Raw genomic sequence first — 144,179 nt, forward strand, 5'->3', positions numbered from 1 at the left:
GAGAAGGAAAGGGAAGAAGAGAGGAAGGGGAGGAGGCTTACCTCCGACGCCAGCGAGGCTTTTCCGGCAAGCAATTGGACGGGCACAGGGACAGGTCTTCCGCGGTGATTGTCCGACGATTGCCGCTGACTGAGCTTATGATCTTTGGTGGAAGGGAGAGAGGAGGGATCTCCTCAAATAGAGCTGGAGGGAGCTCGTTTCTGACTCCGATTGGGAGCTAGCGAGAGGAGGGAGAAGACTCCCAAAGAGAAGAGAGGAAGGGGAGGAGGCTTACCTCCAACGTCGGTGAGGCTTTTCCGACGAGCAATTGGACGGGCACAAGAACGGGTCTTCCACGGTGGTTTTCCGACGATTGCCGCCGACTGAGCTTATGATCTTTGGTGGAAGGGAGAGAGGAGGAATCTCCTCCTTAAATAGAGCCGGAGGGAGCTCGTTTCCGACTCCGATTGGGAGCCGGCGAGAGGAGGAAGAAGACTCCCTTCGAGAGCTGTTTTCTTCTCTTTTTTTTTTTTTTTTTTTGGGCTTTGGTGGGCTGAGTTTGTTATATGGGCTGGGCCATCAAAGATAGTTAGTGTATAGTGTGGCCATCTCTCAAGATCTTATTTTTCTTGTGTATTGAACATTCCTACAATCAGCCATTATAATTCCCCACAATTCTGATGGCAAGGTGTCACCACAATATAATTTAAGATTGCCCTCTAAGGTTGCTTTCAATAAGTAGTCAGCAGCCTTGTTATCTTCCCAAAACGTATGAGACAACACAAATACCCTAATTGTGGACTTCTATTGGTTTATGTCACCCAATAAAGAAGACTGAGCTTGTCTACATGAAGATGGGTTGTAAGTCCATTTGATAACAGTCGACAAATCCCCCTCAAGCAATGTTTGTGGTGCTTGCAACTCATTAACAGCCACCATCATACCCAACCATGCAGTTGTTAGTGCTGCTAGAGGAATCGAGAATGCGCTAAGGATTCTTCCACTTGCTCTAATGAGCTGGCCACTATGATCTTGCATGAGAAACATAGCAGCAAACTTAGATTGATTTATAGTAGTATCAAAATTAATTTTTAGGACTTCAAAGGAAGGGGGCAACCAAGCAACAAACACGTTACTATGATTGTTATTATGAATAGAAAAGTTATCCCAGTGCCTAGATAGAGAAGTAGAAAAGAACTGTTGTGGATCTGAAAGAAAATAGCCTGATGAAAAAGAGAAGGAGCTATTTGTTTTTTATTTTTTCTTCTTACTATCAAGAGTGCATACAAGGATCTATAAATACAAATATGTAGACTCAAATATAGATAGGGAATAACAAGAATATGCCAGAGACCCAAATATAGATAGGGAATAACAAGAATATGCCAGAGAATAATCAAAAATATGCTAAGGAATAAATCCCTGGACCTTTAATTTGATAGTTTTCCAATTAAGTTCAATCCTTCCAATACTCCCCCTCAAGATGAGGCGAAGATATCTCGAAGCCCCATCTTGTCAATCAATCCAGAAAAAGACACTGAGCTAAGCCCTTTGGTTAGAATATCTGCCACCTGATCAGAAGACCGAATATAGGTAATGCAGATCTGACCCTGATTAATCTTTTCCTTGATAAAATGACGGTCAATCTCGATGTGTTTAGTATGATCATGCTGTATTGGATTGCTTACAATCTCAATTGCTGCTTTGTTGTCACAATACAACCGAAGAGAAAATTTGTTTAGAAGTTGTAATTTCTTAAGCAACTTCTGAAGCCAAAGAAGTTCACATATGCCTAGAGCCATTGCTCTATATTCAGCTTCTGCTGATGATCTAGCCACCACTGACTGTTTCTTACTTCTTCAGGTAACTAAATTACCCCCTACATATGTACAATATTCAGAAGTAGATCGCCTATCATCCAATGACCCAGCCCAATCTGCATCAGTGAATCCCTCTACCTGGAAGGTGTTGTGTTGTGAGAACAACAAACCATGACCAGGACATCCTTTCAGATAGCGTAATACTCTGAAAGCTCTCTCCATGTGTGATTCTCGTGGATCATACATGTATTGACTGGTGACACTGACAGCATAGGCTATATCTGATCTTGTATGTGAAAGATATATCAACCTTCCAACCAACCGCTGGTACCTTTCTCGATCAACAGGAGCTCCGCCATCTGTCACTGTTCGATGATTCTGATTTATTGGAGTAGTAGCAGGCTTACACCCCAACATCCCAGTCTCAGAAAGCAAATCTAGTACATATTTTCGTTGTGACAGAAAAATATCTTTGGATGATCATCCAACTTCTATGTCCAAAAAATATCTTAGTGGACCCAGATCTTTTACCTCAAATACTTGCTTTAGTTTTTCTTTGAGTTGTTTAATCTCATGATGGTCATCTCCTGTTATTACAATATCATCAACATAAACCAAGAGTATAGTTTTCTTTCCCTTGAGATGCCTATAGAATAGAGTATTTTCTGCATTACTCTGTTTATATCCCATTCCTTTTACAGTCCGATTGAATCGATCAAACCATGTTCGAGGAGACTGTTTAAGGCCATAAAGTGAGCGCTTTAGTTTGCAGACTTTTTCAATAGTTGCTCTGGTCTCAAATCCTGGTGGTATTTGCATGTATACTTCCTCCTGAATATCTCCATGAAAAAATGCATTCTTCACATCTAACTGATGTAATTCTCAGTCAAAATTAGCAGCACATGATATCAGTGTTCGAACAGAGTTCATCTTGGCCACTGGAGCAAAGATTTCATCATAGTCTACTCCATATATTTGAGTGTAGTCCTTTGCTACTAGCCGAGCTTTGTATCTTTCCACCTTGCCTTTTGGAGTCTGCTTTATAGTGTACACCCACTTACACCCTACAGGATGCTTACCAGCTAGTAGAGTGACCAGATCCCATGTCTGATTTTTGGATAAAGCAGTCATCTCTTCTAACATTGCTTCCTTCCACTTAGGTTCTGCCATAGCCTTTTGCCAGATACTAGGAATACAGACAGAGTCTAATGCAGCTACAAAGCTTTGATAAGATGGAGACATATTTTTATATGAAACATAATTAGCGATATCATAACGGTAATGAGCAGGAGGAACAATTGAGCGAGTACCCTTCCGTTTTGCAATAGGAATATTAAGATTAGAAATGGAAGGAGTAGTAGAGATATTGTTACCATTAGGAGACTCTGGAGAAGAAGCTTCAAGCGGTGGAGACACTTGGGCAGTTGGTGGTGAATGCACACTGGACTCTTCTTCACTGGACTCTTCTTCTTTCTCAATACTAGGCTCCCTCTGAACATCATTACTATGATACTCCTCCTGGACATCAGAATTTTTTGGTGTGTATAGAAAGTCACCCGGAAGAAGTAATTCTGGTGTCTTATTATTAGATAGACGACTTTCATAATAAGCTTCAGTTTCTCGAAAAGTAACATCCATAGTAACAAACATTCGCCGCTCAGGGGGATAATAGCACTTGTATCCCTTTTGAGTAGCAGGGTAACCGACAAAGACACATTTTAATGCTCGTGGATCTAGTTTTCCTACTGAAGGTCTATGATCGCGAGCAAAACAAACACATCCAAAGACCCTAGGAGTGACTACATAATCAGTAGACCCTTTCAAACATTGTATGGGGGACTTAAACCCGAGTGTTCTTAGAGGCATACGATTGATCAAGTAAGCCGCGGTCAAGACGGCCTCACCCCATAAAAATTTAGGAACTTGCATGGTAAAAAGTAAGGATCGGGCTACTTCCAATAAGTGCCGATTTTTTCTTTCGGCAACTCCATTTTGAGCAGGAGTATCAACACAAGTGGTTTGATGAATAATTCCGTGAGTGTGAAGATACGCACGAAACTCCTGATTAATATATTCTGTGCCATTGTTAGAACGTAGAATTTTAATTTTGACACCAAACTGAGTACCTACAAGTTTATGAAACTCTTTAAAGCAGTTTAAAACTCTCATCTTTTCCTTCAATAAATAGACCCAAGTCACTCGACTAAAACAATCAATGAAGGTAACAAACCACCTATGGCCCATGAGAGTATTAGTACTACATGGTCCCCATACATCAGAGTGAATTAAAATAAAAGGTTTAGAACTTCTAATTCTAGATATAGGAAATACTGCTCTGGTGTGTTTAGCCAACTCACAATGATCACAAACTAACAAATTTTTATTGCATTTAGTTGATAAAGACGGAAATAAGTGACTAAGAATAGAAAAAGGAATGTGACCCAGCCTACGATGATGTAACATAAGTTCTGAAGTGGCACCTTCAACAGACAATGCATACCCCGTCAAAGAAGAATTCATATTTTTCTCATCAGTTGATAGATAATAGAGTCCATTGTGCAATCTACCACCCTCAAGTATCTTCTCCATTTTCAGCTCCTGAAATAGACAATGAGAAGGCCAAAAAGTGATAGAGCAATTCAAATCTCTAGTAACAGAGCTGATAGAGAGTAAATTTGTAGGAAAGGATGGAACATGCAATACTGATGATAATCTTAAACTAGGAGTACAGTCAATGGATCCTTTTCCTGAGACAGGGGTAAAGGATCCATCAGCTATTCGGACTTTGTCATGTCCTGAACATGGTGAATAGAAAATAAAACTATTAGATGCCCCTGTCATGTGACTGGATGCTCCTGAGTCTATTATCCAGGAGTTGGATATTCTGCAAGTAAATGCATGTGATAATTTATATGGAGTACCTGAGTGTGCAAAAAGAGAGGAGTCAAGATATCCGTCCTGGTGGCTAGACTGTTCCAGAGTAGGTGTGGTGTTAGAAGATGATTCATACTTTTCCATCATTCGTCGAAAGGTCTGATACTCTTCTGCAGATAAGCTGTGTACAGCACTCTCGGTCTCTTCAGAGAGATTGGCTTGGACAGGTCCATGAACATGATTCTGTCCTCCAATTCTTCCACCACTACGACGACCACCACAGCCCCGACTACTACGTCCAGGCTGATTTGGGCGGCCATGGAGATCCCAGCAAAATGCCTTAGTGTGCCCAGGCTTTTTACAATGAAAACATACCTTCTCACCTACCTGCTGTGGCTGTACAGTAAGAGCTGATCTTACAGAACTATTGGAGTCAGAAGTCACTCGTCGCTGTGTCTCCTCGCTTAAAACAGAAGAGAAGACTTGACCTAAACTAGGTAAAATATCTCTGGCGAGAAGCTGAACTCTGACAGATTCATATTTCGAATTCAGACCATATAGAAAGTCCTGAACCCGTTCTTCTTCTAAATATTTTTGAAATCCATCAACATTGATGGAGCATTGTGGAACAAAAGTTCTATAATGATCAGCTTCAGACCAGAGACGTTTCAACTCGGTGGCATATTCAGTGATAGATAAATCTCCCTGACGAAGCTGACGTAATTGAGAACGGATCTCAAATGCTTGAGCAGAATTTTGCTTTTGTGAAAACATTTGGGCCACTGTCTCCCAGACTTTCTGTGCAGTCTCTAGCAGTTGCACACTTCTAGCCACATTCGGTGTCATGGTATTTAGAAGAAACGCCAGAACAGTAGAGTTCTCCATTCTCCATTGAGCCATATCCTGCTCATTATTAGCAGGTTTCCTCTTTGTGCCGGTGAGATATCCCTCCAAACCTCGTCCTTGTACAAGTAGACGAGTGCTCCTCTCCCATTGTAAATATGTCGCTGGGCCATCAAGTTTTACAGCCACTTGAAGAGCATTCAGCGATCCACTATCTCTTGACGAACCCTCTGATCGAGTGGCAACTGTAATAAGCCGATCCAGTAGACCTTCAAGATCTTGCATAGTAATTGGATTGGCCATACAAACAAAATACGAACGATAATCTCACTGGCACACTATCAATGAATCACAACACACACAAATCATCGGAGACACATTATCAATGAATCACCAAACACACGAATCACCAGACACACTGTAACTGCAGGCTTCTTAAGTATCTAGCCATAAAAGTTTTTCTTTTTTCTTTTTTTTTTCTTCTTCTTTTTTTTTATTTTTTTTATTTTTTTTTAAATAAATAAAAGGTTAAAAGAAAGAATTGTGGTTTTATTTGTTACCGACTATGTATCCCGTGAAGCATGGGATTGTCGAGGGTGATGCCGTCGCCGGTGACGCCGTCGGCAAGGAAGACGATGGCTGGTGTCGGGGATTCGGTCGTGAAGAGGTTTTGGTGGAGGCGTTGGAGGGATTTCGGGGCTGCGGTGGTGAGCTGCGGATGGACTCGGTGGAAGCGGAGGCTTCGGAGGAATTTCAGTCGGGAAGAAAGGAGGCTGCGGTGACTGGGAAGAAGGGGGTTGCGGATGACTCGACGGAGGGCAGCTCGTGGAAGGATCGGATGGCGGCAATGGTCCGGTAGAGCACCAGGAGCGAGATGCCGTGGTTGGTGATCTGGAAGAAACCCCAGTCGTGGGAGGCGGCGCGGATGAGATCGACGGGTCGATGGTGGGGATGATGGGCTCGGCGGAGGCGGCCGGAGAGGAAGGGAGCTGCGATGGCTGCGTGGCAACGATTCGCTGTGAATCAAGAGGAAGAAGGAGCGGTGGCGACGGTAGAGGCGGTATCAGCAATGGAGGGAAGAGAAAGGTTTTAAGAAGAGGGAAAAAAAATGGAAGAGAAGGGTTTTAAGAAGGGGAAGAAAAAAATGGATCATAACCTGAGTGCTCTGATACCATGATGAAAAAGAGAAGGAGCTATTTGTTTTTTATTTTTTCTTCTTACTATCAAGAGTGCGTACAAGGATCTATAAATACAAATATGTAGACCCAAATATAGATAGGGAATAACAAGAATATGCCAGAGACTCAAATATAGATAGGGAATAACAAGAATATGCCAGAGAATAATCAAGAATATGCTAAGGAATAAATCCCTGGACCTTTAATTGGATAGTTTTCCAATTAAGTTCAATCCTTCCAATATAGCCATAAGCTTGTTGTACCAAGTCAGCAAGTTGAGGTAGTTAGTGTTAAAGATCCTGTCATTCCAGGCCCCCTAGATTGATCAGACAGCACAGGCAAACAAAATGTTCACTCCCTTCCCCACCTGAGCTATGAATATGAAGTTGATCAAGGCTGGCAAGGAATGAGGGAGGAAGTCATGTCTACTCATGCGTTGAAGGTGTTCCCAGTAGGCCACAGCAAAAGGACAAAGAATAACCATTTGTTCAGTATCCTCAGGAATAAACAGCACAGATCACAATTAACATTATTATTGTTGATGATACCTCTGTTACAAAGCAAGTGTTTGGTTGGCAATCTATCCCATAAAAACTTCCACCAAAAGACTTTTTAACTCTCATGGGCAAATTAAGCTTCCAAACACTGTTAAAGGAAAGAGTATTTATAGAATTTACTACCGATTTCACCAAGAGATACATATCTTTAGAATTAACTTGGTGCAGCCTATTTGATCCCCAGCATGGCCGATCAGACCAATTCCCTTTGGCAAGTGGGATTTTATATATTTGGTTCATCATATCAGCTGAAAATAAGGATTGCAATTTAGATTGGTCTCACTCATGATTAGAGTTCATAAGCTGCTGCAGCTTCACAGCCAGATTACATTCATTGATGTGCGAGAGCGCCAGCAACTTGGAAAGAGAGATGTTGGAGAACCAAGGGTCATGGATACTATTAATTTGAGTTCTGACCCAACATTCCATAAAAAGTGTAGTGGATGAAATTTGTCTCGGGCCAAAGGTGCTAGAGCATGAAGAAGTCCGGTGGATCGACTGCGGTCAGATCTGCAAGAAGAAATTTTCATCAGATGTGGCTTCGACGGAGACCCTCCAACGTTCAAGTCAGACTTCTCGCAACAGAAAAAATAAGATTGAACAAGAGGCCCAAAATCACAAATTCTCTTCAAAATGAGAGAACACTTTCTTTTTGCTTATGATAAATATCCCAATTGCCCTCAAAATGGTATTTGGCTCTAACAAATTGGACCCATGAGGAATTGGAGTTAAACAAAACCTAGGCAGCCATTTTTACAATGAAAGGCCTTTGCCTAGTGAGAAGATCAACTACAGCTAGTCCGTCTTGGTTTCTAGGTGAGCAAACCCTCTCCCAAGAAGGTAGGTGAAGTTTTTGCTGGTCAGATGAATATCCTCGTAAGAAAGTTTTGATCCCCTCAAGCTTCAAAAGGCTACAATAGGCACCGGAGTTGGTGCTAAACAATAAACATGCATTGATAATAGCACAGATTGAATGAGAGTTGCTCTCCCCGCTAATGAGAGAGCCCTCCACTTCCAACTACCAACTCCATTCAATACCTTCTCGAGCAAAAATTGGAAATCAAAAGGAGCCAGCTGATTAGTAAATAAGGGGGCACCAAGATGAGTCTAGGTACCTCCATTTTCAGAGATTCTGAATAGGCCCTTGATTTGAGATTTAACTAGATGTGGATTTGATGGACTAAATTTAATAGTAGATTTTCTCATACTGATTGCTTGCCTTGATATGAAACAATATGCTTCAATGATTGTAAGAAGACAAATAATATCCTTAACCGTAGCACGAGCAATCAAAAGATAGTCGTCTGCAAAGAAAAGATGTGATATAAAAAGACCATCTTGAGAAGGTTTGAAGGCCTTTAGCATATAATTTTGGACAGCTTAATGCAGGAACCTTGAGAATATTTCTGAATGTATTATGAATAGATATGGTAAGATTGGACTTCCCTATTTAAGACCACAAAAAAGAAAAAACCTATTGGAACAATGCTTAAAGAATTTATAATGTGATTTTAAAAAATAAACAAAACTATCAAAACTTTGTTGTAGAAAAATCATAAATAACTTACACAGCATCAAGAAATAAAAATGATCAAATCCTGAAGCATGTTGGGCACTATCCTAAGACGTATTCCCATCTCTCGAGCAGAAAAATCTGAGAAAACCGTCCTAAGATACATTGAGATCCTCTACCTACGAGCACGATCGTTGAAGAGATTGATGGAGATCCTTTCAATATTCAAAAAAATAATTATAAAGATAAGATATTTGAAGAGAAAAAGTCAGAAGGAAAAGAGGAAAAAGATTAGATGGGATGTCTAAAATCAGGTATAAAGATGGTCTTTTTATAGCCATTCAATATGACCGTCTATAACCGTTTGGACTTTTATTGATCCATCAAGACTTTTATAAAGAGTCTAATGATTAGAACCTTTAATAAGGAGCCTAACAGTCAGAAAATAAAAATAAAATTAAATACGCATGACCATTTGAACTTTTACTAATCTATTAAGACCTGTAATTAGGAGCCCAACAGTCAAAAATTAAAATTATGGTAATGAAAAAATTAAAATATTTAAATGATAAATTTAAAAGATAATATTAAAATACATGGAGAAAAATCTTAAAAAAATTTTGAATTTTTCTTTTTAGATTCTCTCCAACAATCCCCCACCAAATTCAAAATTTTTAAAAAATTATAAAATTAAAAAATAATAATAAATTTTAGGATGCTTATACTCTGCAATGGGCAAGGTGTCTTTATAAGACTTAACCTCATTTAGTATGAATAGTTTCTATCTGAAGGAAACGAAATGAACCAGATTTTGAATTATATATTTTAACCCAAACTTCAACTACCACACACATAGTATAGAATTCTCCATCGTAAGTCTGTACATTAGTAGCTGACACATGTATCTTAATTTTTCATGAGTTACTAGAGATAGTCCATATCTTATACCTACAATCATATACAGATACTCTTATATAGGTGAGCTTTTTTATGGATATGTGTAGTATCACATCATGAGAAATACCTCTCAGATCTCATTCAGAGATAAATTCTTACTAACTACTACATAGCAGCACTAATCACCGTAGAGATGAGATGGAGTCTATGACTCCTATATCAGATAAACCACATATACTACCAGATCAACCAATCAGCTTGTTATTACCATATTGAATCTTCTTCAAGAGATCTTCCATCGTAAAGGTTGGGCTCTGACTGCTGGAAGATCCTTTTTGTAGGCTAAACTCTATCTCCCTTGATGATTTCAAACTCTTAGTCTTGTTCAAATCTTTTATAAGATAGATTAATAAAAAAGACCTAGTCAACTTTAGGAATATTAAACTATAAACAAAAAATATGATAGGAGAAATGGCAATTGCTGGCTGTTACCGCATAAAATATACAAGTTATCAGAAATGGCCGGAGAGGACCGAGGAAATCGATGCATTAAATGCATAGAATAAAAAATGGCAGCATATATATACATAGTGCAATATAAAGTTTAAAAAAGATAAACAAGTAACTACACAAACTAATGACGCATGCAAACAATAAGCTCCGTGTATAACAAAGCATCTAACCTAGGATCTAACATAAAGCATGATTAGGCTTTACTACTTTCAATAAGTCAAATTAGATGATTTTTATTTAAGAAGGCAATGTGAACAATCTATAAGAGAAAGGATTGACCAAATTGAGCATATCAGAGCATAGTTTTAGCAAGAAATAGGGAACCAAACATTAAGCATGGTTCATTCCTGATACTTGGAATGCCAAGCACAAAAGACTAAAAGAAATAGGAGCCTACAGAACAGTTCCTATTCAAGTAAGGTCATTCACATTTTGATTGAGGGGTTTTTAAAGCATAGAAGGTTAGATGCAAAAGACAAAATAGAAATACGTAGACGGATCTAACAAGACAAGCAAGGGAGGAGAACGCGAGTCAAGACAGAAAAATTCAATCAACATGCCAAATAATGGGATAATGTGGATGCGTTCTAATGGCGACCACAAAAAACAATAAACAACTCACAAGATCAAAATCACAAGCTAATACAACTGAAAACCGAAATAAGTATAGAATGAAATTAGATTAAATGATACCAACCACCAGACGGCATGAGAAATCTTTACCACTCAAAGTAGAAATGTATGGAAATACATCATGACACAAAAGGCTGTGTTATATATGGAAACACAAAAAGTTTTTTTTTCTTCATTCATCTTGGAAAAATAAAAAATCATTACCGAAAAAGTGAGCACTGGAATCACAAAGTTGTTAAGGATTTGAAGGGTGAAACTAACTACGGTCCTCTGTGGGGCATCGGCCTACCATGATGCTAAACTGCTAAGAACAGACTAATCAAAACGTTAATGCACGAAGTGTTTCTAAAATTAGTCATCAAAATATCACAATGGAATATGAAAGTCGTCAGCAATTAAATGGATGCAGCTCATGCATTACATGAGTAAAAATTTAAGTAACCACTCATCCAAGAATTCATGACAATATGAATAATTCAAAACTTTTCCCGTGTTTCAACAACGAGCACCATGTGGAAAGATAAGGCCTGTGCAAGAAAAGTTCCAAATGCAAGAAGCGAAATTCTTTATGCACCGCACCACCGTGGGCGGTGGAGAAAATCTGACGTGAAGTGTACCACTTTATATGATTAGTTCACGTAGCTACTACTTTCCAACGTGCATTTAATGGCTACAGTTTTACTTTTTTGTTTGAAAATTTTGAATGATGCAAATACCCCTATTTTTTTAAAAAAAAATTATGACATCTTATGTTCATATTATGACATTTTACGTGCAGAAAATCATAATTTTGATGCAGAATGTCATAATATGACATACGATGTCATAATTTTTTTCAAAAAGTAAGGATATTTTCATCATTCAAAATTTTCGAACGAAACATCAGAACTGCAAACATTAAATACGCTTTGAAAAGTAATTGGACAAAAATACTCCTTCTATATTATAACATTCTAGACTATATTATGACATCCTAAGCCATATTATAATATTCTGAATACAAGAAGTTATAATTTAATACAGAATACCATAATATATCACAGAATATCATAATTTTCTAAATCATATTATAACATCTTATATCTAGAAAGTCATAATATATCATAGGATGTCATAATTTTTTCTAAAGAATAGGAATATTTTCGTCATGTAAATTTTTTAAGCAAAAAAATGAAACTATGGACATTAAATGCATGTTGGAAAGCAATGACTATGTGGATCAATCATATAAAGTAATATGCTCCATGTCGGATTTTTTACACTGCTTGCATAAAAAATTTCTCAATGTAAGAATGAATGTGAAAAAGTAAATGGTACATCTCGCATCGTGGACTTTACATGTCAATTAACATCTCTGTCTTCTCAGCTAGGCTGATCAACCAGGAACAACGTCGTGCATTCTCATTTTAACATATCATGCATCCCCGAAAATATGAGACAGGATACAGCAAAATAACCAATTCAGCACATTAAGACCCTATCAAATGATATGAAAATCCTGTGTTAAATGCTTTAATGTAAATTATATGCTTGGGCGATATGGGAATGTTGAAATATGTTTATATTCTCAATTATGTGGACCTCATGAGAGCAGACATCCAACGGGCGCACACAATCCTGGTATCACCATCCAGACATCCAAGTGCATGAGCAAAGCTACATCAAGCATGTTGAAAATTTTAGGCAATGAATATCTAGCATCATGTTACCTTCTTAATCATAATTTGGAATATGTCTTAGATTGATGGGACAATACTTAAAAATTTTTTGATGTGATTTAAAAAATTAAACAAAACTAACAAAATTTTGTTATAGAAAAATCATAAATAATTTATAGAATAATAAGAAATAAGAATGTTCAAATCCGAAAGTGTGTTGGACACTGTTCTAAAGTGTATTCCCATTCTTCATGAAAAGATATCCGAAAAAATCATCCCAAGATACGACCAGAATCTTCCACTTATGAGCATGACCATGGAAGAGGTTGATAGAGATCTTTTCAGTATCTAGAAAAGTAATCACAAAAATAAAATATTAAAAAAAAAAATCAGAAGAAAAAAAGAAAAAGAATTAGCTGAAATGTTTAAAATCAGATCTTAAGACGATTTTTTTATAGCCATCCAATATGATCATTTATGATCGTTTAGACTTTTATTGATCTATTAAAAACTTTATAAGAAGTCCAACGATCAGAATCTTTGATAAAGAACCCAATGATCAGAAGATAAAAATGAGATTAAATGTATATAACTATTTAGATTTTTACTAACCTATTATGATCTGTAATTAGGAGTCCAATAATTAGAAATTAAAATAATAATACTGTATAGATTAAAATATTTAAACAGTAAAATTAGTTTGATCATTTAATAAATAAATTACGTAAACTAGACTGATTATCTATTTAATAAATATTTAAATATATATATTTAAATATATTTAATAAATAAATTAAATTTGATAAATTTTTAATCCAAACCGTATTCAATTCGATCTGATCGCCGCACCTATATGAACCCTGTTTTTTCGTTGAGCATGAGAGCGGTGCCGTATCTGACCTGCCAATATTTCCAACCACAAAAATTATTGCCCGCTTTTGGTCACCAAGGTACACCGCTGATCGCACGCATTTTACCTTTATTTAAGGTACTGGTAAAGTTCGGTTTGCTTTATCTAACAGTTTTTCTTTTTTAAAGTAAGGCTCCCTTGGCCATCTACAGTAGAATATAATACTATAAAAATATGTACATCTCATTTGTTTTACACAAAAACCCTAACACTACCTACCGCAACGGATCAACAGAGCCTCGTATTTTGTCTTTTGTCCTAAAGAACGGTGAGTTTTCCCTCGTCTTTTTCTCTCCAGCGCAATAGAGATTTAGATAGGTCCCCTCGATCCATAACACAATTGCCACGTGACTTTTGTATTAACATCTATACTATTAGCATATTCTTTTTTCAAATAATATTAAGAAATATCAGTGAATTACACTCTTAGATTTTTTTTGTCATAGAAGAAATAGAGCCATTCTTGAAAGTTTGATAGAATCATTATGAAATACCATGCTAGTATCAAATTAGCACTAAATTTTTTTCTAAATTCATCGATAATTATAATATTTATTAGAAGATGCACATCTGATTATATTATTTATTTAGAAGTATTTTACATACAACACATACTGGTCAAGGATATATACCTGATATCATTGTCACATTCGATAACATATCATGCATGTAAAAATTTGATAAATATTATTTTATTATGATCTAAATATCAAGCATGCATTCCGATCAAGCTATTATGCACTGTTCTTCCTCCCTTTCGTAATATTTTTATTTTTTGATATTAAAAAATATTTTTATATTAAAATAATATTTTTATACAGAATCCAATGCAGACGAACGATAATCGCCCACGTGTTCCTCAGTTTGGGCGATCACACGCGTAACTTTTCTTTTTTATATAAATAAAATAGATATATTATATTAAATTTAATATAAATAAATATATTTTTAGAATTAAAAAATAAAATATCTAAAAGTTGAATAGGTAAATCAGCGGCATCCTCATGCAGTTATTACCCTCGCCCGCCTTTTGGGAAAAGTAATCTTTATGAACCATCTGATAAGGAACCAAAGGAAAACTTGACGGCCAGTGATCCTCCACTTGAAGAAAACTGTAATCCTCTGACCGATCACAACCGTCCGTACGCAAAGAGGGGCCTGACTGTTCAAAGTCTGTGGCCATCCTTTTCCACGAGCCCTTATCCAATGCCAGGTGGCATTACGGGCACTGGTTTAAGTTTAAACCTTTGCCGCGGGTATCCGTAACACACAGCCTCTTGTCTCATTTCCCGTCCCCAGGAGTCCGTATGGACGTTTCCGGGGATCTCCTGCACCAAAAAGAAACACATATATTTATATAATCATAAATAAAAAATATATATTTTTGGTAATCCATATGGAGAAATAGCTTTCGGAGATTGGGTTGATCGGAGCGATGCACGCGGTGGGTGCCTTGGCGGTGGCGAGGATGGTGGTGGCGGCGGGGATGGGCGGCGGAGGGGGAGGGGGTTCGGTTGTGATTCTGGAGACGGAGGACATCGCGTTCGGATCGGTGTACTGGTTCGTGTACGCGGGGATCTCGTGCTTGCTGGTGCTCTTCGCCGGGATCATGTCGGGGCTCACGCTGGGGCTTATGTCGCTTGGCCTCGTCGAGCTTGAGATCCTCCAGCGCAGCGGCACCTCCACCGAGAAGAAGCAGGCAGGTCTGGTCTAGTTCTGGATTCTTGATTCTTGATCCTTGATCCTTGATTCTGATTCGTGGATGGAGCTGTGATGCGCCTCTTCCTAGATTAGCTGGTTAGGTTTGGGGAAATCTTTTGATTGTTTCTTTGCTCTGTTTGATTCCTCCGTGTCTAGCTAATCTGGACTGGACAAATCTTGACCTCTTTTTGATCTTGTTGATGTTGATTATGCTGAACGATTCGTCTCAATTTATGAGAATCTTGGTGGAGATTTATTTTTCAATGAAGATCTTGATCCGTTCAGGGTTCAGCTAGTTCTGCTCCTGTTTTCTCAATTGTTATGTATTTTTTTGAGATTTTTGGGGGAATTAGATGCTCTTTCTTGATTGTTTTTGTTTCCTGGTTAAGTCTGTCTCCGTTACGCTAAGAGCTGATAGATTTTCACATAGTTCCTTTATATATGTGTGTGTGTGTGTGTGTGTGTGTGTGTGTGTGTAAAAAAAATATAAATAAGTGTAGAATTGATTTGGAAGAATGGAATATTTGAGAATTTGAGTTTTGTGGTTGAATATATTAAATTATCTTAAATGTGTCTTCATTTGGATTGATTAGATTGCCGTAGATGCTCTTTTTGTTAGACATATTCAATTTGATCTGTGATCTCTTACAGTCTCTTACATTCATTTGGTCTTTGAGTGAGTTTTTAGTGGGTCAGTTATTATATTGGAGCTATTGCTATGATAACATTGTTGGCATGCTACATGATAAGAAATGCTGCTGCATGTTGAGCCGTATAGTTTCGCTCATGAAATGTGCAATCTTATGATCTTTAATTTACTAGTCTGTCCATTTTCTGTATTTGTTTCTGTTGTTCATGTCTTTCTTTATTAATCGGTTGTTTGTCTCCTCTTCCAGCTGTCCTTCCTGTTGTTTAAAAGTAGCATTCAGTGTCTTTCTTCATTAATTGGTTGTTTGTCTCCTCTTCCAGCTGTCCTTCCTGTTGTTTAAAAGTAGCATTGAGTTATCCTTTTTATTAGTTGGTTGTTTTCCCTCATTACAGCTACCATCCTTCCAGTAGTTCAAAAGCAGCACCAACTTCTTGTGACTTTGCTTTTATGCAATGCTGCAGCCATGGAGGTTTGTCTTTTAACTTATCTTTGCAAATCATTTTTAACCTATGAAATATGATTGAAACTTGACAAGCTTGTGTTGGAGTGGCTGGAGATTCCACTTTCAAGGGAAACAACATAGTATAAATAATATATCCTTTACAATAATCTCACACTATAAATGAAATTATAGTACAAGTAAATGCAATATCAAGTCATGGACATCCACTTCTGCTGGCACCCTTCTCCAACTCATATGGATTATAGACAGATTTTGTTTGCTCGATGCTTGTTATAACTTTAGTTCGAATCTTTATATAGTTGCTTAGATTGATAAGATGACTAAAAGTGGCATTCCACATCATAATCTGACATCTGATATTTTTTTTTTGTCACAAGAGTTTTGGTACAATACGTGAGTTTGTGTCAGCTTGTCTTATATATTGACCCTGATTAGTAGTTATCAGCCAAGATCTGCTTGTACTGCAGCAACCCTAGTGATACACTACAATATGGGTCAACTTGGATTGGCACCCCTATCGAACCAGACTTATACTAATGATTATCTAGACATGCTTTCGGTACATTTTGTTGTTAACATAAAAACCAATTTTTTAAATCCTTATGGAGGAGGGGCATCCTGGCCGTCTTGTTCCATTCTTGCGAGCAAGATTTTAAATCGTGTGGGATAAGGGTTTCTCAGTTTCACCATTGAACGGGATGCCCTGCTATGTCGCCTTATCCTGGTGGCTGTCTTGTTCGAGCATCCCAGTTATTACCATCCGTATCTCTCTTGCTCTCGCCCCTTCTTCTTCGTTCCTTTCTTTCTTTTCTTCCATATTCTTTTAGCTGGGAAAAGGATTGATGTTCATGGTGAGTTATAATATGTATTTGTTCTTTTCATGTACCTTGTGCATGTTAACATGATGGTTCATGCCAATTATTGATTTCACATCGTGTATAATGCATGTACATGCTAGTAGAAGGATCAAAAATAAGAAGTATGTGATGATGAATGTAGCTTTTGATTGTCAATAAAAACTTGAAGCAATGATAATCTGTGTATGCCTCTAGCTGTAGCAGTGAAAAGAGATGTTGATAGAAATTGAGCTGGATAGTTACTTAACTAACAGAATACGGAGCCTTAAATAGGATATGGAGCTAAAGATGGTAAGTTGACAAGAACGTACATCAGTTGCTGATATTTGATGAGATTGTGAAGGGTGAAGTTTTAGATATAGCAGTAGAAGTATTAAGGCTGTAGTGCTAGATGCAAACTTGATAATCAGATTGTAGGTGAAATTCTAGCAGTGTTGTTTGGACACGGAGGTAAGGGTCAGATTTGGAGATGTAGTTGCGTTTCTGATTTTCTGATCTGATAAAAAGGAAATAAAGAGATGCAGTAACATGCTAGAAAAATACTTTTTATTAAATTATATGTATTTAGTTGTATACTAGAAAAGGTATTAAAAAGATGATATGTATTTAGATGATTCATCATCTGTATACAATTCACATAGTGTTTATTTGTCAAGTAGTAATTACTTGTGAATAATTAATTCAGGACTTTACTCATGATATTGACTGTTTCAACGATTGTGACCTGTTTGATGTGTCTATTGAGAGGCATAAATAAAAGGGTGATGCTGCATCAATCCTAAACAGTATTGTAATTATCAACCATAATATATCAAATGGTTCATTTGCTATAGTTTATTATACATAAATTATATATAAATGTATTAGCATCAGGAATTGTGAAAAAAATAAACTGGTAAGGTGGATTGTGTTGTTTCTTATATACTTCAAAAGAATCTGAAGGTTAGTCTTATATATTTTGCCAATGGTAACGTTATCAAATCCTTATTCCTTATCCAACTCCAAAATTAGCTTAAGATACAAGACATACAGCACTCACAAAGAGGTTTTTCTAGTATGTCCATAATTAACCAAGCTCTGAAAAGTGAAAACAACAAAAGCTCAATTCTACGATTGGTGGGACTCATTATTGTAGTCTTTAAATTCTTTAGGAAAAAGAATTTTGTAAAACCTTGACACATAACCAACTTGCTGATGCACTTCCAAAATATATTCTTTGAGTTGGAAGCAAGAGTCCATATAGCATTGCTGCTATTGCACCAAAAATATATTTACAAAAAGAAAGTAACATTGTGATCTTAGGGGTCCAGCTATGTCATATTAATTTGACTTTAGCGGGTTTGATTCACTGTTATGTTAGCCATTTATTAATGATGGCTTGAAGAAGTCAATGCTAAATTGGACATAACGTAATGAAAGTGTTAAAATTATCTATTTGGGCATGTAGATGGCTTGATGAAAGGTGATGAAATAAAGCTGGGAAGCAAATGAAAAACTTAGGAGAGGTTGAAAATAAACAGTCAAGTAGACTCTGCCACTAGAAATGCATCTTCCAAGCAACCTAATGGACCTATCAACTACCCAAAACAACTATAAAGATTTAGATGTTCATGATCGTAACTCTATCACCCTAGCAGAGTCTTGCATTACTTTTTATCCCTTGGATCTTAGTAAACCGACGATTAATGTGAGTCTTGAATTTGTAGATCTGTCTGAAGCTAGTGGTAGCTTTTCATGTCACAAGGAAGTTTGGAGTGTGGGTTTGTTGAAGAACTAGAATCTCTTCGGCTGTTGTTCACTACCTGCTTTGTTATTGGTTGCGTATTAGGCATTGGCCACAAAAAACTGATGTTAATGTTTTTAATGTGTTAGTTTACAGAAAGTAGAGGGGCATCGATGTGCAAGAGTTAGGGTATATACACGAAAGGAGAAGGAATAAATGAAGGTGGGACTGAGATCAAGGATGTGCCCTAATTGATGTGAAGTGAACTTAACATTGCATAAGGAATGCGAAGAAAAGGAGTATGCGAGTAAGAGCTTAAAGATTAGAAGAATGCTGTATGTTCAATTGCCAAGGTGGTCTTAGCTGTTAGCTATGGTGTCTAGGAGGGTGACAGTTTCTCTTTGAAATTTTTAAGTGTTTAGGAGGGTTTCTTTTTGGATCGCTTACATTTTTACTAGTGAGAGGGATGAGATTATTAGGTTACTATTTTTTGCAATTTTCAAGGATAACGAAGACATGTTTAGTTCATGCCTTGAGTTATAGTAAAATGAGATCTTGTAAATTTGTAATTCATGTCATATAATGAGAGAAAATAGGGGTTTCATCGAAAATGCTAGGAGGGGCAAGAAAAGTGGTGAGGGACCCTTTTTATTAGGGGTTTTTGCTGCTATAAAATCCAAAATGAACTTTTTATCTTCCTTTTCAATTCTTTCTCATATTATTAAAGTTTTCTCCAAGTTTTGACTGAGCACCACATTAGGTCATTCTATTTTGTAAAATTCTTCACATCTGAAATCTATATTGACATCTGGGAATACATCCCTTTGGAGTTTGAATTCTATTTTCAGCAAAATATCTGATATATTAATTGAGTCTACATCAATGTGGTATCTAAGAGGAAAGAACATTGCAGCATTTGCACACTTTAATTCTTTGACAGCATGGTGAAAAACTTAGACTGCACCTGCAGGCTTCTACACCATAATAAGTGGTTCTATACTAGATAATGTCGGTTAACATTTGAAAGCTGGATAATATTTGTATGACATATCTGATTCATTCTCACAAATAAAAGCCACTCAAGATAGGTCTCTAGATATTTAATGTGCCTCACTAAGCTAGTGTTTTGTCTTTCAAAGTAATGGCCCATGTCCACATCTTCTCAAAAAATTGAGTAGTACCCCACCACTCATCTGTTTTAACACCAGAAATTATGGACACCTTCTTTCTTTGGTGGGAACTTTCCAAAACTTAAATTGATGAGAGCTAATATGGTTTTGGTCACCTAAGTTATAAGCACAAGCCCTAATGGTCCACTAAATAATATATTGCCATCCCTTTCTCAGATAAAGGGTTCATATAACTGCAAAAAAAGAAGTGTAAAGATTAACCAGAGCATATCATTTTTGTGTGCTTGTACTTCTTTTCTTGGCCCATTTGACCTGATTTACTTTATCAATCCTCCTATTATAAACTTTGCCTCTCCTTGTCTATCTTTTGGTCTGTTTAAGGGATCAGGCCTGCACTGCAATGAACCCTTGCATAGCAGAGGTGATGAAGAACTGGTGTAGAATGTTAAGTCTGACAAACTTAACTTCTTAGAGTAGTAAGTTCTGCTAAAGCCATATCATGAAGTTGGACTAGCATAAGTCAAGGGGGACATCAATAGTATTTGTGTCCTCATAAAGTAGTATTACAGCCAGATTCTCCATGTTGTGAAGTTGCATGAAAGTTCTTCCCTTTATGCATATCCTCATCACCTGCTCTTTGGATAAAAGTAGTAACTACTATCCAACTGATGGCTGGATTATAGCAGTCACAAAAGCTCTAGATTGAATCTGACACATCAGAAACCATTCCTTATTTTGAGAAAGATGCTGAAACATTTGTAAGTAGCATTTTATGGATACTTATCCCAAATCAATCATTAACTTCCAAGAACTTGGTACTAAGAACTTTCTGTGTCCTTATTTTAATATTTTCAAAGTTATGGATTACTAGTTGGAGTTTTGACATGCTAATCCATTTGAAGACCATTTAAGCTATGTCGTTTGCTTAATATATAAACAATAAAAAATTCCATAATCTGGCATCAAATTGACTAGAAATAAACCATTAGTCTTTACCAACATTCTTAGATCAAAGGACTAACTCTAGCTATGTGGTATGGTATGAGTTTCAACCAAATGGATTCTCACATTTGATAGTACACCATGGAACATGTTGATGTGTCAGTACACATTTACACTAAAACTATTTAAGCACAACAACAATCTTAGGTACTATCCATTGTCTGTGGGAGCCATATATCTTAAGGCTTTTGCACTTATAAGCAAGGTACTAGAAGATTTTACCTTGTGTCAACTCGGCCATCTTGGGACACAATTTGAGAACTTTCAAGCCTTGTCCCAACTATTTCGAGTGGTATGATTGACCCAGGACATCAGTCAAATGGGCTAGCCAAAGGTTATTAACTAGGGTTGTCGGCCCTTCTTTAAGTATCCTAGATCTCCCAAGTACACACCTAACATGGGACTAAATACATGCTTGCACAAATCCTCAACCCCCTTGGTTGATGTTTATGCCTTGGTGTCCTTGTCAATGGAAGGGTCCAATTGCAAACACCATGATGGCTTATGGGTATCCTTAAAAGCGCTTTCCTGTAATGCCCCTAGCCACACATAGGTCATGTGTTGGGTCTGTTCTGATATCATTTGTAACAACTTAGGGCCTCTCACAAAAATGGCTTGCTAGACCTGTGTGTTACCAAATACACATATGCATGGATCATCATACACTCCCTTGTTTGATCATCAGTATCCTTGCCTAAGAAAGGGTCCAAGAGCAAACACCATGACTGGCTTGTAATTAGCCCGACAGGGTTAGTAGTGCTGTGTTCCGTTGTCACACGTAAGCTATGGACTCAGTCAGATCCTTAGCATTGCTTAATTACCTAAGACCTCCCCAGCACACCCAACGTGGGATTCAACATATGCTCATAGGTCCTCATAGACTGGTCATTTAAGCCTTGACTTCCTTGAAAGGGGAAGGGTCCAATCTCAAAAACCACAATCTGCTTGTGGTCAAGTGCAAAAAGGCCCATATAGCAGTGTCCAGTAGCCATAAATGGCACCAGACTGGGTCAACTCGGATACCATTTGTTACAATATGGGACCTCAAAAAAGGGCTAGCTAGAAGGTTATTAATTGGGGTTCTTGGGTCCACTTAAGTATCCAAGACCTCCCCAACTCACACCTGATGCGAGACTAAATGTATGCCCTTACGAGTCCTCATAGGTGGGCTTTATGAATCCTTGTTCCTCTAGCATTCCTATATAGAATAGCATTTTTGGTCCCATTTCATAATTTTGACTTGCTTCTTCCATTGGCAATCAACCAGATTTTAACTCTACCAATCTCATTTAGCCTTAGAACCAGCACCAAGTGTCAATCTTATTAATTTCTCATCTCTTTATTTAAAAATACACACAAGCTTGAAGCTACATATTTGCAATTTTAATAAGTTTTCAAATGCCACTGACAAATCTAATGGTTTGATTGATTTTTATCTTTGAGATGCCTTGAGTTATGAATGAGCTCTCGATTTCAAATGAATGGATGTGATCACTTAAAGAAGTTCCGCTAGTTTGGCTAGTAAATATCAGTTGGAAGGACTGATTGGTTAGCTGCCATGTGTTTATGCCTAGGGTTGTGAGTCATCATCTTCTGATCTTGAGAATCTTGTAAATTTGGAACTTTTCTCAGTGGAAAACCTGGTCCTTGGTAATATTGTCTACTACTGGTGGAACAAGATGTAAGTAGTATGCATACTGGTCTATGCTAGTGGCACTGCTAAGGTCTTGTTATGGTTATTCCCCTATGCTAGTGCCATACTGACCGATGCAGTACCTTCATTTTTACTATGCTAGCACATGCAAGCTTACTGTGTGCAAATGCGATACCATACTGTACAAGTTAGGTACCAGTTCAGATACCATTAGCCTTTAAAACTTGGATGGATCAATAGGATGTAATCCATGGACTATCATGTGACCAGGTCCTACACATGAAAAATCATGAAAAGGTATTAATTGCTACCATATATGTCGAAAACAGAGAAATAAAGTCTCTTTGCACAAAATTTTGTCAGTTTGACTTTGTTAGGAATTCAGAGGTTGAGGAGAGGGTTTTGCTGTTCATCATCTACAATTGTAAAAATTTTATTAAGTAAATCATTGCCATTTAGTGTAACATGGAGTCAAGAAAAGCTAAGAAGGAAGCAGCTGAAGCTTTAGGTAGGAGAGCTCCAAGCGACTTGCCCAAACAAAACGACAGCTAGGGGAGAGAATACTCCCTTGACCAGATTAGATAGGTTTGTGATTGGAGTGATCGGCTGTGGTTGAAACCTCAAGTGGCAGGAATGTGTTCAAGGTCCAAAAAAAGGAATTTGAAGGTTTGGTTCTTGGGCAGATGGCAACGGCTTAACTTTTCAATATGATATCCAATTGGAGACTTGTTATTGGACATCGACTTCCCTTGTTAAGAATTTGGAAGCACTATAATCTTGCTAGAATTTGGTAACTTGCATGGTACATAACAGGTAAGCATGACAATAGATGAGAGAGGAATTTCAAAACCAATAGGCTTCCATTGGCATGATGATGATTCTCATTGTGTTGGAATGCAATCTAATGGCTCAGAATTTGTACACAGTTTGCCAATTCATTTAAAAGGTGATTATGATCTGTACAGAAGTTAACTAGTTAGCTTTAGCTGACCCACATTTCCCTCTTAACATCATGAAAGTGAATTTCCTCTCCATTGGGGCATTTGCTTAACATGTGCAAGCCAAATGGACTTGCTATAGATGAGTAAGATGCCTTACAGAGGGTCCATATGTACAAATACTACATGTATGTCAATTTATCTACTGATATCAGCATTTAGGCATGTGATGATATGATGCACAAGCACAATGAATTAAAAGGTGTTTTTAACGCTGCATTCCAATAGCATGTATACTAGCATTTAATATTTCCATAATGTATTTATATGCATCTGTAAAGTACTATTTGTTAGAGATGCATATATTTACCACAGTGCACATCCTTAAGCATGACTTGATATAAGCATGATATGTGATAATAAGAGGCTTTGATGGATTTATATTACCAGCAATTCAAGTTAAACTAAATCAAGGTGGACTGGAGTTTAGCAAAAGAAAAACGAGAAATTTCTTATGTTGCCTGCAATCTATATTCTCAAAATATACTAGTTCCTTGTATGCTATTATTTTTTTTCAGTTTAAGATCTTGTTACTGCTTTATCAGCTTTGCTTCTTTAATTTTCTTGTGTTTGTTTTACATTAGTTACACCATTGTGCAGGCTCTTCCTATATTCCTTGATAAGATATTTCATCCTTTTGTGGCCATTGTCTTGTCTGTTACATTTGTTCTATCTTTTGGAGAGGTACGTTCTTCCAAGTTGATTATGCTTTAATTATATGCTTCACTTGATGTTTGTCAGTGCCAGGCCATGAAGATTAAGAAGATAATATCAATTTTGCTTTAAGTGGTTCAGGTTATTCCACAAGCCATATGCACGAGATATGGATTAGCTGTGGGTGCTAATTTTGTATGGCTTGTGCGCATTCTGATGCTCATCTGTTATCCGGTAGCTTATCCTATTGGGAAGGTAATATCTACATCTAAGGAAATCATGCATTCATGTTATAATTTGTTTCAGACTATGGACTGGCTATATGAAGCAGTACAAAGTAAACCTTTATTGAAAAAAGTTTATTTTAACATTTAACAGCTTTCCTTTGTTCTCTTCTTTTCTATCTTTCAGGATGAACACCTTCAGTTTTACTTTCAAGTAACTTTAGTGGTTAATCTTTAAAGCTTGTGCTGAGTATATATTGATAGAGACAATAATTCACTTATGAGAAAGTGCATGATGTTTCTAGTCCGTCTTTTTTCCCCTAATTATTAATAAATTTGCATTTCTTTTATGTGATATTTTATGCCTGACTAGTACTTTATTTTCTTCTCTTTGTTACTCAGAAATTAATCCAAGTCCTCATGTATTACTAGTCTAATTTGTATTTGTTATGGGCTGAAACACAACAAGTAAAGCTGTTAAACCAAAATGCTATTTGTTATTTATCACTTTTTACAGTCCATGATATTATCATTTAATTGATGGATTCTTATCTATCCATATTCATGTTTCTATTGTAGCCTTAGCTTATTTCAAGTACTTTTTGCAAAATTAAGGGCCTTCACCCGTATTTTGCTAATGGTTGGAGGTTTGCATAGTGGCTTGGCCCTCAAGTTGAATCTGTTACTATCTATTCTATCTTTTAACCTTCTACAGAAAAAACTTTTGAGCTTTCCATTATTATCACTGGTTATTAAGGTTTTAAATTTGGTGGGACGGACTGTCCTGGTTTTCTCATAAAATTGGATGCGTTACCATCCCACCCCATCCTGACACTTGGGACAATGTATGTCCCAAGATGTGCTGATTGAGATGATGCTAAGACGATGGCGGGGCAGTATTGTTCCGACACTCGGTACCCCGTCTTGCAATGGGACTGGGACTTGAGTCCCTACATGATAGCATATCATAGCACTGCTGCATAATTTTTTATTGCTTATTGACAATTGCTTTAGCTGTGTTGCTGTTTTCTTTGCCAAGGCCATCTTCAGAAAGGTTGCTAAATCTTCTATTTCTGTTTTTGCTTTAACTGACAGTGCTGATTTAGATGTTTCTAAGTTGTTTATGTGGTCCCAGCTTCTAGATTGTGCACTTGGACATAATGAATCTGCATTGTTTAGACGTGCTCAGTTGAAAGCTCTTGTTTCTATCCATAGCAAAGAGGTACATCAACTTTCTTATGGAACTGTTGTTCTTCAGATGTCACTAGGGCAGATGTCCAGTATGACAGAAACTGTTGGAATAAATTTGGTATGGTTATACTTACATGGTTTTAAACATGTTAGGCTGGTAAAGGTGGTGAGCTCACCCATGATGAGACTACAATAATTAGTGGAGCACTAGATTTGACTGAAAAGGTATATTGCAATAAACTGATGGATTTTTTTTTTTTTTTTATTTGCTTGTTCTCTTCAATCATGAAACCCTAAACTTACAAGTATTACAAATATTGTACTTTCAACTTTTCTTCACATGAACTCTTTTTGTGGAAGAATCATTCTTTTGCTTGGCATCCTTCAACAGATGGTAAAATTTGTTGTTTTCTTCTGAAGCGCTCTTCCTCTCTCTTCTAAACATTGATATTAGATGATCTTGAAAGACCGTAAATTTGATTCCAATTTAATAGTTGGGCAATCAAATTGTACATTTCCCGAAATTACCTCCCCTAAAATAATTATAAAGATCGTGATGATTATGATAAACAATTACAACAAAATAATAATAGTAGTGGTAATAGTAGTAGTAGTAATATGATAGATTTCAGCATGCAACAACTTTCACACGAAAAGGCATCATTCATGGACAGAAATATTAAGGTGCTGTTTGGTAGGGGGTGATATTTCACATCACCCCAGTGATGTTAGCTGATGTGATCACTTTATTTGATATTGCAAAATCCCATCCAGTAATGAAGGATTCAGTGATAAATTTGATAATAGCATCACTACACAATGCAATGATGCTATCACCACACATATCTCAGGTGATAGCACATCATCAAGTATTGGTGATATGCTAAAATTATTTCGGGACAAAAATATCTTTAGTCAGTAAATTGGGAAGAAAATAAAAATTCTCCTAGTCTTTTTCTATAGAAGCCTATCTACTAGATGTGTTTTTTATTTTTATTGGTAGGTTTAGTTAAATGATATGAATACCTTTTATTTATTTATTAGATACCTATTTTATTTCTATAGATAAATATGGTTAATTGGCATGGATGGATCATGCTAAATCCTTCATGCTTTTTTTTTCTCAATTTATTTTGATGGGCTAAATTATTCCTAATAGGCAGCCATGATATTGATGGTCAAAATTGGCTGAGCCTAGTCAAGCCTGATTATATATAATATAATCATAATATCATTTTAATAGATTCATCAAAATAAATACCTATAATAATAAATAAATAAATAAATATTATTATTATTACTACTGTTACATATTTTTGTGAGGAATTATAAATGAAGAATGTTTAATTAAGTTGTAGAGTGTTTATTATGTACTAATATATAAGGCTATTTATGGTATTTTATACATTATCACTAACATTATTTGGTGATATGCCAAACACAGTGAAATTTTATTTTCAGTGATATACCAAACACAGTGATTATATATCACCTTAGTATTTGCACATCATCTCAGTGTTCATATTATCCCAATGATTACATCACTTCAGTGATTACATCACCGGTGATATACCAAACAGCACCTGAAGGAATCACTGCTATAATGGATTCATTAAACAATCATAGAACTTGATCTTAAGTAAATTAAAATACTATGAATTGAAAGAAACAAACTGTAGAAACAGAAAGAATGGACCTTAGACAGGTTTATGGGAAAAGTGTTTTCAATAGACTTGCACCATTGAGCAAGTAATAAGCCTCCTTTGTTTGGAAAAAGAGGAAATGGTCTGAATAATTTATGTAATTTCTGTCTTTTAGATAAAAGTAAAAAAATCCTTTATGGAGTTAATGTCCTTTCTAGTGTGGTAAACCTCCTTGATTTTAATCCGTATAGAACCATCAATCTGAGGTTGCAAAATGAAAAATGCAAACCAATCTAGAACGCAATTCAAATGACTTTGGGACTTTCAGCCTGTAGGTTAAATTTTTAACTTCATTGCTAGTCATAGAAGACTTCAAAACATTTCAAATGTTCTCATCATTAGAAACGCTCTAATTTCAGTGCCACTTGAACTCTTACTAGGCACTCACCTGGAATCCCGTTTGAGGAAGGAATCCTTCAGATTGCTTGGTTGCAAGAAACATATTTCTACATCTTCTAAAGTGCTGCATCGTGTGGTTGTTTGTTAGGCATTTCCTCATGTAGAAAGACCTTTGTTGCTTTAAATGTCTTCTGGGAGTTGTAGGGTGCGAAAGGATCTCATATTTGGCTAACAGGTGGTCAAAATAGTAGTGCAATCTTACTTCTTTATGGATCTCTTATCTGCTTTTTGAGACTTCAGCTCGGATTCTTTTATGCCTAAGTTGATATTTCCCTTGATGATAAGTATGCTCCGGTGAATACCAATCATAGCAAGTTTTCTGCTGATGTCATTTGAGTATATCTCATTTGATAGATAATACTTTGATATCTTCTGACGCCATTTAAGTTTTCTTCTTTAACCACATGTGCATGGGCTCTTTGGTAATCATTAAGATTTCGTGACAAGCTAGGACTGTACTCTTGCTTAAAATAGCACTGGTCTATAACCATGGTTGCATCTTTTAATACTTTATTATTTTAAGGGAAACAATCATCATGAATAACTTCACCAGCAACAATGTTGTCAGTTTTGTAATGGCCAACAATACATGCTCCTTCATATATTAATAGGATTGCCCTCTTCCTTTGCATATTTGCCATTTTGAATATCCTTAATATTGCTTTCGATAGAAGCATTTGTGGACTCTTAAATAAGCCTAAACACAGATCCACTGCATGGCATGACAACCATTGAGGTAATCAGGCAACATGTGGGCCTCACAACTTTGAGGGTTTGCCTTGTCGATGAACAAGATATAGTTATAGCATAAGCACCTTAAACAGACATTTTTACATTTTATATAGTTTCATCTTTGCCTTCCATATGGAATCTGGCTGCTGGGATGAAATTTGATGGCATTTAGAGGAGCCTATGTGAAACTGGTTAGGAAACTCCTTGATCATTTCCCACGAAGTGAAACTAGGATAATGGATTTCCGATTTTAGCAAGTAGCATATAGTTTTAGCAAATTATTGAAAATATAAAAAAAATATAGCACTCGACCACTTTGAAAAACATATAGAACTTTAAGTTATATTATATTATAAATTATAAAAATAAAACTAAAAATATTTAAATATTTTGTATTTATTTGCAGTCTTCTTGCACATGTTTCGGATTCATCCATTCTCACTAAAATTGTAGTACAGCTGGTATTTCTAATTTTTCCAATTTATTTTACTCTCATAATTTTATTATGCTTTTTTGTGATTTATATGTAATTTTTCTTATTTATTTCTTCTCACAAATGACAATGAGATAATAATACATCAGAGGTTTTTCCTCTTTGATCTCACCAAAGAGGAAATATTTTATTAGACTTTTTTCCTTATTTGGTTGTAATTGGTATTTGGTTTTTTCCTTATTTGTTTTCTATTACAATTTTTTGTCTGACATTTTGCTTATATATTTGTAACTTTTTTTGTCAAATTTCTTTCCATAATTGGTTGGAAACCTAGAGTTGGGGAATTTTATTGGTTTATTGTTATGATTGTAATTAGGTAAAATTTTCTTATTGGTTAAAATTGGGATTTAAATTTTTCCCTTATTTGTAAATAGCAAAGATTTGGATGCATGATCTAGAAAAATTGAAGGAATTTTCAAGATAAAAATGACAAGCAGAATCTAAATCAAATATTCCTAGACGCCAGAACTCTTATTTTTATATGGTGGATAATGAAAATTTGTTTATTCAACCAAATTACGCTATTTTTGCTTATCTCCACGCACGCACGCACGCATATATATAACAATTTTTTCCTCATTCGTAAATAGCAAAGATTTGGATGCATGATCTAGAAAAATTGAAGGAATTTTCAGGATAAAAATGACAAGCAGAATCTAAATCAAATATTCCTAGACGCCAGAACTCTTATTTTTATATGGTAGATAATGAAAATTCATTTATTCAACCAAATTATGATATTTTCACTTATCTTCACGCACGCATATAACACACACGCACACGTGCATGCATGCATGCATGTATGTATGTAATGTATGTATGTATGTATGTAACGTATGTAATGTATGTATGTAATGTATGTATGTATGTATGTATGTGTGTGTGTGTCTATATATATGTATACACACACACACACACACACACACACACACACACACACACCATACATACATACATATATATATACATACATACATACATATATATATGCATACATACATATATGCATGCATCCATATATATATATATATATATATATATATATATATATATATATATAGATACATATATATATATATATTATATATATAGATACATATATATATGCATACATACATACGTAAGTACGTATGTGTGTGTGTGTGTGTATATATACATGCATATATATATGCATACATACGTACGTACGTATGTGTGTGTGTGTACACACACACACACATACATACATACATACATACATAGATATACACATACATACATACATATATATGTATGTATGTATATATGTATGTATGTGTGTGTGTGTGTGTATCTATATATATGTATATCTATATGTATATATGTATATCTATATGTATGTATGTATGTATATGTATATCTATATGTATACATGTATATCTGTCGGTACATCTTAACAAAAACATAACCTACATTGTTAAAACTCTTAGACTGTGTTTGGAAGTATCGTAAGGATTAATAGGAAAAAAGTTATTTAACCCACTTATTCCATCTCATTTTAGCCAAACAGTCGTTTTAGTGTATGGAGTAAATCACCTTTCCAGAAGGATAGACTTGATATTTCAGCAAAAAAAATGGAACGTCATAAATGCTCTATTTTTTCTCTTCCTAACCTATTTTCCCCCCTTAAAGCCAGAAAAGCTTACTAAAATGAAATGGTGGAATAATTTAACCTACTCTTTTCCCCTCAAAATCACTCCCAGGACCCTGCTACCCTGGAATTTTTATTCCACTTGCAAACACAGCCTTTTTATAGAGAATAATCCTGAATAAGAGCTTTTGGAATCTTTATTTCTAGTTCTTGGAAAAGTTTGCTGCACTACTTTCCAAATGATTCTTCTGTACTCAATTTCATCTATGTTTATAAAAAAGAGTATGGAATGTCTGCTTCACCAATAAAGATTTGGCTGCATCATACAAATATTTCAAAGTAAATAATATCAAAAACCTGGTGTTATATACATCTTGAAACTTAACAAGTGCATAATGCAGGTTTAGGTATAGCATACATAAAGGAGTTATTTGCATCAGGTATTAGCATGCTCACAAACAAACTCCTGCATGGAGCATAACATGCTAGTATTGTTGTTTCTTTTAAAATTGCCATTTTTCTTTGGTAAATCTAAGATAATGGAAGTGCTGGTTCATAGGAAATGTGCTATACCACTGGTGGTATTTTTTCAGTTTATTCTGTTATTATAAGTGTTTAACATTGGTTCTTACCAAAGCTAATGTGGTTACTTATTTGCAACTTTTCTTGGTTTTTCCTAGAATTTTTACTCCCCAACTATTTAAATTGCAGCTTGAAAAACTACTAATCGCTCATCTGGATTGATGTTATTTGAAGAATGGTTCTGGAATTCTAAAATTTCTTCTTTGGACAGACTGCTGAGGAGGCTATGACACCTATTGAATCAACGTTCTCCTTAGATGTCAATTCAAAATTGGACTGGTGGGTTTTCACAACTTGGAGAACTTTTTTCCTTCATTAAATAAATAAATAAAGATTAAAAACCTAATGTTTATGCTTCCAGTGAAAAGGATAGAAATGAAGACGAGTTATATTACGTGAACCTGTTTTATGATGTAACCTTATCCTTGAGATTCAAGGCAACTTAAGGAGCCTTGCATTGAGGCATAAGGCTGGTTGAGCCTCAGATAAGCCTTTCTAAGCAATGATTGTGATGAAGAACAGTTTTCTAGTTGTTACCTTGCTGTTTATAGCTAAAAGTTTGTTAAAGGATACAGTAGATCATTTTGTTTTGTTCTTATACTCAGGGAAGCAATTGGCAAGATTCTTGCTCGGGGCCATAGCCGTGTCCCTGTTTATTCAGGGAATCCCAAAAATATTATTGGCCTTCTGCTGGTGGGTATAATCTAAATTTTTCTAAAGTTGATACTGCATTGTGCTGCAGCAGATGTCACTGTCATGTGGTAGATTAGAATGTGTTTTTTTGCTCATCTTATTTGAGATGTTCCACATTGGAACTAGGTTAAAAGTCTTCTTACAGTTCGTGCTGAGACGGAAACACCAGTTAGTGCCGTTTCTATTAGAAGAATTCCAAGGTTTGATAGTAGACCATTTTTCTCTTTTGTGCTTATTCACAAACACTATGCTCATCTTTGAAATTTCATCAGGGTTCCAGCAGATATGCCACTGTATGATATACTGAATGAGTTTCAAAAAGGAAGCAGTCATATGGCTGCTGTTGTGAAGGCTAAGGGTAAAACCAAAAATCTTCCACATGCTGATGCGGAAAAGACTGAAGAAAATAAAGAAGCAAGTGGAGACTCCGCAATAACAGCTCCTCTGTTATCTAAAGTACAGAAGTCAGAAAGTGTTGTTGTTGACATCGAGAAGTGGCAAAATAAGCAGGTCAATGGAAATAAAACTATCCCTTTGCAACAGAATGATGCAGCAACCAATGCTGTCACTCGTTTGTCAGAGGATATTGAAGATGGGGAGGTAATTGGTATCATCACCCTTGAGGATGTATTTGAAGAACTCTTGCAGGTAACTTAAAGATATTTGATTCCTCAACATGCTAGATTTAGTTGATGGGCTTCTGTGTCTCATTTGTTTCAATCTTAAAACCATGTAAATCATCTAACTTGATAACTTTTTCATTGATTGTTGTTGGCCTAAATCTAGCCTGCTCTGGTAAACATTACTACATATTCATGAAGTACAATGATAAGTCTCTTTGTAAATTATAATTTAATACTCTTTTGAGAAAGTATGAAGGCAAATGCTATTTGCCAGGAAAATTTGCATCAATTTATATAGCATATAATCAGATTATGAAACGGGCAGCTAAAGATGCTGAATTATTACCCAGACATTGTATGTTGGTTGGTTTTGACATGAGGGGTTTTTAGAAATGTAAAGATAACCTGTGAATTTTTCTTTATGCAGGAGGAGATAGTGGACGAGACAGATGAATATGTTGATGTCCACAAGAGGTATGGTATTACTAATAATATTATTACTTCAATAATGATTATTTGTTTCTATATGTATCGTGAGCATTTTTGCATCCTCAGAAAGCACATGATAATGTGATACTGTTGTTGCAGGATTCGTGTTGCTGCTGCTGCTGCCGCATCATCAGTTGCTCGTGCTCCATCACTTAGGAGGTTAACAGCTCAAAAGGCTGCGGTAAGTAACTCTTTTAGCTTCATAGTTTGTCAGAACAATGTTGGCCTTTAGCAGCAGTCTCAAGTTGTGTTTACATTTCTTATTATCATTAGAAGCATCCCAGAATTTGATCTTAGTTCTCAGGCAGAACCATATTGTTGTTGATTTTTCGCTGTTTAGTCTTGAAAATTGAGTTTTATGGCATTCGCAATGAAGGGTTGAGCTGAAAATTTTTCTAGGTTATGCTATTATATGTGCCTAAAGAAGTATCTTTGCATGCCTCAGGTCGAGAAGAGGCTTTGCTCCTATATTGTCATGGAAGTAATACTGTTCGTCTAAATTGTTGAAAGTTCTCTCTACTTTTTTGCAGGGAGCTCAAAATCGGCAAGGACAACAGCCATCTGGAATCCTAAAGAAGCCTACTGAAGGGGAATCGAATACACCTAGACATCAAGTGAATCTTGTGGAACCTCTTTTAGGAAACAAGAGATAAGCCAATATACCAAATTCTCCTTGCAGGATTTATTCCAGTCTGAGGAGAGTAATTGGTTTGAGTTCTTCAAAACTGTTGGAGTGGTTGATGAGGAATTTAGCTTGCAGTGGAAGTGATGCCAGAAGCTTAGCAGATTACTTGCAGGGCCTTTTGTCATATATAACTACATGCTAGCAGTTCATTGGAATGACTCTTTTTCCCCTATTTGTCAATTATCCAGTCAGACGTACAGTAATATCTTTTAACGATCTTGATTAAGTTTTGCCTCTTCATCCTTTTATTTTTATTGTTTTAAAAAGGTCATGAAATGGTGGTACCTTCATCATCATTTGGATTGTCGTGAGTTGGGACAATAAAGAAAACAAGCGGTGGAAGGATGAGAGAGGGAGGATAAAACCCGCATCAGATTGCTGGACCCGCCAGTTTAACGGTTCAGAGAGATGCTTGTTCGATGAACTTTTGCCCTGCTTGGTTACCGAATGTTGCAGGGCTGAAGACAGACTGGATACATATATCGGTACATCCATATTGATTCTCTGTTTTATTTTACCATACAAACGTAAATATAAATAAGAATTCGACTACGATGCTCTTTTATAATATTTTATTATAAAAAATATTTTATATATTTTATATTATTATTTTTAAATATTTTATTATTTTTTTAAAAATAATATTTTATTTTATCTTCTCCACTTTTGTTGGTGCCATTCATGGCTCATTCGCATGCCCCCTCCCCCAATCCCTCGCCCTTTGCGCCTCCTTCGTGCCACCGTCTGTCCTTTGCACTTTTTTCGTGCTAGCACTTGGCCTCTAGAGCTTTCACTGCTCTTTTGTGCACTATAATCCTCTTTCTTGTGGCTTGCCCCTTCTCCAAGCCATCATCCCTCTAATCCTCTTGGTGGCCCATGCCTCCTCTGCTCTCAGTCTCCAACTGCTTTCGGTCTCTATGCCTTTATGCCCTTTCACATTCGACACCTGCGATTGCTCTGCGTTCACTCCTATTGTGGCTTCTCCATGCTACCACAACACCTCTCCCACCACTATCGGAGAAGCCATTTCTCTCTCACCTCCACCTTGATCTGGTGCCCAACGTGCAGCGTGCCTATAGTCTCCATCTGTCTCCATCTCGTGGCTACTGTGTGCCTGCCTCTACTACGGCTTCTTTGTGCTACTAGAACACCCCTATCTCTCCCCTCTTCCCCCACCCTATCCCACCAATGGCTCACAGCTTCACTGCACATCCCCTCCCAAGCACCCAACGCGTGCCCATAGTCCCACTCCCACCTCGGCTATGACTTCTCCATTCTACCTTTGCTTTCGATGGCCTATGAGAGGGTTTTTAAAAAAAAAATCAATCTAATTGTGGCATAAAATAATTTTGATATTTAAAATATATACCGCACCTGGGCACTTCAATTTATTGAAATCTAGATAGTCCATATTTAATCCGACAATCTAAATTTGATAAACATTAAAAAGACAAATATCCTTTGAAGTACTATAGCAAAATCCTGTAAATATTAGTCGAATGGTAGCATAAAACAAATATACTATGTTATTTTTCTATGCAAACTATTAGGGGGTAACACCTTGGTTACTGTAGAATGACAAAGGAAGTTTTGATGTACTTAGTACTGTTTGAATCCCCTTGATGACTGGCTCAGGAATCAGCCGGTTGGACATTCCAAAGGAGCGCCTATAAGAAGAAGAACTGAGATAATACTAACCATTGGGGGGAAGAATCTCCTTTAATGCTGAAACCTGCCTTCGCTAATCGTTGAGCGGAGTCGATCTCTAAGGGTTCGATTGTGCTATGCCTACTTTGATCCCCACCTGAGGGTCCAACTAAGGATGTTGAGCGATCCCCCCATCCCAATAGACCTGATAGGCCTCACCATCCAGTCATATCACTCTACTCATCGATCGTACGCCACATCACCTCACTATCTCTTTCACGGCCTACTGCGCACCAAGCGAGTTTATGATCAGTGCCAGAAGCATTTAAGTACATCCTCTACTGTTCGATATGATGGGATACTGAGGAAGTGCCCTTTTGTCCTTTTAACCTTGATCCTAATCTCTTCTTTTTTTCTGGTAGAGTATTAATAAAGTTACGACACCGATCTCTATCTCGATGATTGGTTTAGGTACCCTATCGATCCATGTACCAATCGATCCATTCTAAAGTAACCACTTGGACATCAAGTTTAAGGCCAAGGGAAACCTGATGGCAGCATTATTTTCAGGAATTCTTGGCTCATCCTTACTCCTAATTGGACTAAAGATCTTTTACTATTACAATTTACTTTTCCGAAAAGGTTGGCCCCTATTATGCTGATCCTCCAAATAGAACTCCGCAGTGAACCCTTCGATGCCCGCGCCCTTGCCGCCGAACTCGATCTTCGTCAGCCTATGGATTGGCAAATCCTGACGAGATAGCCAGTTCTCCTCTAACCGATTCTTTTAAATAATGGACCTTTGGTAGTTCCCAGATTTTGGCATCAAAGGAAGGATCGGATATCGGATATCAGCCAATTCTCTTGAAGGCAAGTCGAAGGATCACTTATAACTTTTGGTTAAAGCACATCAAATCAGGACACATCACCGTCACTTCACTCACCGCCCATACATCTATTCAACTCAAGTCATATCTCTTTTCTTGCCGGCGACATGTCAGACCAAAAATCCACCTATCAATGATACACGTGACAGAAATCTGTATGGCTAATCATTACTAAGCTTCCTATGAATAAAGATAAAAAAAAAAAAGACTCTGAGGTACATCCCATATGTGCTCAATATACCCTTGCTCTCCTACAATTTCCTCTCCTTCTCCTCTATTATGCCAGATTTCCAACTTCAATCGAGATTTATTTTGCCAAAACACTGCTCTAATGGTCTCCAACTTATTTCAACTTATATGGTCGGAAATTTTTTGCAATACAAATAAAAATATAAAAGAAATATTATGCTAAATAGCTTCTGTTTCTCAAATATACCGATCAAAATATTTTTTTTATTATCAAAATGATATGTTCTATCGTTTTTCCGTTTTATGCCTTCAAGCTCTCACCAATCCAACCAATGCTATATTATTTCAACTTTAGACCGTTCAAAAAATACACTCTCCCCAATCCACTTGGGGGCACGGCCTTAACTTTATCCCCGAGCTTTTTCTCCCTCTTCTATTCTCTCTCCAAAGAGAGGGGCGCCTATAGTAAATTTTAAAGTCAAATATCCTGGGAATATGTACCCTCCAAACCATCAAGTTCTGCATCTCCCAGCTCTCTCTAATTTTGTTTTTTTTTTTTTTTGTACATTCAACTTATTACTTTATTATTCTATATTTATTATATCTTATTTATATTTTAATTATTTCTAATCATATTTTTATTTTATTGATTATATTTGTTCTTAAACATGCATTACAGGTGTAGAGTGTAACTATTACAAAAAATGAGATTGATATCAATCATATTATAGCAATACTGTACTAGTGGCATATATAGCATTATGATATTATTTTATAATATTAAAATTAATATGTCATATTGTAGCCAAATGATATTTCATTAATATAACATAAGTTTATAAAGTATGGGAATACAATATATTCAACGTCGGTAATATTTTTAATATAGTTTTACCATCTTATCATATATCCATTTTATGATATACAATACACTAATATTATGTTGATACCATATTCTGCATTTTTGTATATGATTCTTATTATTAGTATCATGCAATAATTATAACATACAGCATACAATATAATAATGTAAAATAAATTAGATAGTTTGTACAGATATTATATATAATATATACTATATTATACATGTTATAAATCAGTGTAAAAAGTGACATATGATAGTAATAACTGTCCAATAATTGTATGATTGTATAACCTAACACATTCTAATATATTATATCATGTTATTTTGATGCTTCAATATATAAATTAAAATAGAATCTTCAAAAAATCTAGCCCAAGATTCTTTCCCATTGCAAGTAGTGATAGATCTATTAAAATAAAAAATCCATACTACCGATCATGTTCCATGATTTCTTAAATGCCTATAAAAAAAATTAAGTATTTTTGAAAAATTACATGAAATTTATTTATATCCCCACATATTGCAATTATAATATATGAAAGACAGTGGAACTATGGGTGCCGAATGAGGTCTGATGCCTGTCACGTGTCACACTTCTCCTCGAGTATGATTGGTAATGCATGTAATATACGGGAAGCATTTGATGTCATCTAGCACTCACTAATCCATTGTAAATACATGTCGTTACAGATGCTGTATAATGTTATAAACGATTTTATTTATACCCATGGATTTAATGGATGCAAAATAAACAAATTTAACAATCAATACTATAATTTTGACAAATCCATAAACATAGGTTTCTTATGAAAACCATTAAATTTTTTTAAACCCTTGAGAATTGTTGATTTAATTAATGTTTCATTTGAAATCACCGGATTCGAGGCGTAGAAATGATACTAAAATCTTGGTTTGGAATACGATTTTGGACAACGGCCCGCATGATAGGATCTTGACTCCATAGAAATTTTTTGTGCACCATGAGCGGTGTAGAAAATTTAATATGGAACGCACCGCTTTATATGATTAGTCCACGTAACCATCATTTTCCAACGCGCATTTAATGTTTGCAGTTCTGCTTTTTCGTTTGAAAATTTTGAATGATGAAAATATTCTTACTTTTTAAAAAAAATTATGACATCTGATGTCCATATTATGACATCCTGCATTGGGTGCAGAAAGTTATAATTTTACCACATGATGTCATAATATGCTATAAGATATTATAATTTTTTTCAAAGAGATATTTTCGTCATTCAAAATTTTTAAATGAAAAAGTGGAACTGCATATATTAAATGTGCCTTTAAAAGAAGTTGGATAAAAATATCTCTTCTATGATATGACATCCTGAACCATGTTATGGTATCTTGAGTCTTATTATGATATCCCGCATGTGAAAAATCATAATTTGTCGATGCAGGATGTCATAATTTTGTGAATCATATTATGACATTCAGCATGTAGGAAATCATAATATGTCATAGAATGTCATAATTTTTTTCAAAAAGCAGAGATATTTTTATCATATAAAATTTTTAAATTAAAAAATTAGAACTGCAGGCATTAAATACGTGTTGAAAAGCGATGGTTGCGTATAATTTTTTTTAAAGAATAGAAATATTTTTGTCATACAGAATTTTCAAACGAAAAAATAGAACTATAGATATTAAATATGCGTTGGAAAATAGTGACTTTGTGGATCAATCACATAAAATAATATGTTCTATGTCGAATATTCTACACTATATCCCTCTACCTTTCACTGGCATTTTTGTTCTCGTTCCTCCACCACTCTGCCCTTCTTGTTGTTAAATTTTATTTATTTTATTTTATTTATTTTTTGATGGAACGTAACGGTAGGGGAAAGCCACAAAGTGCAAGCCAATGGGCTGAACATCTTATCGCGTCAACCACTCAATCTCATCGGCGAAGTTGATAAATACGGATAACAAACCAAAAAAAAATCATATATTGGTTTATCGTATGTATATCAAGATACGAATACAGCCACGAATATAAAATAAATATTAAGATTAAAATTTATATTTATTTTAAATAAATATATATACAAATAAAATATCAAACATATTTATACTTATTTTAATTGGATAAAAATATAAATTAGATATTAGTTAAATCAATATTTTTACTCGAGTATGCATATAAATTAAATATTATTTAGATATAAATTAAATTTTAGCAATAATTGATAATAAAAATAGACATAAGTAAAATAATTTTAATGGATGGACAACTATCTAGATCATCTTCGCACGCAAGGATTATATATGAATCTAAAGTATAGATTTTTTTTTTTGATAAAAACCTAAAGTATAGACATTAAAGACCAACCTGATCAAGAATTTAGATGATTAGAATGACTGAGTCAATAAAACCTATTTAAAACTTAAAATTATTTAAAATCAAATATATAATATAAAAATATTATTAAATTTTCTACATGAAATATCATCGTTGTTCTTTAGTTATAGTAAATTATCTATTCTTAGAAATCCTACAAGGAAATCATGTATAAATTTTAAATACATGAAAGTTATTGATAATTTTAAATATTTTTTAAAAAATTAGAAAATATAATAAAAAATACATTGAAGTAAATTTTTTATTTTTTATCAAAAAAATATGATTGACTTTTTATTAAAAAATTAATTATTAAAATATAAAATATCACAACATGCATCAAAAGATTCTATTTAGCAACAAGTTTTGAATAACTCTCAAACTTTGCCTGAGCTCAAGTCAAAATCAATATAAATATTTATATATTAATAACTAATAATTAATAATTAGTATGTTAATCATATCTTTTGGGGTGTCGTCGTTCCAATTTAATCCATCCGATGGTTGGACCCGCGGCAGTCGCCCAGCACAGCAGCTATTATTATCAATCGTCCATTTACCGTTACAATTAATCCTCCGCGGTTGACTGGAGTCTTGGAGACGAAGGAGACGCATGCGGTGTTTCAGCCTCGGTTTAAATAAATAGGAAAAAGAATCGTTTAGATGCCCGCTACGGTGGGGAGTGCGATATATCTCTCTCTCTCTCCCGTCCGGGACGGGCTCTTCGCTCTCCCCATCCCCTTCCTTCTAATTTCCGGGTCCTTCCCTCTTTCGTCGTAGGGTTTGCCGTCTCGATCGACTCCGGTTTTGATCGCCAGCGCTTGGTTCGTTCGCCTTCTTCTCCCCCTCACTCTCGCCGGATCGAATACCACCTTTTTCGGATCTTATTCCTATTGTAGGTTTTTTTTTTTTTTTTTTTTCTCGTTTTCTTTTTGGAGACTTTTAGTTGGAATTATATGAGCTGCTGATGCTGTAAACCGTTATGCCAGTTGTGCTTGATCTCATCATCGTCGGTTTTTTTTTCCTGCTTTCTTTTAAGTCTTGCAATATTTGTTGATCAACCTTCTGAATTCTTTTTCTTTTGGCAGGCTGATAACTATCGGTGATGACTTTCCAGGCAGTTTTTCTTTTGCTGCAGGAGGTTTTCCCGCAAGTGAGTCATCATTTAAATAAAAAAAATTATGTTCTTTTAATCATCTAATTAGTGTACTTGGTCGCTCTTTGATATTTTAATTGCTGTTGGTTTTGATGTGTTATCGTATAATTGCTGAATAGATTTTAAACAATTGAGACAAGGGTAGAAATTGGTGCTTTTTTTAATCTAAAGGGAATGTGCACTGGTAAATTGATTCGAGGGTCGTGAAACCCTGGACTGGTTGCTTCTCTTAACAATAAAATCCTACAAAGTGCAATGAGGTTTTCATAAACCTAAGCATGATCGCTTTCTTCATGAATTCCAACAAACACTATCGCTTAAAGTTTGGCTTTGACTCGATTTTTTTAAACATTTTCTGATTTTCCCTTGATACTTTGTAGAAATGGGGGCTTTTCATGTGTTACACCATTGGTATGGGACAACTAAATTGTTCTATAGTACTGATTTGGTTTTGAATTCCTCTTTGTCATTGGTTCAATTCGTAATTGCTAGCATATTACTGCTGGTTTTATATTGGATTATCCAAAGTCCAAGTAACCAGGACAAAAATCCTATATGCGTAAGAAACATTCCATCAATTTGAAGATTCCTTCGCTTGGATTAATTCATTTAATGAATCAATCAATTTCTTGTGGATAATAATGTGAGTCTTGTTATGGAACTAATTATTCTTTCTGCCTGTTGTAGACGGTTGCCTTCTCAAGATTTTGTCCTTTTATTCATGACCTTTTATGGTAATTGGACCTTCTATTTTTCTGCATGCATTCATGCATTTCTCTTACCTGTAAAAATCTAAAAATATAAAGAACAAATGGAGAGAAATTGATGGATCGTGTGCTTGAATGCCCTTTTAAGTATGTGGGTCTGGTTTGGTTGTAGCTGTTTCCTAAATCGTGCACTCCAATGTGCAAAACAAAGAAACTTATCTCCTCATGAAACCCAAGATGTAGAATTCTGTCAATCTGCAGTCTTTCCACTTCTTGACTGAACATCTCCAATGCAGCTAGAGATTATGTATGCACATAAGCACAAATTTGCTTTCAGTCTTTCCCAGCTGTTAGGAGTCCTCAGCCAAAGGAATTTTATCCATTTCGTAGCAAATGAGCTTTTTCTCTGTGGCTTTTATTCTATGCTAATTGTCGCTTAATATATGATGCACTTGGATCTGCAACCAAGAGAAATAGAACCTTCTCAAGAAATCATGAACACAATATTCAATCTTCTAACTTCAATTCATCCACTCCAAAACTCCCTCCGAAGTATTTATTCTCCATCATGCCTCATGCGTCCATGGCCAAAAGAATTTTATGTCTCTCCACAGTGAAAAAGCTTATGATGTTTTGAGCATACCTTATGAGGAAAAAAATAAAAAGAATTAAACAAGAGAAGAAAGAAAAAAGAACTCATATAGTCTCTCTTAATCTGCTATCCAATGATAATTTCTGTCCAGAAGAAATCTGGACACTTTAATGTATTAGGAGAAATCTTAGACCTTGAATCAAATAAAAGCAGTCCTGCCCATCAACACATACTGTTATAGTTAAAGTAAATATATGCTGCTTCTCCAACTCGAATGAATGAACCAATTAAAAGTACGGATACATTTCTTTCTAGTGTGTGTGTGTGTGTGTGTGTGTGTGTGTGTGTTATATGTGTACAGGAAAACACGAAGGAGGAGGAGGGAGAAATATTTTGTCTAGTTTTATTATATTTTTTATATTTGTTTATATTCATTTTATGTACTTTGTTTGACAAGAAATTACTTTTTTTCTCCTTTTCCCTTCCTTTCTCTGCTTTACAGTGTTTTGTACTTCTGAAAATTTATTCTGGTTGGGTTTATGCCTTTGAATGATGGACCTTGTTTTGCCGTTTTGCAGATTGATCCTCGTATTCTAAAGGCTGCTGCCATTGAACATGCTGAGGATGTTGATGCTGCAGTAGAATTTATTCTTTCAGATGTTTTACCAAATGAAGTGGTGGATTTATCTGCTGAAGGCAAGAATGCGGTTCTTTGTCTGATTACTATATCTTTTTCATATCCAGATGCATGAAAACAGTATGATTATGATACATGCTTTTTCTGAATTCATATTCTATATTTTTTTCACCACGCCAGCTATGCCTTACAGCACTTGAGAATATTTTGTGGGTTGCTTTTATAAATTATAACTATATTTGGGATGAGGGTTGTTGGCTATAGGTTCTTCTTCTTCTTCTTCTTCTCTCTTTTTTTTTTTTTTTGAGATCATGTATGTGTGTATATTTGCACTCATGTGCATAGGGGTATAGAAGACTGTATGCATGTGCAGAAATGTGTGCGCGTGTCTGTTATACTTATATACATGTTTCTTTACTTGTCATGTCCAATGGTAGATTATGGTTTGAAAGTGTAGTTGGTCCAGGCAAGGCTGTTCCGGTGGGACTTGAGGAAGTTGACGAAGTTAATATGACTCTGTTTACAGATGGAGATTTAGTGAGATGTAAAAGAGCTTCTGCTCATCATACTTCTGCTGATGTCAATTCATCGGGCATGGTGGAAGCAGTTGATGAAGGTTCACAAGTTGGATATGAAGATGATTCAAAGGAGCCTGGTTTTTTCATGCCTCATTATGAATCTTTTGATGCAAACCTTTATCCAAGTGCACATCCATTACCAAATTTGGTGGATAATATAACTGGTGTAACCTCTGATCTGAAGAATGGTGCTCTTCATCTTGACAACTTACTGTATAAAACAATGGGTGATGGTGGTCTTTCTGATGTCCATGATGAAAATAACTCGGACCGGTTAACCTCCAATCCCAAACTTGAACAAGATTCTTTAGGCAAACACCTTCAGTTTTGTGTGGAAGTAGCAGAAGATGTGGATGATGACAAGCTAAATGCTGAAAGATCTATTGCACTTGTTGATACCGATGATAAGAATCCTTCGTCGGCAAATGTTGAGAAAAATCTAGATCTAATGGAGTATGAAACTTCTGTAGAAGTTGATACCAACCATTATGTAAGTGAATCTGAAGTGCCGCAGTCCCAATGTTCAGTTGAACCTGCTAGGAGTCAGGATTTATGTGGATTAGAAGCTAATGATACTGCTTCATCTACTTTTATCTCTGGCCAAGATATCTTGCTGACAGTTTGTGATAAAAGCTCTGATTCTGTGGACTATGGAGCTGAAGTACAGAAGGGTACTGGTAATACTAGTAGTGAATATGAAGAACAGCAGTCAAGGTGTTTATCCAAGAATGGTGCTTTGTTAGCTGTCGAGAGTCAGCTGCCTTCCGCTGATGACAACCACCTACCATCCACTTTAGCTACTCGATCAGGCCATCTTGTTAGCATTGAGTTTCTGGAAGAATGTATTACTGATGCCAAAAGCAACAAGGTACCACATCTGCAATTTGGAATATTTTCAATCAGCAATTGCGTCACTTCTGCAAAGCAAGAAAATATATCAAAATTCTATTCATGCATAACAGATTTTTAGTTAAGTCATTCATAACTCAGTTATTTTGTGTAATAAAGTATTAAGGGGTAAATACTTCTTCCTGACTTAGAGTGCTGCAGCATAGCTAGATGAAGAAAATGAAGATGATAATGTCATTATCATGCTAGAAAGGGAATGAATATTAACTGACAAAAAAATGCTATGCAAGAAAGAAACTACTCTTGATACCGAGTTTGTAAAATTTTTAGGTTGATAATCATTACAACTTTCCTTTATAGACAAAATCTTCCAATAATTATCTTGTGACTCCTTAACCACTTAAATTTACTTTTATCTAGCCTTATGATGGACCGATGGTCTAACCCACAACTTTGCATTCTTGATGTTGTTGTCATTTGCCGTTATGTTATTATATATTGGAAATGGAATATATCATGACATAAAATTTGTAAGGATCCCTGGCTTGTTTCTCTATTGTATTCTCAGAGATTCACCTCTGAGTCTTATAAAAATCTAGGTTGTTACGGTATGCGCTGGTCAGCAAGGGTCAGCATGATCAACACCCTGATCCATGTAGTAGGAGTTTTAAACTATTAAGGTTAATGATCTTATGCAAGAAGCAATTAAGATGTGTCTTTATAGTCTTTAAGCTGAAGGACTTGCTCTTTATAATGACATATAGTCCTCTCTCAATCCTATACTTCAAAAGAGTGGCATTTTTATGGTGTTGACCTATCCTTTTGGAACCCATGAGGCAACTAATAGGTGCATTATTGTCTTCAATTGCGTACCACACTATAAATAGTCAACTGCCTTTGGCAACTTCTTGATAATGATAGAAGTGATCTGTCCTGGGCCATTGTGGTGGAAGATTTGTTAACCTTAAATATGATTCATGAAGTAGAAAAGACATGATCCAGGTTTTGAAAAGCATATGTGGCATGTGGGTAGTCGAGGTAATAGTGCCTAAGTTGTATGTGGCCACTTAACTGGGTGCCTATGCAGTAGATATTCAAGAAAATATTAAATGATAAATATATTCATAATAACATGTGATTGGATATCAAATTTAGAAATATCTGAATAAAAAATCAGAAAAAATATGAATAATTGCAGAGGAGGTGGAGGGCCACATATCCCATGCTTGGGCTTATGCTGGCGGCTTTGATGCCCACTATGTTACCTGTCTACATACAAAGGTGTCCTCACACCCTGTGTGGGGTGGTTAGGAGGCTGCATACACATGCCGCTGCATAGCTTTTCAAAACAGGCCATAAAAATCTGAATTTTCTTCGACTCCTAACTATTTTTTTTCTTTTTCTTTCTGGCATTTTCGTTTGTATTGAATCATAACTTTAAGGTTCTGTTTGCTGTCATTTTCATTTTTCTTATTTTCAGAAATAGAAAAATAAAAATTTTGTTTCTATTTTTTTCTAATTTCTTTAAAATATAAGCATGTTTGGTATAGTCAATTATTCTTAAAAACAAACATGGCTATGTTGGCGGAGGTGATGATAGTAGCAATGGAGGTAGTTGAGATGCGGTGGTGTTGGTTGTGAGACTGGCAGCTATGATAGTGGCTGTGGTGTGGTGAGGCGGTGATGATGGTGGTGGTTTTGCAGCGATCATGGTGGCTGGGACACCAACAATATGATGGAGATGATGACGATGGCGGTAGTGGTGTCGTGCAGGCAATGATATGGTGGAGACAATGATGATGGCAATAGTGATGCATTGCAGATGGTGATGACAACAATGGTGGTGGTAGAGGTGCCATTGATGTGGCGGAGGTAGTGAGTGGCTACAATAGTGAGGGTGGTAGCAATGATGATAGTAGTAGCGGTGGTTATATAGTTGCCGTGGTAGTGGTAAAAATGTAGAGTTTCTTGTTTTATGGCTATAGTAGTGGTAAAAATATAGAGTTTTGGAAAATACTGAAATTAAGATTTCTTATTTTTATTTTTGCTAAAAATAATCAAATTAATTTTTAAAATATAAAAAATAAAAATAATAGCACCATACATTTTTTTAAAAAAAAATCTTGGTTTCTGTAATTTTGTTTTAAAATGAAAAGGAAGAAGTAAAAGTGATGCCAAACAGGTCCTAACTGTGTTGCAACTGTACAGAACTATAAAATAAACTTTAAGAATTACAGTTTTTGTTGGTAAATTTTTCTTTTCTATCTAGTCAAATTCTTACATAGTTCTATAAGGGAGCTCTCTAACATTTTTAAGAAAATGGTGCAGAAAAACTTGCTGTCTGCCAAGGAGTTGGTAACTAATTTGATGAAAGAGGTAGAGTTTCTTGAGAAAAGGGCCAAACAGACCAAAGAGGAGGCTTTGACTTCCGGTCAAGATATTCTTCTTAAGGTGGAGGAACTCAAGCAGATGTTGAAACATGCAAAGGAAGCAAATGACATGGTTGGTTGTTCCCATTATTGTTGTTTTTGTTTTGATGATTGCTTGAGAAGAAGAACTGAAGCATTTACTTGTATTTTGCAGCATGCAGGAGAGGTTTATGGTGAAAAAGCTATATTAGCAACTGAAGCTCGGGAGCTTCAATGCCGGCTTCTCGGTTTGTCAGATGAACGGAATAAATCTCTCTCAGTCATTGAGGAGGTACATTTTTGACATTCGGCTATGATTATAGACATACTACTACATGCACTAATAGGTTTTTAATGGCTATCAATACCTCCTATTCAGTTCAATTCATTGAATGTTTGAATGCATTAGGTGGATTCTCCAATACTGGCATCCCATTGATTATTTCAATTGTAATGTTATATAATGTGGACAGAAGTAGACTAAATGTTTTGAATGTGTTACACGTTGAAGGCCATATAAGAAGGTGGGAAAGGTGCAACTTTGAGAATCTTAAGTTCTTAACAGTGTAGTAAAACATACCAAAAAATTTGTACATTTTCTGGTAACTGTCTGTTGCTTTTCTGTTGTTATGATAGTGTAGGTATTTCTTGTTTACTAGTATGGCTAATATGGAAAGGAGTAGACTAAATGTTTTGAATGTATTACTCATTGATGGCCACATGAGAAGGCAGGATAGGTGCAACTTTGAGAATCTTAAGCATGTGGTGAGACATACCCAAAAAAATTATACATTTTCTGGTAATTATCTGTTGCTTTTCTGTTTTTCTGGTAGTGTAGGTATTTCTTGTTTACTAGCATGGCTACTAAAAGTTGAAATTGATAATGAGATGCCTTCAAATATGGAGGCTTCCCAGATTCGGTTGGTGTCGTCTCTACAGTTTCTTCCTTTATCCACCATGGTTTGTAAATGACTCAGGTGAAAGGTGTAGGCAACAGACCAGAAGTCTGGACCTGCCTTAGTTGGCTACAATTATGGCTCACAAATATATGCATCAGTGAAATATTATTTCTGTTATTGTATTGGTGAATATAGTGTTGAGTAATATCAATTAGTTTCATTCAAGATGATTGCATGGCTTGTGAGTAACTGGCAAAAGCACTAGATGTATCGCCATGCTTGTTATGTGTATGATGAGTCTTTTGTAAGTCGAGGACTCTTCCTGACTAAACTTGAATCACTTGATTAGATGAACACTTCTATCAATGTTAAGATGCTCAAAAACAACCTTATAAAATCTTTGTAAGTTTTTGGCTGACTGGAAGGACTCGATCATTCAAAACACTTATAGCAGAGTCAAGAACTAAAGATACTAAGAAATAGCCCTTGAAGACTTAAAATAGTCCAGCTGGCTATCCCATTTAGCCAACCTGATTGTTGGTCCAGGTCACATGACCTAAAACCCATTGAACTATAGTTTTATTAGACTTATAAGCTTAAATATTGTATGGATCAAAGCTATCTCAGTTGCTGGACTGGCAATCTTTGTTGTTCTTCAGGTATTTTCTTATTCAAATATGATAGATCTATTCCCAGTGAATAGGAGTCTGTCTTGAGCTACAAGAGCAACAAATACTGGATCATGAGATTATGTTTCCGTAAGAGCTATTGATTGTATACATCCATGACGGGTCATGATGTCATCATTCAACATTTGATCCTTTTCATTGATTGGACATTTGTCAAATTAATACTGTAGTTTAAGTACGCTTAGATGGTAACTTGTTGACCTGGTGTAAGCATGATAGTATGATGTAGCTGTCATAGTCTTTTCTTTCCCTTCTTGAGGAGCTATACATGTGCACGAATGTGCATGCACAAAATACATTTACATCTATGCGTATGTATACAACTAGATGTATGTATGGATGTTTATGTTACTGCCCACCTTGCTATAATGGAATTATTTCAAAATAGCCAGCTATTGTTTTATGTTTTGAGAAGCTACCTTGGGTTTCCAAACCTGCACCTTGCTTTCATGTAATATATTAATTAGTCTTGTAGTTCTCCATCTGTTGTTATAGGCCTTTTACATTCTGCCTTCGAGATGCAATTTATGCTGTTCTCTTTTAGCCACCTTTGTGCATGATCAAATATCTTTCTCAAACGTCATTGATGCATCCTCATCATACTATTTAATTTCTCGCAATCTTTTTATAAAGTATCATAATGTCGTCAAATTATTCCTTCTCTTCATTGTCATATGGAAAAAAGCAGTTGTCTTGATATGATAATGGTTTAGTATGATGTTTGGCTTAAAGTCTATCCTTGTTAAGATCTAATTAGATCTAAAGCTCAGAACTAAGAATTGGCAGAAGTGAATTTGAGAAAGCAGGAGAGACCCTGAGACCAATTCTTGCCATCTAATTGGATCATCCATAGACCATATAAAACATCATTTCTAAATATATTTGCTATAGGTGTCTAAGGTCCTAAGTAATATACTGGACTTTTGTCAGATAACCTGTTTTCAATGAACGATTAAACCAAATAATTTGGTTAATTTACTCCTAAACCATTTTATTCTGGAATAAACTTCACCCTCCGTGGTGGAATTGTTTGCTACAGGTTAGGTGGGAAAACATTGCTCAGGATTGAAGTGAAATAAGTGGATTATAGGAGTTTCTGTTCACTTCAACCCTCCTTTTTTCCACAAACCAAATGCAACTAAAACAAGTTTTGGAAATACAAAATAAATAATTATTATAAATTATAGTTTTTAGAAATGTTTCTTTAGTCCATTTAGTCCTCCTTATCTCTATTATTCCATGGTAGGCCTTTGATGACATGATGTCTTCTCCCAGAATGCATACCAGGTGCTCTTCAAGCACGACCTGTTTCATTACAATACGTTATGCCGTCTGTTCACCTTTGCTATCCATTTCATATGGTGTTGTGTGGTCCTACTTCCAACTTCCATTGGTCATGAGTTCAAGTGTAAGTGGTATGCTCATACCACACCTAACTTATGAGCTGCATGTGCTTGCTCTTTAACAACATGAGAGTTCTGAACACTCCAAGGCACATCAAGGTGTTCATACTCACATAACATGTGTTGTTTGTCTAATATTGTTTCTTCTTTTCTACTTCTTTCTTAACTGAATTGCCAGTCTAATACTCACAATTGAGTATTATCTCCGGTTTCAGATAATATGTTAAGCTTTTATTAGCCAATATCTCAAAGAAGGCGCTTATCTCTATTCTCTCAGATGGTTTTCAACCCTTGCTTCAAATGTTGACTTTAAATGATTCCATCAAGAAGAATTTGTTATGTTATTTTTTATTATTTGATATTACATCAATTTGAGTACTAATGGTGAACATAGAAATCCTAACTTTCAGAAATTTGATGGTTCGCATATTGTTTTCTATGTTAACACTGATGTCTTTTTCAAGCTAAAATTAACCTAGAGATGTGAAATGTTGTCTGCCTCATTCTAGATACGCCAAACTCTTGAAGCACGGAGATGTGCTGTTGAGGAAGAAATGGCAGCAGCTGAGCAGGAAAAGCTTGAAAGAGAAGAACTGGCTCGCAAGGCTCTTGGTGAACAAGAACTGATAATGGATACCATAGTGGGGGAGTCAAAGAAACTGCAACAACAAGCAGAGGAGAACTCCAGGGTTTCATATATTTTGCTTTGTGTCTATGGAATACCTTAGTAAATGATATCCATATCTACATATGTGTGTGTGCATGCGCGTATGCAATGAATGCTACAAACCAGCCATGCTATAATGCTCTTGTTACTGTTTTGCAGTTGAGGGAGTTCTTGATGGACCGTGGTCTTATTGTTGATGCATTACAGTAAGTTTTTTTGCTGGCATTTACTGTCTCATCAGTTATTATTTGTAGTAAGGTTATGTTTAGCTACTTTATGAATGTTGAAGATAATTTTATGCCCTTCATGCTGAGCTGATTATTTGAAAACTTACAATCTCTAGCAAACTAAAGAACTTTCACAACATGCTGATAATCTGCAGTTTTTTTATGGAATTTACATTCTGTATTTTATGCACATGACATTGATTTCTAGTGGAAGTTAAAGATTGCTTACATGTGCTTTTTGTTTGTCTTCTTCAGAGGTGAAATGGCTGTTATGTGGGAGGATGTGATGTCGCTTAAAGCAAGAGTTGATGGGCGCATACCTCCTAGTAAATCACAAAGATCATCAATTTCCTGCTCAGCATCTTCATCCGGTTCGTCATGCCATGAGAGCATACATTCATCAGATAGGGTCCTCCATCATGTGGAATTAGCTGACCAAGATTCCTCAAAGAGGCAGCTGCCAGAAAATAGTAACAATAATGATAAAGAGAATTATGTCGGTCGCAATCTCTCTGTGCCTTATCATGATGATTGGGCATTTTTTGAAATTTGAGGCTAAGATTTACAGCTAAACCCTTGGCAAAGACAACAGAGACAGCTAAAACTTTTAAGTTTTCATGGCATTTGCTAGGTTTCTCTAACTATTGTATTTAGGGGTGGAAACTTCTGCACAGAATTGTATATAAATAAGTGGACCTAAATATATCTTCACATATAGATTTATTATTAAATAAAAGTTTTGAGATGAATGCAGGTACAGTTCCAATGTTCCCTCTGTGTGTCTCCCATGTCAAGGTCAGGCTGATAATCTGAGCTAGTGCAACAGTGGGAGAACCAGAACAGTCATGGAAATTTCTTTAGCTACAGAATAGCTTTCAGGAGCAGGATTCAAATGCATGCAAAAATTTGACGTTGTGGAGCAAACAGGATTTCTGGTTAAATGATGGAAAACATCTGAAAATTTTTAGGCCTGCAAGCTGTCATGTCACGCGATTACTTTTTTTTTTCCTGTTCTGCTCTATGAAATGTGTTCTGTTTGTACTTACCCATTATTCTTTGTTTTTTTAATATAATTTTCCATTTAGATTGTTTTCATATGAAAGGAACTGTGGGGAATTTGGGAACATATTAATTGTTTGCATGCGTTCCTACTTGAGACTGGGTCCCAGTTGGTGGGACTTGCTTTTTTGAAGCGGTAGCACAAAGCTAGCGTCAGGATGGGACAGAGGCAGCCCGTTCATCAGTTGATCTCAAATGCCTATTGCTTGGAGTAAGAAAAATTACCTTGGAGATAGAAAGTATTTCATAATAGAGGACAATTCGGGAGTCACTGCCCTGATGTTCGATTGGCTTTCAGTTTTGGACGCGAGTAAATGAACACGATACTTTGATTTGATGTACTGTGTATTGCCTTTAAAAGAGTAAGCTGCCAAATTATTTGCTACAACTAAGTGAGCTATATGCTAAAAACAACTTGGGTGGGTTAAGTCAGGTTGAGGGCAAACCCTAACCAAAACTTACCTCTTCCCTAACCCAATAGTTAAATTTGGGTTGGATCAGGGTTGGGTTGGGTTGTGCCATGTTAATCAGGTTAGATCCAAAAAAATATGATATTTACAAAAGAGAAAATGTTTGGAATGTTCTTTATGAGATAAATATTTGATAAATTGAGGCCAAGCATTCATCAATTTCGATGATACACTTGTACATAATTGATTGAAAATATAACTATATGAATATATAAATAATTTCTATGAAGAATAAATTTGAACTGTCTATTTATTTATATATTATTAGGTTAGGCCGGGTTTTAGTTAGGTTGAAGATCAAACCTAACCCAACCATACTTCAAGTCAGGTTGAGATTTTGGAACCGAAGCATAATCGGAAGTCAAAAAATCTCAACCTAATCCTATCCAATATACCAGTGGGATGGTTGAACCCAATCCAAATTGCACCATTACATCTATCCGATCCTATCATCGCTCTCTCTGGTACCATCAAGGATTTAAGTTCCAGACAGAAGAGCATTCCACCATCCTGTGTGTTTGAATAGTGGCGACATGGGACCAAATGGTGATTGGGATGGGAGAGGATATCCCTATCCTGAGTGTCAGGATGCCGTATATCGCGCTCCAAGAAAAAAAACCAGAATAGTCCCTTCCATAGGAATAAATATTCGTTGCAACAAATATTTATTCCTTCCATAGGCTATGAATCCGTACTGAGCATGCTAGGCCGCATATGAAAGTCCAAGACGTGGATGGTAAAACCTGACCCATAAATTGGACCCAACCTGCCCATATTCGTGAGGTTTGGGTCAAGGATTCTTCAATTAAGTCATGTTTGGGTCAAATCTAGTACTCTCTACTATCATACTTATCTCATACAATATCTTTTTTCAGTGTGCCAGACGCCTAAATGATGAAGCTCTCGATGAGCACCACAAGAGTGCAAGCACCCCCAAGGGACTCTCTGCATGCAATGGATGTAGAGCTAAAATGAATTTTAAGTCTCAAAATAGATGGATCAAAATAAAATTTTCCTTTTCAACACGGATAAGACTTGAATTGGTATATCTTGTAATTTGAAAGGAGACAGACAACAAGATAAAAAACAAAGTTTATATAGGAATTGAGATCTAAATCCAAAAAGATTTCAGTTTTTCATGGTTACTTCTAGTAATCCTAACTATTTTAGAAAGGTACAATCTCTTCTAATTTGGCAAAAAAATTTCTTTAAATTCTATAAAGACGGACCTCACTAATATAAATAGAGAAAAACATCTAATAATTTTATTTATTTATGAAGGAAGTAGAGAGAATTGATCCCTACTTTAAAAATTTTTTAAAAGGTTCGAACCAAACAAGATGAAGAAAATTCTCTCTCCTCATCCTCCTCCTGATTAAATCAAAGAATGTCATCCCACCGGTGGATATGAATCGAGAGGTGTTGACTCAATGCGATATCAGGTTGGGTATTGGTCAAGAAGGTTTTGTATGGCATCCCCACAAGGAGCCCTATCTACATGAATGAGAGGTTGACCTTGCATACACGTGCAGCCCGTGTTTGGCACGTCCCACACGCTAAGGGTGACACGGACGACTGATGTTTTGGAGGAACGACCTCAGTTTGAACCTTGCCAAAAAAAACCTAAAAATAACCTTGCTGGCACCCAAGTATCTGGCCGCACCCAGAGCTCGAATTACGGCCTCACCCAATATTATGAACAAATTTTACTATCGCATTAATGTTATCTTCATCAAATTTAAAACCAAACTTCTTCTCAAAGCTTAGATTCTGATCATTGTTTAGTAACACCTAGGCCCCACAAAAAGCCAAAGCTTCATAACAAGATTTCCATTGATGTTAATGTGGATACCCTACAAACATTTGGTGGAACGGATTTTGTGTGCAACTGCCTCAGACATTTGGTGGCAACTCTCAAGCGTAGTGAACAAATAATTTTGGACCAATTTCCAACCAGAACTCGCAGTTGGTGAAATCAGCAAGAGCATGCTTCAGGTGTGCAAGTTTTGTTGAGAAATATGGCAGGTTCCACCACCCTGGATCAAATTTAGATTGCTCCAAAGTATACCAACCAGCTGAGTAAAAACCGTCTGGTGCTTCAGGCATGAATAGTGAATGAATCAGAAAGAACACAGCGTGCAGTTTGAAAGAAGCAATAATTTTCAATGTGAAGCACATAGGTCAAGAAAGCACAAAATAATTGAAAGGAAATGAAATAAATATTTCGGTGTCCTACTTTCTGGGGACTCCCATTCAGTAAAAAGATGCAATGCAATGGATGCTGGGATATGGTTCAATTTACATCCATTTATTGGCTTCAGCTTTCAAAATATACCAAAACCAAACTCAGGTCACTGACATTTGACAGTTCACAAACTCAAGCATATACATCTCTACGACAGGAGCACAAGATACTTTAAAGCCTGTAAGAAAACCAAACCATAAAAGCAACTCTATTTACAGATAACAAAAGTCAAAAGCACAAAATGATGGTCAAACAGTCATATGAACATAGGAGTAAGGTATGCATGTATTCAAGCAAATGGTGGTACACCAGTCTGAACAGAAGACCATTCTTTCCCCAGTCTCAACAGAAGACTGCTAAGTCTCTCCAAGTGCTTTCTGGATGTCTTTCTGTAGATTACAAGCCCAGAGAGGGAACAAAATTAAGCAAAATACATAAATAACATGAAACCAAGAAAGAAAACATAATCTCATGTGTTTGCGTCTGCATGAGAGAGAGAGAGAGAGATGGCAAGCACATACCTCAATGGACAATGGGGAAGTTGTTGGCGCATATCGACCAATCACTTTGCCCTCCTTATCAACTAGAAACTTGGTAAAATTCCACTTTATTCGAGAACCCAATATACCAGATTTGCTTGCTTTAAGAAATTGATAAACTGGCACTGTGTCTGAACCATTTACTCGAACCTGTACAAGAGCAATAAGCAACAAAGAAAAGAAAAACCATATAACTTGTAAGAGAACATAATGGAGAAGCCAGCCATGCAGTATATCAACCATTATATGCCTGTAAATGGACATATGAGTACAGAAGCAAATAAGTTGGATTGCATGTAATCTGATCGTTATATAGGGATTGGCACCTGATGTCGGGAGACAATCACAGAATACCTGATATTTGTTTGGTCAAATTTGGACCGGATCAGGTCCAAGATTATCCAAGAGCAGCAAAGACATGCAATCTAATATTACCCAAATAGACCATAAAATGCCAACATGAAGCATATGTGGGTAAATATGTTTTACATTCATATTGGTGGATTTCAATAATGTATTTCAGGCAATCAACTGTGCCACCAAAAGGTGCCTCTATTGGAACCTCGGCTTCTAATATAATCAGAAGCCTCGTAGGGATTCTTCTGTTTCTGTATTGGCTGACTATTGTAGCATCTAGTCAAGGCAACATGTTGGTACAGAGCCCATCAGATACCGATAATATACTGATATTTGGACACACTGCATTGCCAAATGGATTATACTTTGCACAATATATTTTCACCAAGGTGCTTTGTCCATTCACATTACAATGTTAATTGCTTTTGTTTTCATTTTAGAATTGGCACATAACATATCATCCCAGGAGGTTTGAGAAGGTAGAACCAGCTTCTTGCAGAGTTTGTTTCACTTACTTATCTGTCTGCCCAAGTTTTAGATTATTCTTCATTACTATACCAGCAACAGATATTAAAGTACATCATTGGTAATCGGTAATCACCTAATTTGAAGCATTACTTATTCAACCAATCCAATCCAGTTCACTTCAGTTTCCAGTTGGAACTGCTCATGACCATCAAAACATAATGCAACATTCCTATGATCCATCAAACACAACGCAACATTCCTACCATCCATTGAATATAATGCAACATTCCTGTTATCAGTCAAACATAATGTGAAATACCTAGCGCCGACATCCTTTTCCTTAGTTGCATTGTTCATTTTGAGGTTTTAAGCTTTTCTAGGTGCAAATTTGCATTCTTTTGGCCTCGAAGCCTTCCAACTGCCCTTGTTGGTCTTTTAAGTAGCTGAATGAATTCTCCCTAAAATTCTTTCTTGGGCTGCATTGTTTCTTTTGAGGTCCTAGGCTTCTCTAGTGCAAAATTTTGCTTCTTTTGACCTTGAATCCTTTGAACTGCTCCTTGTTGGGCTTTTCAGTAGCTGAATGAATCCTTTCTAGTGTTGTATGAACTTCATTCAACCTTTGCTACCCTCTTGTCCAGTCCAATTAGAGCAACAAAGACATGATTTCCATTTTCCCATTTATATTTTGGTCTCAGATCCCCTTAAAAGATTTGTATAAAATTGTAATAAAATTGGTCCTGTGGTAGTTCAACTCATCCCATATTTCATTAACTTGTTTTCCTTGCATCTTTTGCTCAACCTTTAGAATTATAGTGGACCAGAAATCTTATTTTATGGGTTCAAGAATTTATACTAACTGCTTTTGTGATCCCAACTTGTGAATGTAATCCATCTTTTCAATTCCTCAGGTTGATTGTTTCTTTTTTTTTTTTTATTGTTCCATGTGCTGCCAAAATTTTGCAAACTATTTCATCCCCTCTTGTCAGTCACTTCATTAGCATTCATGGCTTGTTTAATTTCTTCTCTTTTTACCACTTGACTCATAAAACTATAACTGGTCTATTCCTACACCTGACCTGACAACTAGCATGATCCACCGTGCAGCTTTTTATTTGTTTTTTTTTTTCCTTTGTTTTAGACATTATGTAGCCTTGAACCTTCTAGATTTCGTAATAATGATTATTTTCCCATTGAGATGCAATCAAGATTTCATTGAAATTCTCTTTTCTATGGCGATTTACATGGACATTGTGTTGTGACCTTTTGCACCTAAAACAATTGAGAACTTCCACACTTATACTGTTACTACAAATCTACAATGGAATTAAACATCGGTGACTCTACTTCCATCACCCTTGCCCGAGTCACCCAACGAATCCTTCAGTCTCAAATTTCTAACTTATCCACAATTTCCACTATCATATTGCATCAAGAAACAGCTGCTAATATCAGCTCATTACTCCTCACAACTTCGAGATAATCATGATTTATGCATCAATTTTTATGCAATTTTTATCTTAAAAAATGTCACATCATCTAAAATGATTACCATGAGATGTCATGTGACTATCTTCCTTTCCATGCAACATCACTAATCCTCATCTCCAGTTAGACTAAAATGTCTGGAGTTACCGCAATAGATTTATATGTCTACATATCTTGCTTGCTAGTCTACATGCTGCTAATATAGCTCATCTTCTAGCCTACTACATTGTCAGGTGATTAATTAGCAAGCTGACCTGGGACCAGCAAAAATTATCAACCCCATAAACATGAAATTCTACAGTGTTGAGCTCACTATTCTGAAGGTTGATTTGCTCATATACACTTGCTTTAGTTTCCTTCAGCAGCCAAAGATCACTTGCATTTAAATCTATCAAGTCTATCATAACAAATTGTACTTGTTTGGCAAGCTTACAGATCATGCAGAATGTCCAAACATCTAAAGTAATCAAAACAAGGACATTTCTATTAATTAAACACATAAAACTAGATCTAGATAGACCAAAAGTTTTATGTATAGATTAAAGAAACTAAACTAATACTAGCGGATAGACAAGGTAACACATCAGCTGAAACAATTTCAGCAAGATGTGCATGATCTATGTGGGGCATCATTGTCTCTGCCATATCACAATCAGCCTCCTGACACACCAACCATGGGCAAAAGCCGAATGAGAAAATGGATTCATGATCAATGTGTCAGTTAATTTCAAAAATTTTTCTGCCCAGAAGTTGGGTAAGATGGTTTGCATTGGTGTCAGGAACTCACCAGTACAACATATTTGATGTCTTGGCCCAATATTATCTCAGCTAAAATAAACTGATATATCATGAAAAACAAGCCAATTTGATGTCTTCTCGCATCTCGTAGAGGACCGTGGAGCCGTAGAGCCCCGGAGGCTTCGGTGGCCCTCCGATGGCCACCGCTGGCATCTCCACTAACCCCCCTTTCCTTCCCTCCATCTCCCTCCCTCCCCTCTTTCTTTCTCTTTTCCTCCCCAATTCATCACTCGTTTCCATATCGGTTCGGGCCTGATATGGTCCAATATGGGGGTGTACCAACTCGTGCCACCCACCAGCAGGCACGGGGTTCGGTTCCGAGACAGTGAACCTTGATGGATGGACTGGTCAAAGATATTTTCACTAACAATAGCTAGCGGGAAGCTATTTACTGAAATATGGTGATATTCTAATGAGAATACTGAATTGATATTACCATCATAAAGTAATGCAAAGATCAAATCAAATAGCTAGATCGTTGAATGATGACACCAATAATAAGTAATTGTTACAGGTGGACAGGAGCCGTTATCCTATAACTGGAAGAACAAACATCAACAGTTTGCTTAATGCAATAGTCCAAATAAACATTTAACCAAAGTGAAAGCACAAAACCATAAAACAGCAAGACAGTCAAAAAGAAAAGTGTAAATATATATATGGCAAACTTGATCGAAACAACATATGTACCCATTCTAATGCGTATAAGTTTTAGACTCTGGATATTGTTTCTTCTTTCTTGTATGCTCCATATATAGGAAAGCTTGTAGGATTGCAAGATGTAAGCATGATTATTATGAATTAGATTAAAGTTACAAGGTATTAACCATTAAGTAGATAACACTAGTAGATGTCCCTTGGTGTTTAAGCAATTAACAACATTTGCTATCCAACTTTCATGTCCAGTGCATTATCAGGTGATACCCAAGAACGGAATTAAATAATGAACCAATTTCCTCTTGCTTGAAAATATCTAGTGATTCCCAACATGGTGGACTTATCCCCTTATCCTTTGTGAAATCTTGTCCCCCACTTTTATTTGTAGATGGTACGACAAAATTTCTGCTCAAAGCATTTTTTTGTTTATTATATTCAGCATCTCTGAGCTCATTAGCACGGTTACAATCTTTTCATTCAGGTATTTCCATGCCCCTACCCATTCATCAAGTCCAACTACAACTTTTAGCCCTTCCCAAGGAACCCTACTTCAGTTGTCCTGGTTGTAATTCTCTAATTTGATTTATCTAATGAAGAAAACATTCAGCAACTTGTGAAGATCAACTTTCAGCCTTTCCAAATCTTTTTAAAGTCTAATTATCCTCAATCTTCATGAACCTAACCATAATCATGATGTTAAATGGATGGATGAACAGTAAAATACATGCTCCATTGCAGTCTTGTTATTTGTTGTTCTTATAATAACTGATAAGTGACAGTAAAGAATTTGACGAACGTAAGCGCATTCCATCTAATAATCCATCTTTTTTCCCCAAGCAATAAAATATGAAAGTACCATCACCAGTGTTTGAACTCTAGACCTCTCCCTAGAGCAAGCCATTAGGATAGAGGCGCCAATGACTGGACCCAAGCCCTTAAGGCATCTATAATCCACCTTCAAACATAATATTGTTCAATATTCAAAAGAGCTAGTTCCAATGCCATCTTAACATATTGATCACAATACAACTAACTACATTATCTTTGACAGTGAAATAAAGATCAATATGTTAATACATCAAAAAACTCCCTAGCAAAATCCTTCTAAAAAACAAATGCCAGTTCCTACCGAATATCATAGAAAATCCCTGGTCAAGGAGTAAGCTGCCAACCTGTGAGTCACATTCACATGATCCCATGTGACATGAACAAGGCTGTTGATAATTACACACCCTCTTGTGTGAGTTAACATTCTTTTTGGTCTGTCTCTCTCCAAAACATGTCTAAGAAGACATGACAGGAGCCCATTGATAAATATAATAGGAATACTTAAAAATAAGCATTATAAAATTGTTAAAGAGGAATATGAGAACAGCCATATTATACAAGTATGGGGAGTGAGCTGACTTCCTTTAAGTCACACTCATGTCATCTCATGTCAAATGGACTCTTTGATCTCTCTCTCTCTCTTTGTGCGTATATCTGTGTTTGTGTGTCTAGTCACATGACTAGAGAGAGACAATGGAATGGAATCAATTAAAAATATGAAAAATCTGTTAGTGGCGCAAGGATATATATAGATTAAATAAACAAAATCACCATCAGGGCTAAATTGCATGATGATTTGATTTCCCATCCATAGTCCGACATATGCTCTCATCAGATCACTTGTGTCCACCACATAAAGTTGCATCAAACCCTTGATAAAAGATCATAAGCCTCCATGAGACATCACAAGCCAACTTTTTTTTTCCTCAAACATCATGTATCATCACAAACTAGGATAACTGAAACAAGCATTGCCCGTGATCCTCCACATATCCATTGCAAATGCTCGATACTAACTTATATTATAAAGTTTTAGACTAAACATGCAATTATCAGAGACCTCAGACCTTCATCAGATCCATTTTTCTCTCTAATAGCATGTATTATTGAAGATTTCAATCACTGAAACAACTAGTACATATGAACCTTGAGACATCCATCTCACAGGCTAAATGTTACGATGCAATAAAAAAACAACAAACAAAATTAACATTTTCCATTAGCAAAATTTTAAAGGAGTGTCCTGTGAACTTCCAACTATTGGATTATATACGATATTATAGACAAAAAGTGATAAAGGAAAACATGGTGATATGCCATTTTAGACCTTAAAAGTCCACTTAACCAATACAATAGGTTTTGATAAAAAATTGATAGCTTGTTTAGCTACATAAAAAAAAAAAATAAAGACACATAAATGTTAACGTAATGCCTCAAAACCTTTAAGATTAGTGTCATCTGCCACTAGTAATGGCATAGACAGAAAGTTGGATATTGCATGTATATCATTCTTGTGTAAAACACTTGAAAGAACATAACAAATCTTTTATGGATACATTTACATTAGCAGAACAAGACAAGCATATTAACAACACCAACATAATCCATCTGTTTTCACTTACATATTGTTTGATTACATGAAAATAAAAAAGGTTTATCAGTGAACATTTGCATGCATGTGCATTTGCTGTATGTATGTGTGAGAGCTCCAAACGATGCCTCTCTCTTCAGTAATCATACAGGTAGACAGCAGTTACCTTTTGGAAAATTGGATACTCAGCCTTGTATCTTGTACAAGCAAAACTCTTTATCTCCTGGTTTGTCCCGGGTTCTTGTCGCAAAAACTGATTGCATGGAAATGCTAAAATTTCAAAATCTGAACATTTCCAATATCAAATGAGTCAGTTTCAGACTTCAGTCCGAGAAATATGTGAAGAATTGTGAATGACAATTTACTTTGTAATAATGTAAAAATTGTTGCTCTCTATTTCAAAGAGTTCTATAAACTCTGAGAATCCAATGAACCTCTACATCATTAAAATGAACTTGCAAATCAGAGTCACAAATGCATGCAAATTAAATACAGAAAACCATAAAGAGCATAATTATGATCACACCCTCAAAAAGGAGTTTCTTTTTCCAATGATTAGATCTAAATTTTTTATTTCATTGTGAAATAAATATTAAATCTAATTATTTTCTTCAACATAAGTTGGACATGGAAAAACATGTTTGCATATGCATGTACCTAAACATGTTTGTTTTCCTTTTATATTAATAAAATTGGTTTTCAAAATTGTTTGTTGAACATTATCTTCACATTAGGAAACAAGAAAATTTCTATCGATAGTCTACATGTCAAGCAAGAGATTGCTGGATTTAAGGCCCATTAGATTAACTAAGTTTGTGATAAGAACTATGTTACCCAAAAAAAACGGGGCATATAATTTTAAATAAATCCTTTGAATTGAGTGGATTAATGGATGATCAAATGGTTACAGAATGCAATTATATTACAGGAAATATCTAACCATCTTCAAAGCACAGGAACTTTGAAAGGACGGCTCTATGACTGAAAGCTTTGGTCCATTAAAGCAGTTAAATTAATGCCACAAGGTCACTCAGATGTGGGGGAACAAACAAGCTAACCTCCGGTATTATTCACACTCTAAAGAGGCAAATTTCTAAGCTAAATCAGGTTTTCATGAGGCATCACCAATTAACATCTCAAAGTTCTCTTCCAGAAATAGAGGGGAAAAAGATCTATTTTCTGTTCACCCAGTAGGCTACAAACAATGAAGACGCACCAGTACAGTACATTGAATTTCCGACCCACTAAGTTATTGCAAATTTAATATACAATCCGCTGATCTCCAAATTTAACAAGGATGTCTTATTATAAATCCCATGAAAAGCTGATTAAACCATAAGAACATCCCAAAATCTCAAAAAAGAATAAACAATTAAAAATCAAAAAATCCAACGATATCCATAATGGGCATGAAGGAAAATGGTATATCACAAAGAGCAAATCTTGATCTATGCATGTTAAACAACTACTAGTAGTAACAACATACATACATACATACATACATATATCTACATATATACATACATATATCTACATATATACATACATATATGTATGTGTGTGTGTGTGTGTGTGTGTGTGTGTGTGTGTGTGTATATATATAGATATATGTATGTATACATACATACATATAGATATACATACATACATACATACATACATACATATATATATATATATATATATATATATATATATATATATATATATATATATACACACACATACATACATACATATATACATATATACATATATGTATACATGTATGCAATGACGGAACCATTCAAGGATTGGGGGGGGCCATGGCCCCCCCCACAAAAGTTTAAATAAAATATTATTAATACATATAATGTAATGAAAATATATATATATGTCATTGGGCACCCCAAAATTTATATTTATCTTTTTTTATTAGTAGTTATTAATATTTTATTTGTATATAGTAATTAGTAAAAGATTTATAAAAAATAATTAAAAGTACAATAAAGTTAAAAAGTAAAAATTAAAAAAAAGTACAATAAATGATGTAGAGTCTACGTTCACAGATTTTTTTGAATAGAAGGCGTGCAATTCAACGTTCACACTTCCCTTATTGACTTTCCATCTCTAATATAATAAATTATATTGGCAAAAATGGCAATTGATGCGTCACGTTGAGGGACAGTGGGAATAGAAAGTAAGCCATGCCTTTTCATATGCCAACTGCCACAAGCAAAAACTTTACCATTCTAATTCATCACCTCATGCTGAAAACAATAGTAAAGACGATTGAGACGAAAAAAATATATGGTTGGCCAACAGAGACTGGAGAATAAGAGATCTGGAGAAGTAAAGAAATTTACAGTATTTGGACTCTAGAGGATTGGAGCTCTAATTCTTATAAGGCAAATCTTTTAACTGTAAGTTTATCTCTATTGGTTTAATAATTTCAAATATTTAGCATTCGAATTAATAGCTTGTTTAGAAATTATGTAAGTCGTTAAATTAATTTTTTTTTTTTGTTGATGTACCTGTATAGTTTATCTTAAATTTAATTTTTGTAGGAAGTCTTATTGGATTTGATCACTTAAAATTTTGAAGTGTGAATTCATGGGTAAACAAAAAAACTCTTTTTTTAAAAGAAAAGAAGCTCCTAAATCGATGAATATTGAGGAACAACATTCTTCAAAATCTCTTAGGACTGAGAATGATGAACAACATCCTATGTCACCTAGAGTTGAAGTTGAGAATGAAGGATGTCATCTAAATTCTAATGCTAATAATGCTGAAGAAATTAGTATTGCTTATTTAGAGCGTAATCCAAGACTATGTTCGCAAATTAGGGAATATCCATTAAATCATCGTGATGAAATACGTAGACCCTATTTAAGGGGTGGTCCATATCAAATTTGCTTGTCCAATTATCCATTTTCTGGATCAAAAAAACACCCTCATCATTTTCAGGCTTCATGGTTTATACAATTCTCTTCTTGGCCTGAGTATTCTCCTTCTAAAGATGCTGCATATTGTTTGCCATGTTATCTTTTTAATACAAAAGCATGTGGAAGGCCTGGTTGGGATGTGTTCACTATCCAAGGTTTTAGAAACTGAAAAAAAGTTAATGACGGAAAGAATTGTGCTTTTCTGAATCATATTGGGGATGATCCATGCTCACCACATAACAATGCAGTGAGAGCTTGTTCAAATTTAATGAATCAGTCAAAGCATATTGATAAAATCATACACATGCAGACTGCTACTCTAATTGAAAATAATAGGTTATAAGTTAAGACTTCCATTGATGTTGTTCGTTGGCTTGCATTTTAGAGATGTGCTTTCAGAGGGCATGACGAATCCATGAGTTCCAAAAACTGAGGTAACTTTATTGAAATGATTAAACTTTTAGCTTTATATAATGATAAAATTGCCGATGTTGTTCTTGAGAATGCTCCACCTACTGCTAAGTATATTTCTCCTATAATTCAAAAGGAGATTTGCATGTTCTTACTAGTGAAGTTAGAAACAAGATTCGTGATGATATTGAAAATTCTAAATTTTGTATCATTGTTAATGAGGTACGTGATGAATCTAAGAGAGAACAAATGGCTCTTGTTTTGAGATTTGTTGATAAAGAGGGGTTTATAAAGGATCATTTTTTTGATCTTGCTCATGTCAGAGATACAACAGCTATTACACTTAAGCATGAAATATCAATGATTTTATCTCATCTTAGTCTTGATATTCAGAACATCCGTGGTCAAGGATATAATTGGTAGTGAGTGGAAAGGTTTACAAGCACTGTTTCTTAATGATTGTCCTTGTGCACATTATGTTCACTATTTTGCTCATCAACTCCAATTAGCTTTAGTTGCTGCATCCAGAGAGGTCCATTCAGTGCATGAGTTATTTTCAAATTTATCCTTTATCATCAATATTGTAACCTCTTCAAGTAAACGTCATGATGGATTACAAGCCGCATAAGCTGCTGAAATTGCCCAATTGATAGATTCTGATGAACTTGAAACTGAAAGAGGTGCTAATCAAATTGGCACATTAAAGCATCCTGGTGATACTTGATGGAGTTCTCATTTTAATTCTATATGCAGTCTTATAAAGAGTTTTGTTGCAACTTGTTGTGTTCTTGAAGATATCATAAAGGATGGATTCACTTTCTCTCAGCGAGGAGATGCTAGTGCTGCTTATAACATGATCACATCTTTTGAATTCGTATTTAGTTTGCATGTCATGAAAGAAATTATGAGGATCACTGATATCCTTTGTCAAGCTCTACAACAGAAGTCCCAAGATATTCTGAATGCTTTGAATTTGATTTCAAGTCCAAAAGCACTCATTCAAAATTTGAGAGACGATAGATAGAATAACTTTTTACAAGGAGTTATATCATTCTCGAAAAAACATGATATTGATGTCCCTGATTTTGGTGCCACATATATTCGAGGTCTTGGTCATCGCCGACATGATAAAATCACTACAAAGCATCACTACCATTTTGATACATTCAATGCTTCTATAGATGTTCAATTACAAGAGTTATCTAACAGATTCAATGAATAGACAGTTGCGCTTTTAAGACTAAGTGCTGCTATAGATCCAAAAAATAGTTATAAATCTTTTAATATCGACAACATTTACACTCTTGCAGAGAAGTACTATCCTATAGATTTTACTCAGCAAGAGATAACAAATTTGAGATTTCAATTGCAGCATTTCAGAATTGAAACTAGTAGCCATCCGCAACTTCAAAATTTGTCTTCTACAAGGTTCGCTGTACCGGTACCGGACGGCGAGCCGGTGCCGGACCGGTATGGTACAGTACCGTATCGTACCAACACACGGTATGCTCAGACGTACCAGTCCGGTACCGGTACACAATATTTTTTTTGATTTTTAAATTTTTTTTTTGGATTTTTGAAGTTAATAATTGATAAATACAACCTCAATATGGCATTATATTGCATATTATTGACATATTTGGGTTCAATTTAGAGTTAGATTGCAGTACAAAGACTCTTGATCCAAAATTTCAAACATATATTTATTTACATTATATTTCAACTATGTCATCTTAAAACTCAAGAAAAAATATATAAAATACGCATTAAAATGTATCTAAATATTTAAGTACAAAGCGCAATAACTGATATACGAATCTTAAGATGTACTCTGTATTTAATTTCTTGTCGAGTGTCTGTGATGCTCGTAAATGTCTGGATCATCATCATAGTCTGAAGGGATATCAGTCCAACCCTCTAACCAAGCTGCACCGTACTCTCGAATATTCATCATCTCATAAGGCATCCTCTCTAGATTGTAAGACATCTCAGACCTCTCGCTAAAATTCTGACTCTGAGAAGTATCCTCGATATGATGGTACGATTGTGGAGGAGCCCATCCAAATATGCCAGTAGCAAAATCTGATCCGTAAGATGCTCCAGGCTGCATAGGGTAGTAACCACTAGAAGATGATGCCTCAGATGCACCATATGCATATGGATCATAAGGTGGCTGTGGATAATAGGATCCATAATGCGAGGATGATCCAAATACATCCATGGATGCTACTCCATGTGCAAGATCGTCCGCAGTATATATATAATTAAAATATATGCAAGTATAACAAAACACGATAGTTTAATAATAATTAAAATAATTATATATAATTTTAAAATAATTATAATAATTATTTTAAAACTTATAAATTTAAAATAAATATGTTATATGCTTCAAATAATATTTTTAAATTAACTAAAATATAACACTATTTTTATATATTTTTTATTTTATAATTAAATTTTTTAATTTGAATAATTAAAAAAATAATTTTTTAATTTCAAATATTAGAAAAAAAAATTGAAATTAGATTTAAGTAGCTTGAATCATTCTAAACATGATTCCCAAACTCTAATTTTTTTCCTAAAATTTATATTTTTTATTTTTAAATAAATAAATATTTAAAAATATTTAAAAAATATATAATTAACGAAAATTAACAATTTTGGTGTCATCGTGTAGATCTTCCAAAGATCTATCACATATAATTAAATCATACCAAAATCATAAGATTTTGGCATGATTTTCTCCTATTTTTATTTTACCTCATTTTTATCCTATTTCTAACAACAAAAACAAAAAAAAAATATTTACTAACAAAATAACAGATTATCTTACCTCCGACCAAAGATCAACCTCTTCTCAAATCACTCCTCCAATTTCACAAAATTTTGTCTTCTTTTCTAATTTTTTTTGGAGGTCTCAACGATTAAATTGCCCACGGCCATGGGTGTTCTCTGAGAACTCTCAAAGAACACCAAAGGCCTGGTGCTTATTAAAGCACCAGGCCCTCCCCCCATGTGAAGTGGGCCACGCCCATTTCTCTCCCCCCAACCACGTGAAAAGGCCCCCACCTCCCCCCTTATCCTGGGCGGTACGGTTCGGTTCACTCCGAACCGATCCAGAACCGAGCTGTACCATCCGATTCCGGGCGGTATGGGCCCGAACCGCACCGAACCAGGCAGTTCGGTGCAGTTTAGGGTCCTTTTCCGAAAAACAGGCCCGAACCAGACCGGTAAGGGATCGGTCTGGCTCGATACGCCCCGTACCAGGCGGTTCGGCCCGGTACGGTGAACCATACTCTTCTATTTCAAAGCTATGCAAAAATTAGTAGAAACTGAAAAGTCTAAGACCTTTTATCTTGTTGATAGATTGATTCGTCATATCTTAACTCTTCCGGTGTCAAGGGCAACTAGTAAATGGGTATTTTCAACAACGAAGATTGTCAAAACAAGACTCCATAATAAAATGAAAGACAAATTTCTTGCAGATAGTATGGTTATCTATATTGAAAGAGATATTGTTGAGACTTTCCACTTAGACTCAATACTTGATGATTTTGTTTCTCTAAAAGAGCGTCGGCCTCGATTCTAGGTATGTTTTCACTTCATATCTTATAATTTTTTTTACTTGTTAAAATATGATCTTGTGCTTTCTTCTTGCATATAATTTAGATATTTATATTGAATTAAAAAGTGTGTGTAATGTAAATTTCTTGGTTCCACCACTGCATGTATGTATATATGTATGTACGTACGTACGTATGTGTGTGTGTGTGTAAAGAACTACTCCTCCATAGTATTCACACAGAGAGGGAGAGGAGGAACTCACTGACCTTTATTTTTATACTTGTTGTAGAGCCCAGTCAATTGGGTGTAGTTGCTTTCCGTGAACCCACTGCTCCAGAATTTGTGAAACAAAAGAAAAAAGAGAGATTTTTATGCATCGTCATACAGAAATTGAAGCCCAAAGGCTAAATTATCCAGTTCGAGACAAGACCAATCAGTAAAAGAAGAATTTGAAGCAGAAATACCATTTGGAGGCAACATTGACGACGAGAAGCACCTTCCCCTTGTAAATCCCCAAATCCACGTCCTTGCCGCTGCTATCCTACAACAGCAAATTTTTCATAAAAACATCAAGGACGGAAAGAAAGATTATGGAAGGAAATCCAAAGCAACATCCCTACCTTGACCGTGAATTGATGGATGGAAGTCTTGGTCTGTGAGGGCTGGGATTGGAAAGCCCCCATCTGTCCTTCTCTCTCGCCGGATCTGGCGCGAGCAATCCGTGTTATTTAGACAAGGGGGACAATCGGAGGTGACTAAATAAAATAGCCACTGGAGACTCCTGCGCCCGCACGACAGAGAAGGGGAATAAAAGTTATCGCCTGGATCCTCTCCAGGATCTCAAATCGGCCAGATCATCCATCTCGGCAAGTGACAGCCACTGCTGCTCTTACAATCTGGAGACTTTTGCACCGTAAAAGGCTATGCTTGTCGGGCTCGGATTCGCATCATCCGCTATCAGGAAGGGAGAAATTATTGCCTCCACTTCATAACAGCCAATCACGATAATTGATTTATGTGGTTATGCATTCACAAGCAATAAACGAGACTCCCAATGAGCACCAGCTGTTACCAGCTGTATATGTGAGCATGGATAATAAGTATTTGAATAAATTAAAAAAATTCATTTAAGATTAGACCAAAGTTATGCATACATTCAAAGATCTATTTTTTTATGAATAAATATTATAAAAAAATTAATCAACTTTTTTTATTGATCAATTTATCTATATTTTTATATTTTTTAATATGAATAAATTATTTTTTTATGAATAATATTTATTCATAAAATAAAAAAAAAATCTTATCCACTTATCCACTTAGAGGATGGTTAAATCATTTTTCCATCAATTGAAAAAAATAAAATTCATTCTTAATATATCCTTAACCTTATAATAATAATATAATATTATATAATATTTATATAATATACTATAACATATTATAATAATATAATATATAATTATATATTCAAATATTATAATATATATTATATATTAATATATTATAATATATTATAATCTAATAACATAATAATATATTATATTATATAATATTAATATATATAATAATATTTATATAATACAATAATAATATAATAATAATATTATATAATATATATTATACTATATGAATATAAGATATTAATATAATATTATTATATATTAATATATTATAATAAATTATAATTTAAAAATATAAAAATATATTATATTATTTTATTTATATAATAATATTTATATAATAAAGAGTATTATAAAAAATATGGATAGATTTTAGCAACTTATCTAGAAAACTAATAATGTAAAAGAATATGGTAACAGATTTTCGAGTCATTTTTCAATGCACAAAAATATGTGATAAAATTATTTTTCTATCTAAATACTGTCTGAGAAATACTTATCCAAAAAAATATAGATTCTTGGATAAATTTTTTATCCTCAAAAGAACAGGCCCTAATAGTTTGAAAATTCTATATTTACACCCTCATATTTATTTTAAGCCTGCAGTTTAAACAATATTATTAGATAGATCGTTAATACTAAAAGAAACCCACATGTCACATCATAATAGTCTTCTACAATAATTGAAATGGCCTTCAACAAAGAAAGAGTCTTTAGGACCCAACTCTCTAGCTCTATTTTTCTCCTCAAAAGATGATGGCCTGCGCCTCTGCTCTCTAGCTCTTGTGCACCATCAACGTTCTCTCAAGCTACTTTCTAGGTTCTCTCCTCTACTCAACTTCATCTTTTCTATTCTTAACCCATCTTCTCCTCTGATCTCAATGAGCATACCGAAACCCCAAACCCAAGTCCTGCACCGAAACCCTAGACTACTCTCTAAACTAAAACCCCAATCCTCTTTGCTTTGACATGCAATTTATTAGAGCTATATTTGAATTTGTTAAAAATTTATCAAATTTTTATGGTTTGAAATCAATGTCATTGTATATACTAGTGGTTTGATAAAATTTATTAGGCCTCTAATTGAATACATTATATATTTACTATTTAAATCTAACTAAATGTAATGAATTGAATCTAATTGAAACAAAAAGAACATATTGTCTTGATCTGAAATTAATGTCACTTCATCTACTTCTATTTCTTCATATTAACTAATATTGTTTGAATTTTTTTTTTTGTAGGACGTTCTAATGTCTCAACTCAATACAAGCTCTTAGAATAGCTTATCATCGTGGCTAGATTATTCCAATAAGCAGTGCCATTATGATCGCATAGCATCAATAAAAATTTTAAGCTCTCAAAAAAATTCAAATTAGTAATATTATAATTATAAAAAATACTGTTTTGTGCATTGGTATTTGCCTACAAATGATCAATCCAAAACTCATTCATCGATATCAGTTGATGATTTACTTTAAGATATAAGAAAAAAAATTAGTGATTAAAAGATGGAATAAAAAAAGTTATATTGTAAGATTAAAGAATTAGGTGAGAGTAGTGCTATGACAGATAAACTTTTGGTTGGAATAATAGTACTATCTATTTTTGTAATTCTGTTTATGTTTAAGTGAACATCATTAAATTAAAGTTTTAAAAAATTATTATTGTAATGAATATTGGTCTTAAATAACTATGATGTTATTTTAGTCATATACCTAACTTCAAAATTCCTCATGTAATCTATATAAACTTATGAAATAATTTGCCCCTTGTGCAATCTACATAATCTTGCATATCTAAAGTCTAAATATTTAGCTCTTGTGTTATGCAAGCAAAACATGACTCCTCTCTGAACATTTATCTAAAGACTTTCTTATTTATTATAATGGTTGATGTTTGGTTCGGATGACCATTCTGCATCACTTATTTCATGAACTAAATTTTCAGTTATGTTGGATATCATTCCTTTTAATCTTTTCTTTTGTTTGATCGGATTGCTTGTGAAACAAGACTTTTTATATACATTCTTGTCTATATAGTGTTTAAAAATTTCTCACTTAAAATATTACTTGCTAGAGTATTGAGTCTTGAATCACCAATCCAAATGCTATTACACTTTTAAAAAGCAAATCAAAAATGCAAAAGGTAAACATCAATAAATAACACATCAGTTGATTCACTGATATATGAATTAGGATTCCTGTGCACTAACACATGAGTAAAAAATCCACCCAAATTATGATAACATATGTTGTGAAATATTTGCTCTGAAAAATATGCTCCATTAGCAATGATAAGCTGAAATTAATCATGCGATAAAAAAGCAACAACATACGAATCAACCTATAGCACAAAATGTGAGGCTTAAAAATGTACCAACAACCTGAAATAGAATATTATATTGAATGATACATCAAAAAGAGTACCAGATTAATTAATACATATTCTCATATTTTTGATTAATTAAAAACTATATACTATATTCCCATACTTTGATAAATTAATACATCAAAAAGAATAAGATTCCCAACCTATCATTTTCAAATATGTAATATAGACATCATAGATAGTCTACATGGCATTGAAAGCTAAAACCATGCTTTACATCCAAAAAGAAAAAAAAGTATCAATGCAAACATCACACTTCAACATTCTCCGATGATACTTTGCTGGCTTCCAAATAGATCTGCACTCCTCTCCCTTGAATCAAATTTACCACTCTCTCTACCGCCTTTTTGAGGCCTCTCCCTTCTGCCAGATCTATCTCTTAAAGTAGATCTATTCCTTCTCCTTAAAGCAAATCCAGTTGTAGATATTCCATCAAATACTTAAGATTGCAGAACTATATTAGCTTGGCTTAAGGGGTGCTTTTTTCTACAAAAGTTACAAGAAAAAATGTAAGTAATTTGATGTAATAAACTTTAAAAAATATGATAATTTATACCTTTTTTATCATAAGAGCACATTGGCAGGTCCTCCTATTATAGCCAAATCTCTTGTAATTATCACACTTTATAATGATCAGCCTTTTCCGCCTAACAGGTTCATCTTTTTTCTTTTTTTTTTTTGGCCTTCTAGATAATCTTTTGAGAGATAGATACTATAAATTCTCATCATTGTTGCCTGCATCAAGATTAGTATCAGGTAATGGATGAATCACACAGCTATATGCTTTCAAGCATCTTGCTACTAATAGCATCATTACATAATTTCTCCAAATTCTCTAGTATAACTAACACATACCACAATACATTTACATGATAATTCAATGATCTCCCACTCATCATAGGTACAACTCTTTCATTATATCAACAATAAATTTTTTAGCCCCTTCGAGTATTTGAAATTCTTGCTTTCTTGTTGGCATCAACTTATAGACTCTTGAGGCTTGGATGGTTTTATCCATCTAGATCTAGCAAATAGAGTTAATTTACCATCCTAAATACATTCCTTCACATACCTCTCCTGTAGTTTACTCATCAATTCCATCCTCATAATCTTCAGCAATTCAAGAGTGGGCTTGTTACTAAACTTCTCCACCCATTGATTAAAAGACTTTCATGTATTATTTATGATATGATCACTCTAAGCTTCTGGACAAAAAAGCATGCTTTACTCGTATTGACAAAGGTATTTTCATCCTATGTTGATGAGTCTCGACATTATGATCATTCATTCTTCATTGCATTTGTCACGCCTCAGACCCAGCATCCGGATCGAAAATGTGATAGCCGCACACTCTCTAGGGAAAGCCTAAAAGAATATGCGAGGCCTAATAATAAGCAAGTCCATAAGAACATCTTAAGACTTATAAAGTTCCAATGATATTTATCAGATCAAACAAATCCATCTTTATTGAACAATATTCATAATTGAAATATTTGTTTCATATCAGAAATCAACTAACTAACTACTAAAGACTCTATCGCTCGAAACTCCATGTCCAACCCGATCGATATTACGCATTCTACAAGTCTGAAGAAAAAAGAGGATGTGAGCTTAATAGCCCAATGAGAATTCTTCATAGTCACATCACTATGAATATGAAACATCTTTTAATAAATTTAAATAATTGATAGAAAAATAATAAAATTCATACATCATCAGTGTGATAGTTGAATAATATCATCATGTATAATTCTATTATACATGCCACATATCATAATCAACAATTTCATTCAATAATAGTTCAATGAGATTACTTATCATTAAATAATTAACATAGTTCTGATTCAAACTACATTATTATTTTGGCATTGGACTACACCCGCTCATGCTTCAGCCCATAGTAGGCTATCATATTTTCATCCATGGCCAGCAACCATAACTCAGCCCACGTCTGACATCACAATACCATGTTTCACATGTGTCGGCTAATCCAGATACTCTTCAATTAAACATGATTCATCATCTTAATTTGATTTCGATATTGGACTAATCATATCCATGCTCCAGCCCATGGCAGGCCAAATATCTCAGCCCATGACCGATACGCCATGTTCGTACATGGCCAACTATCCACATGCTCCCCTTTCTCATGGTTTATATTTATCTTTTTAGTATTGAACTAATTATAACCATACTCCAGTCCGTGATCAGTCAATCACATGCTGTGCCCCAGTCCGAGGCTGATCCAGCACACACACTACATTTCTTGCATGGCCAAACAGTCCAAACACCATCCATGCCCTATCCATATTATTAAAGCCATAATTTGATTTTCAACATTAGGTTAATCACAGTCATGCTCCAACCCATGGCAGGCCAAGCCCCATCCTAGTCTGAGACTGATCCGATATATACACTATGTTTCTTGCATAACTGGCTAATCTAGATACCGTCCACCCCATCAATTATGTTAGATCATATTTTTCTTAGCCAGCAATTATCAAGCACCAATTAATTATAATTTAGATAATAGCAATTAAATAACATGTGATACACTATCGATAGATATAAAATATATATCAATCATACAGATTTGATTCTTATAAACATATAGGTGATCGTGTTAAAGAACTCTTATCTCTATCGATGATCGACTCAAACACATAATCCATGAACCTTTAGATCTACAAACTCAAAAATAAGATATTTTATTGAACACCTTATGCAGGCAATCGCATCTCTATATGATCATAGTCAAATATAGAAATCATAGAAAAGTAGGGATAGTGGAGAATCATAGTAAATGACCCTAATAATATAGGTCCAAGACCCCTCCCAAGATTAACTAGTCAACCCAAGTATCTCTGGACATCTTGACCCCCATCTAATCCATAGAATTTTTAGAGAGAGAAACTCATAAAGAGAGAAAAAAATTTAGAGAGAGGAAGTAGAGAGAGAATAGGGAGAAAACTTGTAGAGAGTGGAGAGAGAAGGTAGAGAGAGGAGAGAAGGAAAAGAGAGAAAACTCTCTTTTTTTTATTCTTTTCTTTTCTTTTCTCTTCCTCTCATTTTTTTCTTATCGTTTTGAAAAATAGGGGTGATGGCTTTGGCCGACCACCCACCCATAGCATGACCCCTGACGATGCCAACTCCCCACCCAATGTCGGTAGATCTTGATGATGCCGACCTCGGCCCCCCAAGCATCGCCTAAATCTAACAATGGTAGCCAATTTGAAGGAAGAAGGGAAGAAGAATAAGGGACGGCTCAGTTCCAAACAAATCTGACATATCACCGGCCAAAATCCTAGTTACAATGACCCAATTTTCTATCAGAAGAAAAGAAAGATGAGGATCTAGGCCTTACCTTAGCTTTGATGAGATCGAACGGTCAATTTGTCGGAAAAAAAATCTCAAGGACCCTCCGTAGAAAAATCAAAGGAAACCCGAGTTGCTCATCAACGATGGAAGAAATTTTTGAGGCAAGATGGCTAGGAGGGGGAGGGATCCTTTTATAGACCATGGATCCTAGGCTTTCGCTGTCCTAGAATCCCTCTTCCTAATTGAAAATGGAGAAGAGGAAGACTCCCATCAGGAGTCCTCCATCCCCTGCCTCATGCGCATTGCACATGAGGTTTCAATTCAATTTTTTTTTTTTGGTCAGGATATTATAGCATCTTCAAATAGTAGCTGATTATATGCTTTCACAATATTACAAAAGTCAAAGTGTAGCAATAAATCAAAAAATTATGATCTAAAATTATAATAAATATGCCTAGCACAGAATCGATGACTATCATTTAAAAATATTTCAGAAAATCCCTCAACCAAATCCTACATGTAGATTAGATAGCAAGAGCAAATCATTCAAAGAATGCATTTTCAAACAATATAAATAGATTTGGAGTAACATTCCATAAACAAAATTAGATTGATGCAACATACCAAAGACTACACTGGTGGATGCTATTAGGCAAGTTGACTATTATAGTATGATTGAAGCTTTCATTTTGGTTTGGATCCACCGGGTACTTATGTAAGCAAATCAAAACATATAAGCTTGAATATAGCTTTGAATAATGTTAAAACCCATTTTCTTGAAAGGTTTGGTGCTTCTAAATAATCCCTTTCAACTATAGAGGAATCATCTGGGAATGTTTAAAGATAACATGCTTAACAAGATAGGTCTTCTATATCATTATACTTATGCTGAAATATGAGTTATCACCTATGCTAGACAATATAATCAATAATCAAAGTTTAGAAACCAAGACTGGCTTATCATTCATTTTCACAACACAATCCATTGAACCCATAATTTAGCTCAAAATGAATACAATATGTATCAAACAAGCTAAAAGAATACTTCAAATTGAACCATTAAACCTTTAAATCTGACTCTATAAATTAACTTTTGTATTGTTATCAAGACAAAAGAACTTCACATTGAACCATTTATATTATTACTCAAAGCTCTAAAACATGAATCAAATTATCTTATCAAATAACTTATAAGTGCATTAAAGCATGGAATATAAAAAACTACATAGCTTGTGCTTATCAAATATTATAACTAATGGACTGTCTATTGTGCCATCGTCAATGTAAATATATAGATGCTTCAAAAAGAACCTCCAACTATCCATGCGCTCAATCTCCATCACAGCAAAAGCCATAGAAAATAGTCTCTTGTTCCTATCAATAGAAACTACACAGAGTAATACACCACTAAAGGGCCCTTTCAAATGATAACCATCCAATCTTAAGAAGGATCAGCACCCCTCTAAATAACCCTTCTTCATTGCCTTAAAGCATATATATATCGTTTTAAATATTAAGGGTTGTTTGGATTGCACAGCCCTCTCATGTAATCGAATCTTCATCAATATAGCAGAATTTTTTGACAAAAGTAGTTCAACATACGTAGACAGCTTAGAATATGACTCACTATACTTTTTCTCAACTCCTTATAGTACTTTTTGTTGTTTTATACAGTTCATAATCATCCAAGATTACGTAATCTCTAAATGCATTCCTAAACTCATTCACATCTACAAATAGCTACCATTCCTCCAACATGATTAGCCCTCTCTACAATCTTAAATGGTTTGCCTTTTACATTTTGTGAGTATATGTTTATTTTTTTTATCTTACAACCAAACTCAGCATCACTACTCAACGGATCAACTGATTCAATAGAGTTCACATTACTCAGTTAAACATTATTGCCATCATCCTCAGATCTCTCATCATCACCTTCATTAGTTAAATCATTTCTATTCTCATCATTTGATTCTTCCTCTATCATCCATTTACCATCATCTGAGTTAAAAAAGGATAAACTTCTTTTAACAATTCAAGCACATCATCTTTCCTACCAACTGTCACTCCTCCAACTTCTCCTCTAACTTACACTCCAACTTCTCCTTTAACTTAGACTTCCAACATCCGCCTCAATTTTTCCTCCTCCAACTTGCCCTCTAATTTGACCTCTAATTTAAACTTCACCTATATCCCATCTAAAAGGAACGACTATAGAAGAAACTAGATTATCATCATTATCTTTAATAAACAATTAAGTATATTTCCTTAACTCTTTGATATATGCTAAACATATCGATCACATCATTATTATTTTTAATCAAAAATCTACTGACATATAAGATAGTATGATTCACATCCTTTCTATGAATGAGTGTATACAAATCAACCATCATTTTCAGAGATAAGTAAAGATCTTCATCTATATCATCGATCCAATTCTCGATCTCCATAGTGCACAACCAAATTATGACAAGTCATTGCACCCTTACACAAATCAATCACTATATTAGTTTATATACAGTTAATAATTGACCAATTAAAAGATGATATTCCTTTAATAATGGTTCGAAAATATAATTAGATAACAAAATAATAATTCAACTAAATTCATGATTTCTAATTAATTCCATATCATAAATTTGTAAAGTTGTCAATTGGTAGCCAATCCCTTTACCTACATTTGAAAAAAAGAGAAGAAAAAAATGAAAGTGATATTTGAAAAAATCTACCTACTCGACGAGCTTGGGCCACCATAGGGGGGAGGAGATCACCAATGGAGTTCATTTACAACTATAATTTTATTTTTATAAATATTATTCATTTACAATGTCATATGAGGAAAGAGACTACCTACGGCTATTTTTAAAGAATTTTTACCACTAAAGCTATAAAAAAGAAGAGAAAATAGAGGTACTTTGTCAATATGTCAGATATGCATGCATGCAGTTAAAAAAAAGTATATGCATTATAAAAAATAAAAATTTTATCAAAAAAGATAAATAAAATTTATCATTCCTCAAAGTATAATGAGCTGGCTCTCTATTGCTTGTAAGACCTTATTAATAGGAGGTGCTTTCACAATTCTGCAAGATTTATCAAACAAGATTGGTGGATTTTGTAATTAGAAACTCTAATTTTATGGAAAAAGAGGAAGATGAGATAGAGAAAGATGATGAAGAGATGAAAAAAGGGGTCAGGATTGACTGGGTTATTACTAGGTTTAAACATATGGTCATTTCAAATTTTTGAAATGGCTTGAGTGATGCCGTTACATCTCAAGATTATAAATATAAGTTTTTCAAACTATAGATGTAAGTGTAATAAATGCCAATCTCAAGAAGATTTTTTTTAATTTATTCTAATTATTTTTTAACTAAAAGATTGTATATCCAAATAAGGACTACATCAATGCCTCTATCTGGATATGTATAACCTTATATATCTGCTAGATGAAAAATTAAGAAATAATAATCATAAATAAAAATATTTTTAAATAAGTTATCAAAAAATATAAAAATTATATCTAATCGAACTACATAGATAATAGAATTTAAAAATTTATTATTTTGTTCAAATAATTTTTAAATCATTTTTGATAATATACTATAACAAAATAAACTATTTTTATAGGAAAATATCTTTGAAGCAACTATAATAGTTATCATAATGCTATAACATCTATTCTTTCCTTATATACTGTAAGATTTGCTTCTTATCAACTTCAAGCTTGGGATCATAATAAGGATAAATAAGTATGAAATTAGTGTGTATATTTGATAGAATAACAATAAAAATAAAATATATAATTCAAAACAATATATTCTTTACAAATAACTATTCAATTATGTGTACAATATGATAAGATATCATGTCAAAAAAGATAGTTGAAAATTAATGTACATATTATTTTTTGTGATCATAATTTATTGTATGATTTGGGATATTGTTTCCTTTGTTTTAGATCAAAATCGGGATACCAAACAAATGGCAGTGTAAGAAGATTTGTGTGGTGTGCCACTGACCTATGGTCAGAATTTGAAGAAGATAAAATTAAGTTTAATTGCTTTGAACTTTCATGAACTATTGAGATCACGGAATGCTACCTAAATCTATTATAAATCTACGATAAAAACTAGAGCAAAATAAAGAACAAGATATATAAAGTGATTTCATTATCCTCCAAAGGGTCTACTTCCATGATTACAATCTAATATTTATAATACTTTTAATAAGTAAGATGGATGCTAATACTTAACTTTAGATACTTATCTTTGCTATTACGTACCATATGCCAACATAGAAAATACTTTCTTTCTTCTCACATCACCACTACTCATTTTGGACATTTATTTTTGTTATGGTGTGCCATATAAGCCACTACTATCTCACTTGATGGATAGTATTACCCTCCTTTCACGTCATAGATAGTAGGGAGATGAATACAACTATTTATTTTGAATATTTATTATTTCTATTATATGCCACATGGACTACTATTTCTACCCATGATATATAGTATGATTACTTCTCCTATGTCATGATAGTGGTAATAGTTGGCAAGCCACCATCTTAAGACTTTGCTCCATTATTGCTTCATTCTAGGCCACTAATTCTCGTCTTTTGATTATACATCTTAGTTACTCAGCCTACACATTTGACATATCAGCCTACACTCTTTGTGTATCAACCTATATTACTTTTAACATATCAATATACACCTTTGATGTATCAGCCTGTATCTTTGGCATATCAGCCTACATCCTTAGTATTTCGGTCTATCTTTTCTGATACTTTTTCTGAGATTGGAATCTTTCTAATAGTAATCGGTCTAGTAACCGCATATTTCATCCAATTATCCAAGTACTTTGGCTTGCTAACCTGCTGACCAAATAACTGGGTATACTAATTATATTCTCCATCTATACCTTAATATTTGATCAAAGGTGGATATCCTTCTAGAACCTCTAACTTGGCTTATAAAAATTATCACTTCTCAAGATTTACTATTACTCGATCTATACTAAATGGCCATTCGAGGCCTACTATTGATCAGTCTTTATATCATAACTATTGATATGAATATGGTGTAAACAAATCTCAATATACGATAATTGACTAATCAAATATTTGCTCTTAAGGATGCTCTATTCGAATCAAAGATAAAAGGTTACAAACAATTACTATTTTATGTCACAACAATCAATATATCATTATTTTAAATTTTTCATTTAAATCATATCTAGTTTCATTACATTGCTATTATAACTTTCCTCTTTATTTGATCAACAAATTTTGACATCACTTGATGATGTTTTCTAGGTCAATATTCAAGTTAATACTTTAGCACCTATGTAATAACAACTCTTCATATTTTATATGCAATTGGTAAACTAACTTGATTACCAAAAAATTAGCATAATTTAGATAAGTTGGCAAAGGAACCTAAGACTCATATATACATCTGCTAGATCCTTTAGATTAGTTGCTTGATATTGTTGGCTAAACCTCCATAAATATATGGATGTATGAATATTGATGCATATGATTAAAAACATCAATGTTATGATTTAAGAGTTCTAAGAATATGATGAATGTTTATTTAGTGCATTATGATATGGTTTTTATATTCGATTCTTTAATAGAAGTTTTAAAACTTATCCATTGCATCAAGTGAGAGAAATCTCTTTCCCATAGGGATATTCATTAAGACATCTACGAGCAAATATCTTAATACCCATTTTCTATTTATGTAAAGGGAACAAACTAAAAAACAAGAATCACACTATCAGAGCCATTCTCAATATCTGATTCACACTGCTTCACCGGTCTGGAAGGAAGTCCTTAAAGTCTTGAAAGTATTTCTGCAATCTACAATATCAATAATCAAGAATGGAAGGCAAACTTCATTCTGGTATAACAGTTGGTTAGATGAAAAAAATGCCTAATGAAAGATTCCCCACACTACTTGCTCTTACAGATAATCGAGATTTAAGTGTTGATTCATTCCTCTCGAAGCCTAGTTTAATAGATAATTTCAAATTATCGCTTAATTATACTATCACTTCTGAACTTATGGCCTTGGAGTCTCTACTTAGCAGTATAAATCTCATATGGGGGAATGACAAAAAATTTTGGAGATGGGCTTCCAATGGGACTATTTTAGTTCGAAGTCATTATCACTTCCTTAAAAATGGAGGAATAACATCACAAATCAGACTCATCATCTAGAAGCTGCCAATACCTGAAAAAATAAAAATTTTTGCCTGGTTAAGCTATTACAACAAAATTCTCACTGCTGAAAATTAATCTTTAAAAGAAAGGAATTAGGGGTCCTGAGTTTTGCCCATTTACAGTGAACAAAGAGAGACCACAGATCACTTATTCACTCAATGCTCTTACTCTAATCGCTTTGGACATTGCTGTCCTAAGAGGGCAAGCGAGACCAGATGCTCTCGACCTATAGAGAACTCTGGGGTTCTTGGCGAGATGCAGATGTAGGCAAAGAGGAAAAAAAAGCATGGAATAGTCTCTTGGCCATTTTTTGCTAGTGCATCTGGAATGAACGGAACAAACATTTGTTTGCATTCGAGGCTCGTTCCCACTTGGAAGTTGCAAAATCTGTTATCCACTTTTTTATCGACTGGATGGCTAGAGATGATAACCCCCACTTCATATTTCTTGGCCAGGTTCTGAAAATAATTGGACACTGAGGACAATAGATTCTCTTCAGATGCAGAGTTTCTTCAGATACAAAGTTTTCTTCGTCAGAGGCCACAAATGGGAATAGTATTGTTTAACATTAAAACAATACAGCTATTGGACGATTAATGTCTTTGAACTCTGTGTTGGCTCAAAGTTGACAGGATTTTAGATACTTTCTCAGCACGATAGGTCTTCAGATAATGTCCTACTGAATACCTCTGCAGCTAAACCTTAGGCTAAGGGGCAAAAATGCTTGTCAGATAGCACCTTCACATGACCTCACCTCCTTCCCACAATCATTTATGGTGGGATCCATGTGATTATACTTTTGTCGCCTTATCTCTTTCCAGCTTAAACATATGATGTAATTATCTTTTATCTTAAATATAATATGAAGGGAGTAACTTACTCCCCTCATTATCTTAAAAAAGAATCACACTATCAGAATTTTCAAGAGTATTTACGTATCATAACGGGGAGCTCCAGACTTTTTTTTTTCTTTTAATGCCAATAATTTTGCATTAAAATGCTTTTCTTAAGTAATGCTTTTGAAAGCTATTTGTCTCACAAGTATTTTTTTTATTGTTTCTGTACTGGGTAACAATCAAAAAGGTTCGTTCTTCACTTCTTGCTATGTAAATATGGAGAAACACTATTGGTGAAAAGGTACTTTGAGAATGTGAATTGCTATATTATCTATATCTAGAATAATAGTTCCAATTCTAGGACAATGATTACACTCATTAAATCTATAACAACAATATAACTTTCTATTTTTGTATTTTAGTTATTTATCATTTTTTAGATAACAAAGAGGTTATTTTGTAAATTTTAGACTTGATTTTTATGCAATACATGTTTCATGTTTGGATGAATGTCAGTTGGCCCAAGAGCCCTTTATTTTAATGTGAGGGTCTAAATATTCTAGTTTTGTTAATTACAACTAGTTGGGTTCAGCTATCTCAACTCAGCACCAATTAGCAATATCTAAAATTTCTGTTGTCATTCCTTCAAATCCTTTCATCTTATGCTTTGTAATTTTGTTAGTTGAAATCAGTTATAATCAACTGTGCCCAGCATACCAAAGATCAATAATTTTTACAGTGCTATTTTTTTCATCTCTTCCTTCTATTTCTTCCCTTCATTCCTCTTGTTCCCACTAAATATTTTCTACCAAGAGAAAGCCACATGTTCTATTTCGTTGGACTAGTGCATGGTTGCCTTCTTTCTTGTTCTTTTGATAGAAGAGGTCAATAGGCAATGGGCAAGGGGCTGCAGACAGGAAGAGTTTATCTTATCCAGGGTGGAATTTAAGCTTATATCCATCAGCTGTACCATCTTGGTAGCACCTCATGATACTATCTGGTCGTTGTTAGCCACTTAATACTACCATATCTTCAGCAAGAAACAGTAACCGGTTCTGTATTTGCTTTATTGCAAAACATGACCTGATTCTACCACCTAGAAATGCAGCAAATGTTTAACATTTTACATAAACATGTGTATAAGGATCCATGTGGGCAATATATTTAATCCCATATCGATTATTTATTAGAAAGATCTTGGATATTTATATAGGATCAAGAAATTCAAAAAATATCTTTCAGTTAGTATTTTTGAGTGAGATCCTGAATTGTTGCAAAAGATATCATAGCCCACCCAATCTATAGTTCATATAGACTAGGGATACTACAACACGAGTTCATTGTGGATTTAGATCCTTAGTATAGCGAGAATATCAGGACTTAAATTGGAGGAGTATATGAGGACCCATGTAGGCATATATTTAGTCCCACATCGATTATCTTGGATTCTTGTATAGGATTAAAGAACCCAAATGATACCTTCTGATTAACCTTTTTGGATGAGATTCCGGAACTCTTTTTTTTTTAAAAAAAAATTGCTAAATATATATTTTCAGAAATTATGCAGTTGTGGGATCATGCATAATGATCAAATTATCCTTCCTCTTAATTTAATCTCATGTTTCATGCATGTATACAAATGAATGTTCCAAGACCTTAAGGCAGAAAACCTTTATTCCAAATGTCTTGCCTGGATTTGACCCCAAAAAGAGGCCATAACTTAGATCACTTGAGTGATTGTGTCTGGGTGTTGATTCCTAGCCACAGGCTAGTTCATGATGAACTCAGACCAAGTAGGGATGAGTCCCTACTTGGTCTGAGTGTCTTGACCCTACTGCAGTTCCATGGCAACTTCGTTCTGCTGACTGCAAATTTCGCTCAACTTGCCAATGGAATCTCCGTGCTTTTTCAGTTGCTCCGTCATATTCATTACACCCTTCAGACTTCCAGATCTCCAATAAGCAATTACTGAAATGAGTACAGATTATGGCAATTTTACTTTCCCTGAAAAATATGAAACTTCCAATCCCCCAAGCTTTGCACCAATGTTGGTCTTTGAAAAAATAGGGACCTAAACTGGCATTCAGAAAACCTGCTAATATCAGTCTATCATCATTCTTCCAAGTAAAATCATAAAAGAAAATGCATTCAGTTTCCATCTGTAACATTCGACAACTAGAAACAAATGCTAAGGCTTCCTCATTTAACTGATACCACAGTTTTCTGTGGGTTTCTTGTGCAAATTGCCGAGAGGAAAAGTGGTGATTTGATGCCATATTCTCATGTAACTTAATAAATATGGGATATAAATATTACATTAGACAAGATATTTTAAAGCCAGGACCTCCTCTTGACTTAAGTACAAACAACACTTGAAAACTTAAAAGCAGAACAAATAAATTAAAAACTAAAAGGAAAGATCAAGATGCATATTAAACCTATACATGCGAGTTTTTTGAGCTAGTTAGCAACTGGATTCTGTCCTTGAGAGACTGACTTCAACTTCATGTACATGTCAGAAGAAGCATAAGCGAAGTCAGACATAGCCCGAAAGAGCTCTGGCAAATGTGTCTTGAGACTTCCGAATGATTTCTCCCTCACCTGTTTGCACAACTTCCTGTGGTTGTCCTCTTCATCATCTAGCCGGAGCTTTACAGATTCTACTGCAAACTTCCTTTCTGCAACAGGGTCCTTTTGAGTAGCACCCTCGGTACCCTCTTGCATAGCCTCCTCAGATAATGCTGTTGCCCTCCTCTGCGAATACTTGCTGTACCAATCCTCAAATGCCCGTGTCTTCTTCAGATATTCCTTACGGGTCTCATCGCATTTCTCTTTCTGTTTCAACTCCTCCTGTTGAAGTGTCACTATTGTGTTGATGACCGCTGAAAAGCTAAGAATAGCACTCTTAGCCAGCTCATCAGGAAGCTTCTCAAGATGCTCACGCCATGCCAGTAGGAGGGCCTGGATAGGGGGTTGATGTGGCCTTGGTGGAGATGACACTCTCTCCTTCAAGCTGCTTTCAATGGGGATAACGTTTAATTTCAGCCAATTATTAAGAGCTTGGATGTAAACTTTCTGATGGCTCACAAGTTTATCAAACTGTGAATGCCACTCTTTCACAATTTCGAACAGCTGAAGTGTGCGTTTGTAATGATGTTCGCTTGTTTCTTTGGGAGCATTTGTGATGTCTAGGATTTTTAGGTTTGATACAATTTTCAGCTGGTTGTCATGATGCACATACATGGCTTCCCACATTTTGGCCATCCTGGTTAAAGAAAGATAATAAGTGAATATGATATTACACTCAGTTGCAAGGTAAATAAAAGCATCTTATCTAAAGCGAATGCCCACAAACCAAACAATATGATGGGCCAATTCTTTATGCAGTTGGATCACAGGTTGCTTTGAGTATACGGCATTAAGAAAGAAGATAAAGTTCCAGTCATGCATCTGTTTTCATCAAATAAAATGCACAAGGAACAGAGAGGTTGGAATTGCAAATCTTAGTGCAAAGGGGCAGCTATAATTGTGGTTGGCTAGAGGTTAGCAACACTATTTCCATCTGTTCATAACATAATCTTACACTAAAATGATCAAAATTAAGGGAAAAAATTTATTTGATAGTGGTACATCCAGCTTGCCAAATGTAGATCTTTAGGCAGGTGTTTTTTTTTTCGTGCAAGTCTATGCCTTGTTAAGGTAACACATGGAAACTGGATAGTGTAGCATGCCGGCTTGCAGCAGCATGGAGACAAAAACATACAGTCGGTATAATGAAGATCAATCAAATTTGTTAATTGTCAAGCTTGAGATACGCTCGTCTTATCTGATGGTGAGTTCCTTATAGTAGGAATAATGTGCTAAGTTAGATAGGGTTCAGATGAGGACATCATTCTATGTCAATCAACTCATCTTGCTGAAGATTTAAGCAAATCCACTAGAAGGTTGGTGTTCGACGTTCCCTATCCATGCATGCTGGTTGGTTGTTAGCTGAAACTTTCAAACGGCTCACCTGACATGGCTGGCATGATTAAACTGTGCTGACTTTTCAAAATTCTCACTATTACTCAGAGGATGCATTTGGTTCGCGGCTGAAATTAGAATCGGTATCAGAATCGGAATCGGAATAGATTGGAATGGGAAACGGAATGGCCATGTCCTTCAATGTGTTTGGTTTGTGACTATAATTGAAATCGGATTTGAATATTAGGGAAGAGTAGGGATTGGATTTTGGGAGATTGGCGCATTTTCGTTCACCCTTGAAATCGGAATCGGAATGGGACTCCCCCCAACCAAACGGCTGGAAAGAGAGTCCCTCATTCTCATTCCCATTCCAGAGTCCATCTCCTCCCAACTAAACATGCCCTGAATGTTATTCCAAGGAAAAGGATATGGAGATAAAATTGTGCGAACACATGTGGTGGACTTAACAGTGAGCAATAAGATGAGATGTATCATGCAGTTACAGATAAATGAAATACAAGAGTATTATTCATAGAGGAAGGATTTAAGTGCTATGTGTTGAACCAAGTGAGAAAGATATAATACTAGTTTGACAGAAAGATATATTTCTACAGATCTGGAATGCATTTAAGATGGAAATAGATAATCGGTTGGTTTCCTCAAAACTAGATATGATTTTTGAAAAAACATCAAAGGTCAAAGAAACTAATTTAGGATTGGAATCATAAGGTTCAAGATGGAAGCAATTTAGAAAAGGAGCGGCTGGGGAAAAAGGGTTAGGTTTTAGGAGACTGTGAGATGCAATTGGAGAAAACAAATGTAGAAGATTAACTATACTCCGCAAAACAAAATGAGAACATAAGATTGACTAAAAAGGCTAAACAAGATCACTTAAAGAAAGAAACTAAAACACAATTTTGAAGAAAACTGCTAAAAAATGCAAAAAGGTAAGCAAATTCTGGACCTAAATCTTCAAAATGACTTACTCATCAACAAGTTCCACTAATTTTGGATACAGCTGTCTATCTCGCAGACGTTCAACTTCTGAGACTGTTGAATCCATTGACTGCATATCAACTATATATCTTGTATGCAAATGACTTACAGCTGCTTTAGTTCTTTCTAGTGCTTCGGTACTGGTACCACGTTTCTTTTGCCTATTAAGCAAAGCAACCTTCCTCTGATACTCAATTTTCATAAGCTCACCTGCCTGCCTTTCATGAATTAATTTACCATTAGATTTAGATTCTGATGAAAGCTGTAATAATAGTCAAAAAATAGGGGCAAAAAGGATGGCACTCTGCAAAAACATGGTTGGAACAATTATGAAATAAAAGATATACATTCCGAAGGCTGGTAGAAACTCCAATTCTGTAGCAGCAACAATTATGGTTGGCTTTACAACTAACACAAAAAAGAGGGTGAGCTTTGGTGCAATGGTACAATGTCTCCATTGTGACCCGAGCATGATAGATTCGAGACATGGAAACAACCTAACCTACATGCAGGGTTAAGACTATGTGCATCTGATCTTCCCCAGATCCTACAATGGTAGGAGCCTTGTGCATTAGTCCACCCCTTTCCAACAGACTCAAGAGACATAATTAAGAATTTTTGGTCACCCAATTAACACATATTTGCACGATCACAGGATGATTTATGTCCCAATGGGTAAAGGTCTGTTTCAGCAATTTCAACCCAAATATTAGAATTTCAATCACAAAAGTCAACCAAACTCCAAAAAAAAAAAGAATAATTTTTATTTTGAGATACTTAAGATCATAGTAGGACTTAGGAATGAAACCTTAATTACACCATATGCATCAAATATATTACAGGAATGTAACAATCCACCTAGAATCACATTTCTTGTGTACACTAATTAAGAATTGGAATAAAGTAAGATCCCACAGATCATGCTTCCTTTTACCAAATTTACTTATTTGGCAAGTTTGCTAAAGAACTAAGACAATAAATATCTTTAGCTCTTCAAATATTGATTTTTTCAGCATTAATTCATGTCAAATTAAGTGGAATTTTGGCTGACTCCCCCTCTAGATCATCACAGGGAGAGGCATCACAAGAGAAGGGGTGTCAAAGTTTGAGTGACTTGCTCTCGGAGTGGGAACAGGCCTAGCTTTCAAAACGGAACAAATGGGGGATATGAGGTGTCATTAATGGTCCCATGTTGTCTCTAAGAATCTGTGGAACAAGAAAAGTTCCCCTATCGGCCCTCAAACAGCAACAAAGCTCACTTCAATTAGTTTCAGTCAGTTTCTATCGAAACCAACCAAAATTTTCTTTTTTAGTTGGCTTTCAATCATTTCATGCTAAAACTAATCTATCAGCCCCCAAACAGCAACAAAAGCTCATTTCAATTAGTTTCAGTCAGTTGCTGTCAAAACCAACCAAAATTTTCTTTTTCAATTGGCTTTGGATCATTTCAAGCTAGAACTAGTCTATTTCATACACACATACATACATACATATGTATGTAGATACATGCATTCGTACATACATCACAAAAGGTGGATCATCTACAAATGCAAATGAAAATACTACAAGGGCATGTTCAAATAAAGATCCACTATTAATTTACATGTATCAATAATAAGACCAAGGTCATACCCAGCAGCAATTGTTAAACAGCCTTACAATGTTTCTGTGCTTGTTCACAAATTTAATATTACATTGGTGAAATGGCAAGTCTATGAGAAAATCCACCTTTCCAAAGGTGTCATACTTTAAATAATAGGAACCAACGCTAGTCAGGCCTGTAAAATGCCATTTGCCAGTCAACGGCAATGTTTTGTTGTGTCATGATATTGCTGCCATGTCAACATGACATAAACCATTCTTTGTACTTTGTAGCAGCTCAATATGTATGTCACTTATCTGTGAATAGTTACATACCAATGTATACATGGACATTTTGTTCAACTATGTTGGTTACCAGTTTACCACATCAACAAAGTCAGCTAAGCCTTATTAAGGTGATGTCAGGCAAGAACCTTCCATAAATTCAAACACCAAATTTGAAAGATGATGCCATAATCATTTAGTAGAGCTGCATCTTATGAAGAACCAAATACCTGGGATGTTAAAGGAACTGAACACTTCGGTAAAGTGCCAACAAGAAATCACTTAACTATTCAAAAGACAGATATTCAAAGTAAAACTCTCAGAACTCACTAGAACAAAGTCCTAACAATACCATCATCTCTCCTTAATTGTCAAATAGGGGGACAGTATTTAAAAAAGTGGGGCACAAGTCAGGATGTTGGGACTCCCACTAGGGCAAGATGCAATCCTTCCATGATAAGGCCTATACCTCATGTAGTTTCATTAAATATGTAAAAATCTAAAATAAAAAATGAAAACATGCGAAAACAAGCAAGGTGAATGATTCAGCTCGGTCTTTTCTAGGACTCATTTTCATACAAATATTTGTGAGGATATTTGTATGAAAAAACAGCTTGCTTTAGTTCAATATCATCATGTTCTAATATCTGTAACAAGATTGATGTGTATAACAACATATCATATCGATCTAACCTATGTCCACACTCAGTATGCAAGATAGCTAAAAGATCCATTGGATAACTTCCATTGGTTACCAACATCATCAGAGCCTGATGTGAATGCATCAAAAATATAAATTAAAGCATAAAGCATGTGGCTTTCTATATTATGCATATGCATACATTAATATGAGCTTGCTGAATATGGCTTCAAAGTGTGTTATAGGTGCAGTGTGAGGCAAGTTAAGTCTCAAATAAGCCACTTGACAAATGAACAAGAACTATATGAACAAGAACTATGATCATTGACAAGGGAATTAAGTTACACACAAACACCTACAAGGCAGTTTATTTTGAAGCTGCGGAAAATTTTTTAATAATTTAGCAATCTTGTCAATAAAGAAAATGTGAAATGAAATCAAGGAGAGTTTTTCTATTTGATGAACTAATTTTTCATATAATAAAATAATAAACATGAAATAGGTCTTGTAAGCACCAATGGACGGTTATGCCTCAATCTAGGATTTCTAACAGTAATGGTAAAAGTACAAAGGCACATGCACACATATTTACACAGCAATATGGGGGAAGAATAGAGGACAATCAGCATCCTCTTAAAAAGAAATGTAAAGAGATAACCTGATTTCCTCAAGCTCATGGACCAAGAGCTCTTTTTTGCCTCTTGAATGACAAGACACAAAACAAAAGAATACAAATATTTTATTGATAAAGATAAATTTTGTCTAGTGTACAGCACTGGGACTCTTCTATAACCTACACCCAAGACCCATTCCTGATCGTAGCACCAATATCACAACATTTCAAAGCAAAATTGGCATAGGTACAGGTGCCGGGATGCCAAGACCCTAATGTACTAGCTGTACCAATCGTACAGGTCTACATAAATGCGTACTGACAGTGTTGTAATGATCATACCAGTCAACAACAACAATTTTTCATGTTTTTGATGTTTTAATTTTCAATATGTACTATTCATAACAATGCCATACAGTTCCAATGGAAAAAGGACATGTGGTTCAGTACCGATATTAAAACTTGGTTTATATAGTTTTTCCCTATGCACACAACAAGCCAATTTAAACTGAAAAAATTGAGTAATGACAAAAAGGCGGTTAGAAATTAGATCATAAATGAAGCTAAATGGAAATTTATTATGTACCTTCACTTCATCATATAGTTTTTTCTCCCATGCCAACATCTTATCCAACACGATGGCATGAGTTTCCCAATCATCATTATCAAAATCATTTCTTCCATCATTGGCATGAGGAATGCCTTTGAATGACCTGTTCCATGTGATGACTCGCATGACAATGGCAGAATGGTCAATGTGTCCTATGAACAAGGACGCATATAACTATTATTAAAACACAAATAACAATTAACACAATATAAACAATATTTATTTGAGAACAATTTGCAAGAACAACATATATAAATAAATAAAAGGGATACATGGTAGATGGAAATGACTTAGTTGTTCAGTTTTAATTCCAGTATGTATTAATGAGTATCTGGAATATGTAGTGCACATGCTTTATCTCCATGAAAGTGGGCCCCCTAGCATTAGAAAAGCTTATCACAAACAAAAGCATATGGATAATTAGTCATGCCCAACCTAAACCTGACCCTGCATTGTCAATGTCCATGTCTACTCTGCAAGCCAAAAGAAGACTCATATTAATTGTTGAACATTACCATGTGAAGTCTTCAGAATCCAGAGGCATGTAGCTGCACTCTGATGATTTTGCATTAGTAGAAGATCAGCTACTGGTCACAAAATTTTAATCATTTAGCATCAATTTTTGTGGTGTGTGCCTTCATTAACCAATCTCTCCTCCTACCCTAGGACATCAAAAATTCAAGACCAAAAAAATAGAAGGGTCATCAAAATCTGATGGTTCAAAATTAGTGGTATGCCCATAAACCATTGCGAATAATTTGGTTAGACCCTTACCCAATAAATAATCTCTAACAGACCCTTAACTTTATCTAATTTGATGGTTCGTTAAGTTAGTTAATCTTTTCAAACTCTATCTAAATCCATTAGACCCTTAACCCAATAAACTAATCTCCAATAAACATCACTTATCTGAAAAGCATTGATATGCTTCAACAGAACTTATAGCCTAACCAGAACTCTGTGGCTTGGACTGCACCAGGATTCTTATATTAAATAACATTAAGCTGTTTTTAGCATTATCCACTGTAGGAAATTGCCTAGGCCTCTCAAGTTCCAAACTTAAAAAACACATTGATGAACCAGACTTTTCTACATTTATCATTGTCCCATCAAAAGTTGGATCACAGGCTTTCCTTTTGCTGCCTTCTATAAGCATCCTACTTCAAAAAATTTCTCCATGTGTCCTTCCCTCCGACAAAAATCTTTGGAAACCACATGAAAATCTCTCACGTGCACAATACAGCCTTTCTTTACCCTTTTTTTTTTCTTTTATGAGAATTGGCCATCACACCATTATAATACAATGACACATCCAAGGCACTCAGCAGAAGCTTACCGTCAATACATTTTGATTTCTTATCCCCACTTGACCCAAAAAGAATTGCACCCAATATTATACTGACTGTAGGCTTTTCGAAGGAATGATTTTTATTATGGCACCGCACAACATTGGCTAATGGGAAGACAAGCTTAGACAGAGGGCTGAAAATTTTGAGGAGAGAAATGATAGAGGTAAAGCAAAATCCTAGTTGAAGATATTTTTAGGAGTAAAATGGTTCAGAGCATAAAACTTCATGGCCTATGAAGAATACAATGAGCTCAGAAAGAGGCGGCATTTAACAAAAGATACATACCTCTATTATCAGCGAAATTAGAGTGATAATGCAAGCGAGTGGCCTCAAGCATCTTCGACACCTCGTGAGCACTCTCCGATGCCTTGAGGAAATGGTCATCAATGTCAGTCAGGACCTGGAGTAGATTGATGCTGGAAGCAGCAACCGCCACCATTTTTCCCCTCTTGGCATCTATGGGCGGCGCCGAGGCTGCATGCTGGTGGTGCACCGCGCCGCCTGGCTTCTGCTTCTTGCCCGGCTTCGGCGCCAATGGGGGTTCCAAGACCACCTTCTCCGGCGTCATCGGCGAGTCATCATCAGCACCGGTCACATCGTGATCGATGGCGGGCGTCGGCGGTGATGGGGCTGATCTTTTGAAGCTTTCCTCCGGGGCCTCCTCTCTTTCCGGCCGGATCTCCTCAGGGTGGCCCAGGGACGGGCCGGGCATGTTCTCGTCCATGGCGAAGAAGTAGTCCCAGGTGGACTCCGCCGGCATTGGCGGCGGTGGAGGGGTTTGCGGAGGCGGCGGCGGGGCGGGGGAGGGGGAAGGGCTCGCGGCGGCAGGGCGGCGGTGACGACGGGGGTCCTCGAGCTCTCCGCCCTCCTCCTCCTCCTCCTCCACCACCGATTCCTCCTCCTCCTCGCGGATGGAGGCGTCCGGGGGGAACTTGGAAGGGAGCTTCTCGGAGGGGGGAAGGTCAGGCATGCTGATGGAGCGCTGGAGAGGGGAGGGGGAGAAATCCGGTAGTGGAGGGGGAGGGGGAGGAAGGGTGTCCACCGGGGGCTGGACGGCGGCGGAGGCGGCGGCGGAGGCGGAGGTGGAGGCGACGGCGGAGGGGTGGACGCCAGTATCGCCGGCGACGGAGGCGGGGGCGGCGGCGACTTCGCCCTGGCCGAACTCGCTGAGGGCGGCGCCGGTGTTCTTGAGGGCGACGGCGTAGGCGGAGTGGGCTGCGGCGAAGGCATTGCGTGCGGTCACCGCCTCCTTCATCCATTGCTTCCGCTCCCGGCATCGCGTCACCGCCTCCTCATTGTCCACCCGCGACTGCGCGCACCCCATTCTCTCCTCTCTCTCTCTCTCTCTCTTCTTCCTCCTCCAAAGCTCACGCCTTGCTTTAGCTTCTAAGGGAGTGGGAGACGACGAGATCCACAGCGAGGGTATGGTCACCAGGGGAGGGCGTGGTGGCGCATCTGGTTCCCAGAAAAGGTAGAAGCGGGAGCAGCGGCAAGGACGGAAGCGGGGGAGCGTGCCGGGACTTTGGCCGCTCGAGGAACAGGGTGGGCCCAGGGTAGCAGCATCTTTTTTGAATTTGGGTCCGGGGTGCATTGATTGATCCGCATAGTCCACAGGGATTAGACACGGCCGTTATGACTTTGTGCGGGGAATTAAAGAGGCTTGATGGAGGTATTACCTGCGGCTGAAGCTTTGCTTAGGACAGCAGAATTTGTATGGGCCTGCTGGCACATGTGTTGCCCGTCCATGGAAGTTTCGATGGCCATGATTTCTATCTAGTTCTAAGTTTTATATTATTTATATAATTTAATAAATGGCATACTTTTGATTTTACTTGGCAGTACTTTATGGTGTTTATTTTTTATTTATTATTATCGCAGAAATATTTTTAAGACAGTGTATTAGAACGAAAATTGTGATGTAACAAAGAATTTGAAGTGTAAATATTTTTTTTCTTGAAAAATGAACAATTTTCAGAATCCACCGAGGATATGTAGTAAAATGCCAACCAGCATGGATAGAAAGGAGGAGGTAGATTAGAGGAGGGGGGCGAATAAATGAACACCGATGAGGTTTGTTCCTTAGCTTCTTAGCCACATGCTGCTTGTCACATTGTTCAAAATTAAATGCCACTGTAAAACCAGAATCACATGTTCTGCACTTCGTACCACCTTCATGCTAGCAATGAAGATTCTGAAATTCTGTACAAGGTAGCAACGTTGTGACGACTATATTCCATGCCAATTGGTTATCCTGATGTACCTTGTCCATTCTCCAATCAACCCATGAGCCAAAAACAAATTGGAACCCCTCTTCCTGATGTCCTGAATTCTAAAATAAGTTTTTGAAAACTAAAAGAGAAGGGTTAATTGAAATACCTCGAAATGATGAAATCGAAATTTCCAGCAGATTTGTTTGGACCAAAATGATTCGAACCATAATTAATCACTGATCGGGTGTGTAATCACAAAGAAAAATACATGATTTTCATAATTCAAATGTCTTGCAATATTACAATGAGAATTCTCTCTTATTTTATTTAGCAAAACTAGACAAAACCTCACTCATTATCTTCAGCTCTGCTTCATCATATGGAGCTACCATAGATGCTTCCTCTTCTATTTCAAAAAGTTAACAAGGTATGTTTTTTCGCGAGCGTCTATGCATCTGTGTTCTTCGACACAAATATTGCTCCTACTAGGATCAATTGTTTAAGGCGAATCCTTAACTGGGTTACTTAATTCATTTGGAGCAATATCACCATCACGTTCTTCCAATTCACTTATTAAAAATGTCCTTATTTATATCATCTTTACTTCGAAAATCATTCTCTAAAAAAGTGGCATCTCATAAATCTATTTCGATCCGACCACTATTTTGATATTCACCTATGAACACATATACTTTGAAGTGTTCTGGGTATTATATAAAGATACATTTCTTCTCTCTCAAACCCAATTTATCATGTTTGTGAGAAGAATCATGAACATAAGCTGATGACCCTCAGAGCCACAAGTTTGTCAAGTCAGGCTTCCTATATGTCCATAACTCATATGGTGTTGATGAAATTTATTTTATTGGCACGTGATTTAATACATATGCAGCAGTTAACAATGCATCGCCCCAATACAAAATGGGCAAATTCGCTTGTGCCATCATTGAACAGATCATTCTCAATAAAGTCCTATTCTTCCTCTCAGCAACACCATTTTATTGCAGAGTTTTTGAAATTATCAACTATCTTATAATATCTTTCTTTTCACAAAATGATTTGAATTGTTCTGAAAGGTATTCACATCCTCGATCTATTTTCAAGACTTTAATTATTTTGTCTAACTGATTTTTCACTAAATTTCTATATCGTATAAAGCAATCCAATATCTCAGATTTATGTGTTATCAAAAAGACATGACCGTAACGCATATAATCATCTATGAAAGTTATAAAATAGATAACTCCGTGCCTTGCTCTTACATTCATGGGATCACAGATGTCAGAATGGATAACTTGCAATAGATTCTTGGCTCTGATCCCTTTGCTAAAAGGCTTTCTAGTTGTTTTTCCTTTAAGACAATGCTTATATGTAGGCAATTTAATTTTATTCAAAGATTCTAAAAGATCTTCTTTGGTCAGTCTATTCATTCTGTCTTACCCAATATGATCCAATCTAGCATGCCATGCATTCACATTCACATCATCATTAACGTTAAAAACGGACAAATTAGAAAAAAAACAGCAATCCATATAATTAACATAGCTACGATCATCCATATCAAGTACAACAAAGTTATCCAACACATAACCATAACCATAACAGATCTATCCTAAATACAGATCCAAACCATTACTATGAAAGCTAAGATTAAATCCTAAATTAAGGAGAGCAACAACAGAGACCAAGTTTCATCGAATGTCTAGAGCATAAAGCACATCATACAGGAATAAAGTGCATCCTCCTTGCATTACCAATTTGCAAGTACCAATGCCCTTAATCTCTATACGAGAGTTGTTTCCCATATAAATCCATCTCATACCAGGACTTATTCGACGATACTTCATGAAGGCTCCATATTCTTTAGCTACATGGTTGGTGGCTCCAAAGTCTACAGTCAGTAAAAAAAAAATTCAAATAATAGAAAATAGCTAGAAATATAACAAAAATTAATGAAGTATAATGATACGTTATTTCGCTCAGTACACTTACGAGCAAAATGACCCAATTTATGACAAACAAAATATGTCAACTTAGCCTTTCCTTTCTTTTCATCGTGCTTTTCTCTCTTGCACTAGTAGTTCTTAGCTTTCATGGCTGCATTGCCACCAGTACCTTTTTCCTCATTGTTGGAGCACCATCCCTTGCGTTTGTTCTTAGAAGCTTTGCTAGGCCCAACCTCAGTAACAAAAGCTTGCTCAAAAAATTTTACAGTCTCAAGTCATTCTTCTTCCGGCTCTAGGTAATGCCTAATGTCATCAAATATCTTAATGTTCTCATCATGAGTCATCTAAATGACCATATATTCCCAACTCTTGGATAAAAAATAAATCACAGCTTGCACTTATTGCTCGTTAATTAGATCATTTCCAGCAGTCTTAAGCTCTCTTATCATGTTCGACATCTGTCTCATATGCTGCTTCATTGTCACATTAGGAGGCATCTAATATGTGTCAAGCTTAATAGTCTCCTTAGCTTGGTAGCTGAAGTCCCACCAAAAATCTCCTTGAGAGCATTCCACATTTCAAAGGCCATCCCATATTTCTTATACTCTCACATGATGTCATTTCTCCATGCTACTTAGCAACGTGATGCGAGTAGTCATGTTATCCTTTTTCCATGCATCATATGCGTCACCATCTTTTTAATATTAAGCTGTGTGGTCCCTCTCAAGCTTATTCATGACATGGAAGATAACTTCCTTCACTCCTTATGATTTAAGGATATACTGGATCTTATGGTACCATATGTAATAATTCTCACCATCCAACTTCTCGTCTTTGTTCAGTTCAGTCATAATATTTTTCGAAGCACTATCCATGATCAGATATATTATACAAAACATATGCACGTATTCATTAAGCATGATATACATTATCATCGCATCTCATATCTATCTAGTAGTCAATTGCAAGCTAAATCAGTAATAATCTAATATCAGATATAGAAATAAAAGTTCACTATGTTTCCAATCAACTCCTACTTTCTAATGTCCAATGATTATTAATAAAGCTTAATTACACTAGATTATAGTTCTAAGTGAGTAATCCAATGATTCCTACCAACTTTAAAACTCAACTCAATGAAACATCTCAACGTATATTTCATATATTCATAAAAGCATATAGGCATGTCATATTTAACTGTAACCAAAGAAAATATAATATTTATCATTCACATAAAACACACATGTCCAACATGTTCATACACTTGAAAAAAATGAAATATTTACATAAAAAATAAAATATTTACATAAGTGATCAAAAACTACACATAATCGTCAAATGCATAAACTAATCATAAATAATGCATGGTCCCGATATTTTAATATCTTAAATATATCCACAACTAAACAAAGACGTCAACTCAATATAGGAAAGCCCATGGTTCTAGAGCACCATCTAACTCAAAGGGAGCAACACCATCTATGCCACTGAAGTCAATGCTCATAGCCTGAGCATGAGTCATTCTCATATGTCTCATTATATAGTGATGATTGTACATACATCTAAACCTCCCTAGCAGTACCTCGTAGTCAATCTGTAAGGTATTATTTTTATATATATTATACCAAACATGAACCCAATATTTTGGAATTGTATGCTTTAAGACTTGGGCTTTCGACCTATCCTGAATGGCAAACTCATTCTTCAGATTCTGAAGTAATATATCTAATTAGAAGACATGTTCCTACATTGTTCGAAAAATTAGCTTCCTCTCTTTCAAATATACTAAAGTCTGTCATGTGTCAATTTTCTTTTCATGTGGATAATTATAGTCATATTTTTAATTTCAAGATATAAGTCAGAATATACCATAACTTAAATTATTTAATCTCATAAAATAACATGTCATTACGCAATACATATGTACCATATTATCCAACAGTGGCATACAACATGCATCATTATGTGTATTTATAAATCATTCTCAAATAAAATCATATAATAATCAATGTACTTCGAAACATATATCCTAATATTCTATTTCAATAGATCAAAATTTTTTTTAAAAAAAATTTCATAATTTTTGAAGTTATACACAATTTATTATGAATTTTCAAAGAGAAAACTAATCAAAAAATTCCAAACAATACGGTATCTATATCCAAAGGCATGGTAGATTTTTTTAAGTTTTCTTCTCCAATACAATATATGAATAGTATTTTAAGAGAACTAAAATACAGAAATACAACACATACTCATCTCAAATTCAACAGATTATAAATTCTATCATACAACACCGAATCCAACATATAATATACCAATTGAAAGCCTGAGAAGTTTATTTTCCAAAGATTAACCACTGGGTAGTAACAATCACCATACTCAAAGAAATTAATACATAAAGTATGCTATATTACCATATTATTCAAAAATTCAAACATCAATAACTCAACATTCTCAAGTCTAATTATCACCAAATTTTTCAAATCATGTATACTCATCAATGTCTACGCAGTGTAGAAAAATCATGCCTCAAAACACAGTACATGTAGAGAATCAAAAAATAGAGCCCATGATTGAAATTATGAAATAATCACAAATTCATCATCCCAGCTTTGTTCAACTTGACCTAAGCCATCCTAATTCACTAAGATTCGAATTATACTTGCTCTGATACCAATGTAAACTAAAAATGAAGGGTTAATTGAAATATGTCAAAATGATGAAGTCAAAATTTTTAGCGGACTTGCTTCAATCAAAATAATTTAAACCATAATTAATCACTGATCCGATGTATAATCATAAAAAAAAATACACGATTTTCATAATACAAATGTCTTGCAATATCACAATGAGAATTCTCTCTCGTTTCATTTTTTTCTCTTCTCACCAATGCCCACATATAAAAGAAAGAAGAAGTTGCAAAGCAAATATTTTTGGCAGTTCCCTTTTCTTCATATATATGGTGCTAGAAAGTTAGGGACAGTTTTCCAACTTGCACTACCACTTCCACTTCTCTCCCTTTTCGATCAATTCAAACACAATAATATAGCATATCATGAGTGCTTTGGTAATTTTCAATAGTTACCCTATAGCTATTGCAAGTAGTAGTTTTGAAGAATATAATATTCCATTGAACCTTATAAAATGACTAAATGAGTTAGTTGGGTCCACTTCTAGTTTATCTCTGAGCAATGTATCTTTTGTGAGGATTGTATTCTCCAATAGTAAGTAAAAAAAAAAAATCTTCGGATATGTCATTATCTATCAAATGGCTCACATTGATACACAGATAATTTGTCATTCCTATCCAAGATCATGAGTCAAGGGTCACGATAGCCACTACATATACATAATTCTCTCTATAAGCATGCAAGATATTCCAATATGATATCATAAACAAACAACAAAATAAATTTAAATAACCAATGTTCAAACTTTAATTTAAATAGCTAAATTCAAATTTAATATCTCATAAAATTAATAATTTTCTAAATTCTTGCATTAAATTTTAATAAAAATTCTAATCTAGAATAAAGATGTAAAATTTCTACCTCCAGTCACTCTTCCATAGTAAATCTTTGTATCGGGCTAGTTCTCTAAATCTATAAAAATAATAAAATATATAACAATGAGCTTAACAACTCAGTAAATAATGAATGCTTTAACTAGATAAAATAAATAATAAAATAAATAATAATAATATATTAAATATAAGCATATGGAAGTATATTATTTAAAAAATAAAATCAGATATGTAACAATAAAACATCATACATCCAGATCAAATCTGATCGCAATTTTCAAAACTTCAAGTTCATCTTATCAATCATGAATTATGACCAAATTTATACCTTATAACTAGATTAGAAAATAAGCTCAGTAATAATCAAAATGCCACTATATAACCCATAATAACAAGGTATCAAAGTGATAACATATAAATCCCATTCATAGAGTATCAAAGTGCCAATATATAATCTCCACTGGTAAAATATCAAGTACCAACATATAACCTCCACTAGTAAGATATTAAAATGCTAACATACAACCCCCGCTGGTAAAATATCGAAATATAATTTGACTCCTAATCTAAATCAATTTTGAATAAAAAATATATTTTCTTAAAAATATTACATATTCCAAATTGAAAGATTCATAAAACTATATGATATTAAAATCAATCGAGCATAGTCAACATCAAAAGTAATATATTTGATCATATATAATGTTCCAAAAAAAAGGAGCATATTCAATAACTAAAAATACTACATATCAATTTCATAAATTATGAATGATTCAATATAAAAAATATTTTATAATTTATTGATACATCTAAAAAAGGAGTTATATTACTTATCTTGTGGCGAAATCAACTGACAAATCTAATTAATTTTGAAAATCAATCTTAAAGCCAAATATTCAAAACTTATATTTCTATCAGAATTTCATCATAATTATTTTAAGAATAAAAATTTTAAGTTATAACACCCTCATAAGATGACCAAATGGAAGTGCCCAACATTCCGATCGATCCGATCTAGATCATTCAATTGATCAACTATAAATTAAAAGTCATACTAGAATATAAATAACACTACATAAAGTATTGATGATGTAATTTAGTGATGTACAACTTGGATCAAGATGGAGATTGGCATGTTGCCTGATAACCATGGATCAGAATCTTCTTCATCAAGATCGTTCAAAATCATTGAGAAAAAGATTATTCTCTAAGATCTATCAAACCTTATTGGAAAGAAATTTTATAAAAAGAAAAATAAGAGAGAGAAGATAGAAAAATAAAAGAGAGAGAAGCTAAACTCTCTTTCTTCCTTTTTTTTTTTTTTTCTTTTCTTCTCCCTTCTCCCCTTTTTTTGTGCTTCTTTCCTTGACTTCTTGGCAAAATAAGGAAACTCATGCTCATCCTTTTCTAAAAGGATTTTTAACATATATACCCTCCTAAATATATAAATTATATGAATATACTCATAAAGTTGCTATTTACATATATATCCTCTTAAAATACTTGTTTTATATTTATACCCTTCTTTTTCTTTCATTTTTGCATATGTACTCATATCATCTAATAATATCTTAAAAAAATAAATAGTTTAAAATTAGAATGACTAAAAAATATCTTTACGAGTAGATATGTAAAAAAAAAAAGTCCATAAGAGTATATATATAAATAGCAATTTTATGAAGATCTTTATATAATTTTGTATATTAAGAGGATACACACTAAAAAATATCTGTTAAAAAAAGATCAACACTCAGTTGAGGCTTATCAAATCTTTTATACCTTAGTTAAATTGACAAGTCAGAAAAAAATCAAGTAACACTGTCAATTTTTACTTGTTTAAGATCTTAATTTGATCAAGTTAGAATATTGAATGATCATTTTGATAATTATATTCTCATATTTTATTTTGATCTAATTATTATTAAATCTATGACATCTATATATTTTTTATTATTTTTAGAATATTAAAATATATTAAATTTAAATTAATCATTAATGTTAAGATTAATGTAATGAATTTTAGTGATTTATGTATGGTGAGTTATTCATTTGTTGAGGTAAGAATTTCATACAGTATAATAATATTAATTTTTTTTATCATCCTCTTCAACTACAAGTAACTGAATTATCTTTACTATAATTAACTTCTTGCCATTGAAGCATAAGCCTCAATATTTTATAGTTTTTTGAGTATATATCCTTATACATATATAAAATTGCATGAATACCCTCATAAAGTTTATTTTAATTTTAAGCTATTTATTTTTTAACGGTGTTAGATGGTATAATAGATATATAAAAAAGAAAAGAATGGATATACATATAAAATAAGTATTTTATAAGGATATATATACAAATAGCAATTTTACAAGGGTATTCATATAATTTTGCATATTTAAGAAGGTATATATATATAATCCTTTCTAAAATAGAGAAGAGATCTAATGGGGCCAACAGTGGCTGTGGTGGTGACTGTCGAGCAGAGGACCAACGATCGAGCTATTATAAATGATGGTCGACAACAATGATCGATAGAAAGAGAGATGAAAAATGGCCAAAAAAAAAAGCTAAACATGGGTCCTCTTATTTAATCGATTCTGGTTCCAACTGCTCATCAGTAGCTAGGGCTTTGATGTCAAGTTACAACTGATCCAGGAGAGACAATGAGAAGGAACAATAGCGGTGATAATGATTAGAGAAGAAGGAGATTAGACAAAAAAATATCAAATCTAAAAATAGAGTTATGTAAAATCTAGTGATCTTTTAGCTAAAATTCATAACCTAACAACTAAGAAGGATGGAACATAAGTTTAATTAAAAGATTAAAGATCGTCACCTTGAGTTCAAATAATATTTAAGCCATGGCATCCGTCAATGATAGACTATGATCAAGATGAAGGACATTAGCAATTTTCGATCTTGATACGAGAGTTTGAGTGGTAGGTGTTAAAAAAAAATGCTGAGAATATTTAAATAAGATTGGGATCAAGCTCCCAAGCTTTGTAGTGTCAAACTCACACAAAGAGTCAAAGAGGAAGATGACTCCCATCAAGAGTCCATCTCCTCCTCCGAACATGCACATCATGTGCACTTCTTTTTTCTCCATTCTAGTTTTAAGCCTGAATAATGCTTCTAGGCCAATCGAATGGATCAGACCCAATTCATTTTGGATGGGATATTATACAACCCTACTAAGATTTATGAAAGTATAAGCAAAGTATGGTCATCTTTTATTCTATGAAGTGTTACTAATAAAATCTATCCAAAAATTAAAAATACAAAATATATTTCATAGAAGTATGGAGGCCTTTTCTGCTTCCACTTATATGAGCCTTCTTTTGCATGTGCCAGCATACACCCAGGTTTAGCAAGATAAAATAACCGTTTTACTTGGTTGCACTTATATCTAATTTTATCTAAACCTATCTGATTATACCAATCCAATCCAAACTTATCCCTATTTTATGCATCCTACTCTAGCCTAAGACTAATTAACCCAACTTCAAGGCTAATTTGATCTAGCCTAATTGTATCCGATCATATTTGATCTAACATAATCCTACCTAATTATATCTAAACCTAAGCACCAGAATATACTCAAATATATCCAATCATACCCAATCCAATCCAATCCTAACACTATCCTATGCACTCTAGCCTAGCTAAAGTCTAATTGACCCAATCTCGAGGCCAACACAATCTAATTAAATCATACCCAATCATATCCAATCCAAACCAACCCAATCACATCCATTCCAATCTAAACCTAGTTATTTTTATCATATCTAATCATACTTAATCGAGCCTGATTCTACCTCTATCCTATGCACCCTAACCTAACCCAAGTCTGGCCCAATCTGAGACCAAATATAATATATGCATATGAAAGGTCCCAAAATCTACATTTGCATCTAAATTAAACCTAATTTGAATCCAATCTAATTGTCATGACTACGTCCATAATATTCTTACCTCTCATTTTTAGCATGTATGCATACCATGAAGAAGATTCTATCTCCTATGAGATGTGGACCTTAGCTAAAACCACCTTCTTTTTTAGCTTGCATCATCCTCTTCTTGAGATTACTTATCTTTTAGAGTGATCTCAATCTTATTTTTATTATAATTATCTGTAATTAAGACAATCCCTCACCCTTCCCCTTATTGCATGTATCTTTCTAAATACCACTCTCTTATACTATCACTTTTGCACCAATCCAACATCACATAAGGACAAATATGAGATATCATGCATAACAAACTCTCTCTCCTCCCATTATGGCAGTTCCATGATATTCATGAGCTTAAGGTGGATGCTTTATATTTATTTTTCTTCTTCTCTCACTTTAATAACTCATCTAATACTTAAAGCTATCCTTGGAAGCCTAAATCACATTCACACCACTCCATCTTTATCCATTGGATCTCTTTCTCCTCCGCATCATAATCTTAGATCATGATCTCTCTGTTTATTCTAGCATTCTGTTCTATCTTTTTATGCCATCTCATTCAATCCATCCAAATAAAAACAAGCTCAAATATATCAATGTCAAATTCTAACTCTATACCTCCATAATCCTACCCTCTCCCCCTAGTCAATAAGAATATATCATTTCATATCAATTCTAGCCATTAAATCCAAAAAACTCTTCTTGCATCCTAAAAAAATAAAAGCAGCATGCTTATACTTAATCTTAACTCTTGAATCTAGAGACCTCAATAATCCTCTCTGTAACATCCTAACAAACAGGATTAAACCATGTAGAACCTCATGACAACCCATAGATCTAGAAGTTTTCTATCTCTTATTAAATCATAGCCTATAAACCACTCTTCTCCTTTATAAATAATCTCCATTTAATCCAAAATTCATGGCAAAAAATAAAGAAAAATTATAAATCCTAGGAGATTATCAAATTTCATCCAAAAATCTTAGATCTTCATCTCTTTCCCATGTTATCATTTTCTTTCATCTAACTACAAAGCTTTAATCCTATCATTCACATTTAGCCTCTTGCAAATAAGACAACAAGAGAACGTATGACTATAAGCAAACATTGAACCCATATTTTTCTCTCACTATCTCTTCCCATCTTTCTTTTATTTTTCTCTTTTCTCCATTATTTCTCTTAAAAATCTAATTAAGCAAAGATAGGAGCCATCAAAAGCTGTTTTTCCTATGATTAATCTTAATCATAATCTATGTATCTTGTTCCGTATATGCTTCATAGATTCGAGTGAATTCTCCTTGTATTTATCGATTTCTTAGAAAGATATATCGTCACTCCTCTCATTTAGACACCTGTAAAGTAGTCCATAATGTACTAAATAGCAATATGATTATCAAACATGAGTATATCATAAGGATATGGTGAATGGAGGCGTGAGAAGCTTGTCACATGGGCTATAACATTTGTATTATAATCTAATCTATAGTATCACTTTTTTACTTAATAGTTTACTCTCTTCAATACATAATAGCTTAATTTTCTACAAACTCAAGATTTTTCATTAAAAAATTCGTAAAAGAGTATCGATAATAATTAATATTATCTTTATGATGTACATAGAAAGCAAAAATGCTTTTATAAACCAGCTATAATATTAAAATCAAGTCAATATGTATCGAACATTACTTTCAACTTCTCATCCTTTTAATGTGCAATCTATGATTTTTGATCCCGAAAGAATAACATAACTAACCTTTCTTAGTTGGCTGGTCATTTATAAAATTTACTATCTTTTTTTAGCCAACTTAAATTATATTTCTTGAGCATATTTATTCCAATCAATTAACTTTTTTCAAGATAATTCAATTGATGCACCTTGAGTAGTTTTATCATCAATCAATCAACCTTTTCAAGACAATCCACATCATGCCTTTGATGTCTTTGTTATGAATTGATCAGCCTTTACAAGCCAATTTAACTAGTGCCTCCTACATGCTTTTATCATGAATAATGATGTATTTTTTGACATCCATTGTTGATGATCACATGGTGTTCCATAATTGTCAAGTATACCATAGTCAATAAGATTAATGTTAAGTTTCTTTTCATGCCTCAACAATAATGATTTGTCATTTCCACAATTTAAATAGTTTGCTAAAGTATTGTGATGCGTTAAATAGTTCACCGACAAGCTTTCAAAAATTATATAATCCTTCACTCACATAAGCTTGATCATTATCGATATCAAAATAATAACCAGATTGATAATTGAAATAATAATTATCATAACAATCATAAATCTCATTATAACCAAAATGATTATGATGTCAATCATCATAATAATAATCATCATCTAAATAAAAATAATCATAACAGCGATCCATTCAAAAAGAATTAAATAGTACAAGATGATTATAATATAAAATAATTTGGATATCCATACAAAATTGAAAGTACCAAAAAAGAAAAGAAAAACCTCTAGAGTAGGTCAAGTATTCTCTTTCAAGGGCGAATTCTAAATTTAAATTACATTATACTTATAGCCATGTTTCACGATCAATATGGTACTATCATTTTTATCAAGAACTAGAAATCTGAAAGTGAAACCTTCTTTTTATCTTTATAATAAAATAAAAAATTATTTTTAATAATAACTTTTCTTACATAGTGGTTGTTATAATACCCATCGTGGTTATTATAATATGTATTCTCTCTTATAAGAGAACCAAAAATAAAGAGAGTTATGTTGATATCTTGAAGCTTTCTTTCCAAAATTAAGCAAGAAAATATATGGTTTATGTCTTCATGAGGACATTCCCTTAAGTTATGGTGATTGATAGATTCCCTATACACCAATCTTTTTTGAGTGGTTTCTGTTATAAATAACTTCAATTCACTTTAATAATCTTATTTAAAAAATTAATTTCAGCAATAGACTACAATAAATAGCCTCTTAAATAATTAATAATTAGCTAATAATAAACTCTTTATGTATCATGCCAAAATGAATATTAGTTGATACATCCTTATCCACAGATTTTTATACCAAGTTGACCTATGTAAAATTTTGATGTAAATGACAATATTCGAAATTATAAAAATAATATGTAGCTATTTACCTCTAGTACTTTTTCATCTTAAGTAAATTAAAAAATATGAATGTATAATGAGTTACTAGCTATTAATAATACATGATATCAAATTTGCACCTCTACATGCTAGATTGATAGAAGAAAGCAAATATCAATCTTACAACAATAATCCTAAAAAATATCTTTTTTATCCTTTTATTAGCAATAAACAAAAGATAAGTCAAAGATTTCTTTTTGTTATTTTCTAAAAGAATCATCTAGCATATATGATGTGTGATTGCATAGAAAACTAACATGAACTTCAAGTATTTAAAGAAGAAAAAAAAATTAAATAATATTAGAAATGACATCTCTATTGATTTTTCTATAGGTTCCCACCTCTACAAGAAAATTTTTTCTTTGTTTTCTTATTTATTCCCCTTCCCTTCAAGTGCGAAATAGAAGCTCATCAAAACAGCAAAAATTTATATTCCTAAAAAAAATTTCATATAACATCATCAAGAACTTTTGATCTCTCTAATATTCCACCTGTCAATTAAGGAAATCCCCATTACAATCTCTATCTCCGGCATCTCCACATCGTCAAAGTAATGACTCATACACATGCTTGGCTCATAGGACTCCTGCGTCTTAAGCTAGGTCACAAACATACTTGGCACCTTCATCTTCGAAAGAAGTATTAATCATCTAGGAACTTATCATTGTAGTTAATGGCATCCCTACACTTAAGAACAGTGTTCTCTTCTTTCAAATCTGTATGGGTGTCCTAAAACTATTGTAAAGCATCTTCATCCAGTACATTGTAAACTTGAGATAGAATTAAAATGGGACTCAGCAAAAGTGGAGGTTGGATACAGACAAGAGTAGCTGGAATTCATCCTTTGTAGCTGACTTATCACTGCTATATATATTTATACTTGCTCAGGGCTATCAAATAGTGTGCATTGGATCGCATCAGTTTGCAGGCCAAACACATTCGGTCACCCTTGAATGCCAAACAGCCATCTGTCTTCATGATCGAATGACATGATAACCATCAAGGATGTACAACTCTCTACCATGCAAACATATGCCACAGAGAATACCAACTCTATATAGATAATACTTGTTACACAACAAAACACTAACTTCTATTTGACTTATTCCTTTTTTATTGGTTAGAATAACAATTTTCAAAACTAAATCTCCATATCAATGTGATAGCCATATTCTAATCTCTAGAGGACAACATAATCAAATAATGCTATTATTATGCCACTTTTCATACATAAGTAGAAATCGCAATTGGAACATCCATCTAGTTTAACGGAAAAAAAAAAAAAAAGAGTAACTGGTTGAGCAAAGATAATTGCTTCAATGACGCAACAATCTCAAATAAAATTGCTGACATTAACAAAATAAACAACATAAAAATTACACATCAAATACGTAACATCTTTCTTGAGATTTCCATTAACTTCAGCAATTTTGCCAGAACAAAGAAGGATATAATCTCAAGTATAATGGCTGATTATAGGTCAGAGCAAATTATTCATGAATAATTTGTTCTTAGTTCGGTAAAGAGCTTGGTTGAGATCACCTCGTCTCGAGCTTCACATGTCCAATTAGAGATCAGCCCAAGCTGCAATTTGCTTAATTGGGCTTCTGAGGAGCCAAAACATAACCACTCGTTAACTTATCAAAATAAAAATTTTAAATAAAGAAGACAACAATTAGCTATAGCTTTCACAATGAATAATGGGGCCGATCTTTGGAGTTTGTTGCAAATCTTTTAATCATCTCATTACCAAGGTTACAATTCATGCGTAAGAACTTGATAGCCTGACCCACTAGGATTTCAATGATCTGAATGGGCAAGTGACCCGAATAAATTAATTCATGTGCCTGCACGCATATACAATAAATCTAATCTATCTAGATGTTACTAAATTTTAGAAAATTAAAGTGTATAGTAAAATAAGTTAACTAGCCAAAAGTGAACGTACAAAACATTTTGATGATAACCATACAAAGCCAACACACACAACCTGTATATAAGAACATTTTACAGGGTGCAGGTTTGATTGCCCTATAAAAAGAATCTGTGAACAGGGAAAAAGAAAACTAAACCCATTGATGAATTAGATGTGGACCATAATTACTAAAACAAGCTTTTTTATGCACCTAGATTGTAGACATTTTCAACAACTAGGGTTAGAATTTACATTGACCCTGACGTCTAATAAACCTGAAGACTCGTTACAATTGCAAAGTTCGTAAGTGATTGAGCCTTAAACAAGTATTAAGATGGCATTCAGATGGCATGATTTTCAATAAGTGTCAAGAAAGCTAGAATTTAACATAAAGTTTGGTCTGATTACAATATTTGAGTACAATGGTTAGGCTAGGAAACTGGCTGAAGTGAAGAGAATCTGGATTAAGTAAAACAAGCTTTACAGCAACACCTTAAACCAATACTCTATGCAATATAAAATTCAGATGCCTCTTCATTGTGTCAGATAGAACTGAAATAGCCAACCCACAATCAAGTTGGTAAGAGAAACACCTCGAATCCAGATTGCCTGTGCAATTTTCAAATTATGTTACCTCCTCATTGGGTCAGGGAGCATTTTCAAATAGCCAACCCACAGTCAAATTGTAAATGCTAGTTTGAATCTGCTTTGCCTCCCACATGGCTCTCCTGGCTTGAATCCCCATCATGAGAGATTCAACTGTGGATCTTGTGCAGATGCTCCTACAAAGAGACATTTCGAATGCACATGATGCATGGACCAAGCTCAGATAGCATGTTCCAACTATGGCAACTGAAAATTTACCCTATCCTATGACAAGATAAATTTCCAACCACAGAACCGACTACAAGTTCATGATGTTGAGAGAGGGGGCTGAGACTTTGCCTCCACACTAGGCATTTCTTTTAGATCAATAAGCCATTCAGAGGTACCAACAATGTAACATCAAGCTCAAAAATGAAACAAACAATTGCTACGATAAGCTCAAACTAGTTAATGGATGGTTAAATCACCCCTTTGACACACTTGGATAACAAACAAACCGAGCAGATACAGCGCCCCAACATAGCCAATGATCTGATCTGGCGGCTAGCTTATTCACATAAAACAGAAGAAATCGCCCATACCCAATTTCAAGGTGAAGCCCAGTCTAGAGACAAGCAGAGCCAGACCTGGGTACCACATGATTGGGATATATGCTGATTTGCATTGATGCAGTTCCATTTGCAAAGAAATTGATGCAGTCTTGCTGCCAGAAACAAATATCTGACAGTCAAAAATAAAGACTCAATCCTGCAAACATGCAAAATCATATGCAAACCTCCATCAAAATCAGATACAACATTAAGTTTCAAACATATGTTGTCCTTTAATAAGTGGCTATCATAAACTCATCAGAGAATATAATCATACAGTTTTCCCTGTACTGCATCTCCTTGGTTTAAGATCTTCCTAGCAACTCTCCCCTTTGTGATATCAGTGAACAAATGATTTCAGAGTGAGGCAGTTAATGCTTTCTGGGAATCGACGGACTTCAGCACTTCCTCCCCCATCCTCTTGCACCCTACCAATGTCTGAATAAAAACAAAAGAAAGGAGAAAAAAGTCATCACAGACTGACTTCAGTATAACAAAAACTCTAAATAGTAGGCCAAAATCAAGGAGCTCAAATGTTTTAGGCAGTTTGATCAGATTCATGGTTTCTCTCAAAATTTCATAAATGCAGGTTAATTCTAGCCACCAACTGGTCTCTTAGGTTTTATAGGAGTCCCTCCATTCCATAAATATAGCTAGAAATTCAGTACCAATTCTTACAGTTAAGAGCATATGCCCGCTGCAAAATGGCCTCAAAATACTAATCATTATGCTGACCCTTGAAATCAAACCCAAATGGATTGATCAGATTTTGGTGCAGCCCAAAACAGAAAAGAACCAGTTCAATCACGCCCTTGCTGGCTCTTTGAGCAATGCAGTCAAACATGGCTTTGACCAGGAAATTTGTTTGCAGTGGGAGTTATCTTATTTGGCTAAGTTTTTTTCTTTTTATTACATCTATCAATTAGGAATCTTTTTATAAAACTTTACAAGTCCAAGTTTGAGAGGTTGACTGTAGAGTCGAGAAAAAGGATTCAAATAGGAAGGTTATTGCTGGCCAAATAATCCAGATTAGGATTGATCTTAGCCTGCTGTCTTTGGGAATTTATTTTAGAGTCCTAATTAGGAAAGGAAGGAAACTGGTCACGCTTGTTAAAAGGCATTAGTGACCTGCAATACAAGGAATGGATTTTGTATCCAGAAATTGATATTGAAAGAAAAGACCACAGACTTCTAATCTAAATCAAATTTACTGCTGTTCAATGGCAGACTTCTCACTAATTTTCAGATTAAATCAATCTATTCACTAACTTGCAGCAGATTCATATTTTGTATCTCATTATCCAACTGGAGGTACATCAATTTAGTATCAGAGCAAGCAGATCCAAATGACACACCTACAATGAGCAAGACAAGGACAAGATTACAGATCTCACTAAATTATGTGCTAAGCTAGATGACAAGTTCACTCATGTGGAAGCTTTGATGCAGTCAGCACAACTTATTGTTGCAGTTCCACCATCATTCCAAACTCCTGGCTGCAATCTTATCTATACAGTCAAAAATGAGCATAATGAACTCCAGCATCTCAGTCTGGCCACAGGACAAGAAAAGAATTTAGTTATCAGATGAAAACAAACAGTAGAGGAGTGGGGGTCTCCACTCTAATCTGGGTGAATGGGTTCGAAACATGGAAACAGCCCCTTTGAACGCAACGAAAAGGCTGCATACATTTAACCCTCCCAGAATGGAGGGAGCCTCATGCACTGGGATGACCTTTTAGATGAAAACAAACATTGAAGATCCAATCATGGAAGAAATCAAGAAACTATTCTAATAGAATCAAGTCTGTCAAAGATCAATTCCATGATGGGTCCATGTTCATAAATTCAATGGCTTTAGATCTTATAACCAAAGATTCATCACGTGAGGATCATCCAGTCAAGATCCCCAAGCAGCCAATAATATCAACCATGCACCGCTTCTTTGATCCATTTGATCATAAGCTGACAATTCCAATTATCAATATCTTCTTGCAGTTTAACAAGAAGCTTGTGAATATTGACAATAAAGTCTGTTACAGTTATCCAACAGACCTATCATTAGGAGAAATCACATTAGACACCACTATCAAGCTTTAGAGATCTAAGGGTGGGATAAAGCATGTGGCATTACCCTGAGGATCATGGGACATGATAATGCACACCAGAAGGAAACTGGTGCAGTCCAAAACAGAAATGGACTGGTGCAGTCAGGCCCTTGCTGGTTCTGTAGGCAATGCAGTCAAACAGGGCTTGGACCAGGTCTTCTGTTATCTTATTTAGCTATTTTTTTCCTTTCTATTAAATATATCAATTAGGGTTTTTAGAGAACTTTAGGTGTCCAGGTTTGAGAGGCTCGTAGATTGATTGTAGAATCAAGAAAAGGATTCAGTTAGGAAGGTTTGCTGACTGAATAATCCCGACTGGTATTGATCTTAACCGGCCATCTTTGGAATTTGTTTTAGAGTCCTAATTAGGAAAGAAAGGAGACTGGTAATGCCCATTAAAGGGCATTAGCAGCATGTACATGGGACAGATTTTGTATCTAGAAATTGATATTGAAAGAAAAGGACAAAGGCCTCCTTTTTTTCCTCCCTTCTTCCTATCTCCTTTCTTCCTCCCTTATTCTCTCCTATTTCCCTCTTCCTTCTGCTTACTTGTCCCCTAACCTGAATTGAATTTTCTGCTGTTCAATAGCAGATTTTTTTACTGATTTTGATCAAATCAGTCCATTCCCAACTCGCAATAAATTCATATTTTGTAGCCCATATTCCAACCAGAGCTACATCAGGTTTGCAGAGCAGATAGATATTATATTAAGGTATTCAGAGTATGCAACAAGACCAAGTTTGTTGGTAGCTAGAAAACCGATTCAGAGAAGTTGCAAAAATAAAGAAGTCCAGTTACCATGCGCGGAGAAATGATGTCACCAGTTCGAAATCCTCTGTTTAGTGTTTCCATTACAGCAGTCTCGATCCTCTTTGCGGCATTCTCTTCACCAAGGCCATACCGCAATAACATTGCAGCACTAAGGACTGTTGCTAATGGATTTGCTTTGTCCTGAAAGTTAAGGAAAGAAAGAACATTACATGAAAATGTACGATTAATTGGCAAGCATGAGGAAAGGAAATAAAAGAAAGAGTTTAATCAACCTGCCCAGCAATATCAGGAGCAGATCCATGGATTGGTTCAAAAAGGCCAGGACCCTGCAGGAAAATATCCAAGCACATAAAAATACCTAGTAATATTAAGTTGCAAGGCACCTAAATATCCCTCTGAAAGTGCTAAATCTGGAGACAGAAAATAGATGCAAGGTTTACACTTACTGATTCACTAACACTGGCAGATGGAAGCATACCAATGCTTCCAGTAAGCATAGATGCTTCATCAGATAGAATATCACCAAAGATATTATTTGTAACAATTGTGTCAAACTGCATTAAAATCCAGTCAGTCAAAAAGAACATACAACCTAACATGGCATAGACATCAAAACATAGCATGGTATGACAAGCATTGTACGTCGTTCCTCAGGTCTGGAAAAACTAAGAATTCAAGAAGTTCCAAGAAGAAAATAAACCTGTTTGGGATCACGAATAAGTTGCATTGCAGCATTATCAACATACATATGGGAGAGCTGAACGTCAGAAAATTCGGAAGCCAGCATTGTCACCCTCTTCCTCCATAGCATTGATGCCTAAAATGATTAAATAATAGCCTGAGATTATTCAAGGGGCCAACCATAAGCACTGAATTGGATTAAATATGTTTCAACATTATTTAGGAGTTAAGCTCAGCCTGTTGCAATAAGTCTGCAATTAACTGTTGAAGGCATCCTAAAACTTTGTCATTCCAGAACAAAATCCAACATCAATTAGGTTTGATTAGATAATTTTTGGTCTTATTTAAAGCATAGAAGGCAAGAATAGCTTGGTACGATCCACAAGAGGAAATACAGATACTCATGAGTGCTATCTGGTCAGAGATTTCTTCTTCGTTAGTAACCAGATCATTACAGACCCTTGTTCACCAAATCACCTATCTTGTTTATTTTCCAAGTTAACTTAAGATCAATCCAAGATGATTATTGATTATGGATGAATTTCTACTAACAAGGAAGTACATGAGTAAAAGAAGTGCTTGCTCCCTGGCTTTCCTCTATCCTCTGATCTGTTCCAAATAAAGAAAAAAGGGGGAGTGTCGTTGATAATTAAGACCAACCTTAACCTGATCCATGATAAGTTTTCAAATGTCATGGTGCATGGTTGAGATCAAACCTGCCAGCAGTCCAAAATCTTAAATATATTGCTGATGAGAGACCCAATAACCAACTCTCTTCATAAGCAATCCAATGGCTGACTTCTCAACAATCGACCTGATGATAATCACTTAATGAGTAACAAGAAAGATGCTTGCTTTTCGTTTATGGGTGAACTGAATCTGTTTGGAGCATGGAAACATGGGTTGTCCTGCTTACTTTAAATGGTTGTGCTGTTAAGCCCTCAAGCCGGGATTGTGAAGGGATTCAAATAGAACCAAACTCATCTAGAAAGGGGCTCAGATGCTAGAGAATTCCAGGAGTTTTTCCAAGGTTGTCTTTTCTTGTGGAATCCCTCCTGTTCTCTCCTTAACTCCTCCCAGAGGGAGTTAGTTCTTTAAACTCTTAAATGTGATGCTTCTTAACATGTAAAGAACCAATAACAAATCTAGCACCCACGATCCGGAAAAGTTTAAGACAGTAAGGAACCAGGTTTTTCCTCCATGTTCCATGTCAAGTTTCAGATGTCAAACAATGTAACTTCAGGTTTAAAGCTCCAAACTTGAGAAGTGACAACTCAAAATCTAAGTTTCAGGGTACATATAATAATTATTCAGGAATCAGATTTCACAATTCAAGTCTCAAAAAAGTGTCTTTTGATTTCAACTCTAAGATTCAGAATTCAGCTCCTATGTCTAAAGTTCAAGGAATCATGTTTCCAGTTTCAAAAAGCATCTGATTTCAGCTTTAAGAAGACAAGAATGCATATTGGAAGTTTTCAGACGATCGGTTTCAATTTCGAGTGTTGATTAATACAAGGTTATGGTTCCAGATGTCAAGCAATAAAGACTAAAGTACCCAACATTATGGTTTAAGGATTTAAGCTTCGAATTTGAACAATGACGGTTTAACATTCAGATAATGTCTAAGACAGTAAAGCTTCAAGTTGAAAGCTTTTGGGTTTCAGACTCCTAACATTTCAGCTCCCAAAATCTTCATAACAAGATTTCACAGTTCATAATTCATGTTTAACATGTTTAACGAAATAAAATCCAGATTTCAAGTTTAGGAAACAAGAATTGAAATTTCGGGCTTGATGTCATATAATATCATGTTGTAAACAATGAAGTTAGAACAATGAAGTTTGATTTTAAACAAAAGAAGCTTCCAGTTTCAAACTTCAAGCTATGGGTTCTCTTTTCTTTTTTAGTTGGGGGAAGGAAGGGCTAAGGCGCATGAATTCTGCACGCAATGAGTTTTGGTATATTGGGTTGCATGTTCAAGTCCACAAGTAAAACCTTTTAGTCATACAGAATAGTGGAACTTCATCATTGTTAGGCTGAAGACAACCTAGCTTGCAAATCAAGCACATATTTAAATGAGGTCAACATTAAAAACTTCTTGGCATCATGCAGAAAGGACTTCAGAATCCAAGTGCATTGGAATCCATCCAATAGATTCACTGTATTATCCTTAAACTCAAACACTCAAGTAACAAATGGGCTTTATTAGCTTTGTCAATGCAAGCACATTTTTTTTAAAAAAAAATTCCAGAATAGCAATGAGGGTAATTTGTAGAAAACATTACATCAATTTGGAGCCATTATAGGCTTATCCAAATCCAATACTGAATTCAAATGCACAGGTTTTGAATGGGCATAGACATGCCAAGCATGAGTTAGAAGACCACGTGATTTCAGTTCAAATCAGTTTGAATTCAAGATACAAACCTCAGCTGTTTGAGATTGTCCTTGTAAACCTATATTCAAGACCTATTGCAAAAAAAAAAGCTCTAAGTACCAAAATGAGCTAAAATAGTCAACTAAATTCAGATTGGGTTCTTAGTTGATAAGCCTTCAACCAGTCACTTCAAAATGGACCTAGTCTAGAAACTTTATTGAAAATAAATCTGGTGGATGTTGACTCTCAAACCAATTGTCAATTAGGTTGGCCTTTTGAACCGGATTAAAATGAAAGTTGGATGCAGCCCTCTAAGTCCATCTTATAGTATGTGAGTACGGTACTCTATATTTTAATTTATGAAATGGTTACTAGCTTGACTTCTAAGACCCTAGTAAGTGACCCCTTTCAAAATATTGTAGGACTTGGTCTTTGTCTGACTAAATGCAATTGGATTTTGTTCAAAACTAAAACTAGAGTTTATCCCTTTAAACCCACACAATTATAATTAGGGTTTAGCCCTCCAAACCCTAAAAATTCAAATTAAGCTTTAGTCCTTGGCCCATAAAAAATCAATTTAAAATCAGCCCTCTAGGCCTTCTCAAAATCCAGCTAGAGTTTATCCTTTAACTCTAGTTAGATTCAACATAAAATCGACCTCCACATCATTAAAACATGCAAAATTAAAACAAAATTTCCACCATGTTAACTAGGCAAATCCAATGCAAATTGACCCCCATGTTGTTAAATTGGCAAACTCAAGCTCATAACAAGAACCGATCATCATGTCACTAAACTTGGCAAATCCAGTCTAAAATGACAAAAAGAATAAAGTGGTTCTTACTTTTTCTCTTGACATTATAAAATGGAGTGTATTTTAAATTCAAATATATATATATATACATGTTAAGATATTTATTGACGTACACTAGGGGCATGCCCTTGGTTTACCCATCCAAATAAGTTCAAGCGAGCGATTAGTAAAATTCAAATTTTATCTTTTATAATATCTGGGCTTCTTATTCTGTGCTTTTGCATTAAGTCTTTTAATAGGAGATTCACCAATTTTGGAAATGGTAACAGTTAACTCTTGAGTTCATTGAAAGCAATGGACCCACATAAAAGAAAATCTTTCCAAGGAGTCAATTCAATGGGTTTATCTTCAAACCAATTATCAATTTCATATCTCCATTGTGGAGTTTCCTATCCCATCTAGAGGGCATACTTTTAATCCCACTTTTATATTATCCTCATGCATCCCACTGTAAAGTTTATGAGTCTTGTAACTCAGTAAAACAAGAATTTAATTTAAACAAATGAAAGAAAGTTTTAACAAACAAACAAACAGCTGTAATAATGTGATTGTATTAAGATGCCTCCTGTTTTTCTCATAATCATAATCATGAGATTACTTAATAAAAACAAATTGGAGCAGAGAAAGATGAATATTGCACAACAGTATTCCATCATGAAGAGTGCAAGAGGGAAAGGGACAAAAACAGTCTGTTATTTTGGGAATTGTATTAAAATAAGTCATGTATTTCTCCATTCTCACTTGTAGAAATAAATAACTGCACTGTTTGGAAAAGTACTTAAGGGTACCTCCAACACATTTGCTTTGTCAACAGAGCATAGTTTGCCACGTCGTTTTCGAGCAACCTCAAATGCCACACGTGCTATCCGATCAATCTTGGAAGAAATCACCAAAAAAATAAACATGAATAACTAGGGAAGGCAGATAGCCGAAAATCAGAAATAAATTAAACTATGTCAAAGACATCCCAAAAACTAAGCAGAGCATCATGTATGTTAACCAAATGTCAGCTCCACTTCCTCTCAAGTGACGTTTGAGCTAGAAGATTGGTAAACATTTTACTTAATTATTTTGGATGTCAAAGCAGCTAGTGATGTAAGTCATAACTAGAAAAGTTTAGATGGTTTTTACTGTCCTAAGATGTCCAATGTCAAATAAGCAAACTAGCAAACTGCGGTTTAACACATATCAGTTAACACAATACTTGCATTAATCTCTCTTTAAAGAAAGATATAAAAATGATAGTACTTGAAGACTAGTAGAAGTACAAAACAAATGAAAAATCAGGAAAAATATGTTCAAGAAATTTTGAAAGGAAAATCAGCTCTCAATTACTAGAATCTTAATATTTACATGCTTAAGATTGCATTTTATATAGTCTAAATTACACAAATTCTCACATCGTTATACCTTTTATTGGTTCTATATAGTATTTCATATATTACCTTTGCAAAATACAATAAAACATCAGCTTAATTTAAATTACTTAATTTTGAAAATCATCAGTTAATTCAACATAGTTTATTGACCCTTTATCAAGGATATAAAAACTGGTATCAATGGGCATATTTGTTTTTGGAAAAATGGGCAGAATAACAAGTATTGACACAGTACAGGATTGCATCCCATATTGACACACTATGTACCGGTGCCAATTTTCCACTAGAATGGTGCAGTACCACCGACACCATCCCATTCTTGCTGTTTCTAAATTCTCGCCTTTTATACTATTTAGCATATCATCAATTCATTTCATTGGCTTCGGTTTATTTATGAACATTATGTTTACAATTCATATAGCCTCATTATGACCCTAATAATCTTTTCTAGTTAGACTTGTATTGATAATTCCATATGTTCCTATTTGTTCTTCTAATAACATATAGGATAATTTGAACTTTATCTTCCTACTTTGATAAGTTGTCATGTCATTTATATAGTTATCTATGTACACTAAATTTTGACTCTAAATTGTTAATTTAATTTCACATGTAGCTATATATTCTTGTTGAAACCATTACAGAATGGGCCAGAGAGGTTGAGATATATGGCTTAACTACTTGCCACTGCATTTCTTTTTCTTTCCATCTTTTGAGTCATCTTTTTGAGACTAATATTAGACACAATAAAGATTTGTTTGAAAATTTTCATGCTTTTCATAACAACCAAATGGCAATAAGAATTCTCTCATTGTCTTCAATAAGTTAAGATGTAATTAATGGAGAATATTTGGGAGAAAAAAAGAAAAATGAACAAGGAATTGAAAGGATTTCTTGTCCTCTATATGAGAAAGCTTTACACATCAGTATTAGACAACAAAAACATAGAAAAATAAGAGATCTTGTGCTAATAATTGCCGATATTTTTAAATTCCAATTTATGACGTTTACTCTTTAAATAAAGAAGTTAAACATAAAGGTCAATATACATAATAACTTTGATACATTAAGGTCATTCACATAAGTCAAGGGTGTATGATAGACAGACACTTTGAACATCTATCAGTATATTATTAGTGCAAGAACCAAAATAGGTCTAAAGTAATTCTATATTAATTTCCCATACCTCGGATGCAGAATAGACTTCAGTATTGAAACCAGTGTTGTCACCCTTGTCATTGGTTCCAAAACCCCTAGGTTTTCCAAAATAGATTCCTGTTAAAAAGCAAAATGAAGGATTGTCGCCATATTGTTGCCAGACTTTACATCAAAATCAAAATTATTGAAGAAACGAATCTTATGCATCTTTTTTTTTGTGGGACTGGATCATCTTATTTACTGAGAAATATAAGACTAGAAAGCCCCATCTATACTTGAGTGACCGCACAAGCTATACCACATAAAGAAACGATAAAAGAACTCCACAAACAGAATATAGAGGATATTTACCTCCAGTAAGCTCTCTTACAACCATGATGTCAACTCCTTCAGCAACCTCCTTCTTGAGGGTTGATGAGTCAACTAGCTAGAAAAGAATGAAATAACAATAACCAATAATCAATATCACAGGGAAAAAGACAAGTTATCGTCCACATATATAACGTGATAAGTGGTTTGAGTAAGCAGCCCCTTCCATCAACTTCATATCAGAGTCTACATAGTTATTTTGCAACAAGTTTTTTTAGTTCTTAAAAAGAAACAGTTTAAAAAGGTTCAATTGTATGAAATGAATTTATAGGACCAAAAATTCCTTAGACACCTAGTTCGTAAAAGTAAGCATAACGATAGAGATAAGAAGAAACAAACCATTGATCAAAATCATCCAATAATAAAAAAAAAAAAACAAAAGCACTGATGTAATGAGAATACAGATAATGATGTGAAATATGGAGGCATTTTGTTTATATTCTGTACTTTAAAATATATATATATGTATTTTCTTCCCTTTTTGTGACAAATGTTAAGATGTAAGTTTTTCAGCAAATGATCACAAAGTCAAGAGAGTCAATTATAAAGAGAAACAGATGAACACTTTCACAGGGATGTGCTATGCCCTATCCTAATTATTTATTCAGTTAAGATCTAAATCACTGATCAATGGAAAGGGAACCAGTTAATAGTTAAATTGAGTTGCATGATAGGAGTTACAGGTTCCAACTTGTCTGGGAATCAGTCTAACCTATAAATCATTGGCTCACAATCATCAGATTTGTTTCTCCTCATTGGAAGTCAATAGGTTTTTAATTCTCATAAATCCTTCTAGGAATAGTTTGATTAAAAATGATCAAAGTAGAATTTTTATGTGTTGATACGGCATTGTATCACATCAAACATACAGATTTCTTCATAGAAATTTGAAATGGTAAATGCACAAGTATAGGAGAATAAAACTTATATGTTTTATGTTCCTTTATATCAAAGAGAAGAACCAAGAACAGAAATGCCAAAACCGCATGTTGATCTCCCACTGTAATAAAATATAGATAAATTAAATGCAATTCAGCTCACATAGTACCTGTGGCAACACAGCAGCTGGCCTTAAGTTCGCAAAAACACCAAGCCCTGCCCGTAGCTGCAGCAACCCAGTTTCAGGCTTCAGATGTTTCTCATTCCCATCCCATTTGTACCTATAATACTCAAACCATTCCCAATATAGAAACAAAAGGAAAAAATGGAAAAAGAAAGCAATTTAAGCTAGGCCATTGATCTGTAAAAAGCCCAATTAATAAGTGAAAACAAAGCAATACTGACCCTCCAATGGCTCCCAAAAGAACCGCGTCCGACTCCTTAGCAGCGGCGAGAGTCTCCTCCGGCAGCGGAACACCAACCGAGTCGATCGCCGCGCCGCCGACCGGCATCTCCCGGAATCTAAACTCGATTCCTGCAATCCAGAAGAAGCACAATGGATGAAAGGAGCCAACTTCTTGAACAGGAGACCGTTAAAACCCTAAACCCTAAGGAAATGAGGGATTTTTATAGGGTTTTGGGAGGTTTTACCTTCATGGGAGCCAGCAACGGAGAGGATGTCCTTGGCGACGGAGACGACCTCGGGCCCGATGCCGTCGCCGGGGAGGATGGTGACGCTGTAGCTCCTGGGCCGCGGTGGCGCGGCGGCGGAGCAGCGGAAGCGCGCGCAAGTCCGCGGATGACCGGATCTCTTCGGATAGAGGTCTAGGGTTTTGAAGGGTCGCACCTTCGCATGCAAAGCCGCCATCTTCTGAGAAGAAGAGAGCAGAGACTGGAGACTGGATACGATCTTTAGGTCCGTCTTTTATGGGTAAATATCATGGAATTTGGGCAACTTTCCAAACCAACTTAACTATATTCTCATTATTTTCTCGAGATAGATGAATTATTTTTTTATAAATAATATTTACTCATAAAATAAGAGATAATCATATCCATCTAAAGATTCATTATTTTATATATAAAAACTTTATCTTCGAATATATATTTATTTAAATAAATATTTTTAAATAATATTTAGATAAAAAATAATTTACTTATATTTTTTTATATATAAGAAAGTGACTTCAAAATCTTTTATCCCCGTTGCTTTGTATTACTATTTTTTTTGGATAAGTTGTTTAAGTTTATTCATATTTTTTATAATATTTTTTATATTTTTTAAGTTTGGAGAAAATGGTGAACTAAGTTATTAAGCATTGAATATTAGAGGTATTGAAAATAAAGATGGGATATCTTAGAAATAAAATTAAATATCTACTTTACTGGCTAATGAAAAAATAATTTAACCACCTTCTGATCCTTTCTTTGGTGGGTAAAAATCATGGAAAGGTTGGTCAATTTTTCTATTGACCAACTTACCTATGTTCTCACATTTTTTAAAATAGATAAGTTACTTTTTCATGAATATATTTATCCATGAAATGAAGAAAAATCTTATCCATCTAGAAAATGACTAAATTATTTCTCTATCAAGTAATAAAATAGATATTTAATTTTATTCCTAAGATGCCCTATCCTGATTTTCAATATCTCTATTTAATGCGAGCCATCTATTTTTTTCAAATAAAAGCATAAAGGATATTATGAAAAATATGGATAAATTTTAGCAACTTATCCAAAAAAGTAGTAATGCAAAAAAAAATATGGATAACAGATTTCGAAGCTACTTTTTTATACATAAAAGAATATGGATAAATTATTTTTCTGTCTAAATATTGCTTGAAAAATATTTATCTAGAAAAATATAGATTCTCAGATAAATTTTTATCCATAAAAGAACAGATCCTTAAATCTAACTGATAGAATCTTGATTTCTTTCATTATCACGAGCCTCCCACACCATCATGGCTCGCCAGAGATTTGCTCGAGATGAGCCCTTAGTATAACAAAAATCATCCCAATATGGTCCAACCTAAGAGCCCACTTTTTAGTCTAAACCCAGTAGCTTTGGACTTTATATCGAGCCTCATGTTTTTTAGATCAAGTGGATAGAGGAGAGTATTGTACTTTCAAAACTTGAAATCCAAAAGAGATAGAATTCATCGATTAAGCGGGTGAGGTGGGAAGAGCAAGAGCCATCGATGAGCTCCCAGATCTCAAGATCAACATAGGAGAGAGAGGCAATGTTATGAAGGACCACGGAGAGCATAGGTAAGAATCACTGCCACGAACCCCTAGCCACAGCTAGAACATGAACATTTACTTTTGCCCCAAATATCTTCTTTTATCATGAACGATTATATAATTATGTCGTCCAGTCCATGAGCATCCACTTCTAAACTTGAACATGGCTAGCCAAATAATTTTTTAGTTGTTTTTTTTCAAGTTACCTTTCCAAATCCTTTAGACCCTGTTTGAGATTGCTGTTGCTAGTGGAGCTTTTAATGCCCGTAGAAGTAGAGTTTTTAGAAAGTAGAGCTTTTGAAAAATATAGCTTTTACAAAAAGTTATTTGCTGTTTGATAATTATATCTCTAAAGTACTATAGAATTTTAACATGTATTTGATATCTAAACTAAAAAATACTTCTGGTATGACAAAATGACCATAAAGAATATTATTGAATATTATAAGTAGAGTATAATAAAATATAATATATATTATTACATAAATAATGCTATATTAATATGGTATTATTATAATATAGTAATATAATATTGTATACTATAGCATGATAATATAGCATAGTAATGTGTTATTACATAGTATAATATTATTATAGTGTAACATAATGTAATATAATATTATAGCATAATGTAATAACAATATATGATATTATTACGTATTAAAATATTATTATGTATTATAATAAACTATAATATGATATAATATAATATATAATTATAATATAATGTAAAATAGTATAATATAATATCATAATAGTATAATATATTGTAATATAATATTATATTTATTGTAAAATATAGATGTATGAAATCATGCTTGTAAAAAATAAGATTTTAGGATCCTTTTCTATCTAATACTTTTCTTATATATAATAAAATATTATCGATTGATATTGATAAATCAAGTATATATTTGATACTATCATATTCATAATAAATTTTAAAATATACATTAACTATTAATGTCACCAAATTGTTTTATATTTTTCATTTTAGTAGCAACAAAAATACAAGATGCAAGTTTACTCAAATCCAAAATATGAATGGTATGAAATAAAATCTATATTATATGTATAATTTTATAAAAAAAGATGTCAACAAGTCATACAAAGAGTAGCAATATGATCATGTAGAATATCCATCTCATAGTTACTCATTATTCGACTTTGCTCTATATTCAATTTTTCTTATGATTCACTATTCTCTAAACAATCTAGAGGGATCGATCCTCATCATCATCATAAAACTGAAACTCAAAGTCTTTAATTATATAATTTCTAATAAAATTATGGATGACCATGAAAGCCACCACAATTTGAACTTATTTATAATAAGAGAAGTTGAGCATAATGCTTAATATTCTTCATCTACTTTTTTAACATCCAAATATCCTTTCAATAGTACATCTTAATAAGGAATGTGCATGATTAAAGATTTCATGCATATCCATTAGTTGACTTTCACATCAAAAATATGATAGATGGTATCTTTTTCTTTTATAAGGCCTTATATATCTTGATATATGAGAATACTCTACATCCACCAAATAATATTTATCTACATAAATATATATACATTAAAATTTAACACTAATGCACAAAACTTAAAATACATGCCTACCATTATAATATATTTAATTAAGATGCATACCTCTGGGTGAGTGTAGAAATTTGAGCTCTTCTCTACATATAGCCTCTAACAAATACGAGTATTATAAGTAATACTCTCATATCCAGTCCAAATAAAAATAAAATGCATGTCAAAATCATAATAAGCCATAATATTTTGCATAAGAATTTTTTTTCGACCAATATATAGTATTTGCTTGGAGAAACTTTTACGAATACATGGGTATCATCAATTGCTCTAATGCAATCGTTAGAATAAAGCCACTAGCAATTGTCATCAAGGAATTTACTTAGAACATTCTTGAACTCTCTATCAGTTGGGTTAATGATATCCCTAATCATTTTTAAGATAGCATTTACGACATGATAAAATGTCTATTAACTGTTTCTCCTAAATGTTGAAACCTTCTTGAACCATCCTATTTCTAAACCCATGTCTACCAACTTCTTCACAGAAATATTTCTAGAAGCTTTCAAATCATATCTAATTTTTAATTTCTTGCACAGATCATAAATACATGTTTCTCTATTCTAAATTGTTATTGATATCTATCTAGATTGTCTTGTAGAATCTCTGATACAAACTTATATCCAGTTTGATAAGAGATCCTATAAGGCTCTTTATCAACATATTTTATATAATATTCAATTATTGTACCTGCAGCTACAATCATGAATACATAAAATTCAACATCATCAACATCTCATCTTCACTATAATAATTCTCATCAAAACTGTTGTCAGTGTTATCCATATTTATATAAAAAATATTATACAAAATATAAAATATCTATAGCAAAAAAAATAAATAACATATAACATCAAGATATAAAATACAAATAATATAATAATATAAAATACCAATGCATGGCACCCATAATATCCATAATATTCATAATATTCATAATATATTATCCAAGATAGAACATGAATACGTATAATCAACCATAATCTCAACATAAATATTCATAATTAAAACTATAAAAAATATATTATCATAATAATATACTAAGAACTAATTTCGTAGTATTGACATTCACTTAAGCTACTCAATCTAAAAATGATTTTTTTGAAGGGCCACAAACTGTTGCTTCTTGAATTGATTTTGATGATTACAAAGCATTTGAGGGGGTTACTAATGATTTTGACTTGAAAAAAGATTTATTGTATTTCAAAGGTAAAATCATAATTTTATCAAGTTCTAATTCGGAAGCCTCAAGAGTAAGAACATAAGATTTGTAATCTATTGGAGGTAATTTTAATATTTTTGAATATGTATTTTAAAAGAAAATCATGTTTATATATTTGAGTCGACCCCATGAGTCGACTCATGGTAAAAGAGGCTGAACAATATGCTGAATTCTTTGGCTGGTACACTCTGTGAGTCGACCCCATGAGTCGATCCCTGAGCATGAGTCGACCTCTGCTGCTGTGTAGGTCAAAATTACAGAACAGTCATTTTTTATTTTGTGTCACAGAAATCGACCTCATAAGTTGACTCATGAGCATGAGTCGACCCTATGAGTCGACCCTTGTGATGGAAAAATTTCGCAACAGCTAGTTTTCAGCTCATTTTGGCTGCATTTAATGCCTATTTAATGTGCTCCAATGGCTCTATTTCAGCTAAGATTACTCTCCATCATTATTTGAAGTTATAAAAGGCACTTAAAGGAGGGAATCAACAAGGTTTTAAAAAGATCTTTCAAGCATTCATTTCAATCCTAAGCAAGAGCCCTCTTAAAAGTTCAAGAAGCTTCTATTTCAAGTTCACAAACCCCTCAAGAGCTCATTTAAGTCTTCAACCATCTTGAGAAAAATCAGAAGAGCTTCGTTCTTATTGTGTAAAATGTATTTAAAGCTTTATTTGCTCATTAAAGGAGCTACATCTGTATTTTTATGTGATTAACTGCTATATTCTATTTTGAGTTGATATTTTATTTTAGAAGGATTCCAAAACATGAAAATATTGATCCGAACCTTGAATCGGATTGTATTGGATTGGCTTGTACCCAAAAAATAAGTGTTCTAGCTTGAAATAGCTAGAGTTGGAGGTTTCGACATTGTATTCAGGTTGAATACAGTTTAGTGAATTTGAATTCTCAAGTAGGAGCTTGAAGAGTGGACGTAGGTGCAAAGTTGGCATCGAACCACTATAAATCTTCTTGTTTGTATTGTGCTTACTTGCTCTCCTTTTAAATTTCTTTATCTTCTTGCATTCTTGCATCCAGCTTCTACATCTTGCATAAATTTCACTCTCCACATTTATCCTGCTTATTGTTATAAAATCTTTATAGTTGTAAATTAACTTTAAATTTTTAGAAACCCAATTCACCCTTCCTCTTGGGTTGCATAGCTGGACAACAAGTGGTATCAAAGCACGGTGCTCTAGCTCTACTTTGATTTAACCATCAAAGAGCTAAAGATCTATGGCAACTCAAGTTGGCACTTCACTAATCGAGGGGCAGTCCACAAATCGATCTCCACTTTTCAATGGATCAAATTATACCTATTGGAAAGCTCGGATGAAAATCTTTATTCAAGTACTTGACTATGATATGTGGAGTATCATAGTAAATGGACCACACACATCCACTAAAATAATTGATGGTGTGGAATCAATCAAACCCGAAAAAGAATAGGATGAGGTTGATAAGAAAATAGCTCAACTAAATGCTAAAGCTATGAATATTTTGTATTGTGCTCTAAATGCTAATGAATTTAATCGTATTTCAACATGCATGTCAGCTAAGAAAATATGAGATAGATTAGAAGTAACTCATGAAGGAACTAATCAAGTGAAAGAATCAAAAATCAACATGCTTGTGCATAAATATGAATTTTTTAAAATAAAGTATGATGAATCAATAACTGAGATGTTTACTCATTTTACTGATATTATTAATGATCTAAAAAGTCTTGGTAAATCTTATTTTAACAGTGATCTTGTAAGAAAGATTCTTAGGTCTTTACCAAGGACTTGGAAGGCCAAAGTGACCGCAATTCAAGAAGCCAAAGATCTGAATATCTTACCCTTAGAGGAGCTTCTAAGATCACTGATGACTTACGAGCTAAGTATGAAACAACACCAAGAAGAAAATATCAAAAAGAAGAGGATAATCGCCCTCAAATCCACTGCTCAACCTGATGAAGAATCCGATGATACAGAAAATAAAGAGTAGGATGAAGAAATGGCCCTCATTACTAGAAGGTTTAAGAAGTTCTTAAAGAAAAAAAGACAAAGAATGAGGAAGAGGCCACCTACAAAAGGAAAATATAGCAAAGAGAAGGATAAGGAGCAACTCCTTATTTATTATGAATGCAAGAAATCGGGACACTTTAAGTCTGAATGCCCACAACTGAAGAAGGATCTCAAAAAGTACAAGAAGAAGACCATGATGGCTACATGGAGCGGAAGTGATGAGTCAAGTTTCGAAGAAGAAGACTCAAATAAACAAGTCAACTTGTGCCTTATGGCACATAAAAATGAGGTAAATACTGAAACTCCTATTGACTTTACCTTTGAAGAACTTCACGAAGCATTTTTTGACCTAATTGATGAACTAAAGAAGCTAGGGATAAAGAACAAAGAATTAAAATCAAAGAATCAATCTTTACTAAAAGAAAATGAAAGTATTTCAAATGAAAAATCAATTCCGTCTCAAAAAAATCTGAACTTAAAAAATGAGATTGCCAAGTTAAAATCAATAGTTGAAAAGTTTACTTTAAGTTCAAATAAACTTCACATGATACTTGACAATCAAAAGACCATTTATGATAAAGCCGGTCTTGGATATAACCCTTTAAAGAAATAAAAATTTCTGAAAAATATATTTGTAAACTCATCATACAATAAATTTTTAAATGTAACTTGCTTTAAATGTGGTAAAATAGGATATAAATCCTATTCATATTTTTCTAACAAATCTAAAAATTTCAATGTAAAAAAAATATTGGTTCCAAAAGGAACCATTATGACTAACCAAAAAGGACCCAAGAAAACTTGAGTACCTAAAATCAAAACTTGATTCTTGTGTATAGATGTGTCTTGCATCCCAAGGAGTAAACCGGAGATAATATCTTAATAGCAGATACTCAAGACATATGACTGATAATGAATCTCAATTCATCACACTTGTTGCTAAAAATGAAGGGATGGTCACCTTTGGAGACAATGACAAAGAAAAGATCATCGGTTTAGGTAACATTGGTATCACTCCCTCCAAGTATATTGAAAATATTTTATTAGTAGATGGTTTAAAATATAATTTCTTAAGCATAAGTTAATTTTATGATAAAAGATACAAAGTCATTTTTGAATCTTCAGTTTGCATTGTAACTAGTCCTATTAATGAAAACATTAAATTTGTTGGGCATAGACATTGAAATATTTATATGGTAGATTTGAATGATCTTTCCAAAATAAACATGCAATGCCTAGTAACCTTGAATGCCAAGATTAATGAGACTAGTTGGCTTTGACATCATAGGCTTGCACATATTAGCATGCATTCACTCTCAAAATCTATTAAAAAGGAATTGATCATCGGCTTATCCAAATTGAATTTTGAAAAGGATAGAATTTATGATGCATGCCAAATGGATAAACAAACACGAGTCTTATTTAAATCTAAAAATATTATTTCAATTTCTAGGTCATTAGAACTATTGCACATGGATTTATTTGGACCCACTAGAACTACTAGTCTAGGTGGAAAATGATATGGTTTTGTGATTATTGATGATTTTTCTCATTTTACATGAGTCTTCTTCTTAGCACAAAAAGATGAAACTTTTCATATTTTCTCAAAATTTTATCGAAAAGTCATAAATAAAAAAAAATTAATTTAAAATATTCGAAGTGATCATGGAACCGAATTTAAAAATCAAAATTTTGAAAAATTTAGTGATGAAAAAGATATTGACCATAACTTTTCAGTACCTAGGACACCCCAATAAAATGGGGTAGTAGAAAGAAAAAATAAAACTCTTGAAGAAATGGCCCGTACCATGCTATGTGAAAGTAACCTTCCAAGATATTTTTGGACGAAAGCAATTAACACGGCATGTTACATATTAAACCGTGCTTTAATTAGACCAATTTTAAAGAAAACTCCTTTTGAGCTTTGAAAAGAAAGAAAACCAAATATTGCATATTTTCAAATTTTTGGTTGTCGATATTTTGTTTTGAACAATGGTAAAGAAAGACTAAGAAAATTTGATGCAAAATCCGATAAAGTGATTTTTTTTTGTTACTCCTCTTCTAGCAAAGTTTTTAGAATTTTCAACAAAAGAACTTTAATAGTAGAGGAGTCAATACATGTTATTTTTAATGAAACTAACGATCTTCCTTCAAGGAAGAATGAAGGTATTGATGATGCAAATCCTCTCATAGAAGGGATGAAGGAGATCACTTTAAAAGACTCAACCATTCAAAATGATGAAGAACATGAAGACAAACAGGATGAAGAAGATGAAGAACAACAAGAACAACCTCTAGGTACAAATGATCTATCCAAAGAATGGAGGTATGATCACAATCATCCCAAGAAACTAATCATTGGTGATCCTACACATGGTGTAAGAATCTGCTCTTCATTTAGAGATGCATTCAATCATTTTGCTTTGGTCTCTCATCTTGAACCTAAAACCATAGATGAAGCTGAAAAAGATTATAATTGGATAAATACAATGCAAGAAAAACTTAATCAATTTGAAAGAAATAATGTATGGACTTTAGTTTCAAGACCTACAAATTATTCAATAATTGGCACAAAATGGGTATATAGGAATAAATTGGATGAACATGAAAATGTGATAAAATATAAAGCGAGATTAGTTGCAAAAGGTTATAATCAATAAGAAAGAATTGATTTTGATGAGACCTTTGCACCTGTTACTAGATTAGAAGCAATTAGACTTCTACTTGCATATGCTTGCTTTATAAATTTTAGGTTATTCCAAATGGATGTCAAAAATGCTTTTCTAAATGGATGTATTGCTAAAGAAGTTATATAGAACAATCTCCAGGTTTTGAAAATCATGCTTTTTCTAATCATGTTTTTAAATTAAACAAAGTATTATATGATTTGAAACAAGTACCTAGGGCTTGGTGTAAAAGACTAAGCAAATTTCTACTTAATAATAATTTTTTAAGAGAAAATATAGATACAATTCTTTTCATTAAAAGAAATCAAAATGATATATTAGTTATACAAATATATGTTGATGACATTATTTTTGGGTTTACTAATGAAACTCTTTGTCAAGATTTTGCTAAGCTCATGCAGAGGGAGTTCGAGATGAGCATGATGGAAGAACTTACATTCTTCCTCGAACTCCAAAGCAAACAAACAAAAGAAAGAATCTCCATCACCCAAAGTAAGTACACAAGAGAACTACTCAAAAGATTTAGAATGGAGAACTCCAAAGTAATTGGTACACCCATGAGCCCATCATGTAAGCTTGACAAAGATGAAGGAGGTAAAAATATAGACTTAAAATTTTATAGAGACATGATTGGTTCTCTATTGTATTTAACTGCTAATAGACCAGATATTATATTTAGTGTTTGTCTTTGTGCTCACTTTCAATCAAATCCAAAAGAATCTCACTTGAATGCAGTTAAAAGAATCCTTAGATATTTAAATGGTACACAAACTCTATGACTATGGTATTCTAAAAACTCATTAATTGACTTGATAGGATATTCAGATACCGATTTTGCTGGATGTAGATTAGATAAAAAAAGTACTAGTGAAACTTGCCAATTTTTTAGAGCTCTTGATTTAACAAGAAGCAAAACTCGATAGCACTGTTTACGATCGAGGCCGAATACATTGCAGTCGAAAGTTGTTGTGCTCAAATCTTGTGGATTAAGCAACAACTTGAAGACTTTGGCATCAAACTCAATGAAACTCCCATAAGATGTGATAACACCAGTGCTATAAATCTAACTAAAAATTCAGTTCAGTATTTTAGATCAAAACATATTGAAATTAGACATCATTTCATAAGAGAACATGTCCAAAATAAAGACATAATTCTTGATTATGTTTGTACTGAAAAATAATTGGATGACATCTTTACCAAGGCCTTAAGTGAAGATAGATTTTGTGAAATTAGGAGAGAACTAGGAATTCTTGATCCATCAGCTTAAGTATCTCTCTGATTTCAAATTCTTAATGCCAAAAATTCATTGAACCAAATCTATTGAGCACAATTCTAATTTTTCTTAAGAGCTCAAAAGCTCAAAATTATCATTCACATGATCAATATTTGGGTAAACATCCTTCTCTCAGAGTTTCAATTTTTTTTTCAAAATTATCCCATCATTTTTTTGAATTTTTCTGTGCTATGAGTCGATCCCCAGGGTCGACGCTAGGATAATTTTATAATTTTGTCAAAACCCTTCAAGCGCTCTCTTCTTATTGAGAATTTTTTCTTAAGCCGACTCAGTCCTTCGTCTTCTTTCTCCCACTGAACCAAAAGCTCTCCATCTCTTCTCCCTCAAATCAAAGATTTCTCTCAAATATCTTCTTCCATCGATTTTCACTCCTCAAATCACCCGTTAAGGAACCAACTTTCTCTCCTCTCCCTTCCTCATTTGGGGCGGTTCAAGCTTGCCCTAGAATCATCCCCTCTTCTCCAAATCGGTGATTTAACTCCTCAAATTCTTATCTTTTTTCTTCCAAAATCTTTTCCTCTCTGTCTCACATTTAGTCTCCTAAGCTTCTTTTAAGTCTCTCTTGACCTAATGGCTCCCAAAACAAAGCTACCACAAAGAATAAAATTCGTTCGCGGGTTGGAAGACAGTGTGCGCAGAAAGAGATTAGCAACTGAACCCTCTCCTGCTCTAATTCCTACTCCAGGTCCTGCTTTAGCTTCCACTCAATCCCCAATCAGCCCAAGCAAGGTACCTCTCTCTGACCGAAAAGTAAAATCCGAAAAAAATATTGATTTCAAGTTTTTTGAAAAAGAATGATTTACTATTGGATAGAAGATTAAGTATCAAGGATAAAAATTTTACTGCTCTTTAAAGAAAAATACTTATGTCAAAATTTTATTTAAATTTGAGCTATAGCAATGGAACAATGAAATCTACAGTAAAAGGTATTGATATTATTCTTGATCCAGTATATTTAGAACAAATACTGCATTTGTCTTGTGAAGGCTATACCAATATAGAGCTCCCTATTAAAGAAGAAAAAATTAATGTTATCTTTGGGAGAACCTATATTGAAAGTCTAAATAAATTGAAAGCAAAAATTCTTTCTGTTGAGATGAGGCTGTTACATCACTTGGTAACCAAACTGTTTGTCCTTAGGAGTGGTAGATACGACTTTCTATCTGGTAGGGGCATTTGCATTATGTACCATGTGATCACCCAAACCCCCCTGAACCTTCCAGCATTGATGTTTGAGGCCATGAGGGAAACTCTGAACAGGTCCAAGGCTCACTTGCCTTTTGGTATGGCACTCACCTTAGTTTTTAGAAGGTTCGGAATCAGTTTTGAGAGGGAGGCAGTTGCTAGACTATCCCATTCCGACATCATCAACCGTCACTCACTGCATCGCATGGGTTTCTCTAAGACTGATGGCGGTTAGATAAAGGATGTTAAGGAGAGAGCGGAGGATAGAGCAGAGGAGGAGGGATCATCTTCATCTCTTCGTGATCACGGAGCATCCCCAGATATTCAGTTCATATCTGATCATAAGGCTGATCCTTCAGAGTCTGTGAGGAGGCATGCTTCAGTTCCACAGTCAGAAAGCAGGGTACATCCTTCAGAGTTCAGACTAGCAGATGATCAGATTGAGATGATGTCCCAGCATGTTGCCTCCATTCTATCTCAGCAGTTTGTCACTTCAATCTTTGCACAGAGATCGACATCCCAGGATAACTCAGACCAGACTCTGATCTCTCATATTTCTACTATTTTTCAGATGCTCACTGCTCAGTTGGTACGTATTGAGTAGCTTGAGGGATATATTTTGAGATTGACAGGCAGAGTATTAGATTTGCAGGGACAAGTATTAGCTTTAGCCCATCTCCAGCCGCATGAAGACATCATAGAGGTCTCAGACCTATCTGCAGAGGTGGCTAGACTTCGAGGAGTCTTAGAGAGTGATTTTGACTTCTTGAGGAGAAAGATCAGGGGCTCCAGTGAGAATGCTTTTACTCAGTTCAGTGCCATGATGCAGTCTGTATCGAGAGCCTTGGATCTTTTGGACACCATCAGATTTTTTCTTATAGCACAATCCGTAGCTTCACAGGCTCCAGGATCCTCTCGCCCCTCTACTCATGCTAGTACCTCTACCCGTGGCTGAGGCAGACGCGGTCGAGGTCGTGTCCAAGGACTTGATCCTACATCTCCTCACCCTATCTCTGATTCTTCAGATTCTAATCCCTCTAGCCATGACATCTATTAGATCTAGATTAGTTTATCTCCTATGTCTAGGATCTATCTTATGGGCCTTGTATTTGTTGGCTAATTAACTCTTGGATAGTTTCTATCCATGATTTTTGTATTTTGAGTTGACTCATGTGTATTGGGACACCTTTTGTATTCAGTCACTTTTGAATATATATATATGTGTGTGTGTGTGTGCGCGCACGCGCGCGCGCGCTTTGACTTTCAATGAATGTTTATGAATATGATCAAATTGAATTATTTTAATTATGAGATATGAAAAATAACTCATATTAGTGCTAAGAAATACTATGAATTGTAATATCTTCTAGATGAGCAAGTTGATATATCCTTTATGTTTGCTATGTTGAGGGGGAGTAGAGAAATAAGCAATCAAAGAAGGAGACTAAAAAAGTAAAATATGGTATCAAAAAAGGGAAGTAAAAAAAAATATCCTTTTTGTCATCTTTTTTTTCTTTTCTCTATCCTTAAAATCCTTTAAGATCTTAATTGATGCTATCAAAAAGAGGGAGTAAAAAAATTTTGTCCTTTCAAGATTTCTTAAAAGGAGGAGTAGAGAATCTTAATTGATGTTGTCAAAAAGGAGGAGTAGAGAATAAATCGAGTTTAAGTAATAAACAATAAAGAAATGAGTAATAATCAATAAAAAAATTAGTAATAAACAAAATTATTAAGCAAATGTGTCAAAGAACCAAAATCGTCAGCTCTTTTTTTTTTATCTACTTTTTAAAGTAAATGAACTTATAAGCAAATTTCAAATTGATCTTTAAACTGCTTATGATGTATTTCGTTCAAATACTTGGTTATGATATTGAAGTGATGCATCTTCATAAATTTGAAATTCATGTTCAATGCTTTATATATGCTTTTGCTCAAGTATTTTATCATCATCAAAAAGGAGAAGATTATTGCTCCTTGAATTGATTTTGATGATTACAAAGCATTTGAGGGGATTACTAATAATTTTGGCTTAGAAAAAAATTTATTATATTTTATGGGCAAAATCATAATTTTATCAAGTTCTGATTCGGAAGCTTCAAGAGCAAGAACACAAGATTTGTAATCTATTGGAGATAATTTTAATATTTTTGAATATGTATTTTGAAAGAAAATCATGTTTATATATTTGAGTCGATCCCATGAGTCGACTCATGGCAAAAAGGACTGAACGGCATGCTGGATTCTTTGACTGGCACACTCTGTGAGTCGATCCCATGAGTCGACCCCTGAGCATGAGTCGACCCTATGAGTCGACCTCTACTGCTGTATAGGTCAAAATTATAGAATAATTATTTTTTATTCTGTGCCACAGAAGTCGACCCCATGAGTCGACTCATGAGCATGACTCGACCCTATGAGTCGATCCCTGTAATGAAAAAATTCCACAACGACTAGTTTTTAGCTCGTTTTGACTGCATTTAATATCCATTTAATGTGCTCCAACGACTCTATTTCAGTCCAGATTACTCTTCATTATTATTTGAAGTTATAAAAGGCACTTAAAGGAGGGAATCAACAAGATTTTGAAAAGATTCTTCAAGCATTCATTTCAACCCTAAGCAAGAGCCCTCTTAAAAGTTCAGGAAGCTTTTATTTCAAGTTCATCAATCCCTCAAGAGCTCATTCAAGTCTTCAACCATCTTGATGGAAATCAGAAGAGCTTCATTCTTATTGTGTAAAGTGTATTTAAAGCTTTATTTGCTCATTAAAGGAGCTACATCTGTATTTCTGTGTGATTAACTGCTATACTCTATTTTGAGTTGATATTTTATTTTGAAAGGATTTCAAAATATAGAAAGGTTGATCCGAATCTTGAATCGGATTGTATTGGATTGGTTTGTATCCGAAAAATAAGTGTTCTAGCTTGGAATAGCTAGATCGGAGGTTCTGACATTATATTCAGGTTGAATACGGTTTAGTGGATTTGAATTCTCAAGTAGGAGCTTGGGGAGTGGACGTAGGTGCAAGGTTAGCACCGAACCACTATAAATCTTTTTGTTTGTGTTGTGCTTACTTGCTCTCCTTTTAAATTTCTTTATCTTCTTGCATCCAGCTTCTACACCTTACATAAATTTCACTCTCCATATTTATTCTGCTTATTGTTATAAAATCCTCATAGTTGTAAATTAACTTTAAATTTTTAGAAATCCGATTCACCCCCCCCTCCTCTTGGGTTGCATAGCTGGGCAACATTAAGAGCTTGTGTCATTGATCGTAAAGGTTCTTAAGAAGAACATCTATCTTTAATAAAATTTGCCTATAATAACAGTTATCAGTCGAGTATACAAATAACACCTTATGAGGTATTATATAGAAGAAAATGTAGATCTCTGATATGTTGGGATGATGTGGGTGAGAAAAGATTATTAGGACCTAAACTATTATAACAAACTGTAGAAAAGATTCGCTTACTTAGAGAGCGTCTTCATATAGCTCAGAGTAGACAAAAGAGTTATGCAAATATTAGGAGGCGAGGATTACAATTTCATATTGGTGATTATACATTTCTAAAGATATCACCGACCAAAGGAATTGTGGAAAATTTAGAATAAGTTGAGCTCTAGATATGTTGGTCCATTCAAAATATTAAAGAGAGTTGGTACAGTGGCTTATAGACTAGATTTGCCCTCTATACTGGCTGGAGTAAATAATGTCTTCCATGTTTTTATATTGAGGAAATACATCACAAATCTCAATCATATTATAAAATATGAACTCTTATAGCTCAGAAAAGATCTAAGCTGTGAAGAGTTTTCTGTGAAAAGATCTAACCCTTATAGTACTCTTCGCACCTCGATATATTTTTTTTCGAGCTAGTCGCATATGATATGATACCGCCGCTCGATGTGCTTTGATTTCTGATGAGACCTCGGCTCCTTACCAAGTACTATGGCTCCATTGTTATCGTAGTAAAGTGGTATGACATCCGATATCATAACCCAAAGTTACGTGATAAATTTCTTGAACTAGAAACCTTCTTTTGCAGCATCCGAAGCAGCGACATACTCAGCCTTTGTGGTCGAATCCGCTATGATGGATTGCTTGAAACTCTTTCAGCTGACTATGTCACTATTATAAATGAACACATATCTTGACGTAGATTTTCTATCATCAGGATCAGACATAAAGTCTGAATCAGTATACCCCTCAACTTGCAACTCAGAACCTCCTCCAAAGATCAAGAACAAATTCTTAGTTCTTCTCAAATACTTAAGGATATTTTTCACAGCTATCCAGTGCTCTTCATCTGGATTCGACTGACACTTACTCGTGACACTCACAGCAAGGGCCATATTAGATCGAGTACACAGCATGACGTACATGAGGCTCCCTATGACCAAAACATAAGAAATTCTACTCATGCACTAAACTTTCTGGATGTGGTCGGACATATCGTGTTGAAAAGATTAATACTATGTTTAAGAGGTAATAGTTCTCTTTTAGAATTTTTCATGCTGAACCTCTTCAACACCTTTTCTATGTACAGCTTGTGTAACAGGCCTAGTATCCTTTTAGATCTATCCCTATAGACCTTTATTCCAAGAATATAGGATGCTTCTTCTTGATCTTTCATGGAGAATTTTTTGGACAACCATCTTTTGACCATGGTCAATATGAAAATATCATTCCCAATGAAGAGAATATCATCCATGTATAATATGAAGAATGTTATTGCACTCCCATTGACCCTTTTGTATGCACAAGATTTTTCTTCATTCTTGATGAAATCAAACGATTTGATCGCACCATCAAAATGATGATTCCAACTCTGAGAAGCTTGTTTTAATCCGTATATGGACCTATACAGTTTGCAGACTCTGTGATCACCATCACCAGATGTGAAACTCAAAGACTGCTCCATATAGATATCTTTCTCAAGACAACAAAACAGGATATTAGTGATGAAAAAAATTTATCATTAATAACCAATTTTCATCGCTAATAGTTATTAGCGATAAAATTTTTGTCACTAATATTTAGCCGTAAATAATACCATCGTTGATAATTTTTTACGATGAAAATAAAATTTCATCATAAATAATCAATATTATCGATAAAAAAATTTTATCGTTAAAAAATTATTTTTTTCGAAAACTATTTATGATGAAAAATTTTAGTCATAAAAAAAGATAATTTATGATGAAATTAATTATTTATAATAAATTTTATTCATCACTATTAATTTAAATAAAATTTTTATAAAAATTAAATTTAAAAAAGTATTAACGACGTAAATTTTTTATCATAAATATCATAATTTTTTACATAAATTTTTATCACTAATAAATATTAAATTAATAATGATGAAAATATTTTTATCATAATTAATTTAAATAAAAATTTTTATAAAAATTATATTTAAAAAAATTTAAGTGATATAAATTTTTTATCGTAAATATAGTTATTTACGATGAAAATATTTTCATCACTATTAATTTAATTAAAAATTTTTATAAAAATTAAATTTAAAAAAATATTAGCGATATAAATTTTTTATCATAAATATAATTATTTATGATAAAAATATTTTCATCATTATTAATTTAATTAAAAATTTTTATGAAAATCAAATTTAAAAAAATATTAGTGACGTAAATTTTATGTCATAAATATTTTAATTTTTGACATAAATTTTTATTAGTAATAAATTTTTAATTATTTATGATGAAAATATTTTCATTATTATTAATTTAATATAAAATTTTAATATTTTTAAATTTATAAAAAAAATTATTTACAATCAATTTCTTATCTCTAATATATTTTTTGGTGATCAATATTTTGTCAAAAATAATTCTGTCGCTAATAATTTATAAATTTTTTTAAAAAATAATTTATAATTATATATATTTAATTTATATTTATAATATTTTTTATAAATTAAAAATAAAAATAAAAAATAAAAAATTTACATAAAAAATTTATAAATAAATTTTATCATTTTATTATATTAAATTAAAATTATAAGTGATATAAAATAAAAATAAAAAACTATACAAATAGACCGTCAAGTGTCGATATCTGCGGAAGGAGAGCAGGCTGGAGAAGAAGAATGCTCGGATGAGCTCGGACCGACCTGTTGTTGCCTCATTAGCTGCATCATCTGCTCCATCTATGCTATTCGCTCCATCATCTAGATCTGAAGTCGTCGGTACTCATCGATGCATACAGTCAACTCATCAGCTCGCTGCTCAACCTGTCTCTGCATCTCTGCCAATCGAGTATCACAGGCAGCATGGATGTCAGTCTTGGACGAGCATAAGGATGAGGGAGCAGTGATCCCATGCCTTAAACTTCTAACATAATAGGGTCTTGTACCAAGCATCTGATCACAGATCTCATCATCTTTGGATACAGTCGAGCCCTCAGGAGTAGGCTGGGATCTGATATCTATCATACGATCCTGAAAATTAAAGTTATAGCTATTTTAACTTCATCCTAAAAATCAAACTATGAATAAAAAAATAATTAAAAAAACTTATAAAGAGATGATGGCTCCCCATCATCCACTCTCTCGATCATCGCTGGTGGGTTCGCTGGTAGATATTGATCCTACTAGGAAGCTTGCCACTCTCAGAATTTCTCTGCAATTTGAGAATAATTAATTAAATTTTTTTTAAATAGTTAGAGAATTATATACTAATTAAAAATTACTTATCATCTGCTCCATACGACGAGCGAACGATCTCAAACCCCCACAATACGGTACGGTCTGTCTAGCCCGATTCATGATATTCTGGACATATCGTCTCTGTACAGTTAGCGATCAAATTAGTAGGTAACAAATTGAATTTAAGAATAAATGATTCAATCATTAAACTCTGAAAAAAAAAGTTTGGATGTGTAACCTGATATGCCGAATCCTCATAATGCTGATATATGATAGTCCAATCATCCATAGTGATGCTGTCATAGGACTGCTGTTGTACTGCCTCCACTCCATGATCCTGCATCACATGATACCAATGTTTATGGATGTGGTGGTGATACTCCTTGAAACACAAAGATAAATGAGCGTCCACAGCTCGTCGCACGTGATCCTCCTCAAAATCAATAATATCAAATACATCCTGTCAATAACAAATATTAGAAGAATACTGTGCTAATTAAATATTCATAGTATAATTAATTTTATCTGTAACTGGATGTAGAAAATTTTTCTCTGAGCTAGTACTATTGGGAATAGTGTCCCAAAGCCAATCGTCAACTTGTTGACGGTTGTGCTCTTTCTTGTATTAGTATATGAATTATAAATTAATAAAAGTTATTTTAATATTTTTCATCATAAATTATTTCATCTTCTAATGAACTTCTATGTTGTGGTGAAGTCCTTAGGACTATTTTGACTCGACAAAGGAGGATTTGTCGTTTAGTCCTTAAACCTGTTCGCGGCCAAATGATACGTTGTTACCAAGGACAACAACATTTATCAAGCATAGGTCGTTGTGTGCCATATGGGTTGGTTGTCCTCTTAACCAAAGAGTGTGGAGACACTGGTATGGCATACAGGTGAGATGTAAGGGTACATCTGCACTGAATGTGACTGACTCCGGAGCTATTTCTGCTGTCAAGATTTACTCCGATGGGATATGGGTATAACTGTTCCTCCGACCTGAGACCGTCACGGTGATTTGCAAGCAACTCACTGTACTTAGGCACTGGACTATCTGAATTTCTAATTCAGTGACGGAAGGCTGCTGGGTGTAGTCAAGTACTTGACTTGTCGGTGCGTGTGTCAAGATAAAATTGACCACTCCATATCAGGAGCTGTATACAGTCATATTTTAATTTAGCAAAATCTTGGCCAGGGTAGTCCTAGTGAGGAGTCACAGGATTGGTTGAATTGAGCATGATTCGGATGATTTAATCAGGGTTGACAGTTTAACCCTAAGTCGTCCTAAACACAAGGGTCAAAAGGGATGAATTATACAGTAACCATATTCATGTAGGTTCTGAGTGTTGTGATTATGACTATTCGACCTATCCGAACATCGGATACCATTGCTAGATGGTCACTTCGATTAGTATAGGAATTGGTTCCTGTGCTACCGATTTAGGTTCAAATCTGCGGGGTCACACACATTAGAGGTTTCTATCTGATCTGATAGCTGATGAAGAGTCCTAATGCTCATGGACTATGAATCTTACATATCTGAGACTCTATGATCAAGAATCAGGATATTCTGATCATAAGTTCAACATATTTTGGGTACCGGGGTCAAGAGTCCCACTGGTTTGGGACTCTTCGATCAAGGTTTCATATCGATGGACTTTGATACCCGATTGTCCATCGAATTTGGACTCAGTATTTATGAGAGGTATAATTAGTAATTTGATCACTAATTAACTTAATTTGATTGAGTAATTATTTTTGGATCAAGTCCAATTGAATTGGATTCAGTTGGGTTTAACCCAATTAGGTCAAGTGCTGACCTAATCGTCGAAGTAGTTTGGTCCCTGATTTGATCAGGAGTTGGACTTAGTCAATTTTTGATTTGATTAAGATTTTATTGAGCCTAATTAAGCTTAATTAAGTTAGATTTAATTTAGTCTAATTGTGCTTAACCTATTTTGATTAGGTTGGTTCAATTATGATCAAACCACCTTTTGAATTCAACTCCCTGCGCCACCTCACTTCTCTGCGCCCATTTGAATTCACGAGAAGCAACTTCTCATGAATTTTCTCTCACGCAAAGGTCTTCCCACGCCCCACATTTGTGCGCCATATGGGTGGATAAAGATGGTTGGTTGGCCATTCAAATTCAAAAGAAAGTTTGAATTTGAATGAGCAACCAATCCATGCGCCACCTAGCCTTATCCATGCGCCATTTATTTTACAAGAGAAAGAGTTTCTCATGTAAATTCTCCATACACAAGAGAAGCCACGCCTCCTCTCTACTCATGCGTAGAGTGGATAGGAATGAGTTGGTTGGCATTTGAATTCAAATTCGATTTGAATTCAAATGAGCAACCACTTATCTTTATCCTCTCACGCGGTAAAAATGCTGCAAAGACGCGGTCTTGCATCATTTTAAAAAGGAGATAAGAGAGGGCGTGCGCACAGAGCATCAAAAAAAAAAAGGTGGCATGAGAGAAGTTTCTTGCATGGGAAAAGAAAAGAAAAGAAGAGAAAAAGAGAGAGAAGTGGACGCAAGCTTTTCTTGTGTACCCTAGGGTTTTGGCTTAGGGTTTGGGAAGTGAGAACGCGAGCTACGAGTGTCGTGAGCCCACCAAACTTTAGGGAGAGCATCATCAACCTCTCTGTCATCTTTGCTAATGATCTGGAGCATCTGAGGAGTTGGCAGACATCGATCGAAGGAGTTCGATCAATATTGGCCATCAAAAAGGTGCAGTCAACGAACTAGCATTCGTGAGGAGCCGATCAGACCAGGAGCTTCGTGTAGATGATCCGTGGAGGTCAGACATACTGTGTGGCTGTATTGCAATGATCAGACCTTCCAGACGGTGATCAGATTACAGCGATCGACTACCTGCACGAAGGTAATGTATTCTGAACACATAACAGTAAATTGTTTACTGTAGAAGTTTGAATTTCAAATTTAAATGCATGCTATATATCATATTTAGATTATAGTGTAGGATAAATATATATTAATTAATTAGATTAATTAATATTTTTTGCTGTAAAATTATAATTTTAAAAAAGTTTTAAAATTATCGTTTTACCCCTACACTGAAACTCACTTCAAATGGTATCAGAGCAGGTTTTAAAATATGATATACATTTACATGCATAGATTAAGGTGTAATCTAAAAGTTTAAATTTAAAATTTAAAATTCAAAATTTAAAATTCAAAATTTAAAATTCAAAATTTGAAATTCAAAATTTATTTGAAATTTCAAATTTGAAATTTGAAATTTGAAATTTGAAATTTGAAATTTGAAATTTCAAATTTGATTGAAATTTTAAATTTGAAATTTGAAATTTAAAATTTAAAATTTAAAATTCAAAAATTAGAAATTTAAAATTTAAAATTTGTTTGAAATTTAAAATTTGAAATCTAAAATTTGATATTTAAAATTTAAATTTTGAAATTGATATATTTAGATATACTTGTTCCAAGTAGCAAGTACTCTAATTGGGTTGGTTGCCATGATCATCTGGTCATAGGAGAAAAGAAGGGTTTAAAGGCCCTCTCCTCCCATTCGATGGGGTCTCCTATGGCGTTAGGGGTGCCGATGTAATTATATCCCATGAAGACGAAGCGACGAAAGGACTTAATTGTAAAGGTTCAATTGTAAAATTTATCATGAATGTGTTAGATTAGATCTAAAAGAATATTCATGATTTATTTTGATTGAGTTATTTTTTGTTATGTAATTAGCAATAGGATTGCTGTTTATGAAATGTGCTGATCCATTTGTGAAATAAGTCAACATATTTGATGAACAGAAAATAAAACCTTTCAAATTTGAAAATTATTTTCGAAATACCAAACCCTGACCCATCAGCCCAAATACTTAATTAAAAGATTTAAGTGTTGTCTAGTTGGTCTAGAATTGTGAATTAAGATCTATGACAATTGCATAAACTTGTGGGTCAATGGGTTAGATGAATTAGGTCCATAATTGGGTTAGACCTAAGGTTAGCTTAAAGAAATGGACTAAATTAGAGTAATTGGTCAAATCTAATCAAAAGTAATTAGATTAGGTCAAGGATACTCTAGACTCAACTCCAATAGTTGTAGTTGAATGGGTCCATGTCTTTAACTAGACCAAGATGGACTTAATTCATGGCTACGCGGTGGAATCCTATTTACTAAGTTGATCAAATTAAAACTAATAAACCGATTGGTGTCTAAGGTAAATTCGGCAGTCTGACCAGTGGTTTTTAAGTGAGAGCTACTCGCATTGATTCGATCTCTGACGAGTTAATGGCATATCCCCACCACTGATCTCACTTACCTGGCCAACCTAGTGAGTTAGGTTTTGATTAGATCACTTGGTGATTAAGGCTCACCCATGTCATTAGGTAAATCAGTGTGACTGATTTAGGTGCTCCTAATGCCGGCTTTAATTAAATCCTTTTTAATCTGACTTGGTGAAGTCAGTGGGAGGATTAAAATTAGCTGATTAATTTCTTCTCTTCTATCCTTTAATAAAATTCTCAAAAATCATTAGGTCCCTAAAATGATTAAGTTATAGTGATAACTAAGTCATAGCCTCCCATTAAGTGAGTGATAATGAGTCCATTAGTTTAATAATCACTGGAGACCCAAAGGCCTAGTGCTTATTGACTAATGGAATTATCATTCATAGTATGATAATTTGATTGAGTCTTTCTGATGGTGGTCAGGTTGGCCGGCCAAAGTCGGGCCTGATCATTTATTGGTCTGATTCACCAAATCAAGTTATGTTAATGGTTGGACCTAACTAGATCTTTTCAGTGGAGGCCAAAGCCTACTGATAGGTTCTGAAGCAAAATTAATTACTAGAA

At 34.5% G+C, this 144,179-nt stretch overlaps 5 protein-coding genes and 1 pseudogene across 11 annotated transcripts; 2 read left to right on the forward strand and 4 right to left on the reverse strand.

The window, feature by feature from the left end:
- Positions 1-14,676: 14,676 nt before the first annotated feature.
- Positions 14,677-33,855, forward strand: LOC105057768 (DUF21 domain-containing protein At4g14240). Its single transcript, XM_010940459.4, has 13 exons — positions 14,677-15,078; positions 16,118-16,194; positions 24,153-24,236; positions 24,348-24,461; positions 25,566-25,652; positions 25,775-25,846; positions 31,351-31,418; positions 31,745-31,832; positions 31,959-32,032; positions 32,105-32,480; positions 32,883-32,929; positions 33,044-33,125; positions 33,475-33,855. The coding sequence occupies exons 1-13, from the start codon at positions 14,811-14,813 to the stop codon at positions 33,595-33,597; spliced, it is 1,560 nt and encodes a 519-aa protein (XP_010938761.1). The 5' UTR covers positions 14,677-14,810; the 3' UTR covers positions 33,598-33,855.
- A 6,339-nt stretch (positions 33,856-40,194) lies between these two features.
- Positions 40,195-51,150, forward strand: LOC105057766 (uncharacterized). Of its 6 annotated transcripts, none has more exons than XM_019854929.3 (9): positions 40,195-40,474; positions 40,668-40,732; positions 42,613-42,730; positions 43,198-44,117; positions 46,427-46,600; positions 46,682-46,798; positions 50,007-50,186; positions 50,324-50,370; positions 50,647-51,150. In XM_019854929.3, the coding sequence occupies exons 2-9, from the start codon at positions 40,685-40,687 to the stop codon at positions 50,942-50,944; spliced, it is 1,902 nt and encodes a 633-aa protein (XP_019710488.1). In that variant the 5' UTR covers positions 40,195-40,474; positions 40,668-40,684; the 3' UTR covers positions 50,945-51,150. The 6 variants fall into 6 exon arrangements, with proteins under 6 accessions (XP_019710488.1, XP_010938759.1, XP_010938760.1 ...); XM_010940457.4 differs by having other exon boundaries at positions 40,196-40,474; positions 43,129-44,117; XM_010940458.4 differs by having other exon boundaries at positions 40,196-40,403.
- Positions 51,151-54,209: 3,059 nt separating this feature from the next.
- Positions 54,210-68,754, reverse strand: LOC105057765 (probable glutathione peroxidase 5). The gene is made up of 6 exons (XM_010940455.4): positions 68,411-68,754; positions 68,255-68,331; positions 68,057-68,118; positions 61,055-61,173; positions 54,687-54,854; positions 54,210-54,554 (listed from the first exon to the last, which is right to left on the reverse strand). The coding sequence occupies exons 1-6, from the start codon at positions 68,471-68,473 to the stop codon at positions 54,522-54,524; spliced, it is 522 nt and encodes a 173-aa protein (XP_010938757.1). The 5' UTR covers positions 68,474-68,754; the 3' UTR covers positions 54,210-54,521.
- A 15,465-nt stretch (positions 68,755-84,219) lies between these two features.
- LOC105057803 (protein ALTERED PHOSPHATE STARVATION RESPONSE 1) lies at positions 84,220-93,660 on the reverse strand. The gene is made up of 4 exons (XM_073248846.1): positions 92,295-93,660; positions 90,637-90,812; positions 86,922-87,145; positions 84,220-85,237 (listed from the first exon to the last, which is right to left on the reverse strand). The coding sequence occupies exons 1-4, from the start codon at positions 93,598-93,600 to the stop codon at positions 84,433-84,435; spliced, it is 2,511 nt and encodes an 836-aa protein (XP_073104947.1). The 5' UTR covers positions 93,601-93,660; the 3' UTR covers positions 84,220-84,432.
- Positions 93,661-109,932: 16,272 nt separating this feature from the next.
- Positions 109,933-121,343, reverse strand: LOC105057764 (3-isopropylmalate dehydrogenase 2, chloroplastic). Of its 2 annotated transcripts, XR_002165960.3 has the most exons (12): positions 121,069-121,343; positions 120,823-120,952; positions 120,587-120,698; positions 119,521-119,596; positions 119,198-119,286; positions 117,421-117,507; positions 113,461-113,577; positions 113,207-113,314; positions 113,033-113,086; positions 112,788-112,940; positions 110,159-110,319; positions 109,933-110,038 (listed from the first exon to the last, which is right to left on the reverse strand). XR_002165960.3 is itself a non-coding variant. In XM_010940454.4 (11 exons), exons 1-11 carry the CDS (start codon positions 121,283-121,285, stop codon positions 110,239-110,241), a joined length of 1,224 nt encoding a protein of 407 aa, XP_010938756.1. In that variant the 5' UTR covers positions 121,286-121,343; the 3' UTR covers positions 110,058-110,238. The 2 variants fall into 2 exon arrangements, 1 of the variants encoding a protein (XP_010938756.1); XM_010940454.4 differs by lacking the exon at positions 109,933-110,038 and having other exon boundaries at positions 110,058-110,319.
- Positions 121,344-123,759: 2,416 nt separating this feature from the next.
- On the reverse strand, positions 123,760-125,098 carry LOC140853617 (uncharacterized; annotated as a pseudogene).
- Positions 125,099-144,179: the final 19,081 nt, after the last annotated feature.

This window comes from Elaeis guineensis, chromosome 14, assembly GCF_000442705.2.
Source record: "Elaeis guineensis isolate ETL-2024a chromosome 14, EG11, whole genome shotgun sequence".
Taxonomy (NCBI): Eukaryota; Viridiplantae; Streptophyta; class Magnoliopsida; order Arecales; family Arecaceae; genus Elaeis; species Elaeis guineensis.

Excerpts from the sequence above, each read along its gene's own strand:
- LOC105057768 (XM_010940459.4), top strand. The coding sequence starts at position 14,811 with ATGCACGCGGTGGGTGCCTTGGCGGTGGCGAGGATGGTGGTGGCGGCG. Across the intron at positions 24,237-24,347 it reads TTGTTCTATCTTTTGGAGAG|GTTATTCCACAAGCCATATG; the intron begins GTACGTTCTTCC and ends TAAGTGGTTCAG. Across the intron at positions 25,847-31,350 it reads CACTAGATTTGACTGAAAAG|ACTGCTGAGGAGGCTATGAC; the intron begins GTATATTGCAAT and ends TTCTTTGGACAG.
- LOC105057766 (XM_010940457.4), top strand. The coding sequence starts at position 40,685 with ATGACTTTCCAGGCAGTTTTTCTTTTGCTGCAGGAGGTTTTCCCGCAA. Across the intron at positions 46,601-46,681 it reads CAAAGGAAGCAAATGACATG|CATGCAGGAGAGGTTTATGG; the intron begins GTTGGTTGTTCC and ends TGTATTTTGCAG. Across the intron at positions 46,799-50,006 it reads CTCTCTCAGTCATTGAGGAG|ATACGCCAAACTCTTGAAGC; the intron begins GTACATTTTTGA and ends GCCTCATTCTAG.
- LOC105057765 (XM_010940455.4), bottom strand. The coding sequence starts at position 68,473 with ATGGGGGCTTTCCAATCCCAGCCCTCACAGACCAAGACTTCCATCCAT. Across the intron at positions 68,332-68,410 it reads TCCATCAATTCACGGTCAAG|GATAGCAGCGGCAAGGACGT; the intron begins GTAGGGATGTTG and ends TTGCTGTTGTAG. Across the intron at positions 54,555-54,686 it reads CTTCCCCATTGTCCATTGAG|AAAGACATCCAGAAAGCACT; the intron begins GTATGTGCTTGC and ends TGTAATCTACAG.
- LOC105057803 (XM_073248846.1), bottom strand. The coding sequence starts at position 93,600 with ATGCACCCCGGACCCAAATTCAAAAAAGATGCTGCTACCCTGGGCCCA. Across the intron at positions 90,813-92,294 it reads TAATTTCGCTGATAATAGAG|GACACATTGACCATTCTGCC; the intron begins GTATGTATCTTT and ends CCTTGTTCATAG. Across the intron at positions 85,238-86,921 it reads TTAGTGGAACTTGTTGATGA|GATGGCCAAAATGTGGGAAG; the intron begins GTAAGTCATTTT and ends TTCTTTAACCAG.
- LOC105057764 (XM_010940454.4), bottom strand. The coding sequence starts at position 121,285 with ATGGCGGCTTTGCATGCGAAGGTGCGACCCTTCAAAACCCTAGACCTC. Across the intron at positions 119,597-120,586 it reads CAGCTGCTGTGTTGCCACAG|CTAGTTGACTCATCAACCCT; the intron begins GTACTATGTGAG and ends ATTCTTTTCTAG. Across the intron at positions 113,087-113,206 it reads CTGCCAGTGTTAGTGAATCA|GGTCCTGGCCTTTTTGAACC; the intron begins GTAAGTGTAAAC and ends ATTTTCCTGCAG.